Source organism: Perna viridis, chromosome 6 (genome assembly GCF_037379345.1).
Source record: "Perna viridis isolate PV_CMFRI_1.1 ecotype Kerala chromosome 6, ASM3737934v1, whole genome shotgun sequence".
In the NCBI taxonomy this organism is placed as follows: Eukaryota; Metazoa; Mollusca; class Bivalvia; order Mytilida; family Mytilidae; genus Perna; species Perna viridis.
The window spans coordinates 24,020,540-24,164,718 of NC_142450.1; the positions used below are offsets into that span (position 1 = coordinate 24,020,540).

The 144,179-nt window shown below is 33.7% G+C and overlaps 6 protein-coding genes and 1 long non-coding RNA gene across 28 annotated transcripts; 4 read left to right on the plus strand and 3 right to left on the minus strand.

The window, feature by feature from the left end:
- Window positions 1–10,948: 10,948 nt before the first annotated feature.
- On the minus strand, window positions 10,949–22,471 carry LOC148614166 (uncharacterized). 5 transcript variants are annotated; one of them, XR_015923586.1, is made up of 8 exons: window positions 22,437–22,471; window positions 21,491–22,005; window positions 18,504–18,551; window positions 17,291–17,415; window positions 16,284–16,405; window positions 15,375–15,415; window positions 14,929–14,964; window positions 14,400–14,502 (listed from the first exon to the last, which is right to left on the minus strand). XR_015923586.1 is itself a non-coding variant. In XM_088588050.1 (7 exons), coding segments are annotated over exons 2-7 (789 nt in total). In that variant the 5' UTR covers window positions 21,948–22,005; window positions 22,437–22,471; the 3' UTR covers window positions 13,406–14,501. The 5 variants fall into 5 exon arrangements, 4 of the variants coding, with proteins under 4 accessions (XP_088444179.1, XP_088444176.1, XP_088444177.1 ...); XM_088588050.1 differs by lacking the exon at window positions 15,375–15,415 and having other exon boundaries at window positions 13,406–14,502; XM_088588051.1 differs by lacking the exons at window positions 14,929–14,964; window positions 15,375–15,415 and having other exon boundaries at window positions 13,406–14,502.
- Window positions 22,472–29,209: 6,738 nt separating this feature from the next.
- LOC148614167 (uncharacterized) lies at window positions 29,210–47,227 on the plus strand. Of its 2 annotated transcripts, none has more exons than XM_088588060.1 (2): window positions 29,210–29,394; window positions 46,336–47,227. In XM_088588060.1, exon 2 carries the CDS (start codon window positions 46,339–46,341, stop codon window positions 46,909–46,911), a length of 573 nt encoding a protein of 190 aa, XP_088444186.1. In that variant the 5' UTR covers window positions 29,210–29,394; window positions 46,336–46,338; the 3' UTR covers window positions 46,912–47,227. The 2 variants fall into 2 exon arrangements, with proteins under 2 accessions (XP_088444186.1, XP_088444185.1); XM_088588059.1 differs by lacking the exon at window positions 29,210–29,394 and adding an exon at window positions 40,113–42,864.
- LOC148614168 (uncharacterized) lies at window positions 34,237–38,160 on the minus strand. Its single transcript, XR_015923587.1, has 2 exons — window positions 38,077–38,160; window positions 34,237–35,672 (listed from the first exon to the last, which is right to left on the minus strand). It is a non-coding gene; the product is annotated as an uncharacterized LOC148614168 (long non-coding RNA).
- Window positions 47,228–48,572: 1,345 nt separating the features above from the next.
- Window positions 48,573–64,123, minus strand: LOC148614169 (perlucin-like protein). 4 transcript variants are annotated; one of them, XM_088588056.1, is made up of 5 exons: window positions 63,759–64,120; window positions 52,471–52,571; window positions 51,956–52,058; window positions 51,616–51,808; window positions 48,644–48,721 (listed from the first exon to the last, which is right to left on the minus strand). In XM_088588056.1, the coding sequence occupies exons 1-5, from the start codon at window positions 63,898–63,900 to the stop codon at window positions 48,691–48,693; spliced, it is 570 nt and encodes a 189-aa protein (XP_088444182.1). In that variant the 5' UTR covers window positions 63,901–64,120; the 3' UTR covers window positions 48,644–48,690. The 4 variants fall into 4 exon arrangements, with proteins under 4 accessions (XP_088444184.1, XP_088444182.1, XP_088444180.1 ...); XM_088588054.1 differs by having other exon boundaries at window positions 51,616–51,820; window positions 63,759–64,109; XM_088588057.1 differs by lacking the exon at window positions 63,759–64,120 and adding an exon at window positions 53,174–53,316 and having other exon boundaries at window positions 51,616–51,820.
- A 34-nt stretch (window positions 64,124–64,157) lies between these two features.
- Window positions 64,158–71,615, plus strand: LOC148614170 (perlucin-like). Of its 2 annotated transcripts, XM_088588061.1 has the most exons (5): window positions 64,158–64,297; window positions 65,483–65,592; window positions 68,041–68,161; window positions 68,380–68,596; window positions 71,559–71,615. In XM_088588061.1, the coding sequence occupies exons 1-5, from the start codon at window positions 64,258–64,260 to the stop codon at window positions 71,590–71,592; spliced, it is 522 nt and encodes a 173-aa protein (XP_088444187.1). In that variant the 5' UTR covers window positions 64,158–64,257; the 3' UTR covers window positions 71,593–71,615. The 2 variants fall into 2 exon arrangements, with proteins under 2 accessions (XP_088444187.1, XP_088444188.1); XM_088588062.1 differs by lacking the exon at window positions 65,483–65,592 and having other exon boundaries at window positions 64,181–64,278.
- Window positions 71,616–85,212: 13,597 nt separating this feature from the next.
- LOC148614171 (uncharacterized) lies at window positions 85,213–111,342 on the plus strand. Of its 13 annotated transcripts, none has more exons than XM_088588063.1 (14): window positions 85,213–85,501; window positions 92,399–92,869; window positions 96,311–96,358; window positions 97,639–97,763; window positions 98,085–98,477; window positions 100,710–100,814; window positions 102,940–102,975; window positions 103,162–103,362; window positions 104,847–105,143; window positions 105,999–106,367; window positions 107,657–107,761; window positions 108,255–108,290; window positions 110,084–110,641; window positions 110,945–111,342. In XM_088588063.1, exons 2-14 carry the CDS (start codon window positions 92,413–92,415, stop codon window positions 111,227–111,229), a joined length of 3,015 nt encoding a protein of 1,004 aa, XP_088444189.1. In that variant the 5' UTR covers window positions 85,213–85,501; window positions 92,399–92,412; the 3' UTR covers window positions 111,230–111,342. The 13 variants fall into 13 exon arrangements, with proteins under 13 accessions (XP_088444189.1, XP_088444193.1, XP_088444194.1 ...); XM_088588067.1 differs by having other exon boundaries at window positions 85,362–85,501; window positions 106,158–106,367; XM_088588066.1 differs by lacking the exon at window positions 85,213–85,501 and adding an exon at window positions 86,184–86,207.
- Window positions 111,343–113,890: 2,548 nt separating this feature from the next.
- On the plus strand, window positions 113,891–125,834 carry LOC148614172 (perlucin-like). Its single transcript, XM_088588077.1, has 5 exons — window positions 113,891–113,997; window positions 122,741–122,841; window positions 123,027–123,147; window positions 124,554–124,773; window positions 125,755–125,834. Exons 1-5 carry the CDS (start codon window positions 113,967–113,969, stop codon window positions 125,783–125,785), a joined length of 504 nt encoding a protein of 167 aa, XP_088444203.1. The 5' UTR covers window positions 113,891–113,966; the 3' UTR covers window positions 125,786–125,834.
- Window positions 125,835–144,179: the final 18,345 nt, after the last annotated feature.

Sequence of the window (144,179 nt, forward strand, 5' to 3'; positions counted from 1 at the left end):
GATATATATTTCTCAAATATAAGATTTTCTAAATTTGAAACATCTCGTCTACTTAAGACATTTTCAGTGTCTATAAAATTATAAAAGTTACACTCTCTTAGCTTATCTTTAACTTTATAGCACCAATTTTTCTTATTTATATTTACACTCCATTGAAAAATTTATAGTTAACTCTGTCTCTTTCCATAACAGTAAATCTCTTCCACTGTCTAAAATACATTTGACATTGTTTTGTGCATAGAGGTCTCCAACCCATATCACCACTGATAGCATCATTAGGTGTATACTTCCCTACCCCCATAAAAATTCTGATAGCTCTGTTCTGGACAGCGTTTATTATGCATGGAAAATTTCTGGTTCCCCAAATAGCAGAACCATAGTTTATCACTGGCAAGACCAGGGTATTAAACAGTTTAGTAAATGTAGGATATTGGAAACCACCATGTTTTTTACTCTTTACAATAAGAAGACTAAGAGCTCTATTTGCAGACTTGGCCACTGTTTTAGCCATTTCATTATAATCTAAATGTTGTGTAAGTAGTAAACCTAAATACTGATAACATGGTACAATATCAATAAAGTCACCATTAAATAAAAAGGACATATTTGTACAAGGCACGGATGGGTTCCTAAAATGTACGATTTTAGTCTTTTGTAGATTCACCCCAAGACTTTTTCTATTACACCTATTATTCAATACATTGAGCATTAGCTGTAAGTCATTCTCATTTTTAGCCATAAGAACGATATCATCAGCATAAAGTAAAATATTAACTTTATCATTACCAATATCAATATCTAAGACCTTTGACTCTGTAACCAGGCTATTTATAAATATATTAAATAAAATAGGTGACAATACACATCCTTGCTTAAGACCCGAATTAACATTAAACCAATCAGTCATGTGATTGTTTACCTTGACTGCACATTCTACATGTGTATAAATACATTTTAATGCACATCAAAATTTTCTACTCAAACCTAATTGGTCTAAATCTTCAAAAAGTATATTTCTATTTACTGTATCATATGCCTTTTTTAAATCTACAAAGGTGGCAAAAGTTGACAACTTCTTAAGCTTTCTGTTCTCTATAATAGATGTAATAGAGCTTATATGATCTATAGTGCTTCTATTTTTTCTGAAACCTTTTTGCTCATCATGAAACTTATCATAAGTCTCAAGCCAAAAAGTTAACCTAGCATTCAGAATACTACAATATAATTTATAAGCACAAGGCGCTAATGTAATTCCTCTATAAGATATAGGATATTTTGGATCAGACGTAGAACATTTTGGAATCGGACTAATAATTCCTTTCCCCCACGCTGAAGGGACAATACCAAATTTAAAACATAAATTGAAAATTCTATGTAAAAAAACTATCAAAGAATCATGCCTAGACATATTGTTTTTGTTTTGTTTTTTTTTGTTTTTGTTTTTTTTTTTTTTTGGGGGGGGGGTTCGTTGATCTATTTTCCTTAGATCCTGATTAGGTACATGTACAATGTAGAAATAAAACGCTAATTTACTTGCGAATGTTTCTTCTACTCAAAAATCGCTTTAAAATAAAGGTGTGAAGGCATCCATTTAGTTAACCTAATACATTTCCCCAGTCAAGTCTGATTGTGAAGTTGTGTTTAATTTTTCAAACAAAAATAAGTTCTCAAACTGTAAATACTTCCATTAAATAGAACTAAATCAATCATTATTTTATTATAATTGGAGATTTAACTACATGTATGTTGTGGGGCGCTGTCTTTGACTCTTCTAATTTCGTGATAATTTGCGGACAAAATGTGCAGATTATAGCTTTAATCCCTTTCCATGGAAACCTCTGAGACCCCTTTTTTCAAATACCCCCGTTCCGCCACGGAAGGTATTTTTAAAAAAGAATCTGAATATAAACACCCCTGAGGTACAAACAGAACCAGATGAAAACAATCCATTGACTAGATACATGTACCTGTATGTGGCGTTCATCATTATACTTGAAAAATATATACGAGTATTAACGCTATTTAGACAATATACCGTACAGCCGCCCCGGTACGTCACAGAGTTCTTACGATCCGCGCAATCACAATATACCTATTACATGTACTTTAATTAATAAAAGATTAATATGGTGACGTGTAAAATGATAATGTTATACCATTGACTTTCATTTTTGTTACAGATCTATGGTGATACATTGTGTTCCTATGAAAGATTAATTTTATAAAAAAAAAATGATAGTTTTCTTCTTTTCTTTTATTTTTTGTGTTTTTATGTTGTGTGTGTTTTATTTATTCATTTTAAAATAATGACAAGTATAAAAGAAATGAGTAGGTTACAATCCAGAATAATCATATGTTTAAAGTTAACAAATACTATCAACTCCGGTAGAGAAACAAATATAATTCAGGCCTTAAAAAAAGATATGAGAAATGAGAGATGAGTCCCCAACGTAGCAGAGGAAAGGAAGTACGGACGGACGGACGGAAGGACACCCATCACTGTATTTCCCCACTTTGCAAGTTGGGGAATAAAAACGATCTATAAACATCTGACCATTTACTGATATGGTTTAACTTCCCTTAGCAGAAAGAACGAGAACGACTTTACCAATCGAACAGACCCTGCTCTGAACTAGTCGTACAGTCAAAATCAAGGAAGTTGACACTCTCGCTTGTACCGAAAGCAATGTGCCTGGCTAGATATTTGTAAAGATATGTCACATACAAGTTTTACGGGATGCGTATTCAAAATCTGTAGCGGATGTTTCACGTGTGATGATTTTTAGAATCAAAACTTTGCATGATAACACAAAAATTAATAATAATAAACTCCTAATACGCCTCCGTGGTTACATGGATGACATCTGCCTACACTTAAGGTTTGTGAAATATCTCACTTTTTGTTTGTAAAAAAATGTTGAATCGATGTTGGAACTTGTTAACAGCAAAACCGATCATCATCTGAAATGTAAGCGGGTTGCTTCTATGGTTTATAAACTTTTCATTTTTAAAACGGTAGTTTAGGTGAACTACTAAGATTTTAAGTGAACATGCCTTTTGTGTTTATTGGTGCCATACAGGAGTTAGTAACTCGGGTGTATAGAGGTTAAAGATATCTTTTCTTACAGAGTATAGTTATTGACCTTTAATAAATTAAAAGGGACTTCGTGTATATACATGTAACTGTGTAATGGGTTGTCAACGTAACGCTGATGCACATTTTTATTAAACTGGGTTTCTATATATTAGTACTTATCATATTACACGTATGTTTTATTTCTAAATTTAAGGCGATCATTTAAAGATTGTCAACATATTATAATCAAAATACTCATGTACTGAGTCAATTTATATCGATCGTTTGAATTTTTACGCCTCAAATAATCGTCAATTGCAAAAATATTGGATTAAAGCAGGGATAAGAGGAAAGTTCAGGAATCGAATTCAAACGTTTAATTAAACACAAGCCTATGTTGTAAATGGTCAATATTGAACTCTTTGAGTTATTTTTCAATTCACAATTCTGATTACATGTACGAAGGACATTTCATGAACACACAAGAAAATTCGTAATGCATCGTAGCAGTGCACCAGTTGGCGAAATATTTAGGTTTGGTGATGATTTACATAAAGCACCTACATGTGTATGAAATCACACAACATATTCTACAAACTACTAGGTGACCTTTTCGTGTTTATAAATTTTCAAGTCGAAATTTAACATAAAGATCTCCAGGTCAAAACTATTTGTCAAACCATTCACAATTATTGAAATAAAGCATGCCCTTAGATACATATCCTCCTTAACTAGCTACATGTCGCAGTTGATACCCTATATCTAAACGTAAGGAAAGTATAGCCTAATCACGATCATCGGTCGACCTAGTCTCAGACTGATAAAGTGTAGGACACGTGGGGTCTGGGATTAGGTCAACGGCAATATTACGGGAATCATACTCCGGTACATATACAAGAATGCACTACATACAAACCCCAGCGCGCTAATTAATTATGCATGTGAACGATACATGTGATGTACCTCCGTAGCCAGTTGTTTCAAAAGCTGGGTTCCGCCACCAACATCCGTTAGGTATCTACTAACAGCCAGATATACCCCCTAACCCAGGTAAGGGGCGAACGTGAGAGATCCGAAAAGTCGCTCAAGACTAATAGGTTCTTACATGAGTGTTTATTAAAGATCTTAGATCTCTTCCGCGACTGTGAACAATTCTAAAATGACGTCCTGAACAGGCTTTGAGACGATAACTGTAATTGATTTTCGATTGCCAAATAAACAGCACGCGACTTATTAGGCGTATCTTTGGGCGTAGCTTGTGTGTAATCAAGGGAACCAAGGTTATAACGGCAATCAAAAGAATGTAATCCAGGGACAAAGACCAGACATGGAAAACAGACAAACACAACAAAGAACATAAAGTCACTAAAATCATACATACAAAGTAACGAAAGTAAATGAGCAACTCGGACTCCACTAAAAACTGGGAGCATGGACCAGGTGCACCGGTAGGGTAAGCGTCCTCTGCTTTTCTAGAAACACCCGCCGAGTTGCTCATAAAAAGTCAAGTCCGGGGTAGACAAACGAGGAAAGGAAAACTATGACCCGTTTGATACATCAGTGTAAATTACTGTCCAATTTAATCATGTCAACAAACACGTATCATTCCGATGTGTATCAGCTGTTTTCATTCCTTTCAGTAGCGTGAATGAACATCAAATTTATATTTAATATTTAATATAGATATTAAATATTATGTTTTAGAAAAACTATAATAAACAATTGATAATGAATGGAACAGTGTACATGTCCATGTGTGCATACTGTGACCTTATACTGCAAACGACCATTGCCATATCTAACAAGGGTCTACTTAATTCGCCCTTTACTTCATTAAAAAAATACAAAGCAAAGTTTCACTAACGACCATTTCAACTGACATAGACAGCGTAAAGTGTACAATGATAAAATGGATTTTCCGTGATTTATTTCTTAATTCTGCCTTTTGACGTGTGAAGCACATTGGAACGAGTGATAAGACAAAAACAATTCTCACACGTTTATAGGTTATATACCCTACATATTGAGTATGGCTTTATAGTTAGAACGGTACTATTTATTTCCCATAGGCGACAATAATGAAACTTGTGAAAAATTCATACCTTTAAAATAATGACGGAGCTATAAACTGAAAACTGACTTTTTTCCAGTAATATCTTCATTTCTCAAACTAAAATTGCGATCAAAGTCAAAGCAAAACCATCTCGATTCTTTGGTATTTCAAGCAGACGATGTTTGGGGTCAAAGTTCCCACCTTTTTCTGCGAATGGCACATAAATTTTAAAAATTCATAGGATTTATATAAAATGGTTTTCAAAAAATAAAATGCAATTTTTTAAAAGTATAATAATGTTAGAGCCTGGAATTAATAAAACATTTTGGGTATCAGCACAATTTGTCCAATCACAGTGTCCGGAAGTATTTACCTGAGTAGGGTACACGAAAGGCCAACCTAAAATAATGAGAAGTATTTGATTGATTGATTGTTTCAATATTTCAGTTGTATTCAGGCGATATGATAAAATGAACATGAAGTGATGATGATGAAATGAAAAAAGGGATTGGACACAAAGATAATGGAGTTGGCAAATTTTGATCACCACAAGAAAAAGGGAGGGATTAGTAGATTCGGGCAATGTAGCCTCCTGTGACGGAGCGCAAAGGTTCCTACTCCTATCGAATACCACAGCAGGGTTTTTTTAACGTACGGTGCACCACTATGGTTTGCGGTCATGTTTTCCGTGTTATAGCCTGATAACCCCAGCATTCCACCACCTGGGGCACACATCCAAGTTGCTCTGTGGCTAGGTTTCTGAGCACTATTTAGTCGCCTTTTACAACAAGCTTAGCGCTATTTGAAATAGTACCGTTCTACCTGTAAGTATGCAAGAATTAAAACCACATTTCATGTGTGTGGAAGTGCGCTTTCTAAATCCAGGATCTTTCATTTGGTGTTATACATGCATGAAAACATTAAAACTTATCTTTTTTTCAAAATTGAACATTAATTAATGGTACAGTATTTTTTATATTTTTCGACAGTGACATTACACAGCATGATTACGTTTAGGAAAATACGTATACATGTGTACTAGAATAAATTAAGCCAGTGTATATGTTATTACTCTATATTCTTGCAAGTCTTTCATTAAAACGAAAACAGACAAATGAATGGAAAAAATACGATTTTGATAAAGAACATTTTAATATACAGGTTGGGGTCAAAGTAGGTGCTTTGTGTTTTTGACGGTTTTAGATTATTTGATTATTTCATTATTTAGTTATCGCGAGTTGCTGTTATAGTAGTATACCATTTTACACACAAAAATATGGAAAAAAAACCCTTGTCAGACCCCCCCCCCCAATATAGGCTAAAAACCACTAATTCCACTTCCCATAGGCTTCTATGCTAATTTCACAATATTCAATGGCTTCTCTGGACTTTACCTTAACTTTAACCTGCAGAGGACTATATATCAGCATGATTCTACATATGTCAGCTCACAATCCTCTGAATGGCATGTGGGGTTAGCAGACTTGCAGTGCAGTACTGGTCACCGGAAGTGAAGGGTCTATAAATAGCATGGGAAATCCCAGTGTTTTCACAAGATAGGGGCATATTTAAAAATCATTATGGAGATTAGGCTTCACATCACAAGAAGCAAAATGCACCTATAAAATGTACAGAAATGTTTTTCCTTTCAGAAACTGTTTAAATTTTTTAAATAAGATGAGAACTTTTTTCACAGCACTATGAGGAACAGGGGTAATTTCTGCGTAGGACTATTTTTGCCTACGTTCCAAATGCTCATTGGTTGAATTGGTGGTCTGTAACCTATAAAAGTTCCCCTCCCCCGCAATTAAAATTAGTAGGTTTTAAGAAGATGGAATTATTATGGGAATAATCACAATTCATAAAACAGAACACCAGCATGTATGCATTGTACGGAAAATAGTTTGAAATCTGTATGTACATGCAAATGTAGGAAAATGTCACAGGAAAAAAAGTCACGGGAAAGAAAATCACGGGAAAAAAGTCAGAGGAAAAAAAGTCACGGATAAAAAGTCACAATACATGAAAAGAAGTATTATATTCAAATCTGAATTATCATCTTTATACTTCTATTTCTAATTTTATGAAATCTATGACATATTTGTTCACTTTTTTTTATGGGTATATCTTTTCAAGATACTTTATTTGATTGGAAAGAAATATTTTAACTGTCAACTTTTATTATTAATTGTCAAACTCATACCATCATATCACATGTATTGTATCTGTATGTTTGTTTGTTTGTATATGCTTTTGAATTATTGTAATCCCTCAATAAATTGATTATTTAAAGACAATAAAAACATGACAAACAAACTAACAACTAATCATTTCTGTTTGAAATGAAGCCATTTCACTGTAACAGTTATTTTAACAATTTACAAGCACCCAGAGTAACTGTCAATTAGAATATGACAACACATCCTACCATATTGTGTATGTTTGACATGTATATTCAAATTTGTTTGTTTTACAATTATTTCATGTCCATTGCATATTGTTTTATATAAAGGGAAATCCAGACAAATTGGCTACAAATGTAACTTCCAAGAAGCCCTACTTTAATTGAGACATTTTTATGGCATCCTCTATGGCTTCCATCATTTTTGCATATAATGTGGAGCAGATTTCAAATGTCATCACAACCAAAATGGAAATCATCACAAGCAACAAAGGCGGTTTGAAGCTATGCTACCGAGGCTTTAGTACACCAAACATGAAAAAGTTTTGGAAATAAAAAAATACAAATTATGCTGAAGTAAACGTTAAAACATGCAAGAAAATATGTCAAATATGTCACAATAAATCAGTGTTTTACCCACATTTTATACAAGAAGTAAATCTATGTTCACAGCAAAAGTTTCGAGAGTCTACCTGATATATGTTAATTACCATCTCTGATCATGTCTTTTTATGGGAGAGGAATTTTTAGAAGTGTTTAACACTTCTTTTCAAATCCCTATATTGTATTTCATTTGTATCTGTCATGTTCATATTTCCTAATAAAATACTGTTTACACTAATATCGATCAAGAACAAGAAGTGATTTTAAAATCAATCTTCAATAAAAAAAGTAAAATTTTAAGGGTACGTCTAAACACCGCTACGGAGTTCTTAGTGCACTGAGGACGTATAATATGCCACTAAGGACTAAATGGGGTGCTGCTAGATGTTATTTCTTTTCATATTATTGTGCCTAAACAAAGCTTAATTGCTCGTTTATTAGTGATTATTTTCTATAAAATTTTTAATTTATGCATATTAAATATCGATCTCTAATACATGTAGCAGCACCCCTTCAAGTCCTTAGTGGCATAATATACGCCCTTAGTGCACTAAGGAATCCTTTGCAGTGTTTAGACGTACCGAAATTTTAAACGGTAATTATATACCTACATATTGAGTATGGTAAGTACGCAAGAAATAAAACCACATTTGAAGTGTGGCAATGTGCATTTCTAGATCCAAGATCTCTATTTGGTATTATACAGGTATGACAATGTTATATCTTAAATCTTTTCAAAATTAAACATTAAATAATTGTGTAGTATTCCCTACTTGCGGAGCTCGGGATGCAGCTATATTTTATCCTGTTTTTGCAGAGTTACCTCCCGTAAGAGCAGGTATAATTTCGAAGTCTCTCTAATCGATGTTCGGATTCGGGTGCGGAAAAAACAGGTAACTCGAATGAAAATGGAATACGCAGCAGACAAACACAATGGTGTTTCTAAAATTTACAGGGTGTTTCATTTTGTTGGTAGGTTAAATAAGGATGATTTTCATTTGTATCTCGGGTAAAGAAGATTTATGGTAGGGTCAGTAGAACGAGACTTTTCGAGATTTTCAAAAGTATCGTCGATATCGGATGGAAAACCTTACGTGTTTCGAATATAGTACATCAGAAAGCGCTAACAAGTTTTTATGAAAAAAAAAACCATTTATAACAGAACATCAAAGAAAACATCGTTCGTTCTCTTATTAACACTAATTAGCGGAAAACACCCAATTATTAGTTAAATGACTGATAAGACCAATTAACAAGGTGATCAGCTACTACAAAGAATAGCGCGTGCCACGCGTAAATATTAACTTTTATGTCTCTGTGTAGCATTTAATATATATCGAAAATAATCATATTTCATTATTAAAATTAAACAGTACATTTCATTCAATATTTTCACACATTAAGCAGTAAATATACATTGTGTTATAATGCGTCAGGCTTCACTGGATTCAATCAACAATGTCATGTCAACGAAAGTTGGCGCGTGCCAAGGAAAACGTTAATAACTCTTTTTTATTTATCTATATTTACACCAAATTTGAAATGTACGTTCTTTTATTTAAACTTTATCATATTGATTGGTCTTGGTGCTAATACAACTGCTCCTTTATGTCCTTAGTGCAGTTTCATGAACTTGGTGCACCAAGGCGGCCTAGGTGGTGTTTAGACGTACCGAAGACACGCGATTGACAAGTTAAATTACATCGTACATAGCACGCGTGGCTTTGCTTGCTTGAGCTTTTTTAGCGGCTGCAAAAAACATCCTGATCTTGTAAACAAGACCCCTAAATAGTTAAATTCAGACACAATTTCTAATGATACGTTATTATATGTAAATTACAAATTAATTAGCATTCTACCTCTCGAAAATATAACAATCTTACTTTTCTCTACATTAACTTTAAGCTTCCACATATTACAATATTCAAGTAACATATCTAATTGTTTCTGTAGGTCAGATTGCGATTCAGATAGTAAAACTGTAACGTCTGCATAGAGTATCACAAAAAAGTTTTAGATATTGAATTAATTCTGAATATATGTCCTCTGTTACAGAGTCTAAACCATTAATATTCCTACTGTCAAAAAAGCTATGAAGATCATTAATATACAAGGAGAACAACGCAGGTGATAAATTTTCTCCATGTCGTACACCAACATTACATGGAAAATAATCTGACTGTCCAGAACCATTAAGAATACGAGATCTTATATCACTATACATATTTTTGATAGTTGTGTACATTTTGCCGTTAATTGCATATGTAAGAAGTTTTGACCACAGGCCTGAATGCCAGACAATATCAAAGGCCTTGGCAAAATCTATGAAGGCACAGTACATTTTTTTCTTCCTCTTTTTCTATAGTTCCAACAGCAAGTAAAGAACAAATATACTATCTACAGTGAAATGACCTTTTCTAAATCCAAATTGGTTCTCGTGCAATAATTTAAAATTTTCAAGGAAAGAACCCAATCTCAAATTTAATAATGATGTGAACAATTTTCCCATGCAGCTTAGAATGGTGATTGGTCTATAATTTTTTGGGTCTGATTTTTTTCCTTTATTCTTATAAAAAGATAGAATATTGCCTACCAGCTACGAGCTTGGTATTATTCCTGAGTCAAAAATAGTGTTGAAAAACCTTTTGCACAATGATAAAAATAAACTACTAGTTCTCTTTATGTATTCATTAAAATCATCACCACATGATTTCCCATTCTTTAAACCATTAATATATTTTAAAATTTCGCTCTCGCTTATTCTAGAATTTAACTGCTCATTTAATTCTTTTGCCTCTGGTTGCATAGGGATATTATCTTCGTCTGCTGGTGCAGAATTTAAATGCATGTGACTTCTGGTGACCTAAATCCACGCATGTGCTGTAAGGATCGCTTTTTTAAAAACAAATCTGATTGCAAAGCGAAAGTGGTTAATCAATGGCTAGGAAGACCGTCGGACTCAAGCCGTAAAAGAAAAAAAGTTCGAATGAAATGCAAGGATCCTTTTGAAATTTAGATATTGCGATACAATATGACACAAATATGGTCAGTAACTGTCATTATTTATTTGGAAAGTAAACAAGAAATAGATGAAATGAAATGTAAACAAGACACGTGGTTACCTGTGTATCCGTTGTTGTTATTTTTTTCAACAAGGTTTAAGTATTTTTAACCCGGGTTAATGTCCTGTTGGCAATCTTTGGAAGTACTGGCGAAAAATATTAGATTTGAGCTATCGATCTTCTTTGATTTAAAAAAAATGTTTTTTTACAATATTCTGTAGGTATTATCGACATTTATTTCTTCAATTACATTACTACAAACTTATTTCATTCTATCAGCAAAATTCAGTAGAATCAAAACTGAACAAATTTGGCAGCTAATGCAGCTTTAAAGATTATTCGGCATTACAATTAAATTACAATTAAACAAAAACAAAAATAGATAGATTTAAAAATACAAAAAATAAAATAAAATAAAATAAAAAAAAAATAAATATATAAAAAATAAAAATAAAATAAAACAAAAACAAAAACAAACAAGCACAAAATAAAATATTAACAAACAAGTTATTTGTGTAGCTGGCATATGCAACTTGGCATGCATGTACATTATGTACTATTTAATCGGCGGTCAAAGGGAGACAATAAAGCTATTATTTTCTTATACTGAATCACACTGAACAGTCTCTTGTTTCGTACTGAACTCAATTACTGAACAGCTACTGATCATACTGGATTTACTTTGAAGCAGACTACTGAACACACTGAACGGTATACTTAATATTCTGAACACGACCTGGGCAAAACGCACTGAATTTGCACTGAATAACAGAATTATACTGAACGATTTTATGTCCAGTAAATTCAGTGTGTGTTCAGTGCATTTTGACCGTTTCAGTAAATATATGGCCTACTAGTGTTTGTTAAGGAAGATATTTACTGTTCTAAAATTTTAGTGAGTATCATGGGTGATTTAATACCAATATTCAGGGTGTTACTGTTTGAAAGAGTAATCAAGGGAACCAAGGTTACAGCAGTTATCAAAAGAATGTAATCCAGGAACAAAGACCAGATATGGAAAACAGACATACACAACAAAGAACATGAAAGAAACTAAAATCATACATACAATGTAACAAAAGCAAATGAGCGACTCGGACTCCACTAAAAACTGGGAGCATGGACCAGGTGCATCAGTAGTGTAAGCGTCCTCTGCTTTTCAAGAAACACCCGCCGAGTTGCTCATAAAAAGTCAAGTCCGGGGTAGACAAAAGAGGAAAGGAAAACTATGACACTTTGAACCAATCAGTTTTCATGGCGCAGATGGATACACCGTAACGATCCACGAGTTTATGATGACGAACATAAAACTTCTGTAGTGGTGAGTACAATTTTGTAGCAACATAACCCTGCTCCAGAAACCTATTTGTTAGAATTCTAGCGCGATGCAAAATTCTGTGTTGTTTCGGCAAGCTCTGGCATAACGTATGAGCTGTGATATGAACATTCCTTATAAGCCAATAAGCCTTAATTGAATAAGCGCAATTGCAGGTATTGTATTGTGTCAACTAATAATAATGATACTGGTGATGCCAACGGTGTTAATCCATATAATAATTACAACTCATGAAAGTTATAAATACTAATACTTCATAATACCAGTTGTTCCAAGGATTTCTAATTGTAACATGATAATGAGAAATACGAGACCAATCCATGTATACACATGCACAGATACAAAATACAATATTTACAGTGAAAGCATTTTGGTCAAAATTAACAGCACATAAACTGAACAATTATATTATAATGCAATTGCTATATTCTAATCTTTAAGTTTAGCTTATGTTGTGAATTGTCAATCAAATATTCATTTTGTTTAAGATGGAAACATATGTATGTATAAAGGCAAAGATATAATCATAAACTGTGACATATCGACAGACAGTACGCAACAAATAAAATGAACAAATACTACAACGGAACATAGTCTTGGATACTATATTCATATTTTGGAAGGGTAAGCGTTATCAGCTATTCCGACAAGTAGAATGTCTCATCATATTAACTAACGATAGCAAGAAATACAAATATGTCAAAATTGAAGAAAAATGGGCACATCGTATACAATGAGTTCAGAATTTCAGAATAAGTTTTCACCTTAGACTTGAAATTGCAAAAGCCAGCATTAAAAGAGTCTTGTCAAACTTAATTCTGAAATCAGGTTTATTCCTCTTCAGAATAAGAATGTGGTTTGTGTTTAGCACAGAGTATATTTTCAGAGCCTTATCCAAGCAGGATAATCTTATTGTTGAATCTCCTTAAACAGATGTGATTTCATTATCACTTGTAAGCTCTGGTGATGAACTCAGTTTTGTATATATGGGCACTGTGCCTAAACCGCATCGTAAAACACGTGAAATATGTAGAGATGCAGATATGGCAAAACGCGAAAACATAGAACCATTTGATTGTTCATCTGATTGTGCATCCTTGTCACATAGTTTAATATATTCACACAAGCAAATGCCACGAGTTGAATGTATACCCGATTCAATATGTTCTAACTTCTCTTCAAGGAAGTCCCATACAAAATTTGGTGCCATATCGCACAGGCGGTCCATAGAGATTTCCTGAAGAAGTAAACAGCGAAATAAACAGCGTCACACACAGTTCGATTGAGTTATTGGGGAAATTTCGGAAGATATGAAAGGAATTACGATAAGTTAGCCAACCGATTGAATAATAGTACTTGAAACTATCAGTTAGTTCAAACAATACTGGTTTGAAGTTTCTATGTGGTCTTCCCCAAAGTATTTTGCATGTCCAATATTAGGACCTTATATTAAAAGAAAATATGTCACAATACAAAATCTTTAATCTTTAATCTTTGTAAAAATGTGCTATCTCGATGCTCATTGAATTTTCCCAACATGATTCTTTTTGTATATTTTGTGATGGACAGAAATTGTGGCATATATTTGAAAATGAGAATACCAGGAAAAGAAGAAAAAAATAATACAATTTACACCTAAAACAAGCCTTCAAGTCGTGAAATTAGCATCGGTTTGTCATATGTGGGTTGCTCGTTCGCAAATAAGCTGGTTTTTTTTTACCACGCAATCAACAGTCTAATTTGTTTTGTTTTTGGAGATGAATATACCCTTAAAAAGTGGATAGACACTTGAAACCATAGGCTATTACAGATAAAAAAATAATATAATTATATAATTATGTAATATATTGTCTATTAGTATGCACTTTGTGTAAGTCCAGAAGTACTAAAAGCTTATACACTTTGTATATTCATGTAAACAAAAACTCAAACTTGCAGTCAACTCTCTTTCACCTGCTTCGTTGAATGACGTATCCTTTTCCACTTCTCATGTTGATCGTTATCTGTCCAAACATTATCTTTTGGTTGGCGAATCGCTTGGGTATTTTGATGATTATTTGCAGAACTCACATCCAAATTCATATCTAGTAATAGTAAGCTTTTATCATCTCCAGAACAAACTGCCGTTTCCTGTTCATATGGAACACCTATGTTATCCTGTTTTTCACGAATATATTCCTTTAGGATATTCTGTATGTAAAATTAATGCAAATTAGGAACTGTGTTTTTTCTGCATATATATCTACGAGCATTAATTAATATTTGGTATGATGTCTATGTAGGTTAATAACTAAACAAATATATAAATGTTTATCTGTGTGAGTCCTTATTGGTAATTTTTTTTATTTAGGGCAACCTTAGATTAACTAACATAGATAAATAAAAGCAGAGGATGCTTTTTTAGATCAACGGTTTCAGTGGAGATTACTTTTGTAATTTTACTTTTCCAGTGTTAGTTTTTTCAATTTATTGGTGATTTCTTTTTAATGAGTTCGTGTCTACCTCTCATCCTTTGAATATTGTTTTATATGGAAACACTATTTATTCCAATTACAATTTTTGGTAGTTGTATTTAATTTGCTTTTAGAAAAATTATAATTGATAATTAGTACGTACCAGGCCAGGGCGAGAGTCAAAATAAATGAAAATAACCTTAAATAAAAGAAACAAATAATATTTATGTGGATATAAATAATATTTTCAATATTCATTGTCTAAAAAATAAAAAGTTAATGTTATTGGAAATGGGAAATAGAAATTTTAGATTTCGATTCGCAATCAAAAACCTAATTCATCAAGTTCAAAAGTTCACGTACTTTTTCCCATAATGCACACTGAGAAATTTATCATAGTTTTTTAAGAAGTACCATGAATTTTGTGAGTTTTGATTAATTACGAATATTTGGTTGCTGCATCTGTTTAAAATCATTCCGTTCATACTTAAAAAAAAGAAAGCTTAAAAAATTGCTCAAAAAGTTTAATCGTTGACTATACGATAACAGCCAATATCGACAGTTTTATCATATTCAGCATTTTCAGTTGTAATGTACTATTGATCATACCTAAGTTTTCGTTTAGTTTTTTTTCATATTTTATCTGTTACCTGTAAATTAAGATGTTTGTTCAGTACAATGTATTTTTGAATGCATGACATCAAGTGAGTGAATATATTTTTGTTTTAATCATGTTCGTGTGTCGTACCTTTACTGTTCTAGTGAAACAATTGAACTTGCCAAAAGATTATAGTTGATCAATATACGATTTGCAATTAAGATTTCATTTCGTATTGACCTCTTTTTCGAAAAAAAGAAATTAAAGCAACATATATTCCTTATGACTTTCAATCTGTTATTAATTCATAGATTATTAACATGTTAATCTACTCGTGTTGCATGTGAACGAAAACAAAACAACAAAACATTTTGAACTTCGTTACACAGATGATGTGCACGTTTGATGGAATGTGTATACTATAGTTCCTCACACAATTAATGACACAATAAATTATGAAACTAATGAAAAAAGTAAGGATGAAATAAGTATCAAAACGTCCCCTAAAAACTGCTTAATATGTAAATTATTTTGATTTCGGTATGCTATACACGTGTTTCAAGAATTAACGTCTCACCAGTACCTTTAGAATTAAATACTGAGGAAGTTCAAGATCCAAAATTAAATATATACAAATAGGTCTTAAAAGCAGAAATATCGAAATAGAAATCCATATTCATCACCGATTAGTTTTACCAAAATATGCCACAGTAGCAAAAAAGTCCTTTTTCATATTAATGGAATGCAAGCCATTTAGACAAGTTTTTCAAATGATCGTAACACGGCAACCTGGTTGGCGGTCTCATCGGGAAACGGAAGAACGTAAACGTTTTTTTGTAAACTTAAAATATTTTCATGCCGGTAAATACCTACATGTAAATGGTTCAAAATAGTTCAATTAAAAGTTTCTAAGTACTTACCGCAGCTCCAACAGATATTGACACAGTAGACTTGGGATGAATGGTTGGCATGTGTGACAATATTTTATCAAATGTGTTGATGATATCGTCCTCAAAACGTCCTGATATTTATCATGCGGCAACTACAACAGATGCAACTAATATAATTTAATACCAACTTTTATCATTTTTTAATGAAGTTATGAATTTAAAGTGAAGACATGCTACTGCTCATGCAAAATGGTTATGATTCACTTACATGAAGTAGTGTTATCTATAACAGTAAATGTAAACGCGATTACGAACCAAATACATCTTTGAAAACATTTGCAAGCCTCGACTATAAAGACTAATCGAACCATACCTATTTCCAAAATTAGGATGTCCAATGGTCAACTGAATCATAGAAGTCCTGTTTTGTTTTGATTGCGCACAAACATTAATTACAATGCTGTTAACACCCCACTCATTATTTTTGTACAAATTCCGGAATATTTGACTACAAGACGATTCGTAGATTTGTAGAAAAGGTGGAGGCAAGATATTGCGGATTGTTAGTTTGTAAAGTATTCTGTCCTTTGGAAGTATTCCATGTAGAACTGTCTAATATAACAGGTAATCCACGTATGAAAATCATGAAAAAAATTACCTATGGTCATTATATGATTTGCAAATAACAATCATTGATAACCATAATATACAAAAACTTTTTGGTGCTATAATTATTGCGTTATATGTGATTCTCGTATATAGTAGTGTGGCTTTCACCAATACGGTAATAGTTACAATGCGCCTTATAATATACAGAAGTGACTACTAGTACTTGAATTCAATCACTGACTACTTTAATACTATACATGTATGGGGAAAACTTCCCAGTCTTGGGTTTACTGGGGATGGGGGGATGGGGAGTTAAGAGATGGGGAATTGGGGAAAAGGAAGATGGGGGATAAACGGATTCGAAAAAAAAAATGATTTAATTAATTACAATTTTATTTAAAATTTCAAAATATTAGACTATATCTTACCTTGAACGTTTCATTGCTTAGTGAATCTGGAATGTAACGTCTTGGTTTAAATGCCAACTTTTCCCGACATCCAAAGCATTTGAACTTTGTTTTCTCCTCGTAAATTATATCAAAATTTCTGTGGCCTATGCAACGAAATAAAACATAAATGTATATAGGCAGCACGACTTTATCGATGCATTACAAGATTGCCTTTTTCTTTTTTTATTATATTTTGGCAATCTTTACTTTTCTTTGTTAAGTTTACAATTGCAACATGTTCATCATTTAGTTTTACTAATAAAACAAATGTTTTTTTTTAAGTTCCAGTCCATATAGAATTCAGACAGGAAGTGCTTCATACATGTCAGAAAAACCACCAAATCTACTTTTATGTTTTAACAAGAAACATTTACAGACCACATAACCATTCATAGTTTGTCAATTGGTTGTTATAAACTTATATAAATTGTGTATGAAATTGGTAATTTGTAAGAGTTATCGTTGTTGATTTGGTTTGATTTGGTTGAATTTAGTTGGAGTCAAATGTATGCATTTCTAAAATATAAAGATCAGAACATGAAAAAGGATAATTGTTACTCGGAAATGCAGCATAGGTAGTCCGAAAACGGTATCGTTGGGTTTTTGACTAAACCATAAATCGCCTATACTATATGCATTGTCTAAATTTTATAAAGACTGGTACTTAATTGGAAAATGTGACTGAGTGGATATGAATTCGAATATCTAAAGCGTCAATTATTTAAAAGTGTTGTTTTATATAATAAAAGGGAACGGCGCATAACATTGGTTTTTCATAACAAGAACAAACTATTTACAGACTTGAATTATGAACTATATAAAAGTATTTTGGTGTTTCATTATTTCGTCGTCTTGGTAAATAGCAAGTGGAAATATGTATTAAGATCTTACTGTTTGCTTTCTCTGGCAAAGTTGTTTACAATACTTACGATCTTTGTGTTGTATTTTTAATTAGACGGACGTTAATTGAAAATTTGCTTTGACATTGTAATTAATTATAAGATTTCTTTTGGCTAAACATTTATTCACTCACTTGATGTTACAACTGTAAAACTGAGAAATTGAGTATTATTGTCATAATGTTATTATTTTCATTGTGAAAAAACGTTAAAAATATCAATATGTCTTTAATCGAAGAAATTAGTAGACAAAATCATTTAAAATTAAAATATACAGACTCTTTAAAACCTACGCATATCTAAGGCTCGCCTAGAGTATTTTGTATCCGCAACACAACTTGCTACAAAAAGAAAAAAAAATGGATATGTAAAAAAGAAACAACTCTTAATCTATCTTTCTATAGAAACGATCTAAAAATGTACAAAATATTGAGTCGGAAAAAATCAAATAATAAAAAAAAACATTCGTCAGTTTAACATTTAATATAAAAATACTGCATATAATAGACATATTTTATTTGGGTTGTGCTATTTGCTATGTGTGACTGATTTCTCCGTCTGTTCTTTGTTCCTTGGTTACATTCTTTTGTTTTCCACTAGGATCTTTGTTCCTTTGATTACTCTTTTAAAAGGAGAGTCTGTCCAAAAAAAAGAAAGAAAATTAGATTCTCTAGTTTCGATAAGTTCAATTACGATAGCCTAATTATTGTATAGAATTGAAAGGGTTCTTTGATCTAATTGATGTATTGAAAATACTTGCTTCACTTTCTCTTGATCATCTTTAAATCACCTGTTAATATTATATAATCGCAAATAACACCACTAACAACAGTCGTCAGAAAGCGTTTCACTCTACTTGTAACGTGTTTCTAGAAACTGCGGCTTTTCGCAATACAACACGTGCACAGAAATAAAAATAAATGAGCAACCATGAATCGACTAACATCTTTTAGAATAGATCCTATAACGACCAATAAATTCATCGTTATGACCATAAAATGTATATAGTGATGGCTTTAACAATGTAGCAGTATAATCATGCTACAGAAGCCTAACTGTAAGAAATCTAGCAAGGTACAAAACAATCTAGTAGCGATTGCATATCGGAGGTGTTTGATACAAAAATGATGGAAATCTGGTAACGGAAGAAAGGAAAGTTGACAATGCAGAATGAGAAGTCGTTGTGTCCTAAAGTTCCTTCATTAGTTTTCTTTTTTGTTCGATCCATAAATGTTTCTGAAAATATTAAGCTGTTGTGTCCATTATTGCATGTTCTATGTATATGCAATGAATAAATCCCTAGTCCCTAGAAACTAGGATTGTTTTTAGACAACATGTCATCAATATGTATATATAGCGGAAATTAAGATCAAAGGAGATCTGAATCTCGAGGAACAATATACCTTTTGTGGGTAAGATCCACTTTTAAGAGTGAAGGAATAGACCAGCAAGTAGAGGAGCACAATTAGTTCCATAGGAATAAAGTCCGTTTGTTGAAAACCAAATTAACCACACATACTGTACAAATACGTTTGAGATAAAAAAAAATTGACAGCATCTTTTGGATTCGATTTTACCAAATAAAGAGAATCTTTACCAAGTCCTACGCATTTGAATTTTGGTATTCCATCGCACTAGAACTCTGACAAATAGGCTTTTGGAACAGGGTTATGTTGCTATAAGATTGAAGTCATCACTACAGAAGTTTTATGGTCGCCATCATAAACTCGTGGATCGTTACGGTGTATCGATCTGCAACATGAAAACTAATTAATTCAACTAGTTTTCCTTTCCTCCTTTGTCTATCCCGGACTTGACTTTTTATGAGCAACTCGGCGAGTGTTTCTAGGAAAGCAGAGGATGCTTACCCTACCGGTGCACCTGGTCTATGCTCTTATGAGTCCGAGTTGCTCATTTGCTTTTGTTACTTTGCATGTATGGTTTTAGTTTCTTTGTTGTGTATGTCTGTTTTTCATATCTGGTCTTTGTCCCTGGATTACATTCTTCTGATTACCGCTATAACCTTGGTTCCTTTTACTCTTTTTGAGAGGCAGACCCATATACAATGTTTTGAGCCAGGATTTCCACTGATAATGTGAAATAGTGTTATAAATACTTGAACAATCATGGGACTTCATGCTATTATATTCCGATGATAATTTAGCATTGTGGGTATCCAGAAGATCTTTCGATTTTTTTCAGTAAGCTAAACAAAATTATTATTTAATTTTTTAAAGTTTTACGGTTATCACCATCTCAAAAAATTGACCGATATGAAGTGTTTAATTCATAAACTATTAGCAACCTTCGCCTGTTTCTAAGGTAGTCTTGCTTTTTCACATGATTTGATCCTTGAATGCCTTGCAAGATGCAAGACTAAATTTACAAAAAAAGTAGCAAGGGGCATACCTTTCGTTTTCCTGAGAGTACGTGTTTTGCAGATGGTGGGTTGTAGCCATTGTAAGTATACAATAAGGTGGTAAAGAGAATATGCTTACTGCATTTGAACACTTTACGGCTCAAACTATTTAAACGTATTGCAATGTTGATAATTACATCTTTGTTTGTATTATTATTTTTAAAGTTTTGAACTGAGTCCTGATCACGTGTTGTCTTTTTAAAGCCTTTATGTCATCCTTTATCTTGATACAGCTTTTTTTATGTTCTTATTTGGTTGAAAATAAAACTGTGATTCTAAGCTGTCACACTTAGTTGTGTAAAATAGCGCAAGTGCAAATAGTTGAGACTGTACAAAGCAATAAAATTATTTGCTTTTTTGTGTTATGTCTTGTCTCCCTTTAGTATTTATATGTATATGTAATTGTATTCATTTTGATATCTACTTTGTGTTTTTAGATCCTCTTCTGTTTTAGTGTTTAGGCCAACTTCCTTGTTGTCCTTTTTTTGACGCATTATTTTTTTGGCTAAAAGTTATCATTTGTAATGCTAGATCGATAAGCAGAGGGAAAGCCATGTACAGACTGATGTAGATACATAATTTGTATTCACATTTCAAATCATAAGCCGTTTATTAACAAAATACATATTGGTCTAAAGTTCAAATGATTATGCACTCCGAGACACGCATATATAAAACATGATAATATTATTAAGATTTATTAAATGGACGACCGTATATATTAAATGGTGTATGGTCGAAACTGTTTAAACAAGAACCTTTGCAATGAAAGTTTCGTTCCGTTAAGGCAAGAATTTTCACAGCCTCTGAAAGAACCAAATTATCATAAACCGCTTGGGAAAGGAAAACGATAAAACTTACCTGGTTCTTTTAAAGCTTGTACTAATCTTGGCAGCCACTGGTTAATTGGCCCTCTAGCATCGATGTAAGTAAAGGCTTTTAAATGATTTGGAATGTCACAATCTTCAATTAGGACAGGAATGAAAATGTTTTTCTGTAATTCCATGCTCATTTGATGAACATAACCTGCCTCAAATTTGCACCAAGTACTATCATCGTATTTATAAAGTATTATGAGAGTTTTAACAGAGCTGGTTATTGCATTTTCTATATTCTCAAGTATATTGTAACCTGGTTTAAAGTTATGGATGTGGTTACAACATTTTAACTTGTATTGGAGTTTATCTATCAGCTGCTGTACCCAACGACAATCACTTTCTACACCTCGGTATGACAAAAACACATGGTATGTTTTCCCGTTTGGTAATGGAAGAAAAGTTGGAAAGCTTTCTTCCTCTTCTATTTCGTTGAATCCCATTAGCTCAATTATATCAACCACGTTTCCTTTGACTTTATTTTGGTATAGTCATCAGCATCTATTATCAAATATAAAAGAAATGCGTCATATAACACTATAGGTTTCGTCAGAAAGTTGATGTAAACATTCACAGTAAACATATCAAATTGGAAGTAACTAAAAATTGAAAGTTACCAAATTCTTATTTTAATTTTTAATGATATCAAACTCTACACCATAGATATACTTACATTCAAGCACGTATGAATCACACAAGATATTGTACGGAAATATCTTCAACAATGCAACATCAGACGAGCCCTATACTTGATGTTTGAAAAATCAACAACATTAAAAGTGAAAGTATTATCTATTAGTAATACAATACCAAATCTTTCTAAAATGAAAACAAAAAGCGATTTCGATATGAAATGATATGTTTCCTAAATATCGGACAAATGTCGAAAAACAATACCAAGAAATGAAGCGTAATACCACAAATATACTTACACCAACATTACAATTTATATCAATGGGTAGCTAATAAACAACTTTTTAAATAAAGTTAAAAATTGTTAAGTTACCTTGAATGTGTTTAAGCAATTTAAAAATCAATGTAACTCCCATCAAGCCGTCAAAAGAGGAAAAATATTGAATAAATCATTAATATATATTAAGTATTGCAGTTTTATCGTGAACGGAGGATGTTTAGGATCGTGAACCACTACTTGTAGTCAGTCTTTTCTCAGATTTTTTTCAATATTTTTTTAAAACTTCTACTGAAAACGTATAATATGTATAACCAATGCAAGTATATTAGTAAATATAATTAACATTTACTAAAGAGTATGGACTAATGTGCCATTAATGTCGATGAGCAGTTTTATAATTTGCATTATGCATTTTAACATATGATAGCGGAGATATTTTTTGTCAAGATTGCGATATTTCCCAGACCATGAATGATTAACAATCCATTTTTTATTCAGCATTTAAGATGTTGTTTCTAAAATCATTTGTTTGATATTTGTCTATTAAAATTGCATGAAAAAAAAAAAAACAACAAAAAAACAACAGAATAGTACCTACAATGAACGCAGAATGTGGTGTAGACGTTTTAGAATCGTCGACCATTAGCTTGACGTTAAGAAGTACTTGCCTACATTTAATTTAGTATGAACTATTTTGTATTCAAGACAATTGTGCCATTTAGAGAAGGGAGAACTAATACGACGTAACATAATTTCTTTACTACTTGACATAAATTACATTACCATATTGTATTATTTTTTTTTGTTATTCTAACAGTCCACATAATTTGAAAATGAGGTAAACATGTAATGAATAAAGAAAACATGAAAAGAATGAAAGCCCCATTCACAAAAGGAACACTAACAAAATTAAGCAAATCCACACTTTAATTCTTGAAATCATTGGAAGGTTTTGGATTTTTTAAAATAACAATTCGCAGGATGGGCCATCAGTAACGGTACATTAAGTATATTATACCATAAAGTTACAACCAATATATCTGTCAAACAATATAGATTGAAACCATCATCATCAAATTAAAAAAAAATGCCTGGACCCCCTGCGACCGTATGCTCGTGTAATTGTTTTTCATTAGTTATGTTCTCTGGATAAAAGGGTAAATGCAACAATTTACAGCTAACATCATATACTATATCCACAACTTAAACATGTTCAAATACATTATATGTTCACATGTAAACATTAAATGTAAATAATGTATTTGTCCTAAGTATAACATCAAATTAACTTTCCTCCTTTCACATAAGTGAAAAAAACTATGATTTTTAAAGTCTACAAAAGAATTTTTGTAACTACAGTTGCAAAAAACGTTTAAATTGCTTACATGAAATTGTATCATCCTATACAAACTTACCCGTATGCAAAATAGGGTTTCAAAAGGTATAAGGTCTACAATCTTCTAAACTTCTAAATTTACTGCTAATGACATTACAATTTCAATTTAGAATATCAGCAGCAATTGCTTGTACATGTGCCTATCAAAATGATATTGACTCTTTGTCACTATGACCACCGTTATCTTAAATAACTAAAATTAGTATTTTGATTTATTATTATATGTTAACAATTGTGCAGGAAAAAAAATACAAAAAAGAAGAAAAAAAAATAGAAAAAAACATATTAAAAAATGTATAAAAAAATAGTTAATGAATAAAAAAAAAGAAGAAAAAACAAAAACAAAATTAAAAATAAGAAAAAATACTGTGCAGAACCAGTATGATAGTTCATTTTGTGCATACATGTACAAGTGATGAAAACATCATATTTGGCACAAAACCGGCATTCTGTATTCGTATTAAAAAAAATTGGAATCATATGAATATATCGTTCAAAAAAACGCGTGCCAACATTTGTAAGAGGTTTAAAAAAAAACTAAACCCTTATCTATTCATGCAACAAATCAGATTGTGATGAAAATCTATATAAAATTAAGTAAGTAATTACAAAATGAATATATATTTATCCAACCTAAGGTCATGGCCATACTTGTTAAGACTAAAAAAGTAAGTGACTGTGGTCTAGATAATATTAGTTACTGAGCGCAATTAAGCGATACTGTAATACTGATTATTTCTTTTCAAATATGCCAAGGCAAAGAAGTGTAATATTTAATCCTGTTATATCGTTGTTGGTCCCCAGTATATATCCCACTCCGAAGCCCAAACCTCATCCCTTATTCATCGTAGAATGGGACTGAATGACAGATTTTTACGTTGGTAGTCTCGGCTGAGTTATATTCATACATGTTCACATTTTCCCCAAACCTGCATTTGCTTGGTTTGTTGTCATATCAGCCAGTGTGAGCTTAGTTCCGATTATAATTCCATGTCTTTCTCTATATTTTTTGGTATTCCATTAAATGGAAGGAGACCCCCACCGTGTGCATTATGTCTTATCAATTGTTTGATTATCTCTTCTGTTCAACATGTGCATAGTTTTGAAATTGTGAACAATTTGATGTTCAGGAAAATTTCTCTGAAAGCCTTTGAAGCATCGGCGTATATTATTAATATTGTGTCCGTTCCTTCACGCATACAATTGAAATAAAATTCATGCACGATGGAACGAAGCAACAGTTCTTGCAATTGTTGGATTTAATTTGATATAGGTTTCCATTTTGCCATGTATCCTCTAAATGTTTCTTTTCGATGCGGTTTTCTGTCCTCTAAACTGATATTTGTTCTAGTATATACGTGGCACATTGTCAAATGCTTTTTCTTTATTCAAAATATATGACATCCTTTACCATATATTCGTTATTTTTCTAATTTGTATTAGTTGGAATGATGTTGTTATTACGTCGATTGCGTCTTATTGTAGTATAAAAGTTTATTGACATAACCTACGAACTTCACCTAAAAGTTATCTTAAAGCAAAAGAGAGATACTCTTAGTGTTTTACGTTATCCAATTAATATATGTTTACATACGTAGGTTTAATGAACACATGGTAATTCTCCTGAGCGTTTGTCTCTTGTCCAATGCTGTAACTTCCTTCTTCTAATTTTGAATATAATACTTGTCAGACTCACTGGGCTATTTCGTTAGCTTTAACCGAATATTTCCAAAATTTTTGCTCAGATCGAAATCACTTAAACATATTTGAGTAGTCTTGATTCTATTTTTGTTTTCTCGTCCAATAACTATTGGATCCAAAAGACTTTCGTCAAACATCTTCATTTTCGGAAGATCAATATTTCTTCCCATTAGGAAGACTGGATTTTTCATGTAAACGTCTTTTTTAATATTGTATTTTTCGATTAACAGGTCAACTAACACAATGAGTAACGAATGCAAAGTTACCAAACATTACTGTACTTGATGTGCTCGAACGTTTTTCACTTTATACGCACGTATCTAACATTTGTACCACAAGCATTTACTGCAAACCAACATATTTTCGTGTCTCCAATAACAATCGATTTCGCTACTGTTTATATTTGTACATAACAATCTTTTAACATGTATTCCTTACAGGAGGAACTTATTTGCCACTATTTATTCTCACATTTTTTTTCTCACAAAATTAACGGACTTAAATCGCTCCCGAATCGCTATTTTAAGTATTAGCCGAGGTCGTCTCCCTTTAACCACAGAAAAATGTTTTATTTAGATTACAATGATGTCGGAAAATGGTAATTACCCTATTTACTAATTATTTGTTTTTTTTAAAGCAACTGCAATTAAATTTCTTGTTCTACTGATTTTTCCACTTAAGATATTGGGACGAGCGAGTGATTTGAAAATTTAAAAAAAATGAAGAAGCGAAGCTCAAAGAGTAAAGGCAAGCGATTTTTTTATTTGGAAACATATTATTGGGGGTTTCAACGGTATAAATGAAAAGAAAACAATAAATAAATAAACTTTTATTACAAAAAAATTATAAGAATTTTTAATTTAGGTAGATCATACCTAATATTTCTAGTAGATAGGTTGTCCTAGTTTCTTTCAAAGATGACCTTGCTTGAACATACCTCAAATTTTTAATGTAAAAATCATAGGTCACCGGACTTGGTTTCGAAATGATTGAGCTATAATAAGGGCAGTTTTATACAACATTTCATATGGATTCTGTACGGAATTTTCACTTTTAGTGCAGCGGACGGCTAAGGATTTTTAGAACTTTAATAGGCCTAGAGGGTATACGGCTATATTATATATCAATGGAAAGATAAATCAATGGAGGTTTTGAATATCGTTCTTTTCTAACTGAAAAGTGATAAAGTTTTCTGCAATTCTGCATTAATTGGAGGAGGGGTCAAAGATCAATCTACCTCAATACACTTTGATAAGTAATTTAAGTTAAATCGTGCGTTGTAGGTATCGGACAAAAGTAACATGTAAGGATTACATGTATAGAATTTCAAAGATGTAAAAGAACTTTTTCCGACACAAGTAGACTCTTATAATCACTGAACAAGATTGCCTCTAAAATGGTTGCATTTTGTTTGTTTGTTTGTTTGTTGGGGTTTAACGTCCGAGCAGCAATATTTCAGCTATATTCAGACGATGAACATGAAATTGATGACAAAATGAACATGAAATGATGAAATGAAAAAGGGATGGGACACAAGGACAATGGGGTCGATAAATTTCGATTGCCACTGGAAATAGGGAGCGGTGGGTAGGGTCGAGCAATTAAGCCCTATGGTTCCTACTCCGGGAGAATACCACAGTAGGGTTCTTCAATGTGCGAGGAACGTGGCATCTTTCCCAACACGGTGCACCACTATGGTTTGCGGTCAGGTTTTCCGTATTATAGACTGACAACCCCAGCATGTAACACGCCAGGGGTACCCCATTCAACCACCTGAGGCACACATCCTAGTTGCTCTGTGGGCAAAGGGTTCTGAGCACTATTTAGTCGCCTTTTACGACAAGCTTAGCGCTGCTGCAGGCCTATTCTTTTAACACCCGGACCTGCACGGGGCGGTTGCATTTTAGTGCATTTTCAATAATAAAGAGGTAATAAGACACCGTCGAAAATTACAATGTATATATATAAATATTATGTACTTAATAACAAATAAAATAAACAAAACGTTCTCCATTCGATCTACAACACGAGCTTTGCAAAATGAATTTGAAGTTGCAAGTTTACACATATTTTAACTATTAGTTGTACTAAAATTGTATAATACAGAATTGTTTTCGGACAAATTGTCTAGTTTCCGGTCCGGGTTGTTTTATGAACAGATACTTAAGTATGAATCATGGATTCTCATATCTATAGTATTTTTTTTCCAGCAACATGAAAGCTTCAAGCCTTATAACTATTGTTTTTTTTCGGCGGGAGTTTCTAGAAAAGCAGAGGACGCTTACCCTACCGGTGCACCTGGTCCATGCTCCCAGTTTTAGTGGAGTCCGAGTTGCTCATTTACTTTTGTTAACCCCGTTTTGAATGTGGAAAAAGCACCAAAATTGATTTTAAGCTGATAAACAAACAAGTTGTCCCAAACGAAATAAACCTGTGCATTGACATTTTTTCTTATGGTACTACCATTGACCAAATTGATATTTACTGAAATTTAATTTATATTTTCTTTGCAGTTATTTGTAAGTCGAAAAAAAAAACCAAACGTTTTTGATGCCCCGTTTCATTTTCAAATGAAGTGTACTGGACGATTTAGTGTAATCATAATTAAAATTCGCAGTTTACATTTAACCTATATATACATATAACGTGTGGTATTTGAACGAAAGCGATACCCATTCATTAGTGTAATTAACTTTCAATCTAGGGCGTAACTTAAAATTTAATATTTACTTCAAGCGAAAGGTTATTTAAATCACATTTAGTGAAAAATCAGCATGAAATTTAACGATAGCATCTGGGTACCTGGCTTTTGATGTGTTTATTTTTCATACTGATCAGCTGATTCTGATTACCTCACCGTGTGAAATATAGTAGTCGTTAGGTTTTGACTTTTTCTTTTAAGAAAATAATTTAAAGCAAACGCTATTTTGTATTCAGAAGAAGGGGATTAAACAGCCACTTGTTTTATTCTGACTTTTTTCTTTCTATCATTCTGAAGTGCCAATTACAGCATGTATTACTGAACCCATTGCAAATACAGCCCTCTTAAATATGTTCTCTCGATTAATATCCAACATTTTCAAAATATATTTCAACGCTTGTTCCATTGTTATTCCGTAAAATAAAAAAATAGAAAACCCCCAAAATCAAAACAAAAACTAAAGAAAGTGAACTAAAAAATAAAACAAATCAAAACAAAAACAAACAGCAAAACGTAGTTTGTGATGCATTCAAAACTGACCTTGTTTGTGGTTTGTATTAAAAGGGTATTTACACATCAATTTTACTGACTTCTAGCGATTCAGATTTCCGACAATCATTTATATATTTTAATTAACTTGTCTTTTTCGTAATAAAAACATATTTATCTTTAATAACAACTCCCGTATTTTGTTATCAGGGGTAATGATTCAAAATTATAAACCAAAGCCGGTTCAAATACCTTGTTTTAATTATCAAAACACAGGAAGCAATTCGAACTTATAAATGACCAATATGACTTTAAAGTCTATCATGGATCTATAAAGATCAATTTAATTCCACATTTCTGTAGAAGTAAATATCCTTCATAAAAACATTCAGTATGTAGTAATAGTGAAAAATAATTTACCGACTACCAAACAACAATCAGTGATTATTACTATAGGAGAAAGTAAGAGATAATACACATACATCTTCGCTGCATAACTGCATAATAAGCATTCCAGAATATTTGTCTGAGGTTTGCACAGTGTGCATTAATTATACTATAGACAAAACTATAGACGTATTTCGTTTATCAAGATCGGTTGTGTTGTAAAATCAATTTTATGAGATTTCAGAATGAAAAGTGTCTAAATTTTCATAATTGACTGTGCTCTTGGATAATACTTTAAGATCGGTAAGTCTTTGTATTATTGTAATTAAACGTTTGTTGAAATATACAAATCATATAAGCTGGTTAAATAATATTAAAATCAATAACGCAGTCAATCTTATAATTGTATGATTATAATGGTTTTCAGAATGGTCGTATCATCAGATGCACCAACTACGCAGATAAGACTATTGATAACCAAAATGTGTAGTATAGTTAATTGTGTTGTTCAGTATAAATTCTCTGAACTGGAACTATAGATTTGTCTTAACAAGGAATTGTGTGTCGAGTATTTTCCATTCACAACTACCTTATTCGTTAAAGGAATTTGTGTAGTATTTAATGCAGTCTGACCTTGTAATCTGTAATTGTGGTTTTAGAATACGATGATGAGGCAGGTCGAAAACTCATTTAATAACCACATCTAGCTAAGTTAATTTGGCATAAACTATCAAAGAGAAGTTTCATTATTTATCAGTAACATTGCAGTCTTTCTCTGCAACTGCCTGCATTTAGGAATTTATGACGCATTCTATAGGTTCAATAATTTGGTCAATTCAATCGCTTTGTTGAACTCTATAATATAGAAATCTGCAGTGACAAATGCAATTATATATTATATGCTAACCTGCGCTGAATCATTTGAATTTTGTTATGTAAAAGAGTATCTTTCTTTTAATCATCAACAATTATTAAATTATAGTATTTTGTTAAATATCAGAGGTAATACATGCATGTCAAAACCCATTAAAATTCATTTTAATACCAATTCAGCAAAAACATATGAACATACTCAGCCTTTGTTGTTGCACTGTTGGGATTTAACTTTCATGGATCGTGCATGAAATTGGCATTATACAAGAGTGTTCGTTCATGATTTGAGGGATTTTATAAGGGGTTGAATGATGTTTCCTTCAAAATACATACATGTACACAAGTTAAGTTACCTAAAAAGGCATATGTAGAGAAAAAAGCGTCATGTAAGAACTTCGTATCACCTCTACTTTTTTAAAGAATATTTCAACCAACCTCCATATTAATTTATTTTCAAAATCAATGGAATGGTCAAGATGTACTTTCAGGGTAAACAAACTAGGGCGGACAGAGAGACAAAATATCTATAGATTCTCCTAAACATAAACTTTTTGTGCGTGTACATAAGATCATATAAGTCATTTGATATGGCATGAAGTCATTCATATAATACATTCTGTCTACCGAAAGAGGAAGTAAAACCATTTGAAAACAATGTTTAAAACACTATGGTTCCAATTGTTATTAAATCGACTTCGGCTCCGAAAAAAAAAAAATAACTTGGCTGAGATGTACATACAGTTTCTACGATGAGGCTTTGGTATTTTCTCAAATATAAGCCTTATCTGATTAAAGATGACACAGTGATAGTGATGTAATATTTTCTTTGTTTTATTGCATACAATGGACAATTTCCAGGAAAACAATAAATGTGTCTCTATTGATTTTGATCAGCTTGGTAAATTCTTAAATCAACGCTATATGCTTTCGATACCATCAACAACAAAAATGTTTCAATTTACAATAAAACTAATGGTTACTTGATACAATTAAATTAATTAGAATGAAAAGATGAAATCTCTTTGGTTAAGTTTTCTTTAATAAAAATCAACGACCATAAATACTTATCGATTTAAATATTCTGATAGTTGATACAGTTATATCTATATCTATCTATATATTTATATATATATATATATATATATATATATATATATATATATATATATATATATATATATATATATATATATATATATGTACATTCTTAAGAGACTTCGTCCGTGTAGAAAGTGGGAACATTAAAGGATTAACAAAAATGAACAACCGAACACTTCAAGAAAAGTGGGGCAAGAAGTTTCTTTACAGGTGCAAAACACGCGTTATGTTGCTAATTGAAGGTGATTTCCGGTAATATATTGGTTCTTTCTGATTGGTAGTAAAAATATTTAGCATAAGTATATTAAAAAAAATGTATGGACACATAGGTGGTAAAAGTCGCGTGCTAGATGTTTGTGCATGGTCAATATGAAATTCTGCAATCGTTGGTGAAACGACTGAATGAAGTAGTGAAAATTTATAGATAATTTATCCTGATATCAATGTTATCTTAAAGTTTTAAAGTCTGTCGTAGCTTTTAACTCATTCCCTGATTAACATTCGTTTTTTAACAGAGAAGAGTGTGTATTTTGATGGTGCAAACAAGGGAAATTCTATGGCAAAACAGTATTAAGAACAAGGCACGAATAACAATCTAATCAACACGGAAAATCCAAAACACTCATAAAACTGAAATAAAATAAAACGGGCTTCACGAAAGCCTACAACAATTCTTTATGTTGTAAAACTGTTTTAATAACTGGCGTTGTTAACTTTTCATCTGCCATTTATTGCCATATTGGTTTTTTTTTTTTTTGTGTGTGCGTTTTTTTTAACTGTAGTAGCTTTAAACAAAATATCCTTTGTATTGCTTCGACGTATTCAAAGTCTACTTGAAAATGGATTCCTTATATTGCTTGCATTGAATCAGTACTTATCTAATGAATGGCCATTCATGAAAGCCTTCTTAGTGTCCCGGGGATATTATTGTATAAATCCAATCATGTCGTTGACCCTTACCGGAATCTATTTTACATGGATCAATCCATTTCAAGTTGATGCTTATTAGTACTAAATGTAGCTTCCCTTCACTTGTTAAAGTATGAGACTGTTTAGGAAATACAAGCAGAATGGCCATAAATGTTACACAGGAATAACAAGGGCATCGAATACGAATATAACTTGCTGTCTATGATCAAATGCAAAAATGATGCCCTCCATGGTGATACTCAATCTTATGTTTAAAGAGTACGTTCGCTATTTTAAAGTTTAAACACGTCTGCCACGCTCAGTGTTTACCCAACCCCTTTATGCTAATACGTACAGTAGCACACCTGAACAAACTGCAGATATTTGTAATGAAAAGAGCCTGTATATTTCGTCCCATCCTGTTTAGGATGGGTTCAAAAGTGTTATTTGTGGCTTTGTATTTGTTACCATCCTTGGAGACATATGTAATTATTTCATATTTTCTAAGGAGGTTGTTTGAAGAACTTATATTTTGTAATATTTATGTTTACAAAATGCTGTATGTATGATTTTAGGTACTTTATGTTCTTTATGTGTATGTCTGGTTTCCATGTCTGGTCTTTGTCCCTGGGTAACAGTCTTTTGATTGCCGCTATAACCTTGGTTCCCTTAAATTCCCTTTGAACTTGTGTTATGGAGCAACTTATGTTCCTCTGGAAGTTAGATTGTACCATCTCCTACTCACGGAATAAACCTAATGTAACTCAACCCATAGGAATTTTCATTATGAAATAATCTCTGAGAAAAGATTTATTGTCACTCTTGTTAAAAGGAACACATATACGTTGACAATTACAGTGTTAACTGCATATTTAATTTTCATTTTACTACGATACCTTAAAATATAACAGCACATTTTGTAAAGAGCGACATTGGTCTGCTTCATATCAAGATCTGTAGTTATTAAACACTGTTATAATGCTTTTGTTTATATAGCAAATATCCTCCAGTTGTACAAAGCAAAACAACATGCAGACCTAGAACCGGTCCGTGCAACGGTTTGACGGTCGATGACCGCTTTTTGATTGATCGCTGACGGATCGATAACTGATGACCGGTGACCGATCTGATCACAGTTTTGTTATGTAAGATGGCAAATGATCTGTTATAAATAAAACAAATGTAAAATACAGGTATAAATTGATGCTTAAATCTATTGCACTATGTAAATATGCGTAAACTTGACAAAGAAAACACCGGAAACCGAAAAAAATATTGACCGATCTGTGGTCACCTCATGCGATTATCGGTTTAATGGATCGGTTAGGCGGATCAATGACTAATCGGAAACTGATTGGTGATCGATGACCGATCGCGATTTTTTTGCACGGATCGGTTCAGGTAAAAAACCAAAAACAAACAAAAAACAAAAATAAACAAACAAACAAATTAAAGACATATAACTGTTTGGTAGATTACGTTATCATTTCTCAGCATAAATTAGAAATTGAAAAACATCGTTAAATAATTTTCATCTCTGCTAGAAACATTTAACTTAAATATATGCATTAGAACCAGTGAAATGGTGATTATCATCATAGACGTAGTCTTAAGGAATCAGTTGGTTGTCGTCGAAATACAGATAGTTGAAAAATTATTATTTTTGACTGAAAGAAAAAATGTTTAAGAGTTCTTTCCTGCATTGAAAAACCTTGAGGTATCAACATTCCTGACATGGAACCTTTTCTGTTAATGAATCTGTTTTGTTTAATACGGATTTCGCAAATAAAATATAAATCTTTGAATCTCCTTGTAAATACTTATCTATTTATCGACACAAATCATATATTAAACATTATCTTTTGCTCGCAATAGGTGCTTCACGATTTAGCAAAAAACAATACGTATTGGCGATAAAAATGCAAACGGACGAACATACGCTTATACCATGATATCATGCCCGACAGAATATCTTCATTGACCATAGAATACCACATTCATACATGAAATACATTTTTTATCACAGCAACATATGTCATTAACATAGCCAGCTGATTAATGTTTTGTATCTGATGTTAGGAATAATGTTTAGTGACTATTTTATGTATGTATGTAAATTAGTGTTATCAATCGACTTATGCTAGAATTTTGTTTTCCACTGTATATTTATAAAAATCGAAGTTCATTCAACGAAAATCTATCTCTTGTTCATCAAGAAGAGCAGATTTAAAGATTTATTCATGTTATTAAGAAATCGAAAAATAATCGCACTGAGTATTATTTTATTATTTTTTTCATACACAAAAATGTTTCTCTTTCTTACGAATTTGATAAATCTGAAACTATCAAAATACCAAACGAAAGCGTACATTATACTTGTTGATTTGCCAGCTTCACAGTAATCATCACTAATCTGCAATTACAACCAGACATGTTCATTATATCGGAGATTGCTTTGATGGTTCTCTGGAATTCTACCGGATATTTGCACTTACAAATACAGATTATACAGTATATTAGTAGTTAAAAACGTAATCGAAGTAACTGATTTTCCAATAAAAAACATGTTTGTTTTAGTTGTTAGCAATATTTTAGTTGTAAACTTTCATTGAAGGTGAAGTCTTTTATTTTATCTGCGTATCAAAGGGGAGTCTAGTAGCCGTTTAACTCCGCCTGTCTGTCACGATGTTAAAACTATGCACATTATTTCTTTACATATGGAGGACATGTACCTTCTACAATACAAAAAATTGATTTTCTAACTATTTTACCAAGTTCTAATCAACTATTTGTGTCCATTTATGATATTATGATATGGACAGCATCCTCATTGTGTAATCAGTGAATCCAAAAAGGTATTTTAGCTATATAATTTAAACTTTGCAAATTGCAAAACTCATGTTGTGTATTCGTCCTGTCTTTTTTCCTTGTTTGGTGGTTTGGATAATATTGCTTTGATTTTAGCTTTAATCCTGGTTCCCTGATTACTAATTCTTCTATTACAGACACATCTGACATCTATACATATATCAAACAATTTACACAATGGTTTCAGTGTTACACGGGACATCTTTTTAAAGTAATTAAAACTTGTAAGATGGAAAAAATAAGCGTATGTTCGTTAACGATCAATGATGATGATTTATATTCATTTAAATGACTCATAGCTTTGTTGATCTCATTGCAGTTTGTATTTCAAATGTCTTCAATTAGTTAATATTGGTATGCATCTATAAATGCAATCAGATTACATATAAATACGGAAAAGAGTTTAGCAGTTTAAATATAGAAAGCATTTCTTTCCTTCTAGTTAACGCAGTAATTAAGTGAATGCACCTCCATCAAATAATTTAAGGAGCGGGCCCGCGACTTATGACTTAATATAGGATTTTCCTCTTTTGTTGTTTTGTTTGTAATTGTCTGAAAAAAAAGAATGCATTGAAGTAGTAAGACCCTTAAAGATTTTTTTATAATAGCTTCTGGTTTAATATCTATAATCGCATTTACCTTCTGGCTTGAAGGATTTGAGAATGCTGCCGATTGCATGTATTCCAATGTCATTTTGACTTCGTAACCACAATCTGATTGTTCTATATTTTTTTAACTTACTAATTTCGCCTTTTGGGATTAACCTAAGTCACCAAACCATTATTGGCAATATATAATCCACTTTCCTGTCTTTTCAAGCATAACCTTAAAGACTACAAATAAAACATTTTACATAGAGAATTAGTATTGCTGTACGTAATGTTTCTAATCGTTCTAAGTCTGTGTGTTAATTTCCTGGCACTATCATTATTCAGTACAATCAATCAACCTGTTTCTGTATATATAGCATTACTACATGTAAGTGTCTTACTTTCCCCTTGATCCCAACCGAATTTCTCAGCCAAATAGCTTTGAAAAAATGAACGGCTCTTAATCAAAGGGTGGGATTTGTGATTGCTAAGATACAATTTATGTTTTATGTTATTTTTGGTTGCAGGCTACAGGAAAAGTGTATCATATGGTTCGCATACTCTTCTTTGCAGAGCAGATCTAAATAGAAACTTACAAAATGATGTTTTTTCCATTGGAGTTGTGGTACATTGTGTTTATCAAATTGATATAGAATTAAAGAAAAAATAAAAGTTTTAATCTGCAGTGCTTATCAGTTAAGATAGTGTTTCCGAAAAATATGTTTATGTTGATAATCTTATAAGAATTGTTTTCATATAATGATGCATTAGAAATATACGTGTAAAACGGTCTGTAATAAACATAAACCCTGCCTTTTAACAATTACTGTGGTATCGACAAACATTGCTATTCATATTACTGTGGTATCGACAAACATTGCTATTCATATTACTGTGGTATCGACAAACATTTCTATTTATATTACTGTGGTATCGACGAGCATTGCTATTCATTCCTTGTATTGTGTAGTGTTTGCCATCTGGATCGGAAGTGTTTCAAAAATATACGAACTGTTGTCTTCTGAGAGTGAAATGGGTTTGCCGATAGATATTTTGCACCTATGGGCTTGGATAACCCATCTACTGTTAACTTAATCTCAAACAATTAAAAGTGCCGATCAGAATACAGATGGAGACAAACAATAACGGAATTAACATTTGTTCAACGTATTATTATCAGCTATTGTGGATTTATTTTTTTATGTATAAAATGTTACATAATACATATTCTTGTATTTGTTTTTATGTTTGCGGAATAGAAAAAAAAATCAATATTGATGTTTTGTATCACTAAAATGTATCATCTTTATTATGCTAAACTTTCAAACCATCATTATAGGTGTGCTTAGCATAACAATTCGGCAAAGTACGAACCGTGTTTAACATTTTTGTACAACATGCATATGCAGCAGCATTGTTATTTAAGTTTTAACATTGATCAATTAGACATATATTCTATATTATTTAGACACGTAATTCAGTTTCATCTGATAACTACGTTACTACGTAAATTTGTAAAAAATGTCAAAATGATAAAAAATATTTCTTTTGTAACCTGTATTAAAAGAATAAGGCATTGCGCAAATAGGGAGTCCCGAGCATATTAGTAATTTGGTGCTGAAAGCACTTCAATGGAATTCAAACAGAATGGACATGTGTTTTAATATGACATCAATATTTGAAGTAAAATTTATCTGTACTTTACACCATTCTAAAAAGTGAGATTGCACATATTATAACCTTCTTCAGTATAGTTTTAATGGACGATCTAACCACAATAGTGTTTTTAATTGAGCCTGACAGAATTTTCTCGACATTTTCGTTGTACATGCCTAGAAATAAAAACTTTTACCTTTTACTAAACGCTCTTTAATATTGTTGTGATGTTTTTATAATTTAATATTATCGTATTTTCTTTTATCAATTTGAAGAATTTGTTCTTGAAACCAACAAAAAATTGACGCAATAAACAAAATGTTAAATAAGATAATTTATGATTGCCTGGTAAGATGACATGTTTTCATGAGAATACTAATTTCATGACAGCATAAAATATTACAATAAGATCATTATACTTACCTACATTATCTATTGATATTTTGATATAATCAAGGTAATGGTATTTTGGAATTATTCCTCAAATATATGCTAATGGTGAATGGACCTTAAGATGCAGTATAATATTTTTGATATTGCCTTCAAAAACAGCATATTTTTCTACCACCAAAATTTGTCTGACCATTGATTTATTTTTTGTTTCGTTTTGGTGTTTAGTTCAATATAGTTATGAAATGTGTTATTTTCATAAATACACTAATTCAGAACCCTTAACCAGTTTAAAGAAAAAAAAAATAAAATAATGAAACGAGTTTGTTTATGCCCCTGCAGATGATTAATCAGTACGAATGCAAATTAGCAAATTGTTTTACATCAAACCTCTAGGTATCATAAACAAAGGTCATTCAACTCAAAATGATTGTTTACAGTTTGTTGGAAATGCAATGTCAAACCTCTAGGTATCATAAACAAAGGTCATTCAACTCTCAATAATTGTTTGTTAGAAATTCAATAAACTTAGACGAATGCGTAAGAAAACATTTAGTGTTGTATGGTTTGAGAATATAACTTACCTGAGAAAATAACTTACCTGGTACTAGTTGAACTTGATGAAGTCTGCAACTCTGTAATTACCTATACAACAAAACCTGACTTACATTAAACTGTGAAATTCAATTTTAAGCAAGACAAAATATGAAAAACGAACCCATAAATTCAACAAATACTTCAAGAGAACACCGTCGTACCTTTATCATAGAGTAGGACCCTTTTTAGGTGACAAATACTAACCAGACTACAACCTACAGGGAGATATAACAGTCCTTATACTATCTTCTGATGCCTTTTAAATGCATGGAAACATAAAACTATCAGAGTGGACTTTTTGTTATTGCAAACAGCTTTTTTTAAGATACTTCATCAATTTTTTATCGCTTTTGTTTCCGTATTTATCCATTGTTCATCTGTATGCCCTTTGGAAATAACACATTATGATATTAACATTTTTTTTTATTTTCTTTAACAAAGTCTCAAATCAAACACTATCAATCACATTTACAATCATTCCAATTTTAAGAGTAGGTCGACACAATTTGCTTATCTTGAAACATGCATTAAATGCATAGATAAAATCTCTTTTTTTCCTAGAATTCATTAAGAGTCAACTTAAACAAAGAAGTAATCACATTGACCGATGTTTAATCTATACGTCTTTCTCTAATCGTTCAGAAAAAAGTAATTAGGAAATATTTGGCAAATTCACAATGCTATTCATTTGTATAAGTTGACGACCTTTCGTGCTCCTGCAAATAATTCGCAAAGGTCCTGGTAAAGTAGATGCTGAGGTTCCCAATCTGAATTTATTATTTACGAACTTGAAATACCTTGACTTGGTTATATCTCAGATTTTTGACTTGTGCAGATTTACGCATATGTAAAACGTTTCACAGGTCGGAATCAAGCGCTCATCAATTTTGTTATGCACGTGTAATCTCTGTTTCGATATTTCTATGAGTGACATAGACAACCGATACTGATAATGTTGTCTGTCGAACAAGTATCCATAACTGGTTGTCAGTTTAGGTGCAAGACAATATATAAGTAAGTAGTAAAAACAATCTTTGAACACATCAGTGGTAATGCGTGGTTGCATATTGACAAAAGCTTTTTAACTGAATAATACATAAGCACAATATATGCTCATGACGGATTTTTTAAACCCATTAACAATAATTTTGGTTACTTCTTTTGAAGACTATAAAGGATGGTCATAATAAATTGCACACATTTAACTTTTGAATTGTCTAGATATTGTTCAAACCTTTGCGTAGTTTAATACTGAGAATTTATCAAACAGTTTCGTATTTACCAGTGCTTTAAAGATCATGACTATTGTTAACTGCGTTGAACCGGTGCAACAAAATTCTAATACAAAGTTAGTTCAAGATTTGCAACTCAAACAGTTGAAGCTATAGCTCTTTTTTTCACACTTTGTTAATGCATGCATGCATTTGATATTTTTTCTTGATTTGTAAAAAAAGTAATAACACTCGCTATAATGTAATTACCGTCGTTATTATGAATATATCATTACTAATTATACACTTGTCCAACATAAGATATATGTAAAATGCATGGCAACGTCCCAAAACATACCACTAAGATCTAGAGTATGAGTACTTTCTTTGCAAAAACACTGCTATATTTCCAGGCTTTGACATTTTCACTAACTTACAAGGGGGTATTGTATGGCCACACGCATTAAAATATATTTCAAGAACTTTTCATGAATAGCTAAAACTGGGATTCGATCATATGTAGTTAAATACTGCATTTACCTATCAAATGAGCTGATTTCCGGTTGTTGTGACGTATTTATCATAGGAACTGATTTCCGTTTTTTTTAGACGTATTTTTACGGCTTTGGCTATGTTAACCCTTTTAAGTGTTAAAAGTTAGGTTTCAGAGTTCCCTTTTTGACTGAGGCACTATGACCAACATATAATCAAAGTTACAGTAAACAGTATTGGGCTTCACAGGGCATTTATTCTTTAATTTCAGATTTCGCGATATATATAGATGATGCATTATCGTTAAACAATCATAGTTTCACAATTTCATACATCGCATCCACCCCAAAAACCTGAGATAAAAGATACTACAGAACTATTAAGTCAGCCTCATGTCTTAACCTATACTTTCAGATCGATGAAAAAGAAAATTATTGACCAAACGATTCGACATACGCGATTTTGTTCCATTCCGTATTGTTAACATTCCTTTTGTCTATGGCAATTCTCTTTCAGCACACGAGTTGTCGTAACGCATTTCATATGTTATACCAAAGCTTGCTGTAACTACGCAGAATCTTTGTACCGCACTAGACTTCTTACAATTAAGTTTCTGGGACAGAATTATGTTGCTTCTAATTACATAAATTAAAATCATTACTACACAAACTTATAGCACCATTAAAGCCGCATTGTTAATCGTGCCATAGTTTTTCTGTCCTCTTTCGTCTATCCCGCACTTTATATTTATGAACACACAAATATGCTTTGTCGATTTACTGAAGTAACAAGTAGGTGTGTTACTTATGAACAAACCTAAAATCCACTTAAGCGCGACGTTGTGAAGGATATCGTTAAAAAAAATTAATCCTACCTAATTGGTATTTGACAGTATGCTTTCCAACGCATACCTCGTCACTTAAAAATGAGTTTTTATGCAATATTCGTTTATAAACTCTGCGATATGCACTCATGTCTAATTGGACCATAGCAATGCAGTATGTATCCTTGGCCTTGCCTTTAAATTCTGGTTGAACCCAAGGAAACGTACATAAAAAGTAAGTGTAAAATGGAAAGGGAGATTGTGTGTTTTTTGTGTTTTATAGAACTATGCAAAAACACAAGAAAATATAAAATATTATCATTTCTTTTTACTATTTTGTCGAGATAGTTTTAAAACTGTCACATAAATTTGGTGAATGCAATAAAAAACACCAATCCGTAGATTAAGTATACAGATTAACGTATCGTATGTCCTGCAAAAAATCGCACAATGCGTATTTGCTAATAAAACCTATAGAAGTAAGTCGACAACTATGAAACCTTTATGGTGTTATTATTTTTATTATCTTTGTTTAAAACTTGTTCGCCTAAAGATAATCAATATGTATTTCTTGCGTGATTTACAGCAATTAAGTAGCACTCCAGCTAAGGATCATGCAATATGTGATTCATAGGTAAAAAGGCTACATATTTTTATTTCTGATATTTTGTTTGAAATGTCATAGTAAACAGAAATTAACTTGTGGTTTTTCATGTAACCCGCGCTCTTAGGAGATAAAAATTATATAGAATGCACTGTAGATTTCAAAATTAAGGGAGATAATGGCACTCAAATACAATAGAATCTACTGGATTGTCAATGTGGATTGTCTCCTAAGAGCAGGCAGATTTGAATGAATAATTACACATTTCATAGTATAGACCCATAAAACAACTTAATTACAAAAATAAAAATATGTAGCCTTTTTTGGGGTGAATCACATTTTTCAGATTTTGCATGATTCTTACAAAGACAGCTACTTAAGTTTAAAATATATAGTATACCATTTTTATATTTGTTTAGTCAGCACCTCAGTGATTAGTTTTTCTCAATTTAATATAAGATGTAAGTTATTAAAATGGCGAAAACTTTAAGTTCTTCAATCTTTATCGACCAATGTAGAATTTGGACTAAGGTTATATTTTTACCTCTTTAAAAATACTGATTGGCTTGATCAGTCTATTATTAAAATCCAAATGATTTTGTAACAAACCTCGGTAACAAATATGAATGATCGAGTGTGCTCTTAAATACAATAAATCAATCGATTTTCGCGGAGTCTTATCTTTGTGATTTAGTATGTAAATCCGAGTTCATGTCGTTTACTCTATAAATATGCACTCAATTTTAAAGAAATATTTTTCACGATTTTTTGTGTAATTTGCAAAAATGAATGGCTCGCGTTAATAAGTGTGTTTACCTTACTTGCTTTTATTCATATAATAATTTTGTAAAGAAAAATAATGCCTCCAAAACCCATACCGTACATCAAAATGAGATAAATCAGTTAATTATGTGTAAGTGTTATACTATCAACTAAGGTCGTCAGGATTTACATCATCTGAAAATAATAAGGCAATTAGCTATTGTTTACACGTGCCTTGTATCGAGGTTATGTATAATTCTAAGAACAGAAAGGTGTTTACATTGAAACATACTAACAGTACAAATACAAATGTTCCGTTTCCGGACAAATAATGTATGATTTGAAAAAAAAGAGGTTTATGTTTTAATATGTATTTACATATGTTAAGTAATTGATGATCATTTTGTCTGTATTCAGTAAATCCTTCTTTTGAAATTAAGCAAATTTGCACGCAGAATATTTCTGTTTGTGGCCCATTTTTTTTTAAAAGAAAGGAAAAAAACACAACATTTATGTTTTTATGATTACATTAAATTACTTAATTTAAAGTATGACATTTTATCAGGAAATGGTTATTCAATTATGGGAAGACCAAATTTACTCCATGAAGTTAACGATATCATTTTCTGTAATAACACATTTTGTTTAAATCAAATTGAAAAGAAATTTTTATCTCACCTTTTAACACGAATGCCAAATAGGTAAAAATGATGTACAGATAAAGTCAAGGCTATGTATCAACAAAAAACAAAAACATAAGACTGAATAGTCGAGTTATAAACAATAACAACATGTACTGCTAAACCTTTCATGTGAATTAGTCACTTCTAACGTGATGCACAGGTAGCAGTGTTCAGGACTTACCTACTCACGATTTGTCTCTATTTTTCAATATAGAAAGTAAGTAATGTTTGTTTTTTATATATTTCAATATTATAAACGATTCGAAGTTTTTAGTAGTATGCATTTTAAAAATAACTCCTTTATTTTAACGTGAACAATGGAAGGTATATTCTGGTGGATTCTTTCATCAGTTTGTATTTGTGTAGTTATCAGTTGTGGTAGGGCATATTTTAGAACGTTAGAAAATCGCAAATGTTACATTCACTTTCTGAGAAGAGCTAAACTAATATTTTGACGACATAAATTCGACGACTATATGCACCAAAGTACAAGTGCTTTCAAAGATAAATATGACAGTTTTGAAATTCACTTTGTGTGGAAATTAGTTTTCAATTTATCCATATTTATGTTTTTAAGCTTCGTTCGAAATTCCCTTGTGAAAATGCGAAAATATTGCAAAGTATAAATCACGGTGTAATACGATTGTCAAAGGAACGTCATTCAATTTGAATTTGAAGAGTCTGTCACAGAACATACGAATGTCGGTCTCAGATTGGAGCTTGATAATAATTGTGTTTAAATGATTTGGAAGTTGGCATTATATCATAAAGATTATTAGAGACTTGAATTGAAGAATGTACTTTGCTCAAACCAGTACATGAAAATTCGTGTCATAAAATCTTTCAAACTTGTTTTCAAATTGATAGACGATAATGTTGTTATGTGCACTTATTTACATAAAGTTACATGTATAATATATTTGAAAAGATAAATATGGGAACATACATAATTCATCATTTGACGTATGAAAATGAAATGTTGATCAACATCAAGTTAATGTTAAACTGTGGCTATACAGAAATGTTTTAATATTAATGTTTATTCACATCTCGTTCACACCTTGATACATTTAGTATAAATCAAGTACCAATGATCAGTGCAATCTGTAAGTTAAATGAAAGGCATTTTCTTCTAATTAACAAATATTTTAGATACCGAGGAAAACAATAGCGAAAAAAAAATCGATGTGAAAATAGATTTATGTATGAATGTATTTATTCGAAAAAGTGAACGGGGTAAAGCACAACTCTGATACTACTTCGTTGGTAATTGTCGTTGTTTTTTGTATTTAGCAACACATTTTCTACTCAATTTGCCTTAAAGCCTGAGCTACTTGTTGTTTGTTTGGATTCCCGTGGATTAAATCAGGATCTTTTCATATGATCATAGACCTTTGATATTTGAAGACGTATGAAGAAGTAGTACAACAAATAGAAGGGAAAAGTCCATAAACTAAGCAACGCAAAAAGAAACTCGAGAAACAAACAAAACGACAAAAGAATACCCCCCCCCCCCAAAAAAAAAAAAAAGAAAAAAAAAGAAGAAAAATACACACAGAAAACACAGGAAGGGTATCAAGCAGCAACTATATAGGGGTTGAACGGTTGTAGTACTCGAATAGAGCAACAATCGACAGCCAATCGATATTCGATTCCTAGAGTAAAAAATCACAAACTAAAATCCGGGACATAGGAACACAACCAAAATTTCTTTAATTTCAATTTCTCTAATTCATTGGCTATAAAAAATAAATATTTATGGAATTTAATTAGGCAAATGTTCAATATTGTCAAATATAATGTTGAAAGTTTCAAAATTTCTAGACGAAAGCAAGTACACAATGTTATTTTCATATATGTTAATCATCACTCTACGATTATGTAATTCATGTGATCTAAATACATCAGGTAGAGTCTAAAGACTAGGTCTTTATTAAAAGTTTATTGTGATTAATAGCTACATGACGGTTTTAGAAAATGAAAGACGAATGTTTGATTAATGATGATAAATAAACTTTGCTGTTTTATCTGAGGCATGCACTTTTCATTAAACCAAATGTTGTTTAACTGGATTATTGTTGTTACCACATTAAACCACTTTTTAAATATGTTTATATATTAAAATTCATGAAAACGTTAAATGTTTGGTTATTATTTGAGATGATCTGCGTTCATAGATAGTCCATTTAAACAGTCGTAGATAAACCACTAGTTTTTATATGTTTGATATAAGTTTTTACAAATGGCTAATACTAGTATACACGTTTCCAGGGTAATCAAAAACAAAACTGAAAATATTTGATTCCATAACCAGTGCATGTGTTTGGGTGTCCCGGTAATAGTTAAATAACCAGTGCATGTGTTTGGGTGTCCCGATACAAGTTAAATGTTCAAAATGCCGTCTTTTGCCGATTGTTTTGTAGTTCCTGACCTCTATACGTTCGTTGATCTTAATTTGCAGTAAACAATGGCAAAGTTTCAAACAAAACGTAAGGATTAATAGGAACAGATGAGACAAAACAAATGTAAAATATTTTAACATTTAGCGAAATTCCGACGTCATGTTGACATTCAAACCACCTGCCAAAGAGGAACTTAACCAATTACAAATGAAACAGAAAGCACCAACTGATGGGAGAAGTACTTAACTCAAATCGATTTCTTATGTTTCATAATTTTTTTTGCAATGTTCCCATACGACCTTGTTAAAGACTTGGCAATGTGTTGCAGCTGTTCGAGAATAATTAAGTCTTTAAGTGCAGGTTGTCTATTGGAACTCTTTCAAGTGGTCTTCTTGTTAAATTGATCGCTTCATAACTGCTCATGTAATATATTGGTTCTTTGTTTTTGCTTGTACTCACCATTTAAAAGAAAGTATCGCAGTTAAAAAAGGGACCAATAAGACAGCCTATCATTTTGACCTTATTCATGAACTGTCATTAACATCTTAATGAATTACCATGAGCTACAGGCTAAATGAAAGTTCGGTCTACAAATTTAGGGTCAAAATGACCTAAAAACTACTAAGGAGAATAATGAATTAGAATAATAGTGACGCATAGTCATTTCACGTTTTAGAATATAGTTTTTACTATAGGATGTTAGGGTTTGTAAATTATTCAAAATGTATCCACTTCTGTGTAATGTACGCTGTTGATGATGAAAGTTCTTGAAGAACATTATCCTTGAAAATAGAGAATTTGAAGCTGCATTTTGTTTAATTGTTTTTAAGACAGATATTAACTTAGAATGAAAGATATTTATTGCCTTTTTTTCTCGCAGGGTTTATGCAAACAAAAGCATCACATTCATCTGAACACCTGTAGTTTGTTTAAAGTGGCTTTCATTTTTGTTTTCATAGCAAGGTTGCCTTGACAACAAGCAGTTCTTTGCAATTCCAAACACTACATTCAAAGAAAAAAACAAAAAAACAAAAAAACAAAAAAACAAAAACGACCGAGATAGCTGTATCTTGAAGTATTTCAAAAAGTCTTAATGCACTCTAAACCTCTTTGAGATTTGCCTGTGTTTCACGCACACACTGCGTTCTTCTTCGTTGTCTTCAAGGTTTACCGTGTAGATTACACCAAGAAGGTAATTCTCAAAACTTAAAAAAACAGTAGTATTGTGAATAGAAATTCCTGATTCGTAATAAACATTAATTATAATCCTTTTATTTCTTCTTTAGAAAATGACGTCACCTAAGATTCACGATCCTTTATTCCATTTCGAAACACATTTTCCGGAGAGACTTTCCAGACTCCATTTAACACCTGAATTTTGTCCCGCTTCTCCACCAAAAACGGGAAGGAGATCTCGTGCACAGAGGAAATGTAACCGTTACAAGACACAACCAATTACGTTTGATGAAATAAAGGAAGTTGATGAAGAGAATGTTCCGGAAGACTGTGCAGAAGACAATATTAAGCAACTGCAGGAATTTTCGCGATCTATGGATGAACTAGTTGTTAAAGTAGGAGCTAAAAATACCCGAAAACATGCAAAATGTGACTTGAGTATTCCGGAAGATAGAAATAATAATAGAAGACAGGAAACTGCACATGGACGATTGCATACCAGTTCCAAAAGTGACACTTTTAGAGATAATAAAGAAAATCAACCTAAGGTCAACGATACTGGAGAACCAATAGGCTTGCCCCCGACTGGCCTGAGTGGATCACGTGATACACGTCGTCAGCGCATGACAGCCAAAGCAAAACGCCGCCAACAGATGGAAGAATCAAGGAAAGAGTTGGACACATAGCCTAAGTGATGTTAAATTTGTTCATTGTACTTTACATTGTGCGTCTCCGTTGGCTTTCGAGAAGATTGTTTGTTGCTCGCTTTAGGATAAATAGCTGAGTAAATGACTACGAAATGTTGGATAAAACATTTGCCAAGCGAACCACTCGCACAAATACCGTTTCCTAATAGATCACCGCTTTTCTTTTTTATCTATATATGTTGGAAGCAATTGAAATTTTAAATTATCGGAATCATCAAAGATTATGTTAACACAGAAGTTAAAGAATAATGTTCTAAGTATGTGATTTCTCAAAAAAAAAAACTTGTCATGTTCAGTTGTTTTGTGTTTGTTCTTAACTTACTGTCAAAATGTAAACTACTCATAAAACCCTTTTTCACTGTAAATGTTGAAAATTCTTGGTTAAAAACTGTTTATTTGTCATTTGTCATAAAGACTTATGGCAAGAGGCGTGCACATGGTATCATAAAGTATAACAAAACAAGTAAAAACTGGGCAAAACAAAAAAGCTAAGGAAACTGTAAAAATAAAAAAGTAAACCAGATGTTGTAAAACCGGCGTCAGGTAAGCCATGGTGTTTTTGATGATGCTTCATTCTAAACATAATGTCCCACTCTTACAAAATCGGTTAATCAGTCCACAGAAAGGATGAGGTACACGAAGGTATGTTTGGCCAACTTCTAGGCTGCATTTCTTGAAATGGTAATAAATTTGATTTTGTTCAGATCCTACTGAAGTACATTATTACCATATTATTTTTTTTTCAGTTCTTGACAAGTCGATTGTAATTAAAAATTACGTTTTGAAAAAAAACCATAAATTTGGCACAAATTTGATCATCTTTTTTTTCAAATTTGTGTTGCGTGCGCCAACGTAGACCCACCAAATATTCAGGAATTCTGATGAAAAAGACACAAAATGCTTCGGAAAGTTTTACATTGGTCTACATCTGAATCGATAATTTACTTCCTTGTTTTGTGAAATTTAATAAAATCAGCTATATTGACTAATGAGCATGACTTAACTGTGTAGTGTAGAAAAGTTATAATTACAAAAAAAAAACAAAAAACAAAAAAACAAAACAAAACAAAACAAAAAACAAACAAAAAATGAACTTTAACTCTTTTGTTCAGCAAGAAAAAGTTTGCTGTCAATCAAACATTAATTTTCAGGAAATTAAGGGGCAATGTTATTCGTAAATTTACCTCAACCTTTAAATTGTATGATACCACACTACTGTTGAATTGCACGACAATACTTATCAATTATGGATTTATAAAGAAGTAAATACATATAGCGTCAATATATATAAAAATAGAAACAAGGGTTCATGTACATGGAATATCCTTTCTATCACGTGATCATAATAACCAATGAACAAAGAAGACTGTTACACCATATGTAATATCATTAAAGAGTGTTAATTTGTATGATGAAAAACAACGTGATGTTAAAATATATCAAACATTCACCATTTCTCGTTGATTTGCACGTTCATGAAAATATATTTTGTGTATCATGACAAAATTGTTATATTTTAAGAAATTCTTTTAAGTCTTTATACATCAATACCTACATTACAGCCAAGTCTGAATCTCCATTACTTTATATATGTCGTCATTTTGAAGATAACACAACTTATCCCTTGATTATTTCTACTTCGGACATTTTTCTGTTTACGTAAAAAATGAGTGCATATCCTTCAATTTTGCAAAAGAAATCAACAAAAAACCTAGCAAAAACATTTTATTTTCTTTAAAAATAATCATAAGATCTACTTCATCCAACCAGTAATCCCGAAGCTGGAGACCTGAACAAATTAATAATTGAATTTTTATTTTCCATAAATGATATTTCTAAATACATTGTATCTAAGGTCTGACATTGACTAGTGTGCGTACTTTTTTTTTCTATGTATACTATATTTACTAAAATTATGAAAGAAAAGGAACAATGTGCGAAAGAAAATAAATACTAACAACACTAAAGCGTTGTATTAATTAACTTATTTCATTTATTACAAAATAAAGAACTAGCAAACAAAGTGATTTTTCAACGAAAATAAAATTATTATAATGATATAGACCATGATCCAGCACAACAATCTCGTCCTAGAGTGATTTTATCGATTCAACATGGTTCATTATTAATGTATATAAGACACATTTATGTCTCGCCAAAATATAAGTGCAGCGCTAACTCGGGAATAAAGAAGCAGTGAAGGCTTTTAATAGCCAAATATGGTAAAATTTTAATTTAGAGTTTTCAATTTAGAAAATACAAATACTAGAACATGTGAGATATCAGAGAAAAGGCCATTGGGAATTCCTCAAATTTGGAGATAGCCACAGGACATTATATACAACAAACCTTAAGAGAAGCATAATTTGGAAGCCTGGTTTTAATGGAATATAAGTATGTTCTAAATATGATCTTAAAATTATTGTTCAACTACTTCAGGGAACATATAAATACAAACCCTTGAAAGAGACTTGTGGTGTTCGGGCGAAAAAGTTTGCTTGAAAATTATAGGATTCAAGACTTAGTCGACTATACTTTTCAACTTATAAATTCCATAAATGCATTACAATCATCATAATGAAAAGACAAACCTGTTTCATATATTATGAGAATACACATATTAAGTGATCTAAAGCTGTTTTTTATTTGAAACAGAAACCTCATAAGAGGGAACAATGAGAATTTTTAGGTTCTTTCTTTTCATTCTTCTTTTTTTAGTTCAGGTCAGTTTTGTTTCTATAGGAAAATATAGTAGTCATGAAAGGCTTGAGACATTTTTGAAAATCATTTTCTGATCATGAATACAGCTGAATACGAGACAAGTGAAATTTTGTTCTATAAGTATGGGTCTGTCTAAAAACACAGGCAAGAGGTTATTCATCATATCTCAACATAAACCATGACATTGAACAAACCAATTTTCTACATCCGAAAAACAACTTATCGTCGGATCTGATATATATTGTGAAACCCCGTGCAGGTCCGGGTGTTAAAAGAATAGGCCTGCAGCAGAGCTAAGCTTGTCGTGAAAGGCGACTAAATAGTGCTCAGAACGCTAGTCGGGGGCTAGGGCAACTGGGTTGTGTGCCCCAGGTGGTTGAATGGGGCTACCCCTGGCGTGTTATATGCTGGGGTCGTCAGGCTATAAAACGGAAAAAACCTGACCGTAAACCATAGTGGTGCACCGTGTTTGGAAAAATGCCACGTTCCTCGCACGTTAAAGAACCCTACTGAGGTATTCTTCCGGAGTAGAAACCATTTGACTCCGCTACAGGAGGCTAAATTGCCCGACCCTACCCATCTCTCCCTATTTCCAGTGGCTATCAAAATTTGTCGACCGCATTTTCCTTTTATCCCATCCATTTTTTCATTTCATCATTATTTCATGTTCATTCATCATCCACTTCATGTTCATAGCCTGAATATAGCTGAAATACTGCTGCTCGAGCGTTAAACCTCAACAACCAATCAATCAATCTATATATTGTGAAATAAAATATTACTGGTTATAGTGTAAATATTCTGACCGGAAATTTTTCCGTACGTTTGTGAAGTAGATCGTAACAAAACTTCAAGGGCTTATTTTCCATTGACAAATTTCATTTGCTTTCTTCTTGTCGAATACAGTTTCTATGCGGCCCACTGCAGGGTTTCAAATCATATGAATTTTGGGACTAGGGTGTGCGTAAATAACTAATCATAAGCTTCCGGTTTTAAGACAGAACTGTAAACGTGGCAATTCTTCACTTAAATTGCAAAACAGCAACAGCCAATTTATCGAGGAATTCAGTTAAAACAAAAACAAAAAAATCAATAATCCAATGGTATATTCTAAAATTTTAAGTTGATATCTATAAAGAAATGTGCTGAAAAGTTGGCTTACACTGGTGTGTATGTTACTTTTTCGGATTGTATCGTTAAAATGTATAAAAAATGACTGATAAAATATGAAATGTTGTATCATAATATATATGTGCATTTTGTGCCTTATAATCATTGTAAGAAAACTTAATAACTTCATGTGACTTGACAAAGAAACTTTTCAATTACAAAAAAAGTTCATTTTGTAGGTCATGTGGTAACAAATATGTTTTAACAGTAATAAGTTTATTTTACCCATCATTTTAGGTCTAAACATATCAAGGGAATTAATTGTATTCACTTTTAAATCAAATAAATCATAATGCTGCTATCTCTACTAGGCGATTTTTGAGGGGCTGGGGCTAAAATTGTGAATTTTATTCCATTCTAGCGAAAGGTTATCAAAATCTTTTTTATATGCCCATAGTGAAATGAATATCTGGGTATTCCATTCTAGCGAAAGGTTATCAAAATTTTTTCAAATGCTCATAGTGAAATGAATATCTGGGCTTTCTTTTGGTGATATTTTTATATAAGACAAGTATTTAGTTTACTTGGATGGAAGCAAAATGTTTCATAGCTGAATACTGAGAAATTACCTTGTGGTCTACTTATAGATCCTGGTTTACAAGACAACTCTGCACTTATTTTTGGCAAGTTATCGAATTTATGTTTCAAAAGTAAATATCTATCAACCAAAATAGGACGGCAAAAATTCCTCAGGGAATTGGGCTTATATTTTAATATTTAAGTAATTGGTAGTTACGTCCTTCAAATGAAATTTCAGACTGCATACGGGTATTTATAGATGAAACAACATACTCCATTTCACATATGAAAAGTTTCTCCTTTGAGCATGTATCATCATTCCATCTCCTAATTGGATCTATCAGTAGATTGATGCAGTTTTCATTGTATCTTCCATTAGGTTCTCCTGGGCCCCAAAATGTTGGACTGATTACCTGTCCAGTTGACGCCCATTCCCAAACATTTTCAAAAATCTGATCCGTTCCATCTATCCAATGGTCTGACACAAAAAAAAATGAAATCATTTAATTTCTCGTAGTTGTTAAGGACCCCATATCGAACTATTACAAAAGAGTGAATTCATTGTCATTATATTATTGACATAGAAGTACCCACACAATTACTGTCTACTCACCAAAGCTATTCGTCTTTAACATCATTAGCATATCAAAAATGTAGGTATTCTCTGTCGATGATTCAATTCTAGCAAGGGTTGAACGGAAGTCCTTACAAAAACTCTGTAATAAAAGAGCTTTTGAATTTAAACAAAATAGTATTTTTCATATACAAGGAAATGTGTAACTTAAATATGTACGATGTGAGATTGAAACACGTTATCTATAGATTAATATTATCATATTTTGATAATTAATATTAAAAAATATAAATAATGAAACTCAGTACTGATTATCGATATATGTGTTTTTCAGCCAGAAATTGAATGCTTTGACTAAATAAACGTCTGCCCGAATATACTACTTATTCATAATTCAATCAAATATAGTAGTTTTATCTCATCCCACAATATAATGTCACATATGACGAAAAAAAAATGCTGTTTTGCTTATAGGCATTGCATAATCCATATAAACTCATCAACGCAAATCTGAGCATTATATCAAAACATTTGATTTTGACTGATGAACATACCTCTGCTTGAACCCAGGACAGTTTTTGATTACTAAAGTAATAACATGAAATACCCCAGTGAATCCATCCCCTCTCACATTCAGATGTAACAAATATCAAATCTAAAACAAAAATAGCAGTTTGAAAAATTAAAATAAACAGCACACATATACTGACGTAAAATTCACCTACATGCATATGTCATAAACAGGTTAGTATTATAAATTGTGACATATGTCATTTCATTATCGTGTTCCTTTAACGCCATGCATTCATTTAAGAACACACTAATGCAGTAAATTACTTTTGATCATAAATTGGCCAACCACATGTATATACATTTTTTATACTTTTTGTCAGTTTGCTGTATTTTGATTGGTTTAATACTAGGATAATATACATATATCATAAATCTCGAGTTTAAAATTTTACTAGCATAAACTTTAAACATAATTCAATGTTCATATCCTTGTAGCTTAAGTACTCTATAAATTTAATTCAATGCTTTTTCATGTTTTTGCTTAAGTACTTCATAAATTTAAGTTAAGTTAACATAAAATGATAACAAACACACCTAGTAAGCATTTTAAGTAAGATCCGAAAAAAGAGATTTTCAGTTCTTATTCATGGAAGTATACAAGCTATACCTATTCAAAGATGGAGCTGCATCTACTTTTTAAGTGTCTAGTACACAATGAAAAACATGCAAACACATGGAACTTACGACATGTTTGTACCAATAGTAATATGTAGTTCCGTCTCATATTTCCTAGCCTTTGAATCACAGTACATATAATTGAACTTAATAACATAGACAACAAAGACCAACATGTTATCTGTAATGATCAGTTAAGGGAGATTACTGAATAGGTTTCATTGATAAGAACATATCCCGCTATTCGAATCGGTCATTTCCTTATAATCAGTCTAGAATGAATCCAATGTTGAAAAAAAATAACTTAGTAACGTTTGTTTGTTTGTTTGTTTAGCTATATTCAGGCAATGAACATGAAGTGGATGATAAAATGAACATGAAATGATGATGAAATGAAAAATGGGATGGGACACCAGGACAATGGGGTCGAAAACTTTTGATTGCCACTGGAAATAGGGAGAGCTGGGTAAGGTCGGGCAATTTAGCCTCCTGTGGCGGGGCCCTTTGGTTCCTACTCCGGGAGAATACCACAGTAGGGTTCTTTAACGTGCGAGGAACGTGGCATCTTTCCCAACACGGTGCACCACTATGGTTTGCGGTCAGGTTTTCCGTATTATAGCCTGACTACCCCAGCATGTGACACGCCAGGGGTTCCCCAAACTTAGTAACGTGAAATAGTTCTAGTGTTTACAAGAGGTATTTATACGTATGGTTCATTATATCTCAAAAATTGCAAAATTGTAACTCTAAATAGAAACTAGAAATACGATATTTGATTACAACTTTGGTTCATTCCAGACGATAAAAAAACAGTACTTGCTTAGCATTATATCTCGTTAAAAATTAGTAAAATACTAAAAAGGGGGGGGGTTGTTGTGAAGGGACAACAAACAGAGTGATATACAAATAATATACCATCATTATGTCAACAAACTATCCCGTAACTACCGTTTAACAACTTATTGTTTTCATGTCACAAAATTCTGCAAATTAAGTGGATTGAAATCGAAGTAACCGTAAAATAGTTTTCTACATAAATATCATAATAATTTGAGAGTATTGACAATGTAAACATGAATTATTCATTCAACTGGTATTTATTTAAATTTGAAGATAAAATCAGTATTTTTTAGTTATGACAAAATTGCCCGTAACAGAGATATTTCTTTTTAATACAAACTCAACAACCCATAACCACCTTATCAAGACCTTCTACTTGACCTTCCGCACAAGTCTATATCCTTACTGACGCATGTTTAATAATGGAAATGGCCAGATTTGGAATACGCACAATCATCATTTTCGAAGTTCGTAAGTAAGCATTACGTAAATTCAATAACTTGTAGAAAGCGAGCAGGATAATTTAATTAGGAATCCATTAATATATACTTGTATTTTAAAGCGATAACAGATTTATTTCTGATTGGGTATGTTCATTGCAGTGATTTGGCGCATAACTGCTGACTGTGAAAGGGGATGGCTTAGGAAGAACAACTCCTGTTACTATTTTAGCAATTCAATGAAGTCATGGACAACAGCCGTTGTAAGTTTGTTAGGCAACATGCGCTTTATCGACTCCAAAAATTCCGATACAATCACCTTTCACTTTTTGTTATGAAAATCTTACAAGGCAAACGAGTATTCTATGAGTAGTGCTTGAAAATGTACATGATATCATTAAAAGGCAGGAGTAAAAGGACAATTCGAGGACATCCAAATATAAGCATGTGCAGAAGAAACTTTAAGAAATGATACATTTAATATATGAAATGGATTAAACTGCCACTCACTTTCTGAGTTTTGAATGGACACCCTCTTAGAAGATGTTAACCCTAATGACAAACAAATATGTTTTATCTCATCGAATAGACAAGTAAAAATTAGAACAAAATATGGCAAAAGAAAAAGTAAAATATTGACTTTTACCTCAACCACCGGAGACATAACCGCAAAGCACAGCAACTGATCTAGCTGTGGTAGACTCTCAAAAGGAAAATACCTTCATATCAGATACCATACAAATACTGGGGAGAACTTATGGTATGTATAACAAAGCAAGCGTGATCTTGTTTTTCTTCATATATTTTGAAAGAAGTGTGAATTTGCCTAATGTATACACAAACATTAAGAACGAAACCTTCTAATTTTCGTTACATGGTCGCGAATTTTTTATAAAAAATGCACAAAAAAATTGGCTTATACATTTATGGTCCACAACAACCCTACATATATTTTTTATGGTTGTGTAGTATAACGAGTCTATGAGTTTATTGAGATTAAAATGTGTTTTTAATTATAATTACAAATGTTGATATACAAGTAGTTAAATATGAACGGTCAAAACAAACGGGACATTATTTATTCATATCCGCTTTACATTTGGACTTAGACTGATCATAAAAGTCATATTTACAGTCCGCAACGCGGCTTAATAATAAAGGTTACCTCGTATTTTGATATGAATATATTCAGAATAATGAATAACTATTTGTTTATCTTAGATTTGTTTTAAATTATATTCAGATGGCTTTTGGATCGACGGCACTGATGAGCCACTTGAAGGTATCTGGACCTAGGCATCGACTGGACATCAAATTCAATACGCAAACTGGGCGTTCGGACAGCCAGGACACAATATTTATGTCGATGAAGACTGTCTTCAAATACTGGTGAAGAGAGCAAATGGAGAATGGCATGATCTAAACTGCAGTAGATACTCATATTTTATCTGTGAGATGGAGTAAGTGAAATAACAAAGTGTCAGCATATATTTTGAATTTTAACTCCAAGTATGTTCTGAGGGATTCATAAAAATAATATATACAATACAAATCAAATTTAATTTATAAGTATCATTAAACAGTAAGTAAATGATGTTGAGGCTTATTTGGCAATATATGAACAGATTTTTTTAAAAGTAACTCAGCGAGTTCCATAATGAAATTTTACCCGTGAATCATGAGCTATTTGGTATATAATGCATCCAAAATATAATTTTCTTGCGGTACATTTAAAGATATGTGGACGTGTAGTAATATTTAAGACATTTTAACGACATCAAAAATATTATTTCAAACATTTTCCATTTCATCTTATTGTTAAACATTGATAGTATACCCTACTTAAATGATTGTATTAAAACAAATGCATTACGAAAATTTTATAATAAAAGAATCAGTCAGCCGATAGCAAATGATGCATTTAAAACGAAGAACAGCAGTGACCACTGTTTTTGACATAACTTCTAAACACTTTCTTACTGTACATTTAAGTACGAGTCTACAAGTTCAGACACTGCCAATAATAAAGGAGATTTATGGTGTAGACAAACCCACAACCAAGCGATTCTTTGTTTTTTTTGTCCATATTTTCTATATTTTCATGTTACAATAGTCCTTTCTGTATATATATCTGTATTTTTGATATACATGTAATCATACATTCATCTCCAACTAAGATTAACCAAAATAAAAATCATTCAAGGGCGATTACTCTTGCAAAGTGCATAATTCATTCTCAATCTATATAATGTTTATCCTGAAAGTGCAATAACCAAAAGACAACGTCAGACTGGTTAGGTTGTGAATAAGCAAAACATTGAATTATGTTGGTATTTGATATGCTTCAATCACCTCCTTCCTGATTTTTGCATTAAATATTTATATTTAAAAGGTTTTCTCGCGGCGGCGGCGTAGAATAATTCATACAATCTTAATTTTATCTTAATCTCAAGGAATGTTGCTTTACAATTAATGGCACCATGTAAAGGATGTAAACAATGCTGAAGGCTATATATCTGTTAAAGAAAATTAAAATCTACGTAAAGTGGTTTTCCTTTTGCATCAATATACTTTGATAGCTACTGAATATCAGAGTAAATTCACTTAATCTTCATCTAATATATCATATTTGAAGGAGTAATCAAGGGTACCAGGAACTAAGATTCTAGAGGAAATAAAAAAATGTTATCCAGGAACAACAGAAAACAGACATGAAAAGCAGACAAACGCAACAAAGAACATAAAGGAACTAAAATAATGCATACAATGAAAAAAAGGTAAATGAGCAACTCCAACTCGGATTCTAAAAACACTAAAAACTGGAAGCGTCCTCTGCTGTTATAGTAAACCCACCTAGTTGCTCATAATAAGTCAAGTCCAGGGAAGACGAAAGAGGAAAGGAAAACTATGACACTATGAACACATCAGTTTTCATAGTGCACATGGATACACCGTAATGATCCACGAGTTCATGTTTATTTCTTTGTTTGTTGGGGTTTAACGTCCGAGCAGCAATATGAAAAAGGGATAGGACACAAGGACAATGGGGTCGACAAATTTTGATTGCCACTGGAAATAGGGAGAGGTGGGTAGGGTCTGGCAATTTAGCCTCCTGTGGCGGAGCCCTATGGTTCCTACTCCGGGAGAATACCACAGTAGGGTTCTTTAACGTGCGAGGAACGTGGCATCTTTCCCAACACGGTGCACCACTATGGTTTGCGGTCATGTTTTCCGTATTATAGTCTGACAACCCCAGCATGTAACACGCCAGGGGTACCCCATTCCACCACCTGGGGTACACATCCCAGTTGCTCTGTGGGCAGATCGCCCTAGCCCCTAGGGTTCTGAGCACTATTTAGTAGCCTTTTACGACAAGCTTAGCGCTGTGCAGGCCTATTCTTTTATCACCCGGACCTGCACGGGGACCACCAGTTCATGATGACGACCATAAAACTTCTGTAGTGATGACTTCACTAGTGGCAACATAATCCTGTTCCGGAAGCCTAATTGTAAGAAGTCTAGCGCGATATAAAGCGTCTGCGTAGTTACAGTAACCTCTGGCATAACGTACGAGTTGTTATATGAAAAATCCATACGCAGGTTTTGAAGGGATGTTGCCACAGATTAAAGAAAGTTCACAATTTTGCATGAAAAGTCATCATGTATGTTTTGCATTTTGGTCAATATGTTCCTTTACCATCGATCTGAAAGAATAGGGCAAGATATACAAATATACCAGTTAGCTTCTTTATTATTTATAAGTTCAATACTTTTAACACTTTGGTTTTTTTTTCAGACTTGCTTGACTATAACTAATGTTGCTTCTCATGTTATAATAAAACTTTTAATAATGTCTTGTCTATTAATTGATGCAGTTCTACCGGCCTAATTCCTATAGATATATAAATTCTTCATCATAATCGAGCGGATAACAAGGTTTCTCCACTCGAGATAGTTGATTTTTAGATTCCAACCCACTAGCTTCGGCGAGTGGGTAAAATTTAAATTTTTACTACCGAGAGTAGAAAAATCATTGAATCTCCAAGGGCATTGGAGAATTTTTCTCCCATGGAACCTGTAGAAAACTCGGAAATGTAAAATGGCGGGAAGGAAATTTAGAAACCGCTCGGTGGTTAAAAAGTCACGAGCATTTGCAATCACCGACCTAGAATGGAGAAAATGTTTTATAGTATGCTTAACAATAGTATGAGGATTAAAGGTAGTTCTTATTTATATACATTCATTCAAACAAACATATATATATATATATATATATATATTCATCTTGTGTTATATGCATTTAATGATCAGTAGTTTAAATAGGCTAAAGCGGCCCACAACTCTCATATATTGATTCATAATCTCTTTTTGCATTCTGTAGAAAGTTCCTTGACTAAGATATGATTGATTGATTGATTGTTGGGTTTTAACGTCCTAGCAGCAATATTTCAGCTATATTCAGACAATGAACATGACATGGATGATAAAATGAACATGAAATGATGATGAGATGAAAGAAAGGGGATAGGATATAAGGATAATAGGGTCGAAAAATTTTGATTGCCACTAGAAACGGGGAGGGATGGGTAAGATGGGGCAATTTAGCCTCCTGTGGCGGAGCGCAAAGGTTCCTACTCCTATCGAATACCACAGCAGGGTTCTTTAACGTGCGAGAAACGTGGCACCTTTCTCAACTCGGTGCACCACTATGGTTTGCGGCCAGGTTTTCTGTATTATAGCCTGACAACCCAGCATGTAAGATACTAGGGGTACCCCATTCAACCACCTGGGGCACACAGCCCAGTTGCTCTTTGGGCAGAGCGCATAGCCCCAGGCTAGGTTAATGAGCACTATTTAGTCACCTTTTACGACAAGCTTAGAGCTGCTGCAGGCCTATTATTTTGACACCCGGACGTGCAGTATTCGATCTAAACATATTTAATTCATAGCATCATCAGAGACATTACCTTATTTGTTGGGGTTCATAATTAGATGTAGTTCATAAAGTTTATTTAATGTCTAGTTTTCATACGTACTGCCTTCTTTCTCTCTGTCCTTAATATTTCTGGGTTATTTTAATTTATTCTGTTAAACATAGTGTGGCCATGTACTTGGAGTTTTATGTGTATGTTTTTGAATTTCCCATTTGATGCCGACATTTTTGCAAATATATCTTGCATTTTTTTTAAGTCAACACACTTATCGGTCAGATATTGTGCATTGACGCAATACTGTGGCATAGATTTTGACTTAAAAAAACATTTTGCTCGTCCTATTTCCCATGTCCAATCCAACATTTATCTATGATCTATCAATTATCTTTATATAATATTATATTTCATATTTGTACATGATACAATATATAACATGATATTGATATGTTTACCAGTCATGTATGCCTATTTCATTCCATTTCCCAATTTTCCTATTTTAAATGATACATTCCTCCTCATTTTTCATTTAATTTTGTCCTAAACCAGATATCATTTACACTTATCATGAATTTTAAAATATTGAATAAAATTCTGTATATATGACCTAAAGGGTCGACTGCATGACTTACCCCTTTAATAGAGGTATGTTTTTAGAACGATTTTATTTACGTATTTTCCAACTTTAAAACACGCCAAAATGTTCTACTAGGGGAAATACGTGGAATATTTTTATTGTCAACCATGGACTGGCCATGTCGTTATGTAAGACATCGCTTTCCCTTGGGGTAAAACAATGCGACAGTAAAACAATGATAAAATCTAGTTTCCGAGATTTATTTCTTAATTATTAGAATAAATATATTCTGTTAAACTATTTTTGTTCGTGTCAAACCAATTTTCTTGTTTTTTTTTTTGTATCAGCTAATCCACAACCTCAGGAATTCAAAGAATATTAACAACAGACCATCGGTTTAGGGTTGTCGACCTTGATATATACCTGTAAAAATATATGTATGACAGTATTTCTTATTTTGTTGCCCCGTGCAGGTCCGGGTGTCAAAAGAATAGGCCTGCAGCAGCGCTAAGCTTGTCGTATAAGGCGACTAAATAGTGCTCAGAACCTTAGCCCAGGGCTAGGGCGCTCTGCCCACAGAGCAACTGGGATGCGTGCCCCAGGTGATTGAATGGGGTACCCCTGGCGTGTTACATGCTGGGGTTGTCAGGCTATAATACGGAAAACCTGACCGAAAACCATAGTGTTGCACCGTGTTGGGAAAGATGCCACGTTCCTCGCACGTTAAAGAACCCTGCTGTGGTATTCTCCCGGAGTAGGATCCATAGGGCTCCGCCACAGGAGGCTAAATTGCCCAACCCTACCCACCTCTCCCTATTTCCAGTGCAATCAAAATTTGTCGACCCCATTGCCCTTGTGTCCCATCCCTTTTTCATTTCATCATTATTTCATGTTCATTTTATCATCAATTTCATGTTCATCGTCTGAATATAGCTGAAATATTGCTGCTCGGACGTTAAACCCCAACAAACAAAATGACAAACATCTTATTTTGTTTATGTAAATCAGCTTCAAAATGTCATTTGTGAAGGAAAACTAACAACACGTTTTGGAATCAATGTTTCCATAGGGTGTTCCCTACATGCCAATTGAATTGAACTGTAGGCGCATAATGTTTCTTTTTAAGTGGGATTTTGGCTCCATTTTTTGCAAGTGATATACACTTTTATACGTCTGGCCTCTATTTAAAGGACTTTGAATACCACTGAATAAGAACAAAAGTTTTTTGAGTAAAGTCATGTTTGGGAGTTTTTGTACAAACAAAATTGAGTAGCTAGTTATTTTTTTTCTTGGTGGTGGCGTAATTAACACCAATTGAAATAATAAATAGTAATCAGTAAAGGTTATTACAACCATTAAAAGTAATTGAAATGTGTTCGGAAAATTGTAAATGAATTTAAGTTAGTTAAAAGTTCCTGTCTTTTTTTTCAATTTTTTTAGCAGTGATTATAAAAATATACATTGTAAATGAACTCATTAATTGCCGGTAAAAGTTCGGGTTATGTCTACTACATTAAATAAAAAAAAATATGTTTTTGTTAAAGGGTAATCATGGGAACAAGATTCGAGAGAAGATCAAATGAATTTATCCTAACGATAAAGAGGGAGGGAAGGAACAGAAGACACAACAAAAACCACGAATAACCAAAACTAAACGTAAAAAGAAACAAAAGTAAATGAGGAACCTAGACTCCACTGAAAAAAAAAAAGAAAAAATAACGGGAGCACGTACCTGGTATTCTGATGGGTAATCGGTCTCTGCTTTTCTAGAAACACCCGCCAATTTATTACTCTTTGTGGTAGAAAAACGTGCTCCGTTTTTGGTAAAAGACTGTTGTTAGTTGCCGTTACAAGTATGCAAAGTGATGGGCTATAATCAGAAGGTCCACAATAAGGACTGCTAATCAGAGAGTCATATTATAGCTTATAATAGATTTTACATATGATATAAAAAATACAACATGACTATTACTTAAAAACAGGTCATAGCTTCCATATCATTTGGAAACTGAAATTCATATTTTATAACATTTATGAAAACTTCATCCTTGATGAGAAGTGTTTTGTACAAATTGACATTATACAGTATAACTGCATCTAAAGACACAGTAGACATTACCCTCGGAAAGTAAATCAAATTATCTTTTTCTATTAGACAATGAAATGTGCGTGCTTTATGTTATCATTAATATTCAGGTTTGATTTGGTTTAAAGTTTGTTGTAAGAGTAACTGCAAAGTCTACAACGCCCATTCGATGATTACCTAACAAGGCAAACTTGGATTGTAAGTTACCGTATATAATTTGTCAATATATCTTTAAGATTAATTACGCCTACTACTTAAAAATATTATCCCCCTCCATGTTCAAAATATCTCCTTTCTTTTCAAAAGTAGTATACAAGCTAGCAACTATTATTTCACTGCTTAACTATTAAATGCTAATATTTTGCTGTGGTTGTTTTAAAAGCACTTAAAGGTCGGAAAACTCGTTTTGTTCATCCATCGCGTAAGCTTTATTACAACTTTGATTACTTTTGTCTGGGTGCTGCAGACGAAATAGTGGAAGTTTTATACATCATTGCCTCAATTGGATTGGTCCTAAAAACCCAAATACCTTAACTGTGACGACAGTTGCATTATATCCATAAATATATTTGTTACTAAATTGTATGGCAGAATGATATAATTATTTGTCTATTTTATTTGAATATAATAATATCATTATAGAAAGAAGTATTTTCCAACAGTCTATGACAATTCCGATTTTTTCAAATGAATGAATATAAATTTAGTTCAAAACTAAAAATACATTAAGTATTCTACACGAAAACATGATGAAGGTGAAATACGCATTGATAATTTTGACACATTCTGTGATCATATTATTTGACCTGAATTGAGCAGACAAGATTAACAACTTTTCGTAATGCAGATAGTTTATAGAGAAAGTGCACCGTAACGAAGAAACTCTTTCATTGGATGGAGTACACTTCATATTCATGTTCAACATTTTGAATTGAAGGTGTTATTTATTTCTATCTATGTGCAATTAAAAAAACAATGAAAAAATTAAGACTTACACTATAAGAACAATTTCCAATAATGGCGATTTTTGGTCCAAATAGGACTTTAAAAATTGTACATTCTTTAGAAATATTAAAATGTTATCTTCATATGACAGCAACATTTGCTCAATGGGGTCTATTCTGTGACGAACAAATAACATCATATACATCATCATTCTCCGTTTTTGAATTTAAAGAGTAGGAGAATAATGAAAAAAACTTCACACAACATATTCTATCACTTTTAATATGTACGTTACACACTTTCATTTGTTTTCACTTGCGTACTATAATTGGAGTTTACCTGCTCCATTATTGTTATTTGATCCTATACTATACACTAAGGAAATTCAGGTGTTAGACTATATATGATCCATTAAGCCAATGCTCTGTTAATAAACAAAGATCACTTTCATTTAATAAAGTTCGAAAATATTAAGTACCATACATAGCACCTCGCATATTCCATGTAGATACCTTAAGTGTACAACTTATGAGTATACATGTGTTATAAAGTAACAATGACTGATTGTATCATGAATGTGACCACAGTGAAACTCTTTGATATCTATCATAGAGGACATAGTTACGTACATAAACACCCTCTGACCAGAACTATGCTTAAATAATCATTGTCATAAATATTATCACGCATAAAGTAAGATGGTCTACCCCTATTTTCAGACCTTTTTAACATTTTAGTAAAGATCACATGATTACCTTTGTTTCCATTAATATTGTAACTGCCCTGTCAACTTGTTCATAAGATTTATCAGCACTACCATCGTATATGACAATACCTTTTTGTACGCTTTCTGTGAACACTACAGAATATTTTGGAGTCGTCTTCATATAGGTCCCTCGATTCATGGTCTCGCTCATATCTGAAATGAAGACCTCTTTTGTTATATAAAGAGTATTGATAATGTTAATGACGGTCATCGCGTCTCGTATTTTTTTTAAAAATTACATGTAAAATGATCATTGACATTATGGTTCCGACAACTGGCATATCGGTAAAGTTGTCTTTCTCGTCATTTTGAGTTTTGTACGTATCGTGCACACTCGTGTTTTATACGTCGTCGTCGTTTTTTTGTCTCTAAACATCGATTTTTATTTCCTTGCGTAGTGATTTCAGGTGTTTCCCCTTTGCCAACATCATTTTCCCAGGTAACGCGTCACTGTCTGACTTTTCAAATAAAACATGTCTAATCAGTGACTTGGTTGTCAAAGGTCCACAATAGGATATACAACTTATAGTCTTAGATAACCTTTTATATATCACTCACAATAGACAGCATGACTGGTACACGTATTCAAGTTAGTTTGCTTATAATTTGTAAGTTCAATATGTAATACTTTTTCCATTTTTCAAACCTGGCTGAAAACATTTAATGCTACTACTCGTTTTATGATAATACGTTTAATATTGCTTTGTTCATAAATTGATTGTAATCATGCAATTCAAGTCCAAGTAAAGACCACATTTACTAGTATACTAAACAGCAGTACGACGAATACAAGTCAATCTGATTTAAATAGATTCATAACATACATAAAATCATGTATATAAGTAGTCAATGTATGGTCATTGTATGATATGAATTCAATGATCAGTATTATATAATTATTTAAAGCATAAAGCAGTCTTCAGCTATAATCTATTGTTTGGATTTAAATTCTCTTTCTATTGTACAGAAAATTCTTTGACTGTATGTAAGACATGTCAAAGCAAAGTTTTCGATCCAGACATCTCAGGCTCATCAGTAACATTCTCGATTTTTTATGTCGGAATTCATTCGCTTTTTCAGACGTATCCGGTATATTTTCGCTTTTTACCCTTTGACCTTAAAGACGTTGAAGACGATAAAGATGTTTCCCGATTAGCAAAATATTGACAACTTAGAGGCGTTTAAAATAAATGTATCCAAATTGCGTGTCATGTGTTATATCCTGAATGAAATGTTGAATGATAAAGTAGAAAGAACAAAATTTCACAACGTAGGCTATCTTTTTTAAAAGATATTACTCGTTTAGTGTATTGTCGTCTTTTTCTTTATCTTCAGTTTTTATGTGTAATTTACATGGTTATTGGTTTGAAATTTGGCCATTTACCTGGATTTTGATGTATCTGAAACAAAAAAAAATGTTGTTTCTGTATTTTTGTCGATCTTACGATATTTTTTTTTCCATTAACACACTTATAGTTAAGATATTTTGTATTGAAGCTATAAATACCACATATTTAAAGAATTACAATGTATCGGTCAATAAAACAACTAATAAGTAAACAGAGAATTGAACCACATGAACCTACCAAAAAAAATGCCTTGATCAAAAGCCTTCCAAAAGAGCAATTCGTAGCTGTTGCAAGACACTTTTTTATATGTATATATAGGTGGTTGTAAAGACTAAGGGAAGTGTGTATTGATAGAAGTAAACATCAACATTCAATGTTGGAAGAATGTTATCATTAATTGTGTATCTTGTATTACATGTATCCTATACCAAACCTTTACATCAGTTTCAGCAACGTTTTCAACGGGATTGGCTGAATGTCCTAGAGGATGGTATCATTTTAGTAATTCCTGTTATTTCTTCAGCGCCACTCATCGGTCTTGGTCGTCTGCTGCAGTAATTCATTTTAAATATTTTATTTGTGAATAAATCAAAATCTAACTCGGTTCTTTGAATAAACATATTATATAGTGATAAAAAGCAGTAACTCCACGATTCAATCCGGAAATACAAGCATAATCCTTATGTCATGTCCTTAGTGCATATTTGTTTTTCGCTGATACAAAAATGTCAATTTTGATGTTCCTAATTTAGACCACTCAGCCAACTCGGCTACATAAAACATAGCTTTCATTAACCGAGTGATTCCTCCTTGCAAGTATATCTAAAGGATAAACATCATCACATGATGTTGAACTGCATAGCGTTTACGATAGGACAACCTCTGATGGTATCGGGTAAGACAGTAGATGATTGAAATACAGATGCAGCCACACAAATTAATATACATATTAAAGTCAAATAGCATGGGGAACTCTACCTTCTGACTTATCTAATTACACATCATAAGCTATTGTTTACATTTTAGATTTATTCACCAGAAAGTATCACTTGGTTAGTGAAAGCTATATATCATATAGCCTAGTTTGCCAAGTGGTCTAGACCGTTGGATTTAATGCTGGTGGTGTTGGGATAGATGTCAGAGTAGAGAAGGGTTTCGAATTTCCCTGAGGGAGCGACCACATCTACATTGCAAATTTGCAGCCTCAAATAGATTCATGACTTTGGGTATACTTTGGACTCGATTATATATATATATATATATATATATATGTATAAGCATCCTTAGCATCCTTACACCAACATTCTATGTTAATCCTAGCCGAGCATGCTTTATGTCTATATAGTATTATATTAGCAAGTAAGATGGTAGAGTTCCCTCATAGTATTAGATTGTTTGTTTTGTTTGTTTGTTGGGGTTTAACACCCGAGCAGCAATATTTTAGCTACATCCAAGCGATAGACATGATTAATTGATTGTTGGGGTTTAACGTCCAAGCAGCAATATTTCAGCTTTATTCAGACGATGAACATGAAATGATCATGAAATGAAAAATGGGATGGAATACAAGGACAATAGGGTCAACAAATTTTGATTGCCATTAGAAAAAAGAAGGGATGAATAGGGTCGGGCAATTTAGCCTCTTGTGGCGGAGCGCAAAGGTTCCTACTCCTATAGAATACCACAGCAAGGTTTTTTAACGTGCGAGGAATGTGACATCTTCCCCAACACGGTGCACCACTATGGTTTGCGGTCTGGTTTTCCGTATTACAATGCCCCGTGCAGGTCCGGGTGTCAAACGAATAGGCCTGCAGCAGCTCTAAGCTTGTCGTAAAAAGCGCTAAGTGCTCAGAAACCTAGCCGTGGGCTAGGCGGTCTGCCCACAGAGCAATGGGATGTGTGCCCTGGGTTCTTGAGCACTATTTAGTCGCCTATTAGGTCAAGCTTAGCGCTGCTGCAGGCCTATTTTTTTTTACACCCGGACCTATTAGTCTGATAGGATGACACAGGATAGTTAAGGCATTTCAAGTGTATTTTTTACTACGTAAAATAATAATGTCATAAGCAAAGTCTACGTCAACGTCAACGTCTGCAGGCAATTACAATTTTTAATTAAACATAAACTTTTCGAAAATGCTATTCAGATACATTGGGAGTAAAAAGAAGATAAAGGGTTTCAAACATCACTCCAGTGTTTAGCTTAAATATTCTTTAGAAATTTGATTATTTCACATTTCATACAATTTTAGTATATATGGAAAACGGCGTTGGGTACAAGCTTGAACATTTCACGGCACCCCCCCCCTTTTCAGTATAACTATTATCTCAGTGTTTCATTTTTATGTCAATATTTCACCGACTTTAACAGATTAACAAATTTCACCGCACAACATATTTCTAATATGATTTCCTTGACTAATCCGACGATTCATTTCTTTTTCCAGCAAAATTCAGAACAAATACATTAATACAAATTATCTTGCCAAATTTTATCCTATTTTGTTGCGATTAACAGGTCGGGCATAAGCATTTTATAGTTGAGTCGAAAGACGTCAGGAAATGATCACGTGATTCATAAGGAAAAATCCCAATAAATTGAAAGTAGAAAATCCTGTATTTTAAAACCTGTTTCATCCAACAAAACATATAGGAATCATAAAAAAACAATTTTAGTCATTTTAAAACAGTTTTACTGTAGAATGCGTCTTAAAGGTATATTTTATTTTTTTTTACTAACGGCCTTTACCGTCCTGCGGAGGGAAATCTACCATCTTGCTAATGCTTTACTATATACACATTTATGTACAATATAAACATTTCGTCTCCGAATAGACAAGCTGTGTATATTTTGACATTTTGCAGTATATAACTGTTTTACTGCAAATCAGGGGACACAAACCTCTGAACGTAAGTCCAATTATCCATATTTATAGAGAGTGAAATATGCTTGGTTTATTTTAACGGTTAACTTCTGGATAATTTTGTTTAAATTTTGTTTTTAGAGTTTTTGTATTGCCAACAACGCCAATTTAGCTGTCATAGAGACACAGGCGGAGAACAATTTTCTTGCTGATGTTATCAACCGAATAAAAGCAGGATTGTCTAAACGGGCGAACATAGACTGTAAGTTATGAATGAAAATCTTTAGAATAGATACCGCCTTTTATAAAAAAAATGTATTTTACCCGCCTCAATGTTTAGGCTATTACATTTCCTTTCGAAAGTTGTATACTCGCTAAGCAGCTAATATTGTTTTACTGTTAAATTATTCAGTACTTGTCTTTGGGTGTTGTTGCCTTATATCTCGTAGGAATAATTTATTTAACTTTTTTACAAATCAGATGATTTTTGGATTGATGGTACAGACGAGATATTGGAAGGTAATTGGGTCTGGGCCCGAAGTGGTAAACCCCTTACATACAGTAACTGGGGTCCTGATCAACCCGATGATGGAAGTCACAATGAAGACTGTCTTGAAATGGTAATATGGGATGGGCATGTTGGACAATGGAACGATGATACATGCTCGGATGAGTCGCATTTTATATGTGAAATGGAGTAAGTGGAACTTTTACTAGACAAATAGCAACAACTATTTCATATACAAAAACAAAGTTTTTTAAGCAAAAAAGTTTATTCCTTTAATTATACGTATTATTTGACTTTGTATTGTAACTTGAAAACAAACAATTATTGTTTTCGCATATATATGGAGTTTAAACATGCATTCATTCAATAATTTGGTATGGAGTTTAACCCAGAAAACATACTTTTTTCGTCCCATATCCCATTCAACATTTACTTGTTTGTTTGTTTGCTTGTTGGGGTTTAACGTCCGAGCAGCAATATTTCAGCTATATTCAGACGATGAACATGATGATAAAATGAACATGATATGATGATGAAATGAAAAAGGGATGGGACACAAGGACAATGGGGTCGAACAATTTTGATAGCCACTGGAAATAGGGACAGATGGGTAGGATCTGACAATTTAGCCTCCTGCGGCGGAGCCCTACGGTTCCTACTCCGATAGAATACCATAGTAAGGTTTTTTAATGTGCGAGGAACGTGGCATCTTTCCCAACATGGTGCGCCACTATGGTTTGCGGTCAGGTTTTCCGTATCATAGCCTGACAACCTCAGCATGTAACACGCCAGGGTACCCCATTCCACCACCTGGGGTACACATCCCTACCCACATCTCCCGATTTCCAGTGGCAATCAAAATTTCTCGACCCCATTGTCCTTGTGTCTCATCCTTTTTTTCATTTCATCATCATTTTATGTTCATTTTATCATCAATTTCATGTTCATCGTCTGAATATAGCTGAAATATTGCTGCTCGAACGTTAAAACCCAACAAACAAACAAACAAACCATATGTACACATTATTAGTTATGTATGTTACGGAATAAGCTGTAAGTTTTTGTTTTTTTGTTTTTTTGTTGTTATACCATGTTTCATATTCATACATAAAACAACATGATATAGATTTCTTTCCGATTCCCAATGTTCTTACTCCTCCTCATTCTCCATGTTATTTTGTTTTATATAAGTTATTATTTTAACTTATCATGAAATTTAGAATTTTTAGTAATAATCTGTATTATTATCCTAAGGGGTCAACTGCCCCTTTAGTAGAGGTATGTTTTAGAACGACTTTATATACTTATTTTCCAATTTCCAAAATAATTCCGTATTCCCAAAGTTTGTTTTCTTTTGATAACTGATTAATTGAATTGTATAAATACAGCAATACTAATCATACAAATTGTGGTAAGGTGTTTACTTGTTTTAAAGGAATCTGTATATTTGGGTTTTAAAATAATGTACAAAATAAAAAAAAAAAAATACTGTTAAAATACTGATAAAATATTCATCTGAAAAGCAAAATTCAAGGGTATAGTCATAAGGAATAGTCAAAAGAAGAAATGCCATATACCGTTAAAGCCAATTTCAAGGCAAAAACCCGGAGGTTGGGATGAACAAATTGGTTTTACTTGGATAACTGTAATACCTGATATCATAATGTCATTAACGTCCCATTTATGTTTTAGGAAATAGAATGATCTCATTCTTTATTTTAATATTCTTATTGTTAACCCCTTTATGTGATAAATGTACCTCTGAGTTGCGTTCACCAGTTTGTGCAAATTTAATTGAAAAACAAAAAATGACTATCATTTCTCAAAAATAGATGTTTATCCGTAAAAATATATTCATGTCAGTTATTCTTATTTCATTTATGTAAATCAGATACAAAATGTCATTTGGGAAGGAAAACCAATTTCAAGTTTGAGAATCAATGTTTCCAAAAAGTGTATATTATATGATATTTGAGTTAAATTGTACTCGCAAGACTTTTCATTTTAACATGAATTTCTGTTACTATCTTCTGGAACAGGGTTATGTTGATATATGATTAAAGTCTTCACTACAGAAATTTTATCGTCGCCACCGTGATCATTGTGATCGTTATGGTGTATCCATGTGCACAATAAGAACCGATTTGTTCAACGTGTCATAGTTTTCGTTTCCATTTCCTCTTTCGTCTACGCGGACTTGACTTTTAATGGACGACTTAGCGGGTGAAAAGTAGAGGACGTTTACCCTATCTGTGCACCTGGTCCATGCTCCCAGTTTTTAATGAAGTCCAAGTTGCTCATTTACTTTTGTTGCATTGTACGTATTATTTTGGTTGTTTCATGTTCTTTGATGTTTGTGTCTGTTTTCCGGGTTTGGTCTTTGTCCCTCAATTACATTACTCCTTGCATGTTATATACATTTTCATCTGTCTGGGTTTTGAATACCACTGAGTAACAACAAAAGTTTTTTTAGTAAAGTCTCAGCTTGGGTACTATTGTACAAGAACTTGGATAGATAGTTAGTTCTTCCTTGTTGGTAGCGCAATTACCATCAGTTGAAGTTAGACATTATTATACAATCCGTGATGATTTCTACAATCATTACAAGTAATTTAAATGTTGTGTACCAAAAACAAAATGAAAACAACACTTGGACTTTTTTTGATAGGAAATCCACAAATTAAAAAAAAAAGACTTTTTCGTGATCTCACAAAAGTTGGCATCCAAAAATTAAAGTACCGTCACAATATATGATACACTTCCATTTAATCAAACAATTTATACCACGAATTATTTGTAATTATTTGGTATCCATATTACTATTCATTTTTATATCGGTCCCAACTCAATACAAGACTGTCATATCAACACGATCAAGCATAAGAATTTTGCTGTAGGGTTTATGTAAGGGACGTAATGGAAAATTGGAGAGCTTAATCTTAATCATTTGTTTTGCAACTTCTGACGTTGACGAGTCGGGAAGATTTTATTCTATTTCCACCGAAAGATACCACACCGGAATTATAATTTGTAGTAGAAAGCTTTTGGTATCAAGTTGATTGAAATATGTTACTTTACCCAATTAACTATAAGAATGTGGTCTTTCTTTTCTGTTTCCATCTATGTCTTAATTTGTTGTGTTCTATTCCAGGTATCCAGCCTCTGGAGGGAGTATTTTTGGATGATAAAACAATTGAAATTACGCATATATGTGTTTTCAGATTTTTTTCTCATACATTAGAATTTAAACACCAAGTACGGACCAGGTTCAATATCGACGTATGTATTAGTTTATGCGTGTTTTATTTTTGATTTTGTTTTTATGTCTGGGTGCGTAAGAAATAATATAAATAAAAGTTTGGCCATCATGACCTAAGTTGGTATCACAATACACTAGTACTAAAGCATGCATGTCATGAGTTTACACATTTCAAATATATGAAAAATGGTTTCACAAAAAAACTTAATCCAATTCGTTTATTGGTCATATAATATCATTGGTAGCAATAAAACTTGCTACTGATCTACGTGCACACTAACTGCTACATTGCATATACATGATTACATGTACTAATCTACTAGTGTATTCATTTCGGTTTCATATGTCTCCTTCATTTTCTTTCCTGCAATTTGACTCCACTCCATTTTACACACAGATGATATATAGCGGAAAATGTTAATATATTGTACATGACTAAATGATATTAAGAGAAAAATCAAAACAAACATGTGTGCATATGGTCCATACTTTACCCCCACCGGTCCAGAAACCCTCTGCAGAACATCAGAAATAATTTTCCTGACAATACAAAACAAAGTCGCATGATTACCTGTAGCCTTTGAAAATATCCATGATTACACATCATGAGGTTTGTTTCTTGTTTAAAATGGTATAACGTCTTTGAACTTAAAAAAATAGAAAAGTCGTTAAGCAAAACGAAAATGAACGGCTATACGGAAGTAAATCTCTAATATAGTCATTTGTTATAGTGTTGTTACGAAATATATTGTACTGTACTATTGCTGTCTAAATGATTACCTGTAGCCTTTGAAAATATCAATGATTACACATCATGAGTTTTGTTTCTTCTTTAAAATGGTATAACGTCTTTGAACTTAAAAATTTAGAAAAGTCGTTAAGTAAAACGAAAATGAACGGCTATATGGAAGTAAATCTCTAATATAGTCATTTGTTATAGTGTTGTTACGAAATATATTGTACTGTACTATTGCTGTCTAATAACTAAATAGGTATTGATATACTCACGACAAGATACAGTAATTAACGAAAGAAAAGAAAAACAACAACAAAAAAGGAAAAAAAAGGGCCTTTGCTACCGTTTACACCACTTCTTCAAATCACAAATTGTGTAGTTCAGTATCAGTCTTTGTAAGAATCATGCAAAATCTGAAAAATGTGATACACCTAAAAAAAGGCTACATATTTTTATTTTTGTAGTTAAGTTGTTTTATGAAATGTGTAATTATTCATTCAAATCTGCCTGCTCTTAGGAAATAATCAACATTGAAAATCCAATAGATTCTATTGTATTTGAGTGTCATTTACAGAGTTATCTCCTTTAATTTTGAAATCTACAGTGCATTCTATATAATTGTTATCTCCAAAGAGCATGGGTTATATGAAAAAAACACATGTTAATTTCTGTTTACTATGACATTTCAAACAAAATATAAAAAAAATAAAAATATGTAGGCTTTTAACCCATGAATCACATTTTGCATGATCCTTAGCTAGAGTGCTACTTAAAAGGATCTAGGCAATTATCGCTAGTATTCTTACAGTAGGGAAAAATAAAGAACATTAACGGACAAAATGAACAACATTTTTTATTAAATTCCTAAAAAAATACACTGTTGCAGTCGAAAATTTCCATACAAGAAATATTAAACCAACAAAATGTATGGTATTTAACTATCTGTAATATTTACTATTACACACTTCCTGTATCGTTTCTACTTTGTTTGTTGCTTCCTTTTGTGTGTAAGTGTTTGTTTTGTTTTTGTTCGTTTTTTTTTTTTTTTTGTTTTGTTTTTTGTTTTGACGGAAGAAGTGCAAATTTGCCTAAGGAATCTAAAGACTTTCATCTGTGGTGTCTTGGATTATTCCTCTTCGAGTTCTTACGTCTTGGTTTACAAAGGTTATCCCAGGAACCATTTTCTTGTGAGCAGACGTCCAAAATTAACGTGTGCTGTAATGGCGGAAGAAAATCCTGTCGGTTGGTGGCTGAGATTTGCCATTTTTATTCGGGACACGACGCTCTTTACTCGTATACAATTCTTAAATCAAAGGGGTCAAATCTAACGGCACATATACTCGACAATCAGATTTTGAGAAGCCATTATGGACCTATAGATTTATGTACAGCTTAATTCTGATATTGCTACAGACTTGGTTGGGTCTCTTATATGTTTAAATAAATGTTTTTCCACAATCTCACAACATACTTTTAATACGAATCAAAATTTGCAATTATCTGTTTGATTGGTATTTTGAAATTGCCTTTATTTTCACGAGTATATTTTGATGTCTTTTTCATTTCTCGAGTTTTTTTCAATTTGAAGAAAGTAGAAAAAGTATAAAATGATACAAACATTGATATAATTTTATCTTGATATTAAATAAGATTTTAAAAATGCAGTTATATTTACTCTAAAAATATGTTACATCTAGGGTGTCTACAATATTAGATGTGTACACTGGCAGATATGTTTTTTTGCGTGAAATTCATGAAATTTACTTGAATTTCACGTGAAGGTTCCATTCACCGGAATTTCACGTGAACCCTGTCACAAAGTTTACACTTAATAATATTTTGGATTTTAACCATATAGTAATTTTTAGTTTTTATAATTATCATTACTATTATTATTGGTATCCTACAGTGCATCATTATTACGAAATAATATCAATATTACATAAACATAATCATGCCGTTATAAAATTGTGCAAACACAATTATAATAATTCATTTCCACCTTTAGATAACAGTAATCACTCTGGAGATAGATAATTAATTATAGACCAAAATGCTCTCTGAAAAGGTTCAATTTGACTTGAAAAAGGTTTTAAATAAGTATCAATTTTCTCTTTAAAAATACCCATGCAGGTCCGGATGTTAACAGAATAGGCTTGCAGCAACGCTAAGCTTGTCATAAAAGGCGACTTAATAGTGCTCAGAACCCTAGCCGGGGACTAGGGCACTCCTCCCACAGAGCAACTGGGATGTGTTCCCCAGGTGGTGGAATAGGGGTACCCCTGGCGTGTTACATGCTGGGGTTGTCAGGCTATAATACGGAAAACCTGACCGCAAACCATAGTGTGCACCATGTTGGGAAAGATGCCACGTTTCTCGCACGTTAACGAACCCTACTGTTGTATTCTTCCGGAGTAGGAACCATAGGGCTCGGTCACAGGAGGCTAAATTGCCCGACCCTACCCACCTCTCCCAATTTCCAGTGGCAATCAAAATTTGTCGACCCCATTGTCCTTGTGTCCCATCCTTTTTCATTTTCATGTTCATTTTGTCATCCATTTCATGTTCATCGTCTGAATATAGCTGAAATATTGCTGCTCGGACGTTAAACCCCAACAAACAAACAAACAAATCTCTTTAAAAAAATTAAAAAGGAAGGAAAACTAATGTTCTGAAAAGGATTATTCAAAAACATACAATTGATGAAGTATTTTGCTAAGAGAATACATAAATTTATTGCTTCCATGTTGTGTTGCATAATAATATTAAATATAGCTTTATCTAATGATAGTTTCAATGTATGGTAAAAATTTGTATCCACAATTTTGCAAAGGGTCCCGAAAAGGTTTTAGTTTTACACATTCAAGGTATTTATGCTCAATATTTCTACTTTATTACATTTTTCAGACTCATTATTGGCGACATATCCGAACATATCCGAACTTGTGATAAATACTTATTCTGTGCTTTACCTTGTAGTGAAAAGTTTGAAGACGACTTTCAATCGTGCACTCGAAAGGCAATTTATGAATTTCACCCATGTTTTCTGTCCATTTGAACATTGCAAATTTATTCCCACTTTTTGTAAGTTTCGGGAGCAACTTTTCATGTATTACTGTCTATTACTGTATATCATTTATGATTAAAATACCCTGATTGTAAAATGTTTATAGAAAATAATGTTTTTATTCATTTTATTCATTATGGATTTAACCATATAAATTCCTTTCTGACTTCAAATGAACTTCCACGTGGACACATCCTATTCAATGCCTATAGTGGATATAAATATAAATAAAAAGGGGGCATTTAAGATAACGTTTCCAAATCACATCTACTGTAACAAATATCTTTTAAATTGAAATAATCTTTACGGAAGGCATACGAGACTTGATTCCATTTCGCTTTGAAACACATAACTCCCAGAGCATTCATCTGGTGTTCAAAATTAAGTGTTTTCAGTCCTCCATCATTAATTGATTGCTGAATGACAATTTATTTTATTTTTGGACCATTCGACTATAGACATTTCTGAATATTTTGAATCTTTGTCAAATAACTGGATGGTACATGTTCTGATGAAACAACGTATATCAGTTTCGATACGAAGCTAAAGATATTTACCAATAAGTCAAAAGGTCTCCCTTGCTTAATTTTGAGTATATTTCCATTTTATCAATGCCATTACCAAGGCTTTTATAGCCTACATTCGTCACTTTAGTTTTTATTAATGGCGATAATAATAACACAAGGAAACCGAACGAAAAATTAGTCCAATTCAAACTAAACGTTGCCCTAAATTGTAAAAACAAAGAAAGGAAATTTTATTAAATTAATGTCCGGTCTGGGGATCATTTGCACCATGAAAACTGATTTATTCAACGGGTCATAGTTTTCCTTTCTTCGTTTGTCTTCCCCGGACTTTATGAGCAATTCGGCGGGGGTTTCTAGAAAAGCAGAGGACGCTTACACTACCGGTGCACCTGGTCCATGCTCCCAGTTTTTAGTGGAGTCCGAGTTGCTCATTTACTTTTGTTACTTTGTATGTATGATTTTAGTTACTTTATGTTCTTTGTTGTGTATGTCTGTTTTCCATGTCTGGTCTTTGTCCCTGGATTACATTCTTTTGATTACCGCTATGGCCTTGGTTCCCTTGAATACTCTTTGGAATATGTCACTAATGTTATTTCGATGGTATTCGTGTACACTTCCTGCGTTTGGTAGCATATGTTGATAGAACGTTGATCAATCAGAGAGCAATAAAAGTCTAATAACTCAACTTCCCGTTTTTTTTTTCAAATTGCTCTCAAGTTAGCCGACATTGCTATTGTTATAAATCCGTAGGTTATGCATTCATTGAAGCTAGACAACGGCAGAATCTGAGTAAAATGATTTGTTTGACAGTAAAATTGTAATTGTTCCAAGAGGAGTACTTCTATTTTTTATAATGATAAAGCACATTTTATCAACTCTTAAAGGAAGATTTTAAAACTGATAAAATTATTTACCTGAACCGATCCGTGCAATCGGTCATCGATCACCAATCAGTTTCCGGTCAGTCATCGATCCGTCAAACTGATCCATTTAACTGGTGATCGCATCACGTGACCCCAGAGTGGTCAATGTATTCTACGGTTTTTGTTGTTTTCTTTGTCAATTTTATACATATTTACATAATGTAATATATTTAAACATCAATTTATACTTTTTACATTTCTTTTACTTTAAACAGATCTTACATCATTTTACATAACAAAACTGCGATCAGATCGGTCACTGGTCATCGATCCATCAGCGATCAATCAGTCAAGGGTCCGTCAAATCGTTGCGCGGATCGGTTCAAGGATGTAGTGAGCTTCACTGTCCGTTATAAGAGAACTCGAATATAACATCCAATCTAAACTTTTTTGTCTCAAGGAATCTTGCTATTTCAAGTGTTTTCGCACCTAGTGAAAGATAAGTCCACAGTATATCCATTTGAAGTATTTAAGCAATACTTTTACATTCTTAATTTACAAACGGCAACATGTCCTAGCGGTTGACATCTTTGTACTAACAAATGAACCTCTACTAGGTGTTCTCCCCTTTTGCCAATAATGTCGCTTTGAATATTTTTTGTCCTTTAAACGTAATAGTAACAGTAGGTCTACTACATAAAGCACAATGTTTTTTGTAAAAGAGTAATCATACAACCCAAGATTCGAGAGAAAATCAAATGAATTTATCATAAGGATAAAGAATAGATGTTTGTTTGTTTGTTGGGGTTTAACGTCCTAGCAGCAATATTTCAGCTATATTCAGATGATGAACATGAAATTGATGATAAAATGGACATGAAATGATGAAATAAAGGGATGGGACACAAGGACAAAGGGGTCGACAAATTTTGATTGCCACTGGAAATAGGGAGAGTTTGGTAGGGTCGGGCAATTTAGCCTCCTGTGGCCGAGCCCTATGGTTCCTACTCCGGGAAAGTTCGACAGTAGGGTTCTTTAACGTGCGAGGAACGTGGCATCTTTCCCAACACGGTGCACCACTATGGTTTGCGGTCAGGTTTTCCGTATTATAGCCTGACAACCCCAGCATGTAACACGCCAGGGGTACCTCATTCCAGTTGCTCTGTGGGCAGAGCGCCCTAGCCCCCGGCTAGGGTTCTGAGCACTATATCTGTCGACCCCATTATCCTTGTGTCCCATCCCATGTTCATTTTATCATCGACTTCATGTTCATCGTCTGAATATAGCTGAAATATTGCTGCTCGGACGTTAAACCCCAACAAACAAACAAACAAAATCGAACCGAAAGACTTTGGTACAATTGTCCAACGTTATAACACACACCATCACGATACCACCAAACGGAAAACTGTGAATTAAAACCAGTAGCTATCCAACCAACATCAAATATCCAAGTAAAGACGCAACCTTATTAGACAAGATGGAATTTGCTCAGAGCATTTATCCGATCAACAACTTAAAGAAGGAAAGTACCGCATCTTAGACTATCACGACATTTTTTTGGAAAGACGAAACAGATTTGGGTCATACCAACATAGTGCGACACCGGATAGAATTTCTAAAAGACTGTGATGAACCCCGTGCAGGTCAGGGTGTCAAAAGAATAGGCCTGCAGGAGCGCTACGCTTGTCGTAAAAGGCGACTAAATAGTGCTCAGAAAACTGACAAGTAAGCTGATTCAGCCACCCATTTTGGTATATGCTGAATATACAACACCATTTCAGATACATGAAGATGCGTCTGTGGAGAAGCTTTAGGTACAATACTGTACGAAGAATTAGAAGAATTAATCAGCTTCGCAAGCCAAGGACTGAATAAGGAGGTGTCAGCAACAAGTTTAAAGATTACCAGTATGGAACAAAATATGTCGTCTAACAGATAACAAATTGTTTTGCCAGCAGTGCACATACTTACTTCCTGTAAGCCCTCCTTAACGACATGGGACATCCAGGGAGAGATAGAACTATGCCGCTTCTATGGGATCGCTTCTACTGACCTGGAATGTACAAGGATGTGGAAGAATGGATAGATCAGTGTGGACGATGCTTATGGCGAAAATCAACCAACCGAAGAGTTCCATTGCCACTTCATCACCACTTGAGCTTGTTTGTATGGATTTCCTAACCTCAGAGCGCTCCAAATGTTGACACCAACACATACTGGTAATCACTGACCACTACACCAGATATGCTCAGACAGTTCCTACTACCAATCAGCCAGCCAAGACAACAGCAGCAACCCTGTATAATAACTATATTGTACATTACGACCAAGGAGCCAACTTGGAAGAGAAGGTAATAGAGGTGTCATGTCCGTTGACGGTAATGACGAAAACTACGCTACAAACTACCACCCAATGAGCAACGGGATGGACTCTACTGAACAAGTAAGCCACACTAAAACAGCACCAAAAGGAGAATTGGAAGGCATATGTTGGTCCAATGGTACATACATGCCATGTACAACTCAACAAGACACGAGTCGACAGGACAAGCACCATACCTATTGATGTTTGGACGCAACTCCAGATTTCCAACAAATGTCACCTTATGACTTCGTGTCAATGAGAAGTAACCCAGTTTCAAATGCATCGCTGAATTGAAGGATCGCCTGACGCAAGCATACCAACTAGCGTAGGAGTCCGTAGAGAGAGCTCCGGCGGATACGACACCAAGATTAGAGAACCCCGGTGACAGAGTACTTGTAAAGAAACTGGCATTTAATGGAAAGTTTAAATTGGCAGACCGTTAGGAAGAACACGATAACATTGTGAGAAGTCAACCAACACAGACATTCCAGTGTATGTGGTACGCCAGGAGAATGGAGAAGGCCGTACAAGGAATTTACACAGAAATAAGCTCCTGCCAATTGGAACCATCACAGACAAATTAGTACCTACCAGCTCCTCGAAGATAACACGAAAGACCTGAACCTGCAAGGAGAAAGACACGAGGCAGAAAACTGGAACAACCACTTTCTGATGAAGAAACAACGGTAGCACCACCTTATGAAGAATCAGAAGTGGAATACTACGTCATCAGTCAGGAACCTGTGATGAGTGCCCCAACCATCACTGAAGAGCCACAAGACCTATACCCTGATGAGGCAGAAGCAGAAGCCGATATTTTGGATGCCCATACTTCAGATGAAGCCGCTACAGATAACGACAACAACGCAGAATTAGCCCGGTGCGCTTTGGAAGAACTGGATGAGACAGTACAAAAAGGCACACCTAATACAGATGGATCTCATCATGATGAAGCCCCGTGCAGGTCCGGATGTCAAAAGAATAGGCCTGCAGCAGCGCTAAGCTTATCGTAAAAGGCGACTAAATAGTGCTCAGAAACCTAGCCGGGGGCTAGGTGCTCTAGCCACAGAGCAACTGGGATGTGTGCCCCATGTGGTGGAATGGGGTACCCGTGGCATGTTTCATGCTGGGGTTGTCAGACTATAATACGGAAAACCTGACCGCAAACCATAGTGGTGCACCGTGTTGGGAAAGATGCCACGTTCCTCGCATGTTAAGGAACCCTACTGTGGTATTCCTCCGGAGTAGGAACCATAGGGCTCGGCCACAGGAGGCTAAATTGCCCGACCCTACCCACCTCTCCCAATTTCCAGTGGCAATCAGTTTGTCGACCCCGTTGTCCTTGTGTCTTATCCCTTTTTCATTTCATCATCATTTCATGTTCATTTTATCATCAATTTCATGTTCATCGTCTGAATATAGCTGAAATATTGCTGCTCGGACGTTAAACCCCAACAAACAAACAAACAAACATGTTCTTGGTAAAATACAAAAACAACTTTTCAACAAATCATCTAGTTGAGTTGGTTAATACAATTGTCAAAAAAATATGTAATTTCATATTGGCCCTGGTATAGGTGTCGGTTAATCATATTGGCCTCGACAGCCGTATTGGCCCTCGGCGATGCCTCGGTGCCAATACGACCGCCTCGACCAATATGACAAACCTCAAACCTATAACAGGGCCAATATGAAATTACATATTTATTAACATATAATACTGTCAATAGCACTTTATTAGACCAGATATATAAATCATTAATCTATACATTGTAGACTCCAGAGAAAACGTTACAATCTGGGCCTTTTGTCTTTTTATGGGGCTAGCGCACACAACCTTTTGTGAAAGCTGGGTATCCCTACCTTGCCTTTATAGAACTTCAGTCATAGATTCCTTAAATCAATTTGGAAAAAATTCACATGTTTTTCTTTTACCTTGGGTTTGCTTTAAACAAGATTTTTATTATTCTAATTGGTAATCTTTTACAGTGTGTTAATTTTTTTAATTGCAATATGGTAAAATAATTTGATTCTTAAAAGTAAAAATTGTAGTAACTGAAAAAAAAAGAATTAATAAAGATTCTTAACAAACTAGTTTTTATGGCTCCCTTATCCAACCTCTCCTACAGTCGTACCTATATTAGCGACCGCCTCTACTCAGCAATAACCTAAAGTCACAGACTACGTTTAAAATATACCTATGTAGTCAGATTTGACTGTAGTACATCCAAGTGGTCCCTTACAATCGTGTTATTCAAACTTTTCGTCATTTTAAAGTGGCGAACTTTTAATTAGGTCAAATATTTAATATTTATATCTGTGTCATCCTTCCGTTCATTTGTTTGTTGAAATTATTCCGCTGCATTGACGATGACACTCTACTTGAACAAAATAACCCGAACATTTTCTGAAAGTGGCCGGAATTATCTTGTTGACCCGGAATTATTATGTTGGCTCTTCAAGTTTACATTGTATATAGACCGACAAAATATGATATCTTCAATACTAGTGTAATAAATATGATTGATAAACATCAATGTACTTTAAATAAGTAATCTCCTGTGAACGCTTTATTTTGTCTGCCAATACAAGATAAAGTAAAAGGCTATGAAGAGCCTGACTCGCTCACTTGGAGAATTCATATTATAAGGGCGTACTAATGAACGAAAATCTATCAATGAAACCCTATACTTTTGATCATTCCAGCTACCTTCTGAGCCATTTTAGCCACAAAAGATTGATTCACTGAGGTCAACATCCCTATAAAGTTTTAAAATATTGACACTTGGGGTTTCAGAGGAGTTGATCTTTAACAATGATAACATCAAAAATGCAAAAAGAAACGTAAAAAAAGATAGTACATGTAACTCGAACAAAGATCACTATATTTTCACGAAAATATCTCCATGGTTAGATTACATCATGCTGTATACTTCAAGCCAAGTCCGAATTTGTCTTAACCAAACGGTTTTTGATAAATTTGCAAAAACCTCATGTTTCACTTCTACTGACTTTTTTGATAATGCGTTGAGCTGACATTTTTTTATCCTGGTGGGGGATTTCTCTTTGACATATCTTACTAAACACCTTTACCGACATCAAATTTTGTCTTAACATAATAGTTTAGAAATGTTTGCAAAACAAAAACAAAAAACAAAACAAAACCCCCCCCCAAAAAAAAAAACTGTTGCTGCCTTCTCTTAATATTCTTAATATAGAATATATATTCTTTAAATCAGTGCATATCGACGGATCAAAAATACCCACATCACATTTTGGCAGTATTAGACTTGTTCTAATTGGTCTAGTAGTGTCGGAGAAGATACTTTTTTGAAAAATTATTAACGACGACAGACGACCACGATCAATCATAATTGATTGCAACAGAAGCAACTTCATTCCGATACAGTCAAATTGTTGAAAGTATGGGAAAAGTTTTGGACAAATTTTTCAGTAGTTTAATGGACATTGAGAATTCAGCACCTTCCAAGAGCTTGATTCCTTAGTAGAATGTCTCCAGTCATGCAGACTTAACAAAACAGAAACACTCCATCAACTGTCAAAAAGGCTAGACAAAATCAGAAGATGCCTTGAATAACTTTTATTATACACTGTGGCCACTAATTCCGTGAATTTTATTTGGTGTTTATGTATATATCGAAATTTAACTTGAAAGTCGCTTAAACTGCTTTGCATATTGGACATGAACTTGATATTAGTAACAAAATATTTAAACGCCTTGTTATATCTTACTCTCTGTTTCAATGCTTCATATGTATTGAAAGTTTGTTTAGGTAGGAGGGGATTGAAAGTTCATATTGATTACCAACAATTGATATCATGTAGATATTGAATTTTAAAACTTTCATAAAGTGTTGGTTGTGTTTGTTGGATAATTTTTTAGATACAATTCGAAAATGAGAGATATGTATTAGGATAATCAGGGATACCCCATTCCACTACCTGGGACACACAACCCAGTTACTCTGTGGGTAGAGCGCCCTAGCCCCTTGCAAGGGTTCTGAAGTTGATTGATCTATTTAAATATTAGGTAAAATGCAAAATTTGTGTATTTCAATATAACAATCCAGATATTTTACATGAGAACCAATATTTTCCCCGTGAGTGATTAATAATCGGTATCACAATTGCTAATATATAAATACTAAAAACTCTTATCTCGTCCACACCTTGATGCCCCACTTGACCGGTTTTAACAAGACATACATGTATTTCTTTGCAGACGATCTTTTTTTTTTGGCATGTTTGCAACGGAAGAATGGAATCTAGCATTAGTCGAACTCTTCACTTGTTTGTCTAGCGGTCCAGTCGCTGGTTGTTCAGATGCAGGATCAGAACCTGACACTTTTCATAACGTCTTACTGGCATAACATCTTAACCCCTCCAATGGAAAGAAATTTGTCTGGTGACCATATGAACTTGAAGTCTGGTAATTTAATTATGCAGAATTTCTAGAAAAATAAAATGTTTATTTGACAGTACATGTACATCTATACAAATATATATTTTATTAAAAAAAATTGATTTTATATATTCAATTCTTAGCAATGCGCCGTTTCCATTTCCTTTTTTCAATTTAATAACTATCTTATATTATTTATTTTAAGAAATTTACATATTTTAGGGGAGTCCGAGTGAAAACACGTTGTTTACAATTTCCTGTAAGGAAGTGTATAACCATCGAATAAAGGCATATGCTAAGATGCTATAGATCTAAGAGAATAAGAAGAAACCAACATTTTAAATTAACTATTTAAGGCATAGTTGTTACAGCTGTAAGAGTGCAGTGAGTACAATGTGTTAACATACAGTACAACCAAACAATATTTAACAGTCTCACCCTGCATCTAACCTTCTTTAAACTTTCTTCTTTACAAACCTAAATTAGCAGACACCCCCGCATAATCAGCTTCAATCGTTTGGGTCTGACCGTCCGGCATGTTGTTGTTTGAACTGGGCGTTTCTGTCTGTTTTTCGGACTCCTTTTTGAATCATTTGAATCATTTCTTCTATAATGAATGTTTCAAAACAATCAAACTCTGAGATATTATTAGCCAGAAGATTTGTTTGTTTGTTTGTTGGGGTATAACGTCCGAGCAGCAATATTTCAGCTATATTCAGACAATGAACATGAAATGGATGATAAAATGAACATGAAATGAAAAAAAAAAGAATGGGTCACAAGGATAATAGGGTCGACACATTTTGATTGCCACTGGAAAAAGGGGGGATGGGTAACGTGGGGCAATTTATCCTCCTGTGGCGGAGCGCAAAGGTTCCTACTCCTATCGAATACCACAGCAGGGTTCTTTAACGTGCGAGGAACGTGGCATCTTTCCCAACACGGTGCACCACTATGGTTTGCGGTCAGGTTTTCCGTATTATAGCCTGACAACCCCAGCATGTAACACGCCAGGGGTACCCCATTCCACCACTTGGGGCACACATCCCAGTTGCTCTGTGGGCAGAGCGCCTAGCCCCCGGCTAGGATTCTGAGCACTATTTAGTCGCCTTATACGACAAGCTTAGCGCTGCTGCAGGCCTATTCTTTTATCACCCGGACCTGCACGGGGCTTAGCCAGAAGAACTTCGGGCCCTATTCTTTCGGTAAATTTCCTCACATGAGTGCTTTGATTGGCCTCAGACCACACTTTTCCATGGGTTGGATCAGGATCATCGTCGTTCGTGATTTCCTATCTTCTCGCTATATATATACCAGGGAAACTTCTATATCAGATATATTTTCATCACACTCGCGGTTTTCTCAAACGGTATCATCATCCGAGTCGTCTTGCAGCGGTGGAACCGAAACAATTTGGTCAAAGATGTTTTGAAGGCCTGGCCTACTGCAGCTGGAGGCCACCATTGTTTGTTTTTATCGTCTGCTATGACATTTGAAAATCTTATGAATATTCATAGCATAATTGTGTACATAACACCCACTTAGGATTAGATGACGTTGATGAATTTGTTAATACTTTTCGCAATTTACATGTATATATTTAATTGTACACCGACCTTTTCACTTGAAAATTCCATGCGCAATGAAATGAAAGTAAGATTCGAAATGAATGGCCATATTCTAAAAGCGTACAAAACGTAATTGTAGAGGAAGTGTTGTTGGCTGGTACGGAAAAACTTAATGATTAAATTAAGTGGATCAAGTGTCTGATCTTTCAAACGGTGCGTAGTTCTTCTTGCCAATGGTTACTCATCTGAGAATTTGTATATTGGTGTGACAAAGAAAACTTCAGTAAGTATAATTTGTATATTGTGTTATTCTTATTTCTGTTCTGAAGGATTTTTGTTCTTTTGATTGTCAATTCACGAAACATACGAGTCATCACGGTTACGAAGTCACCCGATTTTAGAACATACTAGCATCTATTCGACTAACAGAATGAGTACATTTATCGTGAAACGCGATTGAGTTTTCCTTCTTTGTCTGTTTAAAACTGTCCACTGGTCATTAAGGCGCGAAATCGGTACCTATCAGCGAGTTATTTCCCTTAATCAATCAAAAAGGGATCGGTCGCGGATTTCCGGTCCATTTTTCTGCAAACTTCTGAAAGGTACGGATCAATACATCGTTGTTTTATTTTTAAGATTCGTAAAATACCAACTCATTCCCACCCTAAAGCAAACTTAAAATCTACAACCAGGGTGAGTGTGGTTTTCGAGGCTACTTCGTCCTCGGAAGTTATCAGAATCCGCATAACTATGACCGTTGAGACATACACCATGTTCATCGCCTGAAATATTGCTGCTCGGGCGTTAAACCCCAATAATCACTCAATTAACCAATCGTCCACTGTTACAGGAACTAGGGTAACTGTAATAGTTACGGTGCGCCATTTTGTCGAAAAATATTCAGCTACGCAGAAGTTTTTACTTTCACTGCTTCAGGTGGAAACTAAATTTTGATACAAAAATCACAGAGACGCCATGAAAATGTGGAGGTATGTATCGACTTAAGATATCAGTAATGTAAAATTGAATCTACTTTTGTTCATACACATGGTGTGAAAAAAAAAATGTTTTGTCTCTTAGAATGATTAACAAGAGGTGTAAGTAATAACCTAAATATTTGTATGCCTTTGAAAAATTCTAAGTAGAGTGGTAAAAAGTTCTTCTTTGAGAATTTCCCATCATAATCTTTGTTTTTTTACTATGTGTTACGATATATTTGAAACATGTCAGTTGTCGTTTGCACCACCATTATGTGAAGAGAATATGATAACCAGATCGTCTGCATATAATACAATGATAAATTGAATTATGTTCTGCCAATCAAGAAGATAGGATCGGACGTATCCAGAAAATAGTTTAGAAAGTAATTATATATAAATAAAAGATAAATTAGGTTTTTATGTATCCCCTTGTCGAAGCTTACTTGTAATATAAAGGTCTCTCAACCAGTAGGTTGTAGAAGTGAATAAAGGCCATCCACACCACATTTCAGTAATTTGATGTACGTAGTTCATGAATACAATTGTCCATCCAATTATGAAATTATGCCTTAAACTTCCTTCTTGATTCTTCTTGTTTATTTTACTTCCGACGACGAACTAGCCTCGAAAAGCCACCCATAACTATTACAGTTACCCTTGTTCCTGTAACAACGGACGATGTTGCATGTCTCAACGGACATAATAGTGCTGACTTCATATTTTTGTTCGTGTATTTTCATGTAGAAAAATATTGAATTGATGTTTGTTTTATTGACTTTTATAAAAGGTTTACTGGCTGACAGAACATGAAGAAGTTATACATCATTTAAAATTAATTATATATAAATATAGCTTTGATAAGTTGTTTTATTTTTATTTTTCTTATATTAAAGTTTCATAAATGCTAATTTTTGTTAAGAAAAGCACTTGATTTTTACAACATTTGTCAACCACCGAAAGTAATTAAAATTAGAAATACAAAAGTTAGAGTAAGCAAACAATTGCGTTTACAATGAAATTGGAAAAGTCCTAAAAACTGACTGCGTAGACCATATCACAAGTTATGCAAAATAATTACAATGTAATCATGATGTATATTTGTGTAATTTCTCATCTGAAACAATTTTGTTTATGTTATTCCCTTATCCCGATGAAAGGTTTTACATTTGATTTTGGGTTAGGCAGAATAACAGAAATTTTGCATATGATTTTCTGTATCAAACATATTCTATTTTCTCAATAAACACAAGTAAAAAGAAACTAAACATACTTATAAGGAATTCATATCTCAGCCCGGTAGAAAGGACTGACGTTACCCATGTATGTGGCTAAATAGTAATATATTTACTAGAGAAATACAATGTTATTAAAACCCTGGCATCAAGGTACTTTTTTGTATACATCCCTCCATTTTGATAATACGGCACAAAAATGTGCGGTCGTATATTGGTATTGCGTTGTCGCCGTCCGTGTCGTCGTCGTCCGTGTCGTCGTCGTCGGTAGACACTTGGTATTTGTGCGATAACTTGAGCATTAATATGTTGATTTTTTTTATAAAATTTTATAACAATAAAGGTTTTTGTTTGTTTGTTTGTTGGGGTTTTACGTCCGAGCAGCAATATTTCAGCTATATTCAGACAATGAACATGAAATGGATGATAAAATGAACATGAAATGAAGAAATAAAAGAGAGGTCACAAGGATAATACGGTCGACAAATTTTGATTGCCACTGGAAATTGGGAGAGGTGGGTAGGGTCGGGCAATTTAGTCTCCTGTGGCGGAGCCCTATGGTTCCTACTCCGGGAGAATACCACAGCAGGGTTCTTTAACGTGCAAGGAACGTGGCATCTTTCCCAACACGGTGCACCACTATGGTTTGCAGTCAGGTTTTCCGTATTATAGCCTGACAACCCCAGCATGCAACACGCCAGGGGTACCCCATTCCACCACCTGGGGCACACATCCCAGTTGCTCTGTGGGCAGAGCGCCTAGCCCCCGGCTAGGTTTCTGAGCACTATTTAGTCGCCTTATACGACAAGCTTAGCGCTGCTGCAGGCCTATTCTTTTAACACCCGGACCTGCACGGGGCATAACAAGAAAGGTAACAACCCACAAAGAGTGGTGGTTGGTAATGAATTTAGGGGTTATAGCCCTATCCGTTTTAGAATTAGGGCTCAAAAAGAAGCTTAAAACAAGTGTTTCATAAAATTCAATTATGAACTGCAGTAAAACCTTTGGAATGCCTATGATATTATTCCACAAATATTCCATTCCTAAATGGTCAGACTTGGATTGATTTTGGGCTTAAAGACTTGAAATAATAGGCCAAAAAGGGGAACAGAAAATGTCAAGACAATAATTTAACGATAATTCATATTTGGTTTTATTACAGTTTTTTTTTTATTAGATACCTAATGAAAATTCGCGCGTGTGTTTTTAATCAGATTATAGATACCTCTTACTTTTTCTGGTTTTTGAGTTATAAGGGGTCAAAGGTGCCACACCCCAAAATATCAACTTTTTAAATTTTTGGTCAGAGTTTGAAAAAAAAAATATTGGATTACTGATGAAAATCCTTGCCTTTATTTTTAAATGAGAGATTCAAAGGGGCCACACCCCAAAAATCGACTTTTTATTGTTTGGTCTGATTTTGAAATTTTTCAATTGAATTTCAAATTGTGTGTTATATTGTGTCCAAACCAGTTGTTATGTCAATAATGAATTGTAAGTCCCTATGCCTAAGTATTTCAAATCTAATACTGTGTCCACACTTACCCAAACTGTTCAGATTCGACAATTGCGGACTTGTCATGCTGCGCTCCGCGAATCTTTCTATTATTTATTTATTTCCCTGATCAACAAGCCTAGTATTCACTCCCCAATTTCACCTCTATCAGTCTGACTTTCTTTTTTACACCTAGTTAAGGAGTTAAAGGTAAATGTACTTTGCACGTTAAACACGTGTATTTCATAAATAGGGTGTCTTGAACAGTTCTATAAAATGGCATTTTGCTCATTGATACAATGAGAAAAGGTGTGGTGTAAATATTAAAGAGATAACAACCCATAATGGCAACCGGGATGAAAATGCCGTCCCAAGGCCACCTATTCGTCTTCAATGAACGACGTGGAAATCCTCATACCGCAGGGCAGGCTGCAGCTGGCCCCGAAACACAGGCGTAGTGAAAGAGTTGCCACTATATACTTAAGTAACATAAAAAAAACTAATGGTGAGAACCAGGCAGAACATACAGAGGACAGAAATTCCTGACTTGGGACAGGCGCAAAAAAAATGCGGCGGGTTAATAGTACTTTGGCGTGATTACAATCCTCCCCTTTTAAAATCTGGCCACTGCAGAAAAAAATATTATATACAATTGAACAAACCTAATGGGTCTGGGTCCTTGTTACAACGGAATTAAATAAAGGAAATTGAATATAAGTTACACAAATGTATAAATTAAGAATTCCTACCAGTTGCATGCTCTATTGGATAAAGCATAGACAATACAAGCTATAATCCTAAGCACAAACACGGTATACAGGGCTATGAACATAAATATGAGTATGAATAACAATTAAAGTCTGTATAAACTGTACTGTAGTTAGAGAGTTGACTAGCTGAATGTAGTGAACTATAATTATGAGTCTGCAGCAAATGATTTCGTGTTTCCTAAATGCTTGATTCAAGAAACAGCATATTTCTTTTGTCCTTAAATTGAGTGCCATTTATAGTAGATGTAGTATATTTTTTCATTTAGTTTAAAATTAAGTGTTTTTTCTTCCACTGTGTATTGTATTTGTACTGGCAACAATACCTTTCTGCGGATGGAATTTGTTATTTTTATTTTATTTTTTTTTTTATTTAATTTTTTAGGATGTTTGGTACCGTTCAACATCAAACATCGGTTTGAATCGCAAAATTAGATAGGGGTTTACCGATGTTTCTATTTATAGATACATTTGTTATTTCTACGTTTAATATGTGCATCTTATCTTCCTAATCTGGATTTTTTTTGTCACTCTTACAAACAAACAATAATAAACAAATATTTCACATCTTAAGATCGATTACTTTTGCAGTATACAATAGATCAATGATTATTTGGCGTAATTAGGTCACACATATCAACCGCAAGCGCATCAATCTTGCACAGGTGTCCTCGTTCCCGTCCGGTATAAGCGAGACCGTTATACGTGTACACTGTTTGCCGCAGCAGTTCAGATACATTGTACTTGTTTAAGGTGGCACGTGACGAATGCTACCGAGTATGTGTGTAACTGTGTAAGTGATTTTTACGGAATAGAATACATGTACACATATAACTTTTATAAATATAACGTTTGCTATCTTTATTAAATATGAATTTGATGTTCATTCACGCTACTGAAATGAATGAAAACAGCTGAAACACATCGGAATGTTACATGTGTTTGTTTACATGATTAAGGTAAGCAGTACTTCACACACACTCACAAGCCACGCCTAATAAGTCGCGTGCTGCTCAGATAGCTGTTTGTTTGCTTGTTTGTTTGTTGGGGTTTAACGTCCGAGCAGCAATATTTCCGCTATATTCAGACGATGAACATGAAATTGATGATAAAATGAACATGAAATGATGAAATGAAAAAGGGATGGGACACAAGGACAATGGGGTCGACAAATTTTGATTGCCACTGGAAATTGGGAGAGGTGGGTAGGGTCGGGCAATTTAGTCTCCTGTGGCGGAGCCCTATGGTTCCTACTCCGGGAGAATACCACAGCAGGGTTCTTTAACGTGCAAGGAACGTGGCATCTTTCCCAACACGGTGCACCACTATGGTTTGCGGTCAGGTTTTCCGTATTATAGCCTGACAACCCCAGCATGCAACACGCCAGGGGTACCCCATTCCACCACCTGGGGCACACATCCCAGTTGCTCTATGGGGAGAGCGCCCTAGCCCCCGGCTAGGGTTCTGAGCACTATTTAGTCGCCTTATACGACAAGCTTGGCGCTGTTGCAGGCCTATTCTTTTAACACCCGGACCTGTACGGGGATGCTCAGATAGCAGTCGAAAATTGACCACAGTTGTGGTCTCAAAACCGATTAAGCACGTCATGTTAGAATTTATTGAGTAATTTGAGCACTTACATGTCCAGTTTATTTTTCATTTGTCTATGAGAAGAAAGGCTCTTATTTTGTATTTAGAATGAATATGAATTTATGTTTACTTTTTTGTATAATTTCTTTTTCTTCTGAAGACATTCTAAGTCGAAGTCATTCTAAATATGCATGTTGTCCAAGTAAAACAGTCACTTAAAATGTACTTTCGTTTTCAGAGTTTTTCGAAAATCATTCAAATATCATTCTCAATATGTCGTCCAATCAAAATAACGGCCGCCTTAAATTTCAGTATTTTCCGAAAATCATCCAAAGAGGTCACTCAAAATGGTCTACTGCAACCTAATATAATTATCGATTCGTGACGTATTTGTTTACGGTGCCCAATAACAGCATTAACTTGTGAAGTTGACTAATTTTAAAAGGCATTAATTGACGCCATATCAGAATTGTGGAATTTATGTTCTTTGCAAATTGGACACTCTATTAAGACAAAATGTCATATATCGTAAGATGAGAATATACATATAATTATTTTTCAAGTGCAGATTTGCAAATATTTTTTTTACCCGTGCATGTCCTTGTGTTATAAGAATAGACCTGCAGCAGCGCTAAGCTTGTCGTAAAAGGCGACTAAATAGTGCTCAGAACCCTAGCCGGGGGCTAGGGCGCTCTGCCTACAGAGCAACTGGGATGTGTGCCCCAGGTGGTGGAATGGGGTACCCTTGGCGTGTTACATGCTGGGGTTGTCAGGCTATAATACGGAAAACCTGACCGCAAACAATAGTGGTGCACCGTGTTGGGAAAGATGCCACGTTCCTCGCACGTTAAAGAACCCTACTGTGGTATTCTCCCGGAGTAGGAACCATAGGGCTCCGCCACAGGAGGCCAAATTGCCCGACCCTACCAATCCCTCCCTATTCCCAGTGGCAATCAAAATTTGTCGATCCCATTGTGTCCCATTCCTTTTTCATTTCATCATCATTTCATGTTCATTTTATCATCAATTTCATGTTCATCGTCTGAATATAGCTGAAATATTGCTGCTCCGACGTTAAAGCCCAACAAACAAACAGCAAATATTTTTTAAACTTAGGGATCGAAACTGACATGGAAGAAGAAAATTATTCATCTAATAATTACAAACCACTGCCGAGTGGCAAAACATATCATGTGTTTTTGTCGTATCGTGATGATGAAAATGGTGATCGGCAGTGGGTTCGAGAACTTAAGGAAGATCTTGAGAAGAGATATGGGCTGAAATGCTGCAATCATGTCGATGACTTCCATTTTGGTCTTAGCATTGTGGAAAACATCAAAGAGGCCGTTACAACCTCTGTGAAAACTCTCATAATCCTAACAAAAGAATATAAAGAAAGTTTCTGGTGTAGCTATGAGATTGAGTACACCCACCAATTGAGCATGGAGCGAAGAGAAAGGATTATTATTCCGGTGCTTAAGGATGACTGTGAAATCCCAGATCATTTGAAGCCGTTCACTTACATTGATGCAAGAGGCCCAAGGAATCAGTGGTTGGCAAAACTGGTATCAGCAGTTGGAGATCCAGGTACGTAATTCTTTATAAGGCCGCCTTTTTCTTATGAACACTTCTTCCCTAACTTTTGCCAAATTGGAAAAAAATAAAATTGAAAATATTCATAGCATACATACAACGTACGTGTGTGTTAAACTTGAAACTCTCCTCAGTCGCTGCACATGCATTACTTAAAATAGAATAAATGTTGAATAAGCTTGCAGATAAAATGCTTCGCAGAGCTCCGACAGAACCTTATATAAATGAGGCAAGTGTGGATTCGAAATTCAATCTTGATACAGCTCTGAATTTGATTGGATTAAATATTTGACACAAAATATAGAAAACTAAAAAGGGCGTTCATTGATAAAACAAGTTAAAAGATAAACAATTCAACAACGTTTCATGAAATTGCTTTAACTGTTTTGAAGTAGTGGAACAATTATTGGAAATACCCCCTTTTTATAAATAAAGAAAGTCCAAAACTCTTGAAAACGAAAAATCAGAAATTCATAACAATTGAAGAAAATGAAGAGGATGCTAATATCAATAGCATTTTAAATAATGAAATTTCCACTCATTTAAACAAAATGAAATGAAAAATCTTGTCTTTCTTTCTTTATTCTGATGGGACAAATGACCCAATTACACTGTCTCAATGGTGGATTGTTCCCTAAAAGAGACTCGAATAGAATGGATGGAGCAAAAATGGAGTCGAAATTCATTCTTGATAGATACAGCTCTGAATTTGATTGTGATTAAATATTTGACAAAAAGTATATAAAAATAAAAAAGTCTTGCACTGATAAAACAAATTAAAAGATTGCTTTAAGTGTTTTGAAGTAATTGAACAATAATGGGATGTACCCCCTTTTTTATGAATAAAGTCCAAAAACTCGAAAACGAAAAAATTGAAGAGGGAGCTAACAACAATATAAAACATTTTTTTAAAAGATTTATGAAAAGGGGTGCAGCCACTACTGAGTTAAACTATGCCCTTTTTTTATTGACAAAGTAACATTACTCAAAAGCGAAAAAGCAGAAATTTATAAAAAAATCAAGTGGACGTCACATCAGTAGAAAGAAACAGGTTACCAAATTTTCACATAAACTGGTGGCTGCATTTTTAAGTTATTGTGCGAAGTGTGAACGACGGACGGTCGGACGGACGAACACCGATATACCATAATACGTCCCGTTCAGACGTTTGGGCTTATAAAAATACCATAATAAGGTATGATTGGTTGTGCTTAGAAGGGCTAAGTCTAAAATTAACCCACTGATAAAGTGGGTTTTATGTAAGCTCAGCCATTTAAGCTATAATGTGTGCATGAGGATGAGCGAGCGGTAAGGCACTGAAACATGAGAAAAATTGTAATCGGAACACAGAAATGCTCTATTCAATTTGTTATACGCCGTTTTTCTTGACAGAATATAATTGTACTTCTATGTTCGTCTGTTGTTAACATTCCGCACAATAATTCTAAAATTCTTGAAATTTCCCATTTTAAAGAACTTTATCTTGAAAAGGAGAAGTTTCCTATTTTCTGACTCCAACTCAAACATTCTTCCACTCTTATCTTCGAAAAGGCATATTTTATTGACGTAAACTCTCTTGTTTTTATTTTTATAGGTTTCTGAATTTACTTTTGCGAGTTGTGGACATTAATCCTGAACAAAGGAGGGGGGTTCCATATTTCCACTATTACTTAAAAACGGTTCCAGCATTTGATGAACCCCGTGCAGGTCCGGGTGTTAAAAGAATAGGCCTGCAGCAGCGCTAAGCTTGTCGTATAAGGCGACTAAATGGTGCTCAGAAACCTAGCGGGGGGCTAGGCGCTCTGCCCACAGAGCAACTGGGATGTGTGCCCCAGGTGATTGAATGGGGTACCCCTGGCGTGTTACATGCTGGGGTTGTCAGGCTATAATACGGAAAACCTGACCGCAAACCATAGTGGTGCACCGTGTTGGGAAAGATGCCACGTTCCTTGCACGTTAAAGAACCCTGCTGTGGTATTCGATAGGAGTAGGAACCTTTGCGCTCCGCCACAGGAGGCTAAATTGCCCGACCTTACCCATCCCCCCTTTTTCCAGTGGCAATCAAAATTTGTCGACCCTATTGTCCTTGTGTCCCATCCTTTTTTTTTCATTTCATGTTCATCGTCTGAATATAGCTGAAATATTGCTGCTCGGACGTTAAACCCCAACAAACAAACAAACAAACAAGCATTTGATGAGTTGATGATTTCCGTTGATGTAAGGCCCCTATTGTGTTTTTTATTCATTTATATTATTGTACAATTTTGAATTACTGGTCTATATTCATACAATAAATGAGAATGGGACTGGTTCTTGTTTTCAAACTATCTCAAAAATGCTTCCATCCATTTGTGAAACTTTGGTGAATTGATTATTTCCATCCATTTAAACTCGTTTTAGAATTTCATTTATTATGCCCTCCAGTAACAAAATTTAGGAGAAATCGCATTGCCGTCCGTTTGCTTGTCTGTCTATGGAAATCTTTTACAAATCTTATTGCAATGTTAATGTTGCTGTTATTTGACTATTTCCATTCATACCGAAACCTTATTCGAACACTGTTTTCCCATCAAACGGAAGATTTGGATATTTCCTTTTAGATTGTCGGCCCTTGCAGGTGTCAGAAATTGTATTCTATCATGTATTGATAATGAGCATTTGAATGTGAATTTTACTGAATTACCTCAAGCTGTTCAAGTTCGTTTTCTTGTTGGTGACCATGACTATTTTATTAGTGATGCGACCGGGTCTTATTTTGATACGTTGGGGACTGACTTATTGAAAAATCTTTTTAACAAACGATCGCCTCTTTTATCGGTCACCAATGGGTAATGAACTTTTTCTCTTTTTTATTTAAATTAAAGTTATTATTATCGTATTTAGGAATAAAAATTTGAATGTACTCTCTTACTAGAGTGACAATTATCAATTCATTTTACTATTCAGTTGCATTATACAAGTACATGTTGTAATTTCAAACTTTGAATTGTTTTAACCTCTATTATTTTGTATTTGAACTGTACTTTTTGGACGCAATCGTCGTTAGCCCGATGATGGTTGCCCCCGTTGTAAAGGGGTAGTTTCCAAATGATATTTTGTTATTGTGGTATTCAACTATTTTGAAACAATGCTTTATTCATATTTCTTCCCTAGTTGGCATTTTGAAAAACTGAAATACTACTTTTATACACAATTCAGCTATTCATTGACTATTTTTCGGGATGCTATAAATAAATATTGGAATGTTTTTAAAGAGTCAAATCTGTTAAATTTCTTCTGGAATCTTCCTAGTTCCTAGAAACATTAGACGCGATATCTTTCTGTGTAAGCCATGTCAATGTTAACAGATGAACATGTAACAAAAAAAAAAAGAAGAAAAAAAAAAACGGGAAAAGACAAATGCATTCACACTTATCAATTGTATTCTTTTCACAGTGAATTGTGCTGTAGATTCAAAATATGCAAAGATAGACCATAACGCAAGTGAGTAAAATTATTGTGAATTCAGAAACTGTTACAATGTATGTGCCATTATTACAGCGGAATTGTAAGTTTAGACAAAATAGCAATCTTATATTTTGCGATTTCAAAGTTACTGTAAATTATTACAAATTCAAGATTTTGTAAAAATGTAATTTAAATTATCGAGATGTTACAACAGTTGTAGTTTCTGTTTTAGTATCTTTGCAATAGTTATTTTATATTTTACTTCCTTCAGTTCGTCCAACAGTTCACACGAGATAGTAGTTCTACCACGTCTTCTGCATTCTACCATCAATATTTTGTTGACAATGTCAACTTAGGTAACAAAACAAATCATTCCACAAAATTCTGACTGCAGATAAAGATTTATGACATCCAATGGAATGAAGTAGTTGTTGATTGTCAGTAGGTTTAATTACTTCTAATCCAACAGATGTATATCTACGCGAAAAGTACCACACCATTGATGTATATCACATTTAAATCAGTTAAAATAAAAAAATATGTCTATGGTTCTCTCCTTAAAAATTCTATGGTCTTCATCCTAACGTAAACGATCAAAACCAGCCCAAGTCTGAACACCCGATATTTCTAGCTTTATTGTGTGATTTTAGTGCTAGTTCAGCGTAACTATACTCTTTAGTTTCCTTTTTTCATGTACCTGAATGATGTTCTCGGTTGTGTTTTTTAAGAGATGTCAGCTTGGTTTTCTTTTTTCACTACAAATTCCTATTTTTACTACATGTATCTGGGATAAAAGTTGAAAACATTGAAACGGACATTTTCCTAAAATTAATGTTGGTTTGTAATAAGATTTATGTGTTCTTGCATTTTATTGTTGCATGTGTTACTTCGTTCCTTTAAACTTTTTTTTTCAAAATTTATATTCCAAATTTATTCTTTGTTCAGAGATCATTATATAGTTTAGTTTCAGATGGAACACGCTTTCTGATTGGACAACAAATCTTGTTCATCATCTCATAGATCAAACATAATGTGACTGAGACTTCATCAACTTCTTTTTTTTGCAGATTTACTCCTTAGATTTTGATACTAAAATTTTATTGCATGTATAAAGAATGACTTATATTTTTTGGTCTATTTGAAATAACTTCAATGCCTGTGGTGCACACTTGAAAATAACTTACGCAGGTTATTTACATTTATAGTCTGCACCACGGGCATTTAGGTTATTTCCTCTTGGAAATAAAACAAACAAAAAAAATAACAGACATTCCTTAAATGTATGGACCATTCTGAATTTGAATTATATTGTACAGGTCACCGAAATTTTGACATTGTCCACGTTGAGAAGACAAAGTTTAGTCTGCCGTGGAGTAACGATAACCTACCTTTTAAACCCAGGCGTTACATTCCAGACGCTCTCAGCGACAAAGTGTTCAATGTAAGCAAATTTTATATAATATGATGGAAAATGTATGAAATTATGTTCTTTTCTGTTTGAACGGCTTAGCTTATTAATCAAATCTTTCTGAAAAATCGGACCCTTAACATTCTAAACATTCAATTCATATCTGAAAAAAAAACAGATTAATATTAAATTGTGCTTTTTAATCGTCGACAGTTAGATAGATACAAGATACGTTGATGCAGGTATGATCTTGAATTGTGAGCATTCGTTCATTCACTCAGGTGGTGTACGTGTACCATATTAGCCTAGATTTCAACGCATACATCACACCTATCATGTCTATGTATGTTTCAGCTCACATATGACAAGTACAAGAATATTTTGAAAGAAGTAGCATCAACGCATCTGATTAAATACCGCCACACATGTCAACCATGGATTCCCTCCCTTTGTTTTTGTACGCTGCCATTTCTTCTTGTATGTTTAGTCTTCTTCGTATTTGCTATAAAAGAATTTGTTTTCCAATCCGGGGATCACGCTGCGCTGGTGCAACAAATATTAAAAGAGGAACAGAATGATCAATTTTTCTACCTAAGACCAAGGAAAGAACATATAACGGTTTCTAAAATAGAACAAAATTTAGATGATAGGCTTAAAGGCGCCTACTTTCTCTTGATACTAACTTCCATTGGAATAATTTTTGTTGTGCTTTGGTTGCTTGCTTGTGGAGTAAAAGGGACTTGCTTGGTAAGTAGACTGGTCATTGTCAATTACCATTTTCAAAAACAAACAAAAATGATCAACAATGTCTATTACCCTACAAGAATCTGTTTTAATATTAGAGTCAGTTTCACAATACTTTTTTTATTATTTTCATTTGTATTATTATCTTTATTGTAATAATTTCATAAGTTTATCTTATAAGACTTGCACAAATGGTAACAATTACAAGAAGGACATACATATCACTCAATTCACTCGATACGTACATATGGACCTTCTAGATTGTCATCGTCCTGCGATTTCGTACTTTGTCGACAGCACTCTTCAATTATTATAATATATACGTGATAACGTATAATATTGACTAACGTTCAAATATTAGCCTAAATATGATAAAAACTGCCAATACAATACAAAATACAAAAGTGCGCCCATACATGATTTAGTCGTCGAATACGTCATATTGACCTAGTTAGGTTTTCCTTACTGGCTATTATTGGTCCTCGGCTAGCTATATCGGACTTTGGCTACTCCTCAGTCCAATATGGCCAGCCTCGGACCAATAACTCGGTAAGTATGGAGGACCTTATGCAATAATACTATATTATTGACTAACGTACGAATATTAGCCTAAATATGATAAAAACTGCCGATGCAATACAAATTACAAACATGCGTATATATTTGACTAGTTAGTCAACAAAGATATAATTCTGTGCGGTTTTCCATATTGGCTGAGTTGTTGGTCCGAGGCTAGCCATATTAGACTAAGGCGTATGCAGGCGTATGCAGGCCAATATGGCTAGCCGCAGACCGAAAACTCAACCAATTTGAAAACCTTACACAATAATACGAATATAACTTGATCAAACCTTGGTAACCATGGCCGCAATCTTAACACCAAATTGTTTATTTCCTTTTGCCCAAAATGTTTACGATGATTTGGAGCGTCAGCAAGGGCCATATTACAATGTACTTTGCTTGTAAAAAATGTGCCACACAATTTTATTTCACAGAGATCAGATTAGAATTGATTTTTGTGGTAATGACTCCAACGGTTTAGGAGTTATAGGACAAACTTTTGGGTAAAAAGTACTCCTACAACGTAAGAGGTTGGAATTCCGTTCCTCCATACCCCAACCTCTTACTTACGAGCGCCACATTGTATAACGCTTGTTCCGACGTCCTTTGAAATCGGCAGAATTATAGTAAACTATTTACCATTTAAAACGTTTTATACAGTTTTTTTACCATTACACGACAGAAGGTGACTAAACTGAAGAAAAACAAATGACCCACCTGATGAGAAAATCCAGCAGTCCTGGAAATCCTTTGTAAATGCAGTTAATATGAAATTCGTATTTGGTTTTTAGCTTTTTGAGTGTGTAATTCCGGTAGATAAAATTATGGATTTTAAAATTTGCGAAACGAACATATCAAATTAACCAACGAATTGCCTTTATCAACTTTAAGTTCGTTTTGCCAAAAATATATTGTATTCCGTAAAATTAGTGAGCTAATTCAAAATTGCTGGTGATTTTGACAACTGTCTTCATTACAAATGTTTTGTAGGTATTTAACAAATATTAGGATTTTTATCACTCGAATTCGGGTCTAGAAGGCTCTAGACTTCGTCTGTCCGTACATGAAAAATCGGAAGCTTAAAAATAGCATCATGGCAGCTTCATTCTCGTATACTTGGTAAATGCAATTGAGAACCACACCAGTCAAAGAAACATTAGCTAGCTTCAATGATTAAAAACTAATCGAATCTTAGCTATTTTCGAAGATAGGGACGGTCAAAACATGGCACCCGAATGTTTACGAAAATGAAGTAATTAGCTTATCAACACAGGACAGTTTTGACTCAAAAACATTTCGGACCATGACAACCCACAGTTCATTGCCAAAGCCGGCCATTTCGGCCTGTACACATTTCAGACCATGACAATAGGAGAATGCATAAAGACAATAAAAACCGTATATCATAACAAATTTTACCATTTTGGAAGTTAATCATAACAGGGCTGGCAAAAATTACATGTATGAAAGGACTTAGGTATTTTATTTTATGTTTCTTCGGGAGCGTTTAAGGTTTCACCTTCCTTATATTATAACCATCCTGTTAATCATTAGGATTGTAGATAAAATGTTTGTATGTTTGTAAATGCGGTTTTCGGATTGACCGAATTTTTCGCGAAATGTCACGCTTGTACCTGTAACTTATACTACAACTGTTTTCTTCCCTTTCCATAGAAAAAACAGTTGATTCGAAATGATTTGAAAAGCACTCATAGACTGCTAATTGACCATAATCTGCTGGCTGGATTGAGGTTCCATTACTTCACGGGAACTGTAGAGGTAAAGCTAATTATAAGTTAACTGTCCGGTCATTGACTTTTGTTCCTTTGTACGTATTGGTTTGGTTATTTAATTTTCTTTTATATGCGCTTTCCTTGTCTAGTTTTTGTCCTTTGGTTATATTTGTTTGGTTAACATTCGAACCTTGGTTCCCTTGATTACAGTTTCGACGTTCGCAAACAAATATTGAAATAAAGTTATAGGAGCATTATACGTGTATATTATGAAAAAGCGACCACCGCGCACATAATTATTACCAAACAAAATCAAATAATAGAATAGAATTCCTCTAACTTATGAAAAGCTCAGCTCTTTGTAGTATACACATCTGATGTGGTTTGTGTTTTCAAAATTTCATAAATAATAAAGCGATGAACGAGTTGCATTCGGTGCACTTTAGGTATCACTTTATTGGAATAAAATTTGAATTGAAAACGATTTTATATGCACTGTTTCGATAGTGTGATGTGCTATAAATGCTGGGCTCTCCGTGGATTAAAATTTAATAATGGGGGAAATTTTACGGCGGAAACATTCAAGGTATAACAATTTTCCATTTTCTTGTTGTTTTTTTTCTGTTAGAATATGCAGAAACATTAATAATTAGCGATTTAAATGTCTCTGGAATATATTTATTTCAAACATGTAAGTGCATTCCCTAACTGTTTCCTATTTATTGCAACTTTCACTTTTTTAACCATTTTTTAAAATATCATGCTCATGAATTACTCTGGCCTTAAAAAATATGTTGCCAGAAAAGTGTCAATTACAAGTTTTCAGGAAAGCATTATAATGAAAACAGTATGTACATGTAAGTGCAAAGTATACATGTCCATGGTTCAAAGGGGAAGGTTGTTTATGATATACGCGAGATTGACACACCCCTTTACATGTCACTCCTTTTAGGAAATGTTATCTATGTTATTTATTCTTTTATTTTGTTGCTGAAATTTGCATCTGCAAATCTGCAGATCGAGGTGTAGCACCCGAATTTCGATTGGTATGGCGGGAAGGACGACTTGCAATGTTTGAACCTGTTTTAATTATTTGACAGTAATTTTTGGAATGGCATGTCGTACCAACGAAATTTACTGTAACGGCGCTAGCTGTACTTACTCTACAAGGTGCATCTGCTCTCCTCCAAAAGGTCAAGGATACAATATCGAAAACTTGAACCTGATCTGAAGTAGCTGTCTGAGAAATTGAATAAAGAAAACTTGGTAATCATGTTCATTACGTTTATCCTGCATCCATGTTTCGAGTCGTTGACAATTGAATTAATATCTTTTGTCTAAGTTTCCAATATTCTCATTTTTTTCTAGGGAGTCGTGCTTATGTAAGTGCGTTTGCAAATTGGTGATTTGTTTATTCAACGATATGTGACTTTTCTATTTTGTTTTTGCAATCTTAAGACCAATAAATCTGTTTTGCAAATTGGTAGTGCCATTGTACATGTAGTTTTCATAATTCAGTTGTTGAATAGAAAGAATATAAATGGTGACAAAACACCCTTGCCGTACTACCAATCTTGTGTATATGCCCAAGGTGATATAGTGATATAAGTTATAGATAAGTTTCCATACGTTATCACATTTAAATAATAGAATCAGCTCTTTCAAACGACCACTCGGCCAATCAAGACTACTAGTTATCATTCTTGTGACTGTTCAGTGGTAATGCTAGGGGCATTTATGTGGTAAATAAATAAGCTCTCACACCCAGCTCGTCCGTAATATTAGCTAAAGATGGTAAATAAATAAACTCTCACACATAGTTCGTTCTTAATATTAGCTAAAGGATGATCCCTGTCAGTAGATTCTTCGGAAGAACACCTGTAGTATTTTTCAACAAACTCTGCCAGTCATAATCTCTGTTTTAAGTTCTACTAAAAGCCCAACATTTCAATCTTTGTCACTTGAGTCTCTACAAATGATTTTTGTTGACTTATATTTGGAAAAAACATAACAACAACACGTAGAATGTAATTTTGACCAGTTGCTTTGCTATGTTTGTATCTGTTACAAGCTTAGAACATGCCAAATTGTTGTACAGAATTGAGATACGAAGTATACAGAAAATAAGAGTGGAATACGATCATTTTAACTTTTTTTCTGTTTTATTACAGGTTGTTTTTATATACTTCAACTACCTTCCATGTTTGGTAAGTACAACTTCAGACTACTAGTAATATTGCTCATTCAAATACACAGTTTTTGTATTATTCTCAATTCAAAATTTTTGTATTTAGTGCTCTGTAGTCGAATAAACTATTTCATTTTCTTCCTTTTGACAACAACTGGCACTTCACCGTTCTAAAAAAAAAACTAACTTAATCATCATATTTCAGGAAAGTCTGGCGGAGTATTTGAGTGAAAAGATAGATGTAAGTCGTACTACAAAGAGTGGAGAAATTGGTGGTGATCAAAATAAACGTAATCCACAAATCGTCGACAGTGGACAATTCTTAGAAAATACAGAGATTAAGCCTGAAATGCTAAATCAAGACGATGTCTGTATTCTGCAACGGGATGAGAATAGTGATCTTAAGGTGAGTAAATCTTTAATATCAATGTATTCAATTGAAAATGCCTAAATACTTTCTAGCTCACCTGGCCGGAGGCTGTCGTCCTTAACAATTTTTCAAAACTCTTCTCCTCTGACACTACGTGACCAATTTGAACCAAACTTGGTGTGAATGTTCCTTGGGGTATCCTGCATAGAACTGATGTTGATATTTTTGATATGTTGAAAAACAAGGCCACCGTTACTAAAATAGAACATAGCGGTCAGACAGTAGTGTTTCGTATATATCTCCACAACCGTTAGGTTTAGCTAAATTCTGACAGGGTAAAAGTGTTTAGCTTAATGAGATCTATCTGTGGTCAAATTTTCATTTCCATCCGTTCAGCCATGTTGGAATTATTGCCCTTTTTCAACATTGTTTGCTATTGTTTATGTTATTTCTTTCAAAAATCTTCTGCCCCGTGCTGGTCCGGGTGTTAAAAGAATAGGCCTGCAACACCGCTAAGCTTGTCGTAAAAGGCGACTAAATATTGGCTAGGGCTCACTGCTCACAGAGCAACTGGGATGTGTGCACCAGGTGGTGGAATGGGGTACCTCTGGCGTGTTGCATGTTGGGGTTGTCAGGCTATAATACGGAAAACCTGACTGCAAACCATAGTGGTGCACCGTGTTGGGAAAGATGCCACGTTCCTCGCACGTTAAAGAACCCTACTGTGGTATTCTCCGGGAGTAGGAACCATAGGGCTCGGCCACAGGAGGCTAAATTGCCTGACTGTACCCACCTCTCCCTATTTCCAGTGGCAATCAAAATTTGTCGACCCCATTGTCCTTGTGTCCCATCTCATTTTCATTTCATCATCATTTGATGTTCATTTTATCATCAATTCCATGTTCATCGTCTGAATATAGCTGAAATATTGCTGCTCGGACGTTAAACCCCAACAAACAAAAACAACAAACAAACAAAAATCTTCTCCTCTGACACTACATGACCAATTTGAACCAAACTTAACATGAATGTTCCTTAAGGTATCCTGCATAGAACGGGTATGGGGATTTTTGATCTGTCGAAAACATGGCTGCCGTTACTAAAAATAGAACACAGGGTCGGACAGTCCTTTTTTGGATATATCTCCAAAACCGTTCAGATTGGCAAATTGTTTCAATAGCTGAAATGATCCATATTATTAGGACTACAAAAAAGTCTTCAGGGATAAAAAATGACAGGTTTTTAAACAATTTTCAGCTAATATCTTGACAACTATGATGGAAGTTCTTGTTAAATTTACTGCCCTTGAAAGACAAAATTTAACCAGGTGAGCAATTCAGGCTCCTGGGAGCCTTTTGTTTTTAGACATTGTTTTTTTTTTTTGTAATATTTGTAATATTTAAACATACATTTGTATTCATGTTATCAAAGAGTTTCATTTCAGTTAAATGTGACTTATAAAACATTATATTTAGATACAATTTATTAAATAGTATAGTTATTTAATGATATTTTGTTAGAAAATTGCCAAAAGATACTTTTATGAAATGGCGCCAGATTTCGTGTGGGATTTCCTAGCGGAGGAACTGGAACACACGGAATTGAGTATACATTCAACACGCATGAAATGTTTGTGTGAATATGTGAAAGCACGTGACCTAGCATTGAGGGGAAAGTTATGTTCTCCTACCGGATACAATAATTTCGACATTGTACACGAGGAGGAGACAAAGTTCAGATGGTTTGGATGCAGAAAAGAATTGCCATTTAAGACAAGATATACCCTCCCAGATGCCCTAAGCGATCGAATTTTCAATGTAAGTCAGTCAGGTGCAGATCCAAGGAAATTGGAAAATACAAGAAGGAAAATACAAATGTTTTTGCATCAAATCTTGTTATCTCTCAAATTGTACCATCTAAAATGTTCTCGCCCCGCTTCGCTAGCCTTTTATTATATTTACGTCATCTTATACATGAAACCCTTGATCCGCCTCCGGGAACAGTTTTGGTATATAGTGTATTTTTCCTCGGCTAGTGTCAATGAATCGACGGAGAATATTACTAAAAACCAAAATAATTTTTATGTTTTTTCCAGCTTTATCGAATGTCTATCTAATTTGGTGAAAATATAGCTATTATATTGTAGTAGATAGAATAAGATTACAAATAATTCGAAGCATCATCATGAAAACCGATGTTGAAGGGTCGACTATTTAAACCTGTCAAAATAACGGTACTATTTCACGATTCTATATATATAGCAAAATTCTGCGTTTTTCGTAACTGTATATCTAGATGTATAATAGATACATTTTCTTGTATGTCGTGAGATAAAATAACCTAACTGAATTGATCAATCCATTTAGGAATTAATGGAGATCAATCTGTCTGCATGTCTGTCCGTCTTTTTATATTGCGTATTTACGTATATTTACGTAGTCATTTGTATATGTGTGTTAATTATCTCTGCTATAAACATACTATTGGGATTTACTGTAGATGGTGCAAAAACGTTTAGAAAAAAAACAGAAAAAAACAACTATAAATGTTTAGGTGAATTCCGCAGTTTTACACTCTTTCATTTATGCTCAATGTGGTACTATAAGGTGAAGTTTGTTTCGATGAAAATTTTTAAGCTGTATTGCATATAAATAATTCATTCATATTTTCAGCTCACAATTGATAAATATAAGGATATTTTAAATGTAATTGCTTCAACGCATCTGATTAAACATCGCCACACGTGCCAGCCATGGATTGCTACCCTTTGTTTTTGTGCATTTCCCTTCTTGAGTATTTTCATATTCCTGTCCACAATCTTTATACAACAGTATATCGCTTTGTCTGGTAATCACACTGCAATGGCACAAAAAATTATGGAAGATAAAGAAGAAATTTACAGAAACTTTACGGTTGCAAAAATTGAAGACGACCTAACAAAGAAGCAAGGTGATTACTACCGATCAGCAATTTTTTTTGGAGGATGGATCCTTACCATCGTACTATGGTTACTAACATGTATTGTTAAAGGAACATGCTTGGTATGTAAGCCGTGAATATTATTTTGTTAAATCGATGCCATTCAATACCTCTCTGTATAAAAATCAGACACTACCAATAGTCGAGATGGTTCATGTCGCAATGAAAAACACCGACCAACGATGCTTTCTTAATCTATATACTTACTATTTTAATAGTTCTTTCTACATGCGGACCTGAATTTTTTAGAAAACCATGCATTAATCTTCATCTTAAATCAACCAAATCCAAATCGATTATTCTTGCAGAATACTAAAGGTATCTTTTACTACTTTTTGATGAAATGATTAACTCTTTGTAGTACCAAAACACAGTTGACTTAGATCTGACCTGTGCGTTGTGGGTGCATGATCTGTGTGCATGTTGATTAGAAGTATTCATTAGAGAATATGAACTATAAAATTATATTGTAATTTACTACAAAAGTGTGGGAATGTTGTTAACATGCAATTATTAGCTGAACATTTTAGTATGTTTTTTAAGTCAGTTCGGTTAAAAATTTGAAAGATCATCTTACCAGTGGTATAATGATTTTGAAATCCTTGTTTTTCAAGCTTCACTGTGGTATGCACTTTAAGACATTATTTGTACTGGCAATTTACATTGAATTTTGAAAATTATATTTCTTTAATGTTTAGCAAAGGAAATTTTATACATATATTTTGGTTAATAAGATCAATGTCATGTACAATCTATATATTTTTTTTATCTCAAAAGTACAAAAATGAATACTAATAATGGAGTCGGTCATTAACTCCTTCTGAATACATACATGAATGACTGCCTATCTGATATGTATTATAAACATTCAAATCGTTTAAATACAATAAAAACAAAATATGAACCAATATTCTAGAAAAAAACGCCTAACTTGATCTTCACGGACACCAATAGTTAATATACCGGCGATGAACATGGCCGGATACGAGAGGCTAGATCTTCGTTTTCCGTTCAAAGTTGTGGCCGCTGGTCGCGTTAGAAGGGTGGGCGTTTATAAGGGTTCAGTTTGCATTATAAGTCGTTAATGTAAATTAAATGTGATCGCATAAGACGGATGGCCGTTTCAGGGAGGGACTACTCTGTTGCAAAATAGAAATGAATTGGAAGCAAACAATTCGGTATGCTGTACATACTATTACAATCTTGTTGATGAAGAAAGTATCATTTTATCACCCCTTTATCAATTTCATTAACCATCTATGGAATAGCATATTACTACATATGTACAAGTAAGGACATTTATAAATATATCCATATTGTTATGATATTTGATATTCTTTCCGTATTTCAGAAAAAGAGATCCGTCCGAAGAAAGTTGATGCGAGCTAATCAAATGTTGATACACCACAACCTGTTGGCTGGACTAAAACTTAATCCTTTCACTGGTACCGCCAAGGTAAATGTTTTTGTTTCTCTTTAGCGGGCCTTATAACTACTTTCTGATTTACAACGTATTATTACACGGATAATAAGCTGTAATATCTTGGATAATGCTCATGAAAATTTTAAAATAAAAAAAGGTCTTCCCGATACATTGTGTAACTTAAAGGTGTTGATCATGACAGTGACAAGAAAGCTTTGTAATACGAAAGTGCCTGCACAGAAAATGGTTAGGACAAATTGAACGACAAATGGAGTATATGTCATGATCAATGTTTATATAACATAACATAAAACAAATATGTTTTTATAATAGCGTTTTGAGGGTACAGTTTGAACTAATTCAAAATAATAACTACATGTATCTTGTTTATCATATTGGTACAATTTACAAAGCAAATATTGATTTTCTTTTCTTTTTTTATCTTAAATTTTTGTTCTGTAAATTCGTGATGATCAAGTCAAATGTATTCATTAGACCAGAATGAATTAGTTTTTTTTATTTTCAGGTCGTTTTTATATACTTTGAATATAAGCAGTGTTTGGTATGTATACACAAATAGTACTAATTCATTTTATAAGGCAAAGGGGCAGGTTTAGGATATCAAATATCAAGTTTCATCTTAGTATAAGGTGATGTGTGCTTCTGTATACCAGATATATTCACTTCATGCATATTCAAAGCTGGAAACATCCCCAACCTACTTAAATCCACCATAAATGTATTACAAATACAGGGAGATAATCGTTTTCTTTTCAATGTTTCAGCTCACATGAGCAACTAATTTTAAGAAATACAGGAAAAGAATAGTGTCAATTTCTTTTTAGGGTTACGTGTTGTTTTTATCAGACTAGGGTTTGAGACCTGTACCGTATATTTACAGGCATGCAGAATTACAATCTTCGGCATGAAAAAATAATTCTAATGCAAATTCGTTGTAGCATTTAATTTCAATTGACAATGTCAAAGATTAAATGTTACCAATTCCATGACTGCCCAGCTGATTTTTTAAGAATGCACGGCGGGCACATTTTAAATCAGAATGGAGATGAAGATAACGATTTTCTTTTGATATAAATATCCATGTCAATGTCAATGTTACGATACTGTACATAATGTGTGAACTATGTGTTTCTATGTTGAATGAATCAACATATTAAAGTACAGAAATATCCTTGAACTTTCAATAAAGCAGAACGTAATGTACAGAGACAGCATTTCACACTTCCAATTTCTAAAAGCAGTTTATTTCTCTTCTCAATGAGCAACTGAAGAGAAAAGAAATGGTCGACTCTTGGTTTGTCTAAAACAAAACCAACATGTACGTCTAGCTTGGGCATTTCGATACCACATCTCCAAATTGAAGACGTTTTAATTCCACTCACTAAGTGAGAACGACGGCACCAAAGTCATCAGCTTTATTTAACTACGGCACAGTGTATGGTTTGAAACACATTTCTACCTGAGAACCTTGGACGAATAACACATTTCAAAAGCTGGCTCCATAATCGTGACAAAATAGCGAAAAAAGGCCCACAACTACTTTGCAGTCAGAAGTGTTATTCATTCAGTATACTGCAAAGTCATGAATACATATGTAACCCATTAGGCATATTACGAGGATATCACTCGGAAAGGATAGATTCATTCATAATTTATTACAACAAGAGTAATTAAGGTAACCAAGAATACTAATCAAGGAAAACAGACACACGTAACAAAGAACATGAAATAACCAAAATAATACGTACAAAGAAACATAAGTAAACGAGCAACCCAGACTCCCTAAAAACCGGGATCTCAGACTAAGTGAACCGGTGGAGTAAGCGTCCGCTGCCTTAATTTCTAGAAACACCCACGGGATTGCATATAAAATTTCACTTCCGGGGAAGACGACAGTGAAAAGGAAAACTAATACACAGTGAATTTATCGATTTTCATAATGCAAATGGATAACGATCCACAAAGTTACAAATGAATGATGACGACCATATAACTCTTTAAATTGTGAATTTAATCTTGTAGCAACGCAACCCTGTTATAGAAGCTTATTGTAAGTATCAAGCACGATATGAAAATTCCACGTAGCAACAGCAAGCTCTTACATAACATATGAGTGATATAAAAACTCCGTACGCATGTACTGAAAGGATGTTGCCACAGATGAAAGGAAAGTTGACAATACGGAATGAGAAGTCATCGTATTTGTATAGTTTGTTGGTCATGAGTAACAAAGCAATGTATAACATTGGCAAAATACGAATTGCGGATACAGTTTGGGTGAGGCAAACGTTTTTTATAGGTAAAAACAAACTTTCATATTTTTTTATCTTACAGAACGGTCTTGCTGATTATTTAGAGGAACGGTCTAGACTTTACAATGATTTTAAAAGGAGAAGAGTCAAGAAATCGAGAACACAGCATGCTGACAATGTTGCTGAAATTGGAATTGAATTCAATATTTCCGAAAGTGATAACACGCAAACTGTCGACAGTGTAACCAGGGAGTCTGATAAACACAATGTTGACAATAGTGCCCTAGGTATTGATACAAGCGAAAGTAACCAGGATATTGACAACATTACCAGAAGTGGGGATGGACATGAAGCAGGCAATGAAGACAAAAGTGATGGCACACACCATGTAGACAATGTTGCCAGGAGATGTAAAGACAAACTTGAGGCTGACAATATTACCAGAACCCGTGATGAATGCAAAGCAGACAATGGTGGCAAAAGTGATGATATACCAATGTTGTCCATGGTTGATACCGATGATATTCAGCACATAGTTGAAGATGATGACCAACCTCTGATTACAGATGAAGGACCAGAATATAATATTCCAGCCGGGAATGGGTCCACTGAGTACCACAGTCATGACGAAGATTTCACGGTGAGTCGTTTTTTTTAATTACTCGTATGGTTAAACTTGTATTAACTGACTAGTGTCTTTATATCGTCACTGAAAAAAAATATATTTTCAAATTTTACATAGAATCAGAATTTCGTATTTCTTGAATGTCAGTGGAAATTTACGAAAATAATTTCACCGTGCTAGATGAATAGATTGCGTTCTGCAAAACATCTACTGCTTATGAGCGTATAATGTGATGATATAGAGAGTTCCCTTTTTTCTATATGTTTCTGTCATTTCATTTTTGAAGTCGAGTAAAATTGTATTTCATTTTCTTTTCAGGCCATTGCAAGATATCGCCTATGTCAGATGTCAACGTATTTCATGTGGGATTTGCTTGCTGGGAAATTAGAAACTACCGAAGCCAGCACGCATTCAAGTCGAATAGTGTGCTTATGTGACTACATAAAGACGTATAATACGTGTCAGAAAAGAAAAAGGAAAATGTCGGGAAATATCTTAAGTTATCTTATCCGATGCTGCCCATTTAGAAATCCACAGTACTCAAAACTAATGGACTCATCAAGGCTTACTGAAAACGATGATAACGAAATCATAATTGTATGACCGCATCGTCACAATCTTGTCAGAATGACTTTGATGAATGAACCAATACATTTTTTAATGTTAACTAACTAATTTGTGTATATTTGTAGTCAATTATATAGCTCAAAATTTAATACGGATTTTTTTTTTATTAGAACCCGGTTTTATCATAGTTCAAATGTTCCACTTATAACCAATCAGACATACTTATAAAACAAAGCAAGTTACTTAACCTTGAGAATTTGTCTGTATCTAACTAATTTTACTTTTTTTATTATTATCTCGGAAGGCCGTTATCCAATTAAAAGCTAATAGTGATTGGCTGGAAATGGCCACAGGTTTCATTTCAAATTATGCAATGGTAAACAGTGTACCAACACATTTTTTGATTCATTCAACCCTCAATTCAAACTCGGTTACCGCTCAGAAATAGCAGCCCAAAATACAACAATATCACTGTCAATGTCATATGCATTGTGAGATACACAAGTGCTTGTAAATTGACTACACCATGGGATACACAGACACAAATCGTCTCTTAACAGTAAAATATGTCCAAAACAACTATCGTATATAGTACAGCTTCGCTTACATTTAACTTTTATCCTTTTGTGCCAATGTTTAGGCAGCTTTGAGCATTTTAAATACAAATTCCTGTAACTTTACTGTTGTTTTGTGGTGCCAAATGTTTAACCGCCGGTGAAGTGGACTCTTCAAGCGACGAGAGGCTTAAAGAAATTGAAAGTATATTCGTACTTTTAATGTTAATGAATGAAACATTTAAGGATGATACAGAAACGGTCTTTGCATAATTTCGCCATCACTCTCAGTGTAAATATGATGTATGTAGTCCGTCCCAAAACGTATCGTTTACTCGGTGGGTAACGCTCTTAGTACCACGAATCGTTCAGATTATTTTATGGATTTTTACTTAGGTCTATAGAGGGGCAACATCGAACGTTTAATACCGTTTTATAAAAAAATAAGATCTAGGACAAATCCTGCCACAAGTTTTTTTTTATTCAACATCTGGTATAAGCACCAGCTTGAAAATTAAAGTATTACGCATATTTTAAGGCTTTTCAACTGCAACTATCAAAATAAACGTTTGTTTGTTTGTTTGTTTGTTTGTTGGGGTTTAACGTCCGAGCAGCAATATTTCAGCTATATTCAGACGATGAACATGAAAAGGATAATAAAATGAACATGAAATGATGATGAAATAAAAAAAAAGATGGGACACAAGGGTAATAGGGTCGACAAATTTTGATTGCCACTAGAAAAAGGGGGATGGGTAAGGTCGGGCAATTTAGCCTGCTGTGGCGGAGCGCAAAGGGTCCTACTCCTATCGAATACCACAGCAGGGTTTTTAACGTGCGATGAACGTGGCATCTTTCCCAACACGGTGCACCACTATGGTTTGCAGTCAGGTTTTCCGTATTATAGCCTGACAACCCCAGTGTGTAACATGTCAGGGGTACCCCATTTCACCACCTGGGGCACACATTCCAGTTGCTCTGTGGGCAGAGCGCCTAGCCCCCGGTCAGGTTTCAGAGCACTATTTAGTCGCCTTTTACTACAAGCTTAGCGCTACTGCCTATTCTTTTAACACCCGGACCTGCACGAGGCTCAAAATAAACAGGTTTGGTGGTTCACGTGTATTTTCCTTCGTGATAATAACACACCACATTAGCTTAATGGGCACGGCATGGTAATAGTGGTTATACATACAGAATGATAAGCGATGGATTTGTAGTGATTCTTCTTCGAAACTATATGATTTCAAGATGTTATATCAAATCACAATTGTTGTCAATATTAACTTCACTTTTACTGCTTTTACAGTAAAAGCATATATACGATATTGAATGCACATGTGGAAATCTATCACTTGTCGTATCAACCCGAGACTTCTATATATTACCCAAAATGGACAAGACATAAGTACATCTTACTTGTGAAGTCTTTTCCCATTAAAGAAATATACAATAATCTTATGAGCATGCGCATACATAATTATATTGTTTTGAAACATATATACAAAACCAGACTTAAATATGTGATATAGGTCTAGAGGTGTGATATATGACATGCAATATAGGTCTAGAGGTGTGATATATGGTATGCGATATAGGACTAGAGGTGTGACACATGGTATGCGATACAGAGTAAACAATATACGGTTTAAACAAATAATTGTGACGCATTTACAAAAAGGACATATTTTAATCTAGATATATAATATTATAAAATATTTCCACTCCCGACTAGTTTTGATAGATATAAGCACTTTTCGTATCAACTGTCATTTATATATATTACGTCATTAAGATACATAGCTAGACCAAAGAAATAGAACAGAAATTATCCAAGAAGACCAAACAAGACGAAATGACCACATCGCTGTACTAATATCCTAGTGTCTATTTAGTAGCTTGATACTCCAAGGTGTGCTTTTATGGCCGCGGAGTATTTTTGGCGATTTAATTTGAATATAATAAATAATATCATTACAAGAGGTATTTTTAAACACTTTTCGAATTTAAGATTTTTCGACTATGATATGTATTTTAAAAAATGAAAAAAAATTATTAAAAAAACTGGAAAATGCCTTCTGCTAGAGAATGTTTTGGGCAAACGTCTCGGTATTTCTTGTATATTTTGTGAACATAATTTTTGACCTGACCTGATAAGATTAACTTTTCATACAAGTCATCATAGTAGTGTAGATATTGTTAAGAGGAAGTGCACAATAACGATGAAAGTAATTACTGCCATTCTTTTAATTAGTGAGTATATGTCTTTGTTACGTTCGGTATTTTGCTTTGAAGGTGTTGATCCTTTTTCGAATCTTGGAGTTCAGCAGTCTACAACTTCATACTTTTTAGAGCTATTAATCAAGACCTTTGTTGAGCACTATTAGTTTAGTTTGTTATATGCTTAGCACTTCTATCTACTTCGAAGTTTTTGATCATTCATAAAATTCGTGTAATTGAAAAGGGCGATTAGCCCAAATAAGAACACAAGAGCGGCAGAAGGTCAAGATTTAACTAGTCCGAGAAAACTTTTCCCTGCAAAAAATCAGTTTACAAAGCGTTCTTGGCACGAGTAATTATTGGTCTTTGACGATCCGCAATTGATTATCCTACGTTTTATATATTGATATTTTCAAAAAAAGATATTTAAAGTCACCAGAAAAATCTGAAGACGTTTCGTTTGGAGAAAGTAATAGAGTAAATTTACAAACTTTATTTCGCATGGGAATAATCTTAATTTATTACATAGGGAACATCTGATAATTCGTTGTCATCCTTATAATGATTTGGGATAAAGTGTAGTTTGTTCATATTCACAGACTCGTATTGCTCGAGGTAAAAGTTTAGACGCAGATTACTGGGATTGATAAAAGCTCAAATTTAAACATACATTTGTTTGCCTTGAATGTTTATGCATTTGTTAGAAATCAAGATATTGTGATATTTAAAGTTCATCTAAAGTCAATGTTTAGGACATTCCATAATGAAATGTGTTCATTCATAGTTTTAATAGTACATTAAATTTTAGTGCCGATTGCTAAATGCATCTTTGTGTGTATTTAACAAACCAGCACAAGTTACACTTTGGAAAAATGTTTTGTAACTTCTATATAATATTAACAACAAAAATGTAAACAACATAGTCTTGTTTCTAAATGTATTATGCAGTACAAGCTAGCATTAATTTTCATTAAAAAATTGCCACTTATTTAAATTTAGCTGAATTGAGATATTTATGCCATGATCCAGCTAAATACCAACACCAATAAACATGAAATATTAAAATTTTCAATAAAATTTCAAAACTTGTCACATATTTTTGCTAACTTGCACTGCACTAGATACTAAGGCTACAGCATATTTGCATTTCGGAACAAAAATCTGTTCTCGTCAATCTCTACATTTACTTTAAATATTGAAATTCATCAGAGAAGTTAAAGGCAGAACACATACATTACAATTCTACTTTCCCGAAGTTGTCCTGGCATGGATGTGTTGAACATTTGCTATTTCATGTTTAGGATTGAACATTTTATTTAATGTAGGTTAGTTTGGAAAAACAACTCTGAAATGAAGCTGCATATTTTTTTTTACATCACATGAACTTACACGGAGCCCAAGTTTCTCCTTTTTTCCTTTTCCAATATTCGAATACAAAATTGGAAATTATCATAGGGAACATCTTAAATGTGTTTTTCACAAATGAAATATTTTTAAGTTCTCATAATTCATTAACCATCCTTTGAGGAAAGATTGTGAGAAGGGGTTCGGGAGGGACCAAGGACTCATTTCAACATTCATTTCCTTATTTGCCATTTTAGGTCGCATAGAGCTGGGAGTTTTTGCAATCGACTAGGGATGGGTCAGAGATCTCATTTCAACATTCATTTCCTTTATTCGCCGCTTTAGGTTGCACAGAGCTGGGAATGGTCGCAATCGACTCGGGAGAGGTCAGAGATCTTATTTCAACATTCATTTCCTTTGCAACATACATTTTCTTATTCGCCATTATAGGTCACACAGAGCTGGGAATGGTCGCAATCGACTCGCGAAGGGTCAGAGATCTCATTTCAACATTCATTTCCTTATTTGTTATTTTAGGTCGCACAGAGATGGGAATGGTCGCAATCAACTCGAGAGGGGTCGGGGATCTCATATCAACATTCATTTTCTTAATCGCCATTTTAGGTTGCACAGAGCTTTGAATGGATCGCGATCGACGCGGGAGGGGTCAGAGATCTTATTTCAACATTCATGTCCTTTTCAACATTTTACATTGAGATGTTCCCTATGATAATTTCCAATTTTGTATTAGAATGTTGAAAAAGGAAAATGGAAAATGGAGACAACTTGAGCTACGTTGAACTTACATGTATTAAATCTTTTTTACGTGCTTGTGTAAAACTCAAAGCAAAATAGTTGGTGCGATTATTATGGCATTTTGTATCTTTCAGCGATGAGCGAAAGGATGCAAAGAAATTCTTGAAAGCATTTTTTATTTCAAGTAACACTTTCTTGTGCATTTTGTTAGCATTGGCTCTTCAGAGGCTGCACAATAAATAATGAAAATAATTATAAGAAGATATTGTGTTCTGTAACAAACGAAAATGTAAATTTTGGGACCATCAATAGGTTCAAACAACCAATTTCAGTATGACACAGTTTTGTGTTGAGATTTTAAGACAGTGATGTGTTATAAATTTCCCAACCGCTTATTGCCAATCAAACTTGTTATTACATGAATGGAATAAACTAAAACTACAACCTTTCTTGTATGATAAACAACCACTAGTAATTCAATTATCACTCAAAACCTAGTCTTCATGGACATGAATTGACAACACTGACGACAGTGTCAAATAATTATATGACAGCAAATTTTTCTCAGTCGAATAAAAATATAAAATCAAAAATCTATAAAAGTTGAATAGTTTGCACACAATAATTTTTTGGCATTTTTTGCATGTAAAACTTTGAAAATCTTCTTAAAAACTATTTTACAGAATTCAATGAAAGTTGGCATATTTGTTCCTTATGCTATTGTGCACAATATGACCGTTGCGATTTTTTTTATTCTTGAATAAACATGGCCGCTGTTACTAAATATGAAAAACTGAGGTCATAAGGCATTTTTTGCAAATAACTCAAAAACCGTAACTTTTAACAAAATTCTGGCTGGGGGGTAATATTGTTCAGCACCATGAGACGGACCTATGCCGAAATCCAAACTATTTCACGACTGACGTAGGAGTTACGGCCTCTGAAACAGTTTTTCTTTTGGCACTCTTCTCATATGCAACTTTGCAAATCTTTATCTCTAAAACTATTGAACAGAATTCAACGAAAGTTGGTAAACATAGTTGTTCCTTAAGGTATCCCACACAAAAGAACCGTTGAGATTTCAATCCGTGAAAGAAACATCATAGCTGTTACTAAAAATAGAACATAGTGGCCAGAAGGCAGTTTTAGAAAGTAACTTAAAAGCCGTTGCCTTCAGCGAAATCTTTGCGATGTAATATTGTTCAGCATCATGAAACCGACCAATGCCGAAATTTTCAAAACGATTCGTCTACTGGTGTAGGCTCCTGAAACAATTCTTATTTTTTTCCCACATGTACAACTTTGAAAATTTTCTTCTCTAAAACCATTTAAGATCATTTAAAGAAAATAAGCATATTGGTTTTTTAGTGAATTGTGCTCGAAATGACTTGTGATTTTTTAATCCATGAATAGATATGCCTGCTCATACTAAAAATGGAAATAGGGATCGGAAAACAGTTTTTGAATAATTCAAAAACTGCAACGGTTTTTGAATTATTCAGAAACTGCGTTCCGATCTATAATTCATGGATTAAAAATCACAAGTCAAAATTCTGATTCAAGTCATAAAAATGTTATAAAACGCATTTCCTGCATTTGACAATTCAATTGATTTTAATTTAGCCTGTCTCTTTTCTTAAGTTTTTTAAATAGGCAAATGGTTAACCAGGTGAGAGATTCATTAGTTATACATTTATAAAGGAAAATAATACAAATACTCTTCAAATGTAGATTTTAAGACTAGTAAATTTGAATCATTTAATGGCTTCTTATAAAATATACATAATTATTTAGTAACATGTAGGACCAATATGTAAAGATTCGTTGATATTTTATACATGATTGTTTATAAAAATGTAAGTTTGAAACTGCATATATATGTTAATTAAATCATTGCAGTGACTTAACCAACCCCTTCCTTCTTGAAACATATAAGGCGAATAAACTATCTGATAATAATTTTACAAAACCAGTCCCCAGTGCCACCAAAGTTTACAAAAGTTTACCACCAAAAAGTCTGAGATTATTGTTAACTTCCATGGTAAATCAACGTCTTTCATATCGATGACGTCACAAGCAGTTAAGATTTTACTCAGAATTTTTCATGGTTTGTGGCGCTGGGCCCAGGTACCTTCAGAACAAACTCTCAATTTTGTGTATAATTAATAAAAAAGATTTTTAATTAGTGAACAAAAAAGTCGATATCGGTGGTTCAAGCTACCTCATTAATGAGGAATTTCACGTGCTCCGTGTATAATCTACCACATATTGTGGCCAGTCAATATCTAGTACGCTTTGTAAAAAAATACACTTTTGTTTTGCATTTTGCTAATGATACATTGTGTGTACTATTTACTCTGCTGGGTTTGTTTTGTTTTTGTTTTGTTTTGTTTTGTTTAAGCTGCTATTTAAATAGAAAAATCGATAGTTTACTGCAAATGTTAGATATATTTCATGAGGGACGCACATACACATTTTAAATTATCTTGATTTTTGAGAATCAGATCGGAATCGTTAAATCGTTTCTGTTTCGACATTGGTTTTCAGCGATTGACCAGAGACGTGGCCACAGTCGAACAGTATGACATCGATATATCGATAGAGCTTGAAATAACCGTTTCTTCAAAGAATATTTTTCTCCTTAATTTAACATTTATGTTTTATGTGTAATGAATTTCAGCGAAAAATAAGCTGCTTGAAAATATTTACATGCGATAGTAAAGAAATGTAATTATTCCAAAATTTAGGAAAGAAACTGGCGATTTTTTTTTATCTTATTATTTGATAATGAAAAGACAAAATATACATTATTTGACTATTGTACACATTGCAGAATTGCCATGGTAATACTATGTTCAAATTCCGTTAAAATAAGTCAAACGGTTTAAAACAAAATGACAAAAATGCACGAATTTAGAAACTGCGATGAACCTTTTTTGTTGACCTTTGACCTCGAATTGTCGGAAATTGCGCCACATAAACTTCTACAACAGACCGCAATTAAAGCGCATTTCAAATACTACAAAATGATACCAAATCAAGCTGTATGGTATTTTGGTCGACCAAATTATCAAAACTTACCCTTTTGTTCACATACTATTATAGAATAGTACAGCATATACACTGTACCTGATTTAACAAAGTAGACTTGAAGTATCCATTGTGCATGAACAGGTTGTTCTAAACCCGACAATCTGTAAAATCTGTGACGACTCTATTCAAATTTGACAGTTCTAACATGGTTGGGAATTTTTCAAACCCTTCTATGAGCTTACGTTATTTTCCCTGTATCAATTTGATCCGATGGAGCAGTGTAGCGAAAAGAGTCGTCATATTCTGAGACGTTTGTATAATATTGATTTGTTGTGACATGCATCATTAATTCGTTCCTCTATCCTACAAAATAACACCTAGATGAACTGTCCCGTACAACCATACATCATGTACGTACGAGGAGGAATGACCCGGCCAGCGAAAGCTGTATTTCTATAAAGCCTAGCTGGTCGAGTGGTCTGGGGCGCTGGACTTTGTGCAGGCGGTGTTGCCATAGATGTCACAGCGGTACGAGTTCGAGTCCCGCGGAGGGAACGACCAAAAATTTGCCTCGCAAATTTGACAGTTCTAACATCGTTGGGAATTTTCAGGCCCTTCTATGAGTTTACGTTATCTTCCCGGTTTCAATTTGATCCGATGGAGCAATGTAGCGTATAGAGTCGTCACATCTGAGACGTATATATATACAACGTCTCTAGCTGGCCGAGTGGTCTAGGGCGCTGGACTTAGTGCAGGCCATAGATGTCACAGCAGTTCGAGTCCCGCGTTCTAACATCGTTGGGAATTTTTCAGACCCTTCTCTCTCTCTCTCACTCTCTCTCTCCCTATATATATATATGTACACCTTTATTTCACATAGTTAAAAGGTGGGCCCTATATAACCAAAATATATTCACAAATTAACTTGCTTGTGTTCTCACAATGCTGAATACATCTATATTGTGAATGCTTTGAGGCATTTTATTGACAGAAGACCAAATTCTTATGTTAATACTAATTTCGTCTTAAGGCTTGCCGAACGTGTCCTCAACCTCAATACCTTTAATTTTGATGGAAACCACTATAGTCAGTCAGGTGGGTTGGCAATGGGAACTAAAATGGGATCCAGCTTTGCTTGTCTATTTGTTGGCTACCTGGAGGGGAAAATATTATCTGATTACATAGCACCATACCAGATCTTTACAAGCGGTACATAGACGATGTCTTTGGGGTGTCCTCCGATGAAGACGATTTCTTTCATCAATTTTGTTTCTTCTTACCATCCAGCCATCAGATATACATTCAACATCACCAAAGAGAGCCTCTCATTCCTTGACATCAATTGTAAAATTCAAAATGGAAATATTTCAACCTCAGTTTTTTTTACAAACCCACGGATGCACATTGTTACTATAACTATCAGTCCTGTCACCCACAGTCATGCACACATGCCATTCACAAGTCACAAATTCTGAGACATCGCCGTATTTGCATCGATGACCAAGGTTCAGGGCTCAATGTAAAACGATGAAATCTTTTTTTTTGTCAAGAGAGGCTATCCGAACAAAGCTTTGGATCGAGCGATCACATCTGTTTCCCAAGTAAAGAGATCTGAGTTTAAAGAAAGGAGAATGAAAAACACAAGTGACCGTGTTCCTTTGGTCTTAACATATCATCCTCACAATGTTGCAATACAGAACATCCTGATCCGCAACTTTAAATCCATATTTCTTGGAGACGAATACATGTCGTTAATATTCAACGATTCGCTTCCAATTACTGCCTATGGAAAGGGAAAGAGTCTAAAAGCGCACCTTGTTACATGTTCTTTCAAGAGTGCCACTAGACGCCCCCTGCCAGTTACAGAGGCACACGGCACTAAAAGCGAACATGCTGTTCGACATGCCCTTTTACTTGGGAAACAAATGAGGTCGCCGGGCCAGCAAATATCTTTAAATTAAAAGATGGTTTCACATGTACCTCAGAAAACGTCGTCTACGCTGTGGTTTGCAAACGGTGCGAATGGTTTACATGGGCGAGACCTATTGGAGGTTGGGTGATCGTTTTATAGAACACAAACAAAGCGTCACCAATGGAAAGGATTGTTCAGTCGGGGAACATTTTCGGGAAGCAAACCACAGAGTTGACATGAAATTTAATGTCGTTTTAAAAAACATGTTCAGGCGAGAAAAAACGAAAGTTCCTGGAACAACGTATCATCAGCTTTCTTGGGACCGCCCAACTCTTTGGAATGAATGACAAAACCCGCATTATTTGGTCACCATAATCCTATTTTTTTACTGCTTTTCGCTTTAGCAATTTTCATCTTGAACTTAAAACATATCTCATAATTTTCAAAATCAATTTTGAAGGGCACCTTGTCTCTGTGGTAGGGATTGACAGTTTTATCTTCAATACTCTTTGTCCCTAACGAAGGCCTTAAGGCCGAAAATTTTGTTTTAACGTTTAATTCATATTGTATTTGTATTTGGTTCCTTTTTTACCTTCTAAACGTGGCTATCGTTCACACATTGATTATTCTTATTTTATGAATGGAAGTGGTCACATGACAAAAACATTTCGATGACCACACTATGACCCAATTACTAGTTTATATGTATAAACATTTCGATGAATGATGCTTGCACACAAACCACAAAAACGCTGAAAGTTCAAGATGGCCTTTATTTAATAGTATTCGATTATTATTGAAGATACTGTTGTTATGATAAAAGCAATTAAGTCCAAGTATAGTTACAGTCGGAGCTACACAGCCGTTCTTGCGTTACAATCGGAACTACACAGCCGTTCTTGCTACAGTCATTTGCAGTGGAGTTGACCGAGTAACTCAGAGTTATACTGATGTATTAGTTGACGCATACAGAAAGACGAAAATATATTTTCGTAATACTTTTGTAACACTAAATCCGATCTTTTCCGCTGTAATCAGTAATTCCGAAAGTCCGTTAGACCGAAGGCAATGTTCAGTAAAATTCCGTTTGATTCGGTGGTAATGTAGGGAATTTTATATGGCATATATATTTATTATGGTTACTGGTCAAATGTAAGGAAATAGCTGGAATGCAGTGGAAGTTACTGATAAAGGTAACGTATCATCGAAAGAAAACCATGTTAAATTATGTCCCACCTTCATAATCTTAGTAACAATTGCCCTTTGTAGAAAAAGCTAGATTGCACTTTTCATACTTTTTATGTAAATTTTTACGATTGATACATTCGGCTATGATCAATTGAATTTGTCAAAAGTTAATAAAGCAAAACCTTCAAGTAATAATTTTGATTGATTTTGTACCAACTGCGTAAAATATAATGGTTTTCTTTCCTAGATAGCTCTTTAAGGTCATATCGTGCGCTTGAGAATTATTGAGAGGTCAGTTAGACGTTTAAACACATTGAAAAACAACAGTTTTGTAAAAAAAAATTGTATTGATACGGGGAAATACAGTATTGTAAAGACATTCAAGAAAAGGGTTACGGAAAGTGCATTTTTTTCAACTTTATTGTAATTTAGTATTATTCAAAATTTTATTATTATTATTTTTATTATTATTATTAGTAGTAGTAGTAATAGTAGTAATATTATTTCAACTAATACATTAATTTTGGGTATGTTTTTGTGCAGTTATAACCAATGTTTACGGAGAATGCCAAAGAGGATGGTTTCGTTTTGGTAATTCCTGCTACTTTTTCAGCACCACTCATAGATCTTGGTCATCTGCATCTGTATGTATTTTGTATTTATAATTAGTTTGTTAATATTTCACATACTGCGAACATTGTTAGATGTGTGGGTATTAGTTGATATTTCACATACTACGAACATTGTTAGATGTGTGGATATTAATTTTATGGTCTTTAGGTATTTTGTGAGTTCGTAGAACTTTTTTGTATTTTGTTTTTGGTTTCAGAGCTTTTGTAACGCATATCATTCTGAACTTGTTGTGATTGAGACCGAAGCTGAAAATAACTTTCTTACCGACGTAATAAAACGAATTATCGGAGGTGTATCGAAGCGTGGAGACCTTGATAGTAAGCTGAAGATAGATAAATCTGGACAGAATTACTAAAAAAAATGATCAAAACGATTTTTAAATTTAACTCCAAGATTACTGTACACTTTTTAGTTATGACTCTTTTTTACTACTTAATGGTCCTATGTTTTTTTCTGAAAAGTATAATCGGCGTATATGCATATTGTTCTGAAAATAGCATTCGGCATACGGGGCTATCATTTATTTATTTCTCAACCCTTCATTATACTGAGACAGAATTCAGCCTATACACGCACACAGAAACTACATAAGATAAATATCTTTCTAAATGAGTACTAATGTTTTGAGTTTTGTGTTCAATGGTTCTCGCAAAAACATATTAAATTACACAGTAGTTCGGATAAGTATGAAAGAAACTTGTTTAATTCTAACAATTATTTGTATATTGTAATATTGGCCGGTTCTGCATTTATATTGTCCCGACCAGATGTTGTATTACACGAGCTTGCTTATGTAATGCCACGTTATACTCTGTGTGGAATAATATTCACCAATTTAAATGCAATAACCCTATTAACCCTTTGTATTAGTTAGGGAATGACTGTTATATTTTCTTCTATGAAGAAATAACCTCAATCTCATGGTGCACACGAAACAACCTACGTAGCAGGTTATTTTTAAGTGTGCACTACGGGAAGTGAGGTTATTTCAAATAGACCGAGAAAGTATAACAGTCATTCCTTATAATTTAATTTTAATAACAAAATTCAACGAGATAATCATTGAAAAAAAAGGTTTATGACGTCAAAGTTACCTTGCAAAATTGGGTCTATGAGATGCTGGACAAAATTTTATCCAATCATAAAGCGTGTTACTTCTGAAATTGAATTATATATTTATGAATATTTCAGACAACCTTATGTAATGGTATAGATACAATGCATTATTTTACACATTCATTCAATACTTAGCTAGTTTTATTTCGACCACAACATTAATATTTTTAAACTAGCTCAGTACCCATCTTTATCTATTTTTTTTAATCTACCACTGATTCTAAAACAACTGTTCTTTGACAATAGCATCATTTATTTGATAACTTTCTGGAACCTGCCATTTTATATGATAGACTTCGACATTGCACATTTCAATACACTACGTCCCTCCATAATACCACAATAATTGCTCTCGTTATTAGATTGTTCTATTTTTGGTGAAACCGGAAGTTCTGTGAAATAGCTTTACTCATTTACTCTATAGAATAGAATAATCAATTGAAGGTGGTCTCAAGTATGATAAATGGTACCTCGGTAACTAAATAAACTGTCCTGATCACTGGTTTATGTTTGTCTACTGCGGGATTCTTTTTTATATGTTATCCCAGGAATATTTTAGGCCTAAATTGCCTTTTGCCTCACTTAAAAAATGACATCCTTCCTTTAGATGATTTCTGGATCGGAGGTACCGATGAGGTGTTGGAAGGTCAATGGATATGGGCTTCGAAAGCAACTCCAATCACCTACAGTAACTGGTATCCCGGTGCACCCGATTCGTATGAACCTCGTAAAGAGAACTGTTTAGAAATTATAAAGTGGGCAAACCATATTGGAGAGTGGAATGATGATCATTGTAGCGACGAATCACATTTCATTTGTGAAATGGAGTAAGTTACCTGTTCTGTTTTTACTAGAAAACTCTTAAGGAAATGAAACTTCTTTATAATGTATCATTATCGTCGATTTTTGAAATATATTGATTATTGATTATAGATTAACATAAAAGTAAGGCAGCAGCAAAAAAAAAAAAATCAAGGGAACCATGATTCTAGCGGAAATCAAAAGAATGCAGTCCAGGGATGAGAGACAAAGACCAGGCAGGGAAAACAGACACACACACAACAAAGAACATAAAATAACTAAATAACACACACTACAGAACAAAAATTGGGATCAGGTGTACCGGTAGGGTAAGCGTCTTCTGCTTTTCTAGAAACACCCGTCGAGTTGCTCATAAAAAGTCAAGTCTATGACACGTTGAACAAATCGGTTTTCATGGTGCAGATGGATACACCGTGACGAGTTCATGATGACGACCATAAAACTTTTGTAGTAATGACTTCAATCTAGTAGCAACATAACCCTGTTCCAGGGGCCTATTTGTAAGTGGGATAAAGTATGAGTTGTGATATGAAAACTCAATACGCAGGTGCTGAATGGGTATTTCCACTGATAAAAGGAAAGTTGACAATGCGGAATGAAAAGTTATCGCGTTTGTCGTATAGTTTGGTCAATAGTTTTTCTTTACCATCGATCTGTAAGTGTAGGTCAATATATGAGGCTGACTTCACAGTGTCTGTACTTTTATCACAACCCCTTTGGTGCTGAATAAAATTTCCGGAACTAGGATTGTTTAACGATAATACGTTATCTAAATAGCGGAAACATAGACAAAAGATCTAGCTACACGATGTCATCTTTTTGATCACTTCAGTTACAAAAACGTCGTTTTACATTAAAAAATGGTGTCGTAAATTGTAATAACAAAGATATACGGTTACAAGCAAAAACTACAAAGTTATTGTAGCGTCCGGTCTATCAGTCTTTTTGAAGATGTCACTGATATTATTTTCATGTTTATCTTGTAGACTTCCCGCTCTTGGTGGTATATTAGGGTAGAATAACAAGTGTCATGAACATGGGAAATAATAAAAGTTCAATCATTCTGCTTCTCTTCTTTTATTTCTTCGAAATGTTCCTACATACTTGCATACTTCATTTTAACCCAAATTTGAAATGGCTATCGTTTAAAGACGGGAAATGTTAGTTTGACCAATTTTACGTTACGTGTGAACGTTTACATTTGAAAATAGTAAATGATTTACGGGGGTATTTTGAATGCTATATTAATGTTTATTGCTTGTGTCAAGGCTATAAAAGCGCAAATGTATATTTCTACTTCAGCACCACGCACGCGTTTATGTTAAGGATATCAGTGATTACTTTGGTTTTAGTTAACGGTATGCTTATTACACACACAAAATGAGACATGAAATTCCTTAAATGCTAATAAACTGTAAACGATAGAAAAGTTCTTTTTGTGTACATTGTATTGTCTACATACTATAATTTCGTACGTAATATAGATATAGAGTGATATAAAATTATCAGCAGCTCTGGTAGTCTATGGCCATGAAAAGTCCACTGTGCACCCACCTAAACTTCATAATGATTCTCATATACCTTTATCCCTCCTATGTACGAATCCATTTCCTCCAAACACTATTTACGGATTATTTTTAATAAGGCCACATTAGTATCCCACTTGGTCAGGAAGCCTTCATGTTTTATGACTTCATTCGAACGTCTGAGTCATCTGCGGATATCAAAACTGAAGAATATCAACATATGTAGATATCACCATGTAGCAAAGTTTACAAATTATTGATCTATTACAAGTTATCTCCCCTATTCATAGTGCATTTTAAGTAAAAATATCTACGAAGAAAAAAAAATGATGTCAAAACACTTCTTAAAAGTTATGTTAAATATTAAGACAAAAGCACGCAAAATACGAATTAATTCTTACAATGTGTTATACAGTTTTTAATTTCATACGGAATGGCTTTCGCTTGTCGCAAATATCTAGCTGTCTAAAGAGAAGATAAAACAACCAAATCAAAGAGAAAACTCGCATTATGTTTGTGTGACCCTATTACTCACTTGGCAATTTACGTTCTCACGCAATCCAAGTAGCGTTCACATCTTATTTTGTCACTTCGAAGCTTGGTTTTCATGAAGGTAAATGGACCAACCCAGCTGACTATGTTTTAAAGGAACCATTGTTTTCAATTAAATTTTTACAGCTTTTTGGAAAAGAAATAGTAGTGAAAGAATTTAAAAAGGCAGTTTGCAGAGAGTAGATTACATATCCGTGATTTGGATTTATTGACGACTGAACAATAACTAGAGGGTGAACCATACTTTTTCAGTGTCGATCGACTAGTTTAGTGAGCTTCTTCGTAGAGTTGGACTAAGGATTACTTAAGTAGGAATCACTTTGGAGTACCATAATTTGAAAACCAGCCTTACATTATCAACCACTGTGATGTACTTAGCAAGAAGGAAAGAGCATTCGATACTTCAATACCAGTTTTGCGTAGCTCCAATTACAATAAGTTTTTAATATACTAAAAGAACCAACATCAAGCGATAGCTAAGGGAGTACAAAAAGAGTCATTCTTAAGTCTGACTGTATATGATGAATTGAGACTATAAATATTTTTGTATTTTGGAGACACTAGATGACAAGTACGGATTTATGGTGGGGTTGGGCCCGGTGTACGCCTTCTAGAATTAGTTTGCATAAATTCTTTAATTTTTGCACATATTCTACCCCTAAATATCTTCTTGCTTTATTCCGCTCGGCCTTTACTTTACATGTAATTCTATTCTACGACCCAACCCAGAAGTCCTTGATGATGCCCTGTACAAAAGTTCGGGCGCCGATTTTAGTGGCTTTAGGAAAAGTCTGGTTGACAGATTCATTTGGTAAGTCGGAACTTAAACTATACCTCTAAATTTTCTACTCCTGGATCACTTCCGTTAATGAAACTAAGTCTTGGACACAACGCTTTTTCCATTAAACCGTATTCACAGAGGGGTTTACCAATATTAAGCAGATGATATATTTAACAACAGCATTTTATGCAGTTGGAATTTCTCTACCTAGTACACATATTCCAATGGTTATTGAATGATTAAACAGCTGTCTGTAAGAATCATGCAAATTCTGTAATATGTGATACACCCTAAAAAGGCTACATATTTTTTTTATTTTTGTAATAAAGTTGTTTCATGGGTTTATATTATGAAATGAGTAATTAATCATTCCAATCTGTCTGCTCTTAGGAGATAATCAACATTGAAAATCCAATAGATTCCATTGTATCTAAGTGTCATTTACAGAGTTATCTCCCTTAATTTTGAAATCTAGAGTGCATTCTATATAATTTTTATCTCCTAAGAACCCGGTTTATATGAAAAACCGAATGTTAATTTCTGTTAACTATGGCAATTCAAACAAAATATCAAAAGTAAAAATATGTAGGCTTTTTACGCATGAATCACATTTTGCCTGGAGTGCTTCTTAACATCTTAAATCTGATAATGTTACATACACGGTTGAGTCTTTCATATGTCCTCATAATCTCAAACGCGTACCATGCCTACAGAATTGTATATGATATGAAACAGTTTTGGATAGCAAATCTCACAAATTTTATATATCATCATGATCATTGTGTAGTCATATAAGAGTTCGTAATAATGGCATATAGTGCGTGAGACCAACGTTGTATGAACGTATGTAAAGCCTTGTAACATTGTATAAGTCGTAGTTCAAGAAAAATATAATTGCGAGGACGGCGTCGAAATGCTTATGTAGTAGGATGTACTGTAATTAGACTTAATTTAAGCACGCCTGTACCACGACGTCGACAGGATGATAACCGATTGTACTATGCTATTCCTTTGACTTCTACAAGTTAAAATATTCGTAGGACAGTCGTAATCGAGAACGACCCCACACGATCCCACTGTGCTCTTCAAAATCACGATCAGACCCTCACTACGGCCTGTCACGGTTATAGTGCAGTCGTAACTTAACTTGTGTAATGAAGCAGAAGCCTTATCATTGGATTTTTTTTTTTGGAATCGAGGAGACCTGTAACGAATTAAACAATGATTCAAGTAGGTTAATAAAAATAACATATTGGTCCTCTGCACTTCATTTCAAATTACATCCTACTCTGAATACGGATGGATTCATGTACAACATACGGTTTTCGTAATATCTACAGGATTTGCTATTTTTGTATTTCAAAAAGAATCAGCATTTTTTAGCAAGTACGTCTTTCTATTTGATTTCTCGAGATAGAGAAAATCAACATAGCATCAAATCACACTGATATAATCAATAACTGAAAAAATCTATTAGAATTCGACACGTCATAATTTCCCATCACATTTAGTAGACCAGATTTTAGATGTGCAACATTTTCAGATGATTTCTAGATAGAAAGTTCAAATGAAATGTTGGAAGGTCAGTAGATATCGGATGATAGAATACCGGAGAAACCGATATGCATGAACCCATCAAAGAGAACTGTTTAGAGATTATTAAGTGGGAAAACCATATTGGGTGGTGGAATGACGAGTGTTGTAGCGCCCGAGCATTTCATTTCTGAAAAGTTGTAAGTTTATGTATGTTTATACTAGGTAATACCTATTAAATAACTTTTCTTTTGTAACGCATCTATTTTGTCGATTTTATAAAATACCCTGTTTATTTATTATGATAAAAACAGAAAATTTATTTTTATTTTTTAAAGGCAAAAGTGTTAAATAGTAAACAAACATTAAAATAAGTCGTTCTATTTCGTAAAGAAAATTTGGTATCGTAAACTTTCACAAAAGAAATTTTAATCGAAAAACGACACAGATAATTAAGCCTCCGATCTATGACTTATTTAGAAGATGTTACTAAACTAGTATTCAATGTTATTATTGTAGACTTTTCCCGCTCTTACTTTTGCGCCTTTAGAATTTTAAACTAGGTCAAAAACTTAACAGTTTAATCATAGCGTCATCATTCTGTTTATTAGTTGGTCAAATTATTTAATTGCGTTGTCATTGATACTCCACTTCAACAAAATAAGCCAGACATTTTCTGAAAATAGCCGGAATTGTCATATTGACCCTCCACTATTTCTTTAAGACATTTTGTGATCAAATGGATTATACAAACCAACACATATGTTATCTTAAAAGTTTTTGTTTTGTTCTATAAACATCACTCTAAAAACAACTCCTTTTCTGTAAATGCTATATTTGTCTGCTAGTACAAAATAAAAAGGAAGTCATATAAATTCAGCATCAATTTCGCCAGTGAATCATCAAAGAAATACTATAGGCAAAGATGTTATGAGAAGAAAATATATTACGTGTCTATGTAAAAATCAGACATTGGGTGAAACATCAACTTTAAAAAGTTTTCGAAGATTGTCCCGCTGAATGTATACAACCCATAGATATGACGATGATGTCTACAAGTATAAATCATTAAATTAAGTTGAACTGCACCAAAATATCTTTAATTCTTATCTTAAAATCGCTTCAAGCTTAAAGCCATCGCATCTACTCCCAAAGAACTCGAGATAAAGTATACAACAGACCCTGTAAAGTAAGCGTCATATCTAGACCTGTACTTAAGGGTCGATGGTAAAGAAAAGCCACTGACCAAACTATATGACAAATGCGATGACTTTTCATTCCGTATCGTCAACTTTCCTTTCATCTCTGGCAATATCTCTTCAGCATCTGCGTAAGACGTTTTCATATCACAGCTCAAACGTTATGCCAGAGCTTGACGTAAGATAAACAGTAAATCTATTGGAGGGTTCGACTAACGGTCCACTCTCAAAAGAATCTACTGACTGTTTAAATAACCGTATACGGTCTTCTCGAAGAATACTGTACAGTGTGTTGATTGGTGTAATTTGGACAGGAAAGATACATCTTGAGTTTATAGGGAAAGTTTATGAATTATGATTGATCAATCTCTGAACTTACACTAGGTGGATGTTTCCTCCTGATTATTTATCAGAAAAAAGTGATGAAGAAAATTTTGGTATGTATATTTTAAATGTTCGAGTTATTTTGTGTGTTATTTTTTGTTGTAAAATTCGTTCTTTTTGTCCTGTCCGCTTAATGTTTTCAAAGTTGTCTTGTCTTTGGATTTATTTTCTGGTTGCAAGTTGTATAGTTACACATGTACCACTTCTATATGCTAGATATGAAGAAAACCAATTTTATCCCATCATGATTTTTATTATGTATGGTTTTCTATAATACTTTTTTTTAAATTTGATTATTGTTATATAGTTACAATAATTAATATGGCAACTTCTCCATACCTCTATTATTGCGAATGTCACCGAAATACCACAAAGAAAAAAAAAGAAAAAATCCGAAGGTGACAAAATGTAAAGATGAAATTATACGTTCAATCATGTTTTAGTTGCAGATTTGCAAATAATTATTTAATTTAGAGTATAAACTCACATGGAAAAAGGGAAAATGATCATCTAATAATTACAAACCACTGCCGAGTGGGAAAACATATCACGTGTTTTTGTCGTATCGAGATGACGAAAATGGAGGTAGACAATGGGTTCGAGAACTTAAGGAAGAGCTTGAGAGTAGATATGGGCTAAAATGCTGCAATCACGTCGATGACTGCCATTTTGGCCCAAGCATTGTTGAAAACATTAAAGAGACTATAACAAGCTCTGTGAAAACTCTCATAATCCTAACAAAAGACTATAAAGAAAGTTTCTGGTGTAGCTATGAGATTGAGTACACCCACCAATTGAGCATGGAGTGAAGGGAGAGGATTATTATTCCGGTGCTTAAGGATTACCGTGAAATCCTAGATCATTTGAAGCCGTTTACTTATATTAATGCAAGAGGTCCACAGACACAGTGGTTGGCAAAACTGGTGTCAGCAGTTGGAGACCCAGGTAATACCCTATATAGCTTTTACTATAAAATATTGGTATTTTAGTGTTGTGTTAAAAAGTGCAAACTCCCGATGCATTGAGTCATTTTTAATTACCTTATTATTATTATATAATTAATTATGGTCACAATGCATTATTCAACATTTCTATTCCAATCAAGTTGGGATTTCAAGAATACGGAAGTCTTTTCTTATTATATTTACAATATGGTGTACAATATATAAATAGAAAGGTCTGAAAAATTCCCAACGATGTTAGAACTGTCAAATTTGCGATGCAAATTTTTGGTCGTTCCCTCAAATTGATACAGACGTTGTATAATATTGACAACAGTTTGTTCAAATTTCTAAGAAGCCTCCTTCTGTAGGCTTTTTACAGCTCTTGCAAAGGTGTGGATTTTGTGTTCAGTGTTGTCACAACAAATCAATATTATACAACGTTTGTATCAATTTGATCCGATGGAGCAGTGTAGCGAATAGAGTCGTCACATTCTGAGACGTTGTATAATATTGATTTGTTGTGACATGCATTATTAATTTGATCCTCTATCCTACATAATAACACCTAAATGAACTGTCCCGTGCTACCATACATCGTGTACTAAGTTACAGCCCTAGATTAATGAGGAGGAATGACCCGGCCAGCGAAAGCTATATTTTGATATAGCCTAGCTGGCCGACTCGTCTAGGGCGCTGGACTTTGTGCAGGCGGTGTTGCCATAGATGTCACAGCGGTACGAGTTCGAGTCCCGCGGAAGGAACGACCAAACATTTGCATCGCAAATTTGACAGTTCTAACATCGTTGGGAATTTTTCAGACCTTTCTATACGTTTACATATCTTCCCTGTATCAATTTGATCCGATGGAGCAGTGTAGCGAATAGAGTCGTCACATTCTGGGACGTTGTATATATATATATATAATCGTCTAATTAAAGTCAACAATCACTCTTACGGGGTGATGGATCGTTAACAACGATGTGAAACATAACAAATTAAATAAACGTCTTAATTTGTTTAACATCACCAGAAGATGGTAAAATTTACATTGAATATTTCGGATAACTAATATCCTTCTTCAGCATGAAGAAGGATATCAGTTATCCGAAATATTCAATGTAAATTTTACCATCTTCTTGATGTTAAACATATTTAGACATTTATATGTACCAGTTTGCAAAAAATTGCGTTGATATATTCTTTGTCGTTGTAAAAAAAAGAATTACCGTAAAGCATAAAGTATTCGTAAAACATTCGAAGAGTCGAAATACATCACTTTTAAATATATCAAGAGAAAAATGCTTCTAATACAAAAGAGGAAATGCGAATTCGAATATTTATGGTTCCTACTATTATACTTAAAAAAATCCCGTCTTGGTCAATCGCGATCTTCTCCACTAAATTTCCAGTGGCAATCAAAATTGGTCGACCTCATTAACCATGTGTCCCATTTTTATTTCATCATCAAGTCATGTTCATTTTACCATCAATTTCATGTTCATTTTACCATCAATTTCATGTTCATTTTACCATCAATTTCATGTTCATTGCCTGAATATAGCTGAAATAGTGCTCCTCGGGCGTTAAACCCCAACAATCAATCAATCCACTAAATTTAACATACAGCGCACATTAAGGCTGAAAATCAGGTCTTTCTAAAGCACGGAAAGCACCTAATACTAAAACTAATACTTTCCTCTGCATGACAACTATTTTTGTGGTTTTACGACATCTCAGCTAGAAGTCCGTGAAGACAGTCGTGTAATTTTTTTTTTCGGTCCTGAAAAAATAGTTTTATATTTAAAGATCCTAGCCCCTTAGGTTTCTGAGATATTGCAATGTTCTAGATTATGACATTTTTGCGTTTCCATCAATGATGCTCTCTGAAATGTCTGGACAAAAATCATTCGCCCGGGGCGACATAATAATAAGAAGAAAAGGAGAAAAAAACAATAGGTCGCAAAACTTCATTTTGGCGCAGCAACTAAGATTATATTTCTTTCTTGGTATAACAAAGTCAGAGAGATCCATTCTTGCTAAAACATGAGGTACTTGGGCTTTCTCCGTTCATTAATTAAAATATGATTTTCAGGTACCCTCGTACCTCCAATTTACCATTTTTTTGTCTTAAAGATATTAATTGAAGCATTTTTTGTATTTTTTTGCTACTTTTTATATCTCATTGAGGCCAAAATACAATTTTTGATTCCACTTCTTTCTATAGAACGAAGTAAATTGACAAATGTAAGTCTCGTTATGTAGCCAAATGCCTTTACATGGTACCAAGAAAATTGCGGTAATACTTAGTGTTTTGCGGTATAATAAAATAAAATGTATCCCTACCTCGCCTATGTCAAACCCTATAGTATTTATGCATCAGTAAAATATGGCTTATTTTGTATTTTCTATTTAGTGTTTTCACAATTAATACTTCTGAGGGTTTTTTTTTTGATGATTTTTTTTGCGATTTTCGTAGTCAGAATTTATCAAAAAAGCGAATTATGGGATTTTCGATTTTTCAGTCAAAAATTACATAAATTGGACTCTTCAAGTTACACACCTAAAACACCAAAACAACTCTTTGAAAAGGCTTCAAACTACTACCTGGCGTAAAATGGGATAAACAGGTCTGGTTAAAATACAATTTTGTTTCATTGAATACAATACATTCAAGTTGCAATTTCAGAACTGCATAATTTGACGTACTGACACTTTTCTAATGAAACAAGTCTAAACCACTGATTTCTTTATCCACAACCATGACAACAGTTTGTTCAAATTTCTAAGAAGCCTCCTTCTGTAGGCTTTTTTACAGCTCTTGCAAAGGTGTGGATTTTGTGTTCAGTGCTGCTCTTTCTATTAAATTTGTTAATGGCAAATACTCCAATGAAAATAAGTTAAATTTACATTAGGAAAACAATATGTTTCTTTAAAAAATTCAAAAACCTTTTAAAATTTAAGTAGCACTCCAGCTAAGGATCATGCAAATGTGATTGGTGGGTAAAAAGCCTACATATTTTTATTTTTGATATTTTGTTTGAAATGTCCTAGAAAACAGAAATTAACATGTGGTTTTTCATATAACCCGTGCTCTTCGGAGATAAAAATTATACAGAATGCACTGTAGATTTCAAACTGAAGGGAGATTACTCTGTAAATGACGCTCAAATATAATAGAATCTACTGGATTTTCAACGTTGATTATCTCCTAAGAGCAGGCAGATTTGAATGAATAATTACACATTTCATACTATAGACCCCAAAAAAAACCAACTTAATTACAAAAATCAAAATATGTAGCCTTTTTTGGGGTGTATCACATTTTTCAGATTTTGCATGACTCTTACAAAGACAGTTACCTAAGAACTAAGACTTGAAAATGACTTGAAATGATGGAGAAAAGGATAATGGGGTCGACAAATTTGCCACAAGTTTAATTGGAGGGATGGGTAGGATCCGGCAATTCAGCCACTTTAAAAAAGGCGGATCGCAATGGTTCATACTCCTATCAAATACCACAGCAGGGTTCCTTGACTTGCGTGGAACTTGGCATTTTCCCAACACGGTGCACATGAGAAATTATAATAAATCTATAGTCATATAGTGTCCTAACACATTCCTCCCTTTCTAAAAAATAACAGTTATAATCAATAACGTCTAACCACTGTCCAATCATTTTGAATTCAATTGTGATCGCCCCGTGTAGGTCCGAATGTCAAAAGAAAAAGGTAAAAGGCTTTAAATAGTACTCAGGATCCTAGCCGTGGGGTAGGCGCTCTGCCCACAGATCAACTGGGTTGTGTGCCCCAGGGGTGGAATGGGGTACCCCAGGCGTGTTACATGCTGGGGTTGTCAGGCTATTTTACGAAAAACCTGACCGCAAGCCATAGTGGTGCATCGTGTTGGGAAAAATGCCACGTTTCTCTCACTTGCTGCTCGGGTGTTAAACCCCAACAATCAATCAATCAATGAGACATTTGTCATATCGGCGATTTCATAAAAGTATTGCACCGTGTTGGGAAAGATGCCACGTTCCTCGGACGTTAAATAACCCTGCTGTGGTATTCGATAGTAGGAACCTTTGCCCTCCGCCACAAGAGACTAAATTGACCGACCCGTTACGTTTCTCTTTTTTTTTTTGCTTTTTTCAGTTTCTGCCCATAATTCAAAAAGCGAAAGAAGATTGATGATCATTGTAAATTGATAAAATGTTTCGTATTTTAACATCCATTTTAGTGCAAATTTCAGAAAATCTGTGGACCCTTTTTTGAAGGGTAATCAAGGGAACCAAGATTCTAGCAAATATCAAAAAGATTGTGGGAGTTATGGTTTCTTAAAACAATAGCAGATTGATGATTATTGTTAATTCATTAAAATATATATATATATGTTAAGGTATGCAAAGATCTATCATTAGTGCAAATTTACGAAAAGTGTGTTGATTTAATTATGAGCATGATATTCAGTTAAGAATAGTTGATTGATTGATTGATTGTGTTTGACACACAAGTATTTGAGTCTAAATTTTCCAAAATGACATTTTTTAAAAAATCGTACGAGCACGAACATTTATAAACTATAATGACCAGAAATTAAATTTTATATTAAACATTTAAAAAAAATGTCAATGAACAATGAATAATGAACTTCGACACCTGAAATAATTACAAATTACTCCTAAAGAACTCTTTAAGTTGCTGTCATAAAATTATGATAGGTACGTTGCTTGCGGAAAAGGGCATTTTTTTTATTCCCGAATCAAAATTATTGCCCCGTCCCATTCCCAATGCCGCATTCATATACCCCATATACCATTCCCAATTCTCCATGCCCCACCCACATTGCCTTATCCCCCATTCCCCATACGAGGTCTGGGGTACTGGTAACGTTCCATCCATTTAGAAAACGGCTTCAGTTGTTACTATCCCAAACCAAGAAATGATCATACGGATCCTTCAAATTATCGTGCGGTTTTAGGCTAGGCAGAAATTCTCTACCATTTAGCCCGGTTTGAAAATCTCATTAAAATGCATTTGCTGAAAATGAACACGTTGTGTCTGTCTTTTTCGAATTAGAAAAAGCCTATGGCACGACGTGGAAATATGGCATTTTAAAAGATATATTTGACATGGGGTTGAAAGGAAGACTTCCTTTCTTCTAATCTAATTTTTGTCAGATCGTCATTTTATATGTTAGGGTGATTTCTACTTTTTCTGAAAGAAAGGAGCAGGAGATGGGAGTGTTCAGGTAAGTATTCTCTCTGTTACTCTCTTCAGTATTAAAATAAATAGTTAAGATCAAGTTTCGAAAGACAATATTGACGGTTCCCTGTTTGTTGACGATAACCTGATCTGCTACAGGGGACAGAATATGAGTATAATTAAAAGGGAATTACAACTTCGCATAGAAATGTGCTGTTGAGAATGGTTTCAAGTTTTCTACATCTAACCTTGTTGATATGCACTGTTATCGAAAGTGAAAGCTTCAACCGGACCTAGATCTCTTTCTTTATGGTAATACAATAAATACAGAAGAAGAAACAAAATATTTTGTTGTACTCCTTGACAGTAAACTTTCTTTTTTTCCCATAACAGGTTATTTAAATCTAGGTGTCTTAAAGCACAAGATATTTTTAAAATGGTGTCCAGTACCGATTTGTTGGGGGGTGTGGGCGGCGGCTGATACCTAAATTTTGTTAAACTTGTTTAGATTTTTAGTTAGATCTTGACTTGACTGTGGATCTTTTATGTATGGTTCCGCCAAAATATATATATATTTATATCTTAAAATTGTAGACGCTGTACATCATCAAGGTTTGCGACTTTGCCTTGGTGCCTCCAGAACTTCTCCTATGGAGAGCCTTCATGCAGAGGCAAATGAACTTTCCCTTGGAGAGAGACGTTTGAAATTAGGTCATCAATATGGAAGTAAACTTATGGCCTATATTCAGGCGATGAACATGAAGTGGGTGATAAAATGAACATGAAATGATAGTGAAATGAAAAATGGAATGGGACACAAGGATAATGGGGTCGACAAATTTTGATTGCCACTGAAAATAGCTTACAGGTATTCACCTGATTAGGTAGTGAGTTGTGTTCACAGACCGTTTACTTTCATACACACTCAGTTTATTTAAGGCACTGAAGAAGGTCATTTGTTTACTGAAAATTTTGCTCATCATATATTTTATTATAGTGCATTAACATCTTTATCGGTATCGTTGTGTAATCTTTTAGACTATAAAAGTCTTTTGTATAGCGATTGTATTCAATAACTTTACAACGAACTGCATGTTGGAAATCATTACTCATTACTAATTGCTAAATGCAGCAACAGCTTACTGTTTACGGTGTATTTACCTTGATGAAATATATAAATGTTTATTTTATCGTTTGTGTATTTTTACAGTACAAGCCGTTGAGTTGAATCTTTTATTCATAGCGATCATTTGTCTTTTCTTACGTACGAAAAGATACCTATTCACATTTGTCATACAAATTAACACATACCTTCTATTGGATCAACTGTCGTCTGGCAAAATTTATCGTCAATGTGAATGATGATGTTATAGTTAACGTCCCTATTCTTCTTAACTATTTAAGTAATTACAAACAGAGGGATACCAGGGAGCTGCTCTTATGCAACGTTATTGTAAATGCTGTGCCAATTAAGAATGTAAAAAGCAAATGGTTTATAACAAGAAATGACTACGGTCCATATAAGTATCCCCCTCTCTGTATCGGTTCTGTTGTAATTATGTCTCCCGATGTTCCTGTCAAATTGTTAGCGGCATCAAGATGGATGCCATTTTTATGGATTGGAGACGTCTTTGCATTTGGTTTTCTTCCCTGGATTGCGGACATAGCGATGGATAAACCTGATAATCGTGTAGTAGATATTGATGCCAAAGAAATAACTTCGCAAAGGACAAAATGTGTTATATTGTTTCCAACGCTGCTTTTAACCCGGGAAAATCAAAGTTCATTTGTAAATATATTTGGGAAAATTGTATAAAAGACTAAAACGAAAACACCCATTTCCACTAGGACACCATTTTAAGAATCAAAATTCTTTAATATACTTTTGAAAAAATACAACGTATTCATTTTACATCCTACTCACCTCGATAACGTTTGTTTTGAGAAATTAATCTGTACTTACCAATAAATTGTCATTCCATTATAGTTCATTTTGGTCGAAACATTTATACAACAGTCGAAAACATATCACCAACATGTCGTGAGTAAGAAGTAAAAGGATCATTCACATTGAACAGGTGCACCGATTTGGCGAGCCATGGATTAATGTCTCATAATCCATATATTAAAGGGCTGCAGAGTGCAAAGTTTGACAAAAAAATCTTAATTTCAAATTTGTACCCTCGAGCCTCGAAAATCAACTTTAGGTAACAGACCACCAATTCAGCCAATGAGCATTTGGAACGTACGCAAAAATAGTCCTACGCAGAAATTACCCCTGTTCCTCATAGTGCTGTGAAAAAAGTTCTCATCTTATTTAAAAAAAATTGAACAGTTTCTGAAAGGAAAAATATTTCTGTACATTTTATAGGTGCATTTTGCTTCTTGTAATGTGAAGCCTAATCTCCATAATGGTTTCTAAATATACCCCTATCTTGTGAAAACACTGGGATTTCCCATGCTATTTATAGACCCTTCACTTCCGGTGACCAGTACTGCACTGCAAGTCTACTAAGCCCACATGCCATTCTGAGGATTGTGAGCTAACATATGTAGAATCATGCTGATATATAGTCCTCTGCAGGTTTAAGTTAAGGTAAAGTCCAGAGAAGCCATTGAATATTGTCAAAGAGTAATCAAGGGAACCAAGGTTATAGCGGTAATCAAAAGAATGTAATCCAGGGACAAAGACCAGACATTGGAAACAAACATTCACAACAAAGATCATAAAGTAACTAAAATCATACATACTAAGTAACAAAAGTAAATGAGCAACTCGGACTCCACTAAAAAATGGGAGCATGGACCAGGTGCACCGGTAGAGTAAGCGTCCTCTGCTTTTGTAGAAACACCCAATTAGCATAGAAGCCTATGGGAAGTAGAATTATTGTTTTCTAGCCTTTATAAATTTAATAAGTGTGATCAAGGGTTCCAAGATTACAGCGAAAATCACAAGAATACAACAACTCGAAGAAAGAGTCATACGACAAATTTACAGTATTGCAGGTTTTTGTAGGCCATCTAATAAAGAACATGACGGCAACAAAAAATTGCTCATCTCAACGGATTGGGTTGATTGATTGATTGAGGTTTAACGCCCGAGCAGCAATATTCAGCTATATTCAGGCGATGAACATGAAAGGGATGATAAAATGAACATGAAATAATGATGATGAAATGAAAAATGGATGGGACACAAGGGTCGACAAATTTTGATTGCCACAAGAAATGGGAAGGATGGGTATGGTCGGGCAATTTAGCCTCCTGTAGTGGAGCGCAAAGGTTCCTACTCCCATCGAACATCACAGCAGGGTTCTTTAACGTGCGAGGAACGTGGCATCTTTCAAAACACCGTGCACCACTATGGTTTGCGGTCAGATTTTCCGTATTATAACCCGACATCCCCAGCATGTAACACGCCAGGGGTACCCAATTCCACCGCCAGCTTTGTCAAGGAGCCTGAATCGCTCACCTGATTAAAGTCTTTCAAGGGCAATAAATTTGACAAGGAGTTGTACAACAATTTTGACTCAAGAAAACTTTGGTAAGACTATCATTAGGATCATTTCAGCGATATAAAGTGTCTTTCATTTAGTTTTAAAGATATTGGCTGTAAAAAAAATCTGTCCTTTTTTTTTCAGCTTTCAAGGGCAAAAACTCTTACGGAAGTCACCTGACAACTTTGAAGGCCTTATAATAGGGGTCATTTCTGCTATAGAAATAATTTTGCTAAACGTAACGGTTTTGGAGATACTTGTGAAAAACTTCTGTCCGACCCCTTCGTTCTATTTTCCGTAACAACAGCCATGTTTTCTGACGGATCAAAAATCCCTACGACAGTCTATGCACGATACCCTCGAGGAATATTCATAGAAAGTTTGGTTCAAATTGGTCAAGTGGTGCCTAAGGAGAAAATGTTTGAAAGAAATAACATTAAAAAACAAAAAAGTCGAAAAAGGGCGACAACTCCAGCATGGCTTAATATATTAACCACAGATAGATCTCATCATCCTGAACACTTTGATCCCATCAGAATTAGGTTTAACCTAACGGTTTTGGAGATATATGTAAAAAAAAAATGTCTGACCCTTACGTTCTATTTTTAGTAACAGCGGCCATGTTTTTCACGGATCAAAAACCTCCACATCAGTTCTGTGCAGGATACCCCAAGATACATTCATACCACGTTTGGTTCCAATTGGTTAAGTAGTGTCAGAGTAGAAGATTTTTGAAAGAAATAGCAAAAAAAAACAAAATAGAAAAAAATGAACATGAAATGACATAGCATAAACGACAGTCGTTGAGATGAAATAGAAGGAAATGACTTGCATCGTCCTAGTTGTTTGAAATAAACAAATCTAAGTGTAAACTAGTAATATTTTGTTTTTGACTGAAGAATCTGTCTTAATATTTGGCCTTTAAAAATATTAATTTGTAAACTAAATTTTCCTGTAAAAATGTATTTGGACAACATTTCTCTGGCCTTGAAAAGGGACGAAAAAAAGTAATCTGACAAATGAACAATATACATCCCTCGCTCTCCCGGAAAACTAAATGGTTCGAGTCTACTGTATACGAATGTACATGTATGGAGTGATGCATTTTTGTAACTTTAAGTAACTATGAAGTATTTTATTTGCAGTTTTTCAACACTATTTTAACGAAATTGAAAACAAAAATACCAAATAACATAAAAAATGTGAAAAAAGACAAAGCCACCTGATGAGTACCATGTGGTAATATAAATACAAATGTACCAAACTCACTTAACAACTAAATTTCACTACGCTGTACACATGTTTCAAGGAGTAATCTCTCATCAGTGGTATTAGAACCGAATGATAAATACTTTTGAAAATTGAGAGGGGGTGGGGGCTTAAATAGAGCTTGCAGCATCCATGAGTGTGTAATGCAAACACATATTAAACTTTATATAAAGATCTATTAGGATTGTAGTTCAAATAGGCCACTGTGACCTACATTTTCCATTTGATTGACATTATAGATAAAGTAAACGTTCATATTGGAGCATATGTAATATTATGAAGAATGAACGTCCTGTCAATACAAAGACGTTGTTACCTAGTTTTCAGTTTTATTCATATCAAGTCATATACAAAATTTGCTAATACTTTAGGGAATCTTATATATATAATAGAAGCTTAGCGTTTAAATGTACCTGATGAATTAGCTGCAAATACAAGATTTCACCAATGTTCAAGTTTAAAAATAAATTAATATTTTTAGTCAATAATATATATATATATATAGTTTATTCCTTATCTAGGTCACAGGTTAGTTTCCTTAAGGTAACTTGGTACTGTGACTTACGTTCTTAAACGTCGATTGGTCAGTAGCCTGCAATTCAGATAGATCCAAACTAAAAAAGGCTTTGAATAAGCGACAAATATTAGTTTTGACATATATGTCTTTTATCGATCAGAAATTAAATAATAATAATTGTGTTTTATATTTGAACAAGTTCTTCTCGCATAACCGACTTTGGGATAATTAACGCTTGTATATACACCACTTCGCTGACTTAAAGCATAAAATGTCAAAAAGTCGGTTATTTCGCTAAATCTGGCTAAAAATGAAAAAAAAAAACAAAACAAAACAAAACAAAAAAAATGTAAGTAAGTAGATTAGGAGATGAGTTTACTTTTTAGTTGATGTTCTTTTTACAGTGGATTGTGCAGTAGATTCAAAGTATGCAAAGCTATATCATAACGCATCTACGTATATGTACTGTAAATTAAGAAACTGTTGCAATTGATATTAAGTAGCAGTCTTTATAAAAAATCAGACAGAAGGTGATTAATGCATATAAAAAAACACTAAAGTCTATATATATAAATTGTACATGAAATTGGCATTTTGCAAGAGTTATCGTTCTTGATTTGGTTTTTTTTTTGTTGAATTTAGTGGGAGATATATGTGTGATTTTCTGCAGATCTGTATGCAGAAATGATTATCATTATGTAAAAGTATAGCATATGTAGACTGAATAAGCGTTGTTTGTTTGGTGGGTTTATCTACACCATAAATTACTTTACCATTGGTAGTGTCTGAATTATGGACTAGTATTTAATACAAATGTGTTACTCTTAACAAATTGCTTTACTGATTTTTTTTTAAATTTCAAAATATCCTCTATACCAATTCAAAATTTCAAAAATTTGTTGTTACCATAATTATTTATTTACTTAATAGTAGTTGATTAGTTCTTCTAACACTTTTGTTTTCGTTACTATAAATACCGGTAGTCCCATAATATCATTTCTCTTTTACCATTATCATAAATAATCCATGTATATGTCCGTAAGAGTAATATAAGTACCAAAAAGAAAAAAAACTGGAAAATTATATGTTGATTTGAATAAGTATCATACTCGAAAATGCATTTGATACGTCAGAAAAAGAGATTCATTTAACAAAAGTTAAGGCACACTAACCAATTGTTGATAGAACACAATCTGCTGGCTGGAGTTAAAGTTAAGGCACACTAACCAACCTGCTGGCTGGAACCACCAAGGTAAATACAATTACATAATAATTGTTTTCCGCAGACCTAATCACAATTATGTCTTAATCGCTACATTTCACTCCACTTAAATAATGGAAGTGAACATTTTCACAATGTACAAGTCTATTGTACTACTTTCCATAAGGAGGCTGAGTCAAGAAATTAGTTACACTGGAGTAAAAAATATTCACATAGTATGATAAATATCACTTTTAGGGTAAAAAAGAAGTCATCAAAAAATAAATCGAGCACAGTAAAGGCACGATGAAAAAAAAAGAATTGGTAGCTCCACAACTAATTTGAACTGCAAAATGTTGCTTACTTTAGTGGACCGGTTTATTTGATTTGGATGTTCAACAGAACTTTCGCTAAACCGATGTAATTGTTTCAGGAGCCAGTCGGAGACCGGAACGGAATGCAGGAAGTTTCTTATAGTTTATAACCCGTATACTGCCTTTGTGCTATTTCATCACAGTCTGTTGGGTAGTTTTTTCCCTTTGACAAATTTTATCTATCCTATCTATACTATTAAATATTAACTTCTCTTTTATGAATTAAACATTTTACAGAATAATGATGATGATGACTGTATGGCTTGATATATCTCGGTGAACATTAGCCAGGAAAATATTTTGTATATCCAATTCCGGAAGTCTGCAATTTATGTTCTACTCTGAAAATCTCAATGACAAAATCAAATGCATTCCTTTGAAGAACAAAATGTGAATTTTTAAAGTTTTTTTCCTCTTCATTTCAGGTCGTTTT

What these genes read in the sequence shown, in the direction of transcription:
- LOC148614166 (XM_088588050.1), bottom strand. Translation starts at nt 21,947, where the DNA reads ATGGGATTCAACGAAATAGAAGAGGAAGAAAGCTTTCCAACTTTTCTT. An exon ending in ACAAGCTTTAAAAGAACCAG is followed by an intron (nt 18,552 to 21,490) that starts GTAAGTTTTATC and finishes TTCTTTTTGTAG; the next exon opens with CAAGTTGTGTTGCGGATACA. An exon ending in TAGGCGAGCCTTAGATATGC is followed by an intron (nt 17,416 to 18,503) that starts GTAGGTTTTAAA and finishes TTCGTTGCATAG; the next exon opens with GCCACAGAAATTTTGATATA.
- LOC148614167 (XM_088588060.1), top strand. Translation starts at nt 46,339, where the DNA reads ATGACGTCACCTAAGATTCACGATCCTTTATTCCATTTCGAAACACAT.
- LOC148614169 (XM_088588054.1), bottom strand. Translation starts at nt 63,900, where the DNA reads ATGACCGTCATTAACATTATCAATACTCTTTATATAACAAAAGAGGTC. An exon ending in TGTCCTGGGTTCAAGCAGAG is followed by an intron (nt 52,059 to 52,470) that starts GTATGTTCATCA and finishes CTTTTATTACAG; the next exon opens with AGTTTTTGTAAGGACTTCCG. An exon ending in GTTAAAGACGAATAGCTTTG is followed by an intron (nt 51,821 to 51,955) that starts GTGAGTAGACAG and finishes TTTTTGTGTCAG; the next exon opens with ACCATTGGATAGATGGAACG.
- LOC148614170 (XM_088588061.1), top strand. Translation starts at nt 64,258, where the DNA reads ATGACTGGTACACGTATTCAAGTTAGTTTGCTTATAATTT. An exon ending in AGTTAGTTTGCTTATAATTT is followed by an intron (nt 64,298 to 65,482) that starts GTAAGTTCAATA and finishes CCTTTACATCAG; the next exon opens with TTTCAGCAACGTTTTCAACG. An exon ending in CATTTTATATGTGAAATGGA is followed by an intron (nt 68,597 to 71,558) that starts GTAAGTGGAACT and finishes GTTCTATTCCAG; the next exon opens with GTATCCAGCCTCTGGAGGGA.
- LOC148614171 (XM_088588063.1), top strand. Translation starts at nt 92,413, where the DNA reads ATGGAAGAAGAAAATTATTCATCTAATAATTACAAACCACTGCCGAGT. An exon ending in ATCAGCAGTTGGAGATCCAG is followed by an intron (nt 92,870 to 96,310) that starts GTACGTAATTCT and finishes TTCTTTTCACAG; the next exon opens with TGAATTGTGCTGTAGATTCA. An exon ending in TCAGCGACAAAGTGTTCAAT is followed by an intron (nt 97,764 to 98,084) that starts GTAAGCAAATTT and finishes TGTATGTTTCAG; the next exon opens with CTCACATATGACAAGTACAA.
- LOC148614172 (XM_088588077.1), top strand. Translation starts at nt 113,967, where the DNA reads ATGAAAGTAATTACTGCCATTCTTTTAATTA. An exon ending in GAAGCGTGGAGACCTTGATA is followed by an intron (nt 123,148 to 124,553) that starts GTAAGCTGAAGA and finishes TCCTTCCTTTAG; the next exon opens with ATGATTTCTGGATCGGAGGT. An exon ending in CATTTCATTTGTGAAATGGA is followed by an intron (nt 124,774 to 125,754) that starts GTAAGTTACCTG and finishes TTTATCTTGTAG; the next exon opens with ACTTCCCGCTCTTGGTGGTA.